This window comes from Betta splendens, chromosome 6, assembly GCF_900634795.4.
Source record: "Betta splendens chromosome 6, fBetSpl5.4, whole genome shotgun sequence".
Lineage (NCBI taxonomy): Eukaryota > Metazoa > Chordata > Actinopteri > Anabantiformes > Osphronemidae > Betta > Betta splendens.
In genome coordinates, this window is record NC_040886.2 from 3,799,434 (window position 1) to 3,917,742 (window position 118,309).

At 44.6% G+C, this 118,309-nt stretch overlaps 5 protein-coding genes and 1 long non-coding RNA gene across 17 annotated transcripts; 2 read left to right on the plus strand and 4 right to left on the minus strand.

Annotated features, from left to right (window-relative positions):
• Window positions 1–8,493: 8,493 nt before the first annotated feature.
• On the minus strand, window positions 8,494–22,866 carry LOC121202317 (uncharacterized). 3 transcript variants are annotated; one of them, XR_008695029.1, is made up of 6 exons: window positions 22,534–22,866; window positions 15,249–15,329; window positions 14,578–14,656; window positions 13,893–13,962; window positions 10,476–10,539; window positions 8,494–9,422 (listed from the first exon to the last, which is right to left on the minus strand). It is a non-coding gene; the product is annotated as an uncharacterized LOC121202317 (long non-coding RNA). The 3 variants fall into 3 exon arrangements; XR_008695030.1 differs by lacking the exons at window positions 8,494–9,422; window positions 10,476–10,539 and having other exon boundaries at window positions 12,767–13,959; XR_008695028.1 differs by lacking the exons at window positions 8,494–9,422; window positions 10,476–10,539 and having other exon boundaries at window positions 12,767–13,962.
• det1 (DET1 partner of COP1 E3 ubiquitin ligase) lies at window positions 21,900–28,234 on the plus strand. Of its 2 annotated transcripts, none has more exons than XM_029154626.3 (9): window positions 21,900–22,455; window positions 22,944–23,221; window positions 23,382–23,648; window positions 23,721–23,933; window positions 24,038–24,261; window positions 25,079–25,208; window positions 26,051–26,241; window positions 26,988–27,179; window positions 27,397–28,234. In XM_029154626.3, exons 2-9 carry the CDS (start codon window positions 22,976–22,978, stop codon window positions 27,584–27,586), a joined length of 1,653 nt encoding a protein of 550 aa, XP_029010459.1. In that variant the 5' UTR covers window positions 21,900–22,455; window positions 22,944–22,975; the 3' UTR covers window positions 27,587–28,234. The 2 variants fall into 2 exon arrangements, with proteins under 2 accessions (XP_029010459.1, XP_029010458.1); XM_029154625.3 differs by having other exon boundaries at window positions 21,902–22,455; window positions 22,875–23,221.
• A 14,157-nt stretch (window positions 28,235–42,391) lies between these two features.
• Window positions 42,392–48,101, plus strand: map1lc3b (microtubule-associated protein 1 light chain 3 beta). 2 transcript variants are annotated; one of them, XM_029153153.3, is made up of 5 exons: window positions 42,392–42,518; window positions 42,621–42,714; window positions 45,061–45,116; window positions 46,308–46,414; window positions 46,500–48,101. In XM_029153153.3, the coding sequence occupies exons 2-5, from the start codon at window positions 42,675–42,677 to the stop codon at window positions 46,675–46,677; spliced, it is 381 nt and encodes a 126-aa protein (XP_029008986.1). In that variant the 5' UTR covers window positions 42,392–42,518; window positions 42,621–42,674; the 3' UTR covers window positions 46,678–48,101. The 2 variants fall into 2 exon arrangements, with proteins under 2 accessions (XP_029008986.1, XP_029008987.1); XM_029153154.3 differs by having other exon boundaries at window positions 42,479–42,497.
• Window positions 48,102–48,315: 214 nt separating this feature from the next.
• zcchc14 (zinc finger, CCHC domain containing 14) lies at window positions 48,316–66,435 on the minus strand. Of its 5 annotated transcripts, none has more exons than XM_029153148.3 (14): window positions 64,908–66,432; window positions 64,238–64,441; window positions 59,564–59,795; window positions 57,587–57,657; window positions 57,441–57,512; window positions 57,293–57,345; window positions 56,654–56,832; window positions 55,679–55,715; window positions 55,168–55,600; window positions 54,955–55,052; window positions 53,548–53,657; window positions 53,279–53,428; window positions 52,075–53,205; window positions 48,316–50,947 (listed from the first exon to the last, which is right to left on the minus strand). In XM_029153148.3, exons 1-14 carry the CDS (start codon window positions 65,400–65,402, stop codon window positions 50,892–50,894), a joined length of 3,321 nt encoding a protein of 1,106 aa, XP_029008981.1. In that variant the 5' UTR covers window positions 65,403–66,432; the 3' UTR covers window positions 48,316–50,891. The 5 variants fall into 5 exon arrangements, with proteins under 5 accessions (XP_029008981.1, XP_029008980.1, XP_055365537.1 ...); XM_029153147.3 differs by having other exon boundaries at window positions 53,279–53,431; XM_055509562.1 differs by having other exon boundaries at window positions 55,168–55,715; window positions 64,908–66,435.
• A 2,069-nt stretch (window positions 66,436–68,504) lies between these two features.
• jph3b (junctophilin 3b) lies at window positions 68,505–95,234 on the minus strand. The gene is made up of 6 exons (XM_029154022.3): window positions 93,526–95,234; window positions 83,921–84,407; window positions 82,326–82,691; window positions 74,415–74,539; window positions 72,825–73,795; window positions 68,505–69,573 (listed from the first exon to the last, which is right to left on the minus strand). The coding sequence occupies exons 1-6, from the start codon at window positions 93,905–93,907 to the stop codon at window positions 69,493–69,495; spliced, it is 2,412 nt and encodes an 803-aa protein (XP_029009855.1). The 5' UTR covers window positions 93,908–95,234; the 3' UTR covers window positions 68,505–69,492.
• Window positions 95,235–99,449: 4,215 nt separating this feature from the next.
• On the minus strand, window positions 99,450–107,148 carry klhdc4 (kelch domain containing 4). Of its 4 annotated transcripts, XM_055509847.1 has the most exons (15): window positions 105,864–107,148; window positions 105,618–105,745; window positions 105,121–105,224; window positions 104,401–104,492; window positions 103,908–103,986; window positions 103,454–103,552; window positions 102,924–103,060; window positions 102,606–102,698; window positions 102,186–102,348; window positions 102,021–102,099; window positions 101,708–101,916; window positions 101,140–101,356; window positions 100,823–101,011; window positions 100,571–100,696; window positions 99,450–99,820 (listed from the first exon to the last, which is right to left on the minus strand). In XM_055509847.1, the coding sequence occupies exons 3-15, from the start codon at window positions 105,217–105,219 to the stop codon at window positions 99,645–99,647; spliced, it is 1,758 nt and encodes a 585-aa protein (XP_055365822.1). In that variant the 5' UTR covers window positions 105,220–105,224; window positions 105,618–105,745; window positions 105,864–107,148; the 3' UTR covers window positions 99,450–99,644. The 4 variants fall into 4 exon arrangements, with proteins under 4 accessions (XP_055365822.1, XP_055365823.1, XP_029010622.1 ...); XM_055509848.1 differs by lacking the exon at window positions 105,864–107,148 and having other exon boundaries at window positions 105,596–105,740; XM_029154789.3 differs by lacking the exons at window positions 105,618–105,745; window positions 105,864–107,148 and having other exon boundaries at window positions 105,121–105,355.
• Between the last annotated feature and the right edge of the window lie 11,161 nt (window positions 107,149–118,309).

The window sequence follows — 118,309 nt, forward strand, 5'->3', positions numbered from 1 at the left end:
ATCAGGAAAAAGGAACATGAGAAACTAGAGAAATACCAAGGGCTCAGAGAAGAACTGGAGAAGGCTTGGAAGGTGAAGGCCACAGTGGTGCCTGTGGTGATCGGAGCACTAGGGGCTGTGACCCCCAAACTGGAGGAGTGGCTATGACAGATCCCTGGAAAAACATCCGAAATCTCAGTCCAGAAAAGTGCAGTCCTAGGAACAGCAAGGATACTGCGCAGAACCCTCAAGCTCCCTGGCCTCTGGTAGAGGACCCGAGCTTGGAAAGTGGATGAGACCACCCGCGGAGGGTGAGAATAGAGTGTGTGTGGTATATATATATATATATATATATAATTAACCCTTTGGCAGCCTGTTGAAAGCCTGTGTGATCTCCAGTCATGGCTGAAGAACCGAACAGAGAAACCAGCCAGAGCACTGACCTCTCACCGAGAGAGCATCCTGTGCTCAGCAGCCTGAAGAGACGAGGGCTCACTGTGGGGGGGGGGGGGGGGGGGGGGGGGGGGGGGGGGGGGGTGCAGCAAGAGATGTGGGGGTGGCGGGGTGTGAGTGGGGGGGGTTATTGGTCTAGGAGCAGCCAGAAAGGTGGAGGGGACGAGGCAAGGGGAGCGCTCAAGAGCTTCAGGTTATTGGGTTAAGGGAAGGAACAGAGGACATCCAGACCTCCAGGGAGGAGAGGATGTGGGTGGGCATGGGGGCGGTGCAAAGGTTCAGAGGTGAGCTGTAAGAGACATGTAAGAAGAGGAGAAAAAGGGAATGAGAGAAGAGGAAGAAAGGAAGGAAGGAAGGAAGGAGGGAGGCAGGGAGGGAGGCAATGAAGGAAGGAAGGAAGGAAGGAAGGAAGGAAGGAAGGAAGGAAGGAAGGAAGGAAGGAAGGAAGGAAGGAAGGAAGGAAGGAAGGAAGGAAGGTGCAATGTAGGAATTAAAGCCAAAATGAGCAACATATGGAACAAGGGGCAGGAAGAGACTGATTTCATGGAAAAGAGAAACGACAGAGAAATCTTTTATTGAATGATCACATTTCGTTCCTCCTCTCACTTCAGAGCCCTTTGCACCTGGCGCCACGCTGCAACCTAATAAAATCACAACCTGATAGAGCAAAATCAAATCAGCTGCAGGTGTAAATGCACCCAGGGGCACGGTGCAGTTCAGATCCTGTCTTGCGTGTAGTAATCATGAACGCGGGAACAAACTCACAAACAGGTGGTGAGCAACTACTTGTCAATATGGATTTAGGAGGATGCTCGTAACCTGAACAAGACCGAGTGCCTCCTGTCAATATTCATTATCTTGTAAATATTATCAAAGGAAGTGATGTGCAAAGAGAACGGAGGGGCAGGGATGGGGAGCGCTGAACGCACATAGGTGTTAAGGTTTAATGTCAATGTAGCTCTGCTCCGATTCACAGGAATCTCAGTGTATGGACGGCAGGTGGAGAGGCGGTTTAAGAGGTACAAGCACATTTCAAGGGAGGCTTATGTTTGTCCTTTAAGCTTTATTAGATTGGATGTGGTGGGTGAGGAGTGGGGGGTGGAGCATCAAAAGCCAAAAGTCTGATTGAATGAGGGTCCGTGCTTCATCGACAGCAGGGTGAGGGTGTTAGAACGGGCTGTGGAGGACGCAGAGCTGGGCAGGAGGGGGAGAGGAACTGAGGAGAGTGGCGGGACGTGAGGCGAACGGGTGAGGGAAGCAGAGAGAGGGGCGAGCAAAGCGAGAGAGGAAGACGGAGAGTGGGAGGAGGAGCGGTGAGAGTCGAAGGAGCCTCACTGCTTTCCTGATTTTACACACTCCTTTCTCTTCTGCCTATCTGGCCTCTAGCTCCTCTCTGGACCCGAGCTTTCATTTCACTTTGGTTCTGCTGCCTCCTCTGATTTTGTGTCCTTTCTTCGTCTTTATGTTGGTGACCTCTGTCCCCAAAACCATGAACCCAAAACCCAAGGTCGCACTGGAAATTCAGCTTGAACAGCAAGAGGAATTTACCAACCTAAATCATGTCTATTTGGCAAGTAGTGAATTATTTCACTGCTTCATCAGGGTTTTGGTTATTTTACGGAGGGAAATTTTGCCAACTACTGCTTTGTGATTTGTGTATTTTATGTTTTACTGGCTGTCTTTAAGCAATGAAAATAAATTATTTTCAATAATAAAAACGACAATCTTCATGGGTCTTAGAACCTTTGCTTTTGTCGATTTAAAGGGACGTCTGTGGGACTGTTGCATTATGGGACATATAACCCAACGTCCTCGGAGTCACAGCAAACTGCCTATTAAATGTGAAGCCATGTTATTTCAGGGGCTGTAAACGAAAGGACTCTGAACTCAGCGCCGGAAAGTGCAACAGCAGCCTGATGAAGTGATGACCCACAGAACGACCTCTCCATCAAAAGACATCCCTGCTCAGAAGAACTACACCACACACACACACACACACACACACACACACACACACACTTGGACATCAGGACTCCTGCTGGTTTTCACCAGTGTCGACAAGCACCTGTGCATTGTGCGCAACAAAGGTTCCTAGCAACAGTTGTCGAGGAGAGACATCGTCAGGATGCACACCTGTTTGATCTGCTGGGACCCTCTGTGATAAGTGCCCTCAGTAACCATGACAACCAGGATATGGGATGGATTCATGTGGTGCTATTGAATGGCCTTGGATAATAAACACACACATACAGTACGTAGGGGGACACAGACGGACACACAAAGTTAGAGAACACACGCTTGAAGAAGTGCGTCCACACCACTAAACAACCAGCACCAGGCTTCACACAACGTACAAACAGGGCTCAGGGTCCGAAAACACGCTCATAGTCGTGTCCCAGCATCACAACCTCAGTAAGAACACAAAGCGAGCGCAGGCAGACGCTTCCTCATAGCGTGCAGGTGGACGAGGAAGCGCTGGAGCTCGGCATCGACGTTGGGGTAGAAGACGCCAGTCGTTAACCGCGGCACTCGTTCACACAAAAATAGACGCACACCAGATCTGCGCCAAGCGCCGCATAATCGTCAGCGTTGTCACGCTTTCTATAGGCTGAAAGGCCTGATAGAAACGGGAGCATTTAAATGCAATCAATCAGGAACAATGCTGCCGCTGCGCCGAGCTTTTTCTCCGCGCTCCTGTCTGATCCGCCGGAATGTGAATAGTTACCAATTAAGACGTGTGAAAGTGTAAGTGCTGCTCTGCTCAGTATATGTAATCACACGCTGTGTGCGGCTCTGGAGCATTGACATGGAAATGAGGCAACAATCTGTGTTGTTTGCATTCTGATGCTTCCACATATAGAGCTAGGAGCCGCTCACATTAACCTGTACAATAACTGTATTAAAGAGGCATTTGGAACAATTTATGAGCCTACTGCAATAACAATGTAGATAATTAACTCATCTAATGGTTAAAAACGTTGTTTCTGCCACTGGTTGAAATTAAATACACTTGAAGGTGGATGTGTGTGTGTGTGTGTGTGTGTGTGTGTGTGTGTGTGTGTGTGTGTGTGTGTGTGTGTGTGTGTGTGTGTGTGTGTGTGTGTGTGTGTCTCCAGGTAAAGCCCCGCACTCTTTTCAGACAGGCTCATACTGTAAAACAGCAACACAACAATGCACAGAAGAAGTTGTGTATGATGCAAATCTCATCTGTGGCCCTCCAGTTTTCCAGTGTGATCCTTCTGTATTTGCATTAGTCTGTGGTTTTCTTTATGATGACGCTCCTTTGTAAGCGCTATTGAAATCAGTTCTTTCCCATTGTTGCCTGACAGCTCACAGTAGTCTGTCAGAGGACGGGTAGGCAGACGTCCACGTCTTTTATTCCACGAGCCAATCGTGACTCACAACCTGCGTGTCACGAGCGCCGAGCAGCTCCAGCTAAACAACGAGCGCTCCTCGGCTCGGTTTAAAACAACTTCCTTTTCTACGGGAGGGTAAAAGAACAGCGATTATCAGCCGATCAGTCAGCCGACACCTGTGTTCGACAGGGAGGAGGGAGGACAGGAGCAAAGGTGCCACAGCTGGGGATCAAATGTCAGAGCAGATGAGGAGATTGGCCCACAGTCTGACGCACCAGTCGATGGCTGTTGATCTGCAGCGCTTTGATTTACACTCATGTTACATCACAGCTGATCAGCTTTCTGCTCTTGGTTTCATCCCTGACTTTCTGCACAAATTTTATTTTTTTCATTGACTGGCTGGTAGCGGTTTTCTGACGCTGTTTATTCATCTAAATATCCATAAACCTATATTGGTATTAGACACCGCTTTAAGCAGTTACACTCATGGGTTTTGGTGCTGTACTGTATGTTAATCATAGCAGAGAAACATATTGGTCTCATTTTTTTAATCTCCAGAAAATCTCCACAGAACCTCTTTTGGTTAATATCTGCTATTTGATCTGCGACTCCAATGTTTAAGATGACACTGGTTTTACCCCATCCGTGAATCGCTGCCAGGCTCTGGGACTCCTCCCCCTCCCACCACCCTTTCTCTCTCATTCTCCTGTGACCCTCCCCGGCACCTCCACCTCCATCACCTCTCCATCCCGGCTCCCCTGTCCTCTCCTGAGCCTTCTCCCAGGCAAATGAAAAGGCCACATCAAACAATGGATTTAGATTGCTCTTTAAGCAGATGAGGGGATGGGGAATACGAGGCGGAGAAGCGAAGCCGGGGATGCAATAAGGTGGGGGTGGGGTGTTAGAGCAGATAGAAGTGTGGAGGAGGGTCTTGGTGGGAGTGGGAGAATGGTATTACAGTGATCGTTACCTTTTCAAAGAAATAATGAAGTATTTGATTGAATATTTACATATTTAGATTAGTCTAATTTCTATTTACGCTACTTTTATCGGTGCTGAAACCCTTCACAGGATCACTGAGACGTAATCAAATCACCTGCACTGTGTCATTCTCATCACAGGTAGTCAAGCCAGTACAGAGAAAGCTCCCATTATTTCTTTTTTCCATGTTGTCTTGAAGAAGAATCACACAAGGCCACACCAGAGGAACGGGGACACCATGTTTTCACGGCTTCACAAAGAGTCTTTTTGAAGTCAAATTCAAAGAGAACTGGAGCCGTAATAACTTTGCCGGGAGAGCGGAGAACCATTCCAGATCCCACCTCAACGGCAGTGGAACGGACGCGCTGTCAATATGGAAGCGAGGAAGCAACAGGATGACACAAAGCAGGTTACAGAGGGACAAGAAGGAGAAGGACGGGGAGGAGGAAGAGGAGGAGGAGTGGAGGAGCAAAGAGTCAGGGGGCCGCGGCCGAGCGTCTCCCACCAGCGCTGTCACAACCACACGCTCGACTGCTGCGGCCGCTGATTGTGATTACTGTTCAAACAACACCGACAGCTGCCACAAACATCTCCTGCTCAACACACACACACATGCATGCACACACACAGACACACGCACACAAGCACACGCACGCACACACACACACACACACACGCACGCACGCACACACACACACACACACACACACACACACGCATGCACACACATGCACGCACGCACGCACACACACACACACACACACACACACACACACACACACACACACACACACACACACACACACACACACACACACTCCTCAGATGTCACTCTTTGCTGCCCTACTTTATGGCGCTGCTATCTTTTTCCCCGTGCTGCCTGATAAGGCTGCGGCCGCTGTGATTGCCCTCTGCTCTCTGCAAACTATGACAGCTCAATCACGCTTCAAATGGAGATGCTCCCTCAGACTCTCTCTCCTTGATTCACATGTTTCCCCTCCGTTAAAAACCAATGTAACAATAATAATACTAAATAATCACCTCAGACCTCAAACAAACACACATGGCTTCTACTGGCTCCAGTGTAATGAAACACACACTCTCCCACTGTAAAAACTACAAATGCAAGTCTTTTGATCCGAGTCTGAGCTGCTCTCAGGTTTTAAGTGAATATTTGTTTGAGCATTGAGCGCTCATAAACCTCAACACACTGCTTTATGAACAACAGCTAATTGATTATTCAAGAAACTAAAGAACTGATGGATTATTATCAAGGTTCAAATATTAATTTTCACGCAAGGAGGTTAACCTTAAGGCCCATTTGAGTCCCTATAGATTGTAGAGCATCTAACGTGCACATACACACACACCAGAGGACTAGTGATAACCAGCGCTTTATCTAACACACACCGATCGAGGGGGGGGGGTCTACTTTTTATTTGAAATCAAACACTGTTTCGGGCGACGGAGGCAAACGCCTGCAGTTTCTAGACAATCTGGTAAAGCTGATAATGAGGCAGGACAAAAAGGGATTAGTTATGCATTCAGCGCACGTTCACTCAATAGTATATAATTCAAGCAACAATCGCAACAGCATCACAAATGCACCGAGGGCTCTCTGTCTCCCTCCCTGTGCGCTTTCCTGCTGTTTTCCCTCTATTTCTGCCCCCCCCCCCCCACACACACACACACAGCAGTTGTACATTATGGAGTGGTAACCAGGCACCATCTAATTGCAATAATTGGAAGAATGTACCGAGCGGCCTGTTTGAACACCTGTTAGCACTGAATTTCTCTCATGGCTACAGATTGTATGTGTTGTGTCACACCATTTGGTGTGTGCATTCATGTGTGCGTGGATGTAGATGTGGGTGTATATATGCATCCTTTGTGAGGCTCAGATTGCCCCCCTTCCCCTCACCCTCTCATGTACGGGGGTGGAGGGTAGAGGGGGTTATGTAAATATTAAATTCTGGCTATGCTCCAGTTTCCATTCTGACACCAGAAGGAGACTGCCTGTCACTGACACATCCCAAAGCCACTCACTTAGAATAATTTGGGACTGTGACAAAAATGAATAATGTGCATGACACATCTTGGCCTTTAAACTTGACACGCTGTCATCGATAATCACAGTTTTGGAAGCCTTCCCCAACTGTAATATGCTGAATGACACAACTAGGGTTGAGTTTCAGGGAAGACTGAACAAAAAGCCGAAGTGATAAGGTGAAACGTGGTCCACACACGCGTTTCGGTGGATTTGGATTCAACACGTGTCGCCAAAGACATTGTTTTTCCTGCTCCTGTCTCATGAGGCTCCTGAGACACATCTGGCCAGTTTTGAGGAGCTGTCCGCCTCTCTGGTGCTGAAAGCTGCATTCCTCCTGAGTGAAACACACCCGTCTCTCTTTTCACACTCATAAAATTTAATTTATCGCCACAGCTTTAACACAAGACAAGATTACTTACAACAAGGAGCTGGAGCTGGCACACCACAGAGAATTCGTTAGATGGGAAATTATTTGTAGCTTTTATTATCTTTAAGAAACGACCAATTATACTTCATCCTCATGACGCAAGCTTCAACCAACAGGAAATATGCCAACTATTAATTCGATCGCAGGGTTTCACGTTGAGCTGTTGTCGTTTGACCCCCCGGAGCCCAAACTGGGTGTGCTGCGCGATGACGGTGCTAATCCACGGAGTTAACGGCGTATGTCTGCAAGGGAGCAGACGTACAGAGGGTTGCTTCATACAATTACGCCATCGCTACTGTCTTGGGATCAATAGCGGCACTCAGCGCCCCGCTCCGCGTTTGCCCTGGGATCAGACGCTCACTTTTCCAGATGTTCGGACAGGGCGGTCGCCTAATCGCTACTTGAGATCGTAGACTCCCCTGCTCGCAAACTATACAGTATGATGATCGGTGGGTTCACGTACCTGTTGATATGTCGCAGGTCAGTCGGAACCGCGTGCGCTGCCTCCTCCTCCTCCGTCTCCTCCTCTTCATCATATCTAAAGCACGAGAAACAACACAGCGGACCAGGCAGGTAGATGAGTCACACGGCTTCATTTCACACACACATACTCTTAAACTGGTGTTCGGATTTTTCGACGTGTTTCTTCTGCCATCTTTACTTTCTCCGGCTACCTCACCAAACGCCGGAGCAGCGACCCCATATCCTCATCCTCATCCTCATCCTCTCTTTCTAGCTCGACGCCTCCCTGAAACGCGACCCGCGCAGTGTTGGTGCTCACCTGCCTGCTGTGAGTCCGACTCCGGTGCTGCCCTGCCGAGTGGAGGAGAGAGGCAGAGAGCCGAGCTGGAGGAGAACGAGCCTCCGGTGCGCTGCTGCCTGCTCCTTTAAAAAGCCTCCACTGGTCCAATAGGAGGTCTGTCAGCCTGATGGGACCTGACGTCACCTCCCCGACCCCCCACTCGATTTGAAGTAAACGAGAAATTATATCGGCATTATTTCCTCGACATAGAAAAAAAAGCACCGAGTCGTTTAAGTCTGTCAAACAGTGTTTTAGGGAAAGTGCTGCGTTGATTGAAAGTGTTTTAATTGTTGTTATTATTATTCCTTCCCCTGAAATAAATATATATATACGTCTGTCATGTCATCATGGTGTTCGATATTTAACAATTCTCTAATTTCCAGCCATTTTCCCAGAGTCAAAAAGGAAACTGAGAAACAGTTAATACGTTACATTTATTATTATAAGTTTCCAAGGTCATTGCAAATAATTGCAGTCTTTGCACTAAAATGGTGCCAATGTTACATTTCCTATTTAAAAGAAATACTTGACAATCTAAAATTATATGTATATGAGCCACTGACATATTAAAATATTAGAAGTTTATTACAAATGATTCATCGGGAACACGTGTAGGTGTCTTTCTTAACACTTCAATGCTGCAATCTCATACTTCAATCGAAAACAAGGCCACAAATAATTCCTCCTGCCAGGTATTGTTAACATGCAAGGCTGCTTCATAGTGTGAGTGTCACAGCCTTGAGGGCCAATTATGAATTTATGAATGCAGCCATCAACCCACATATGAGGTCGTTGCTTTAAATTTGCTTTATTTTATTTAATTAATGTAGTTTATGAAGAGCCCATTTCAACCTCTATTCTTTTTCACAAATGCATAAGAACAGCAACAACAAATACTGAAGATATCCTCCAATGAATGGAAAATAACACAAAGGATGCAGAGAAATAATGTATTAAAATTGCATTATAAACATGATAAAGCTTTTATAAAAATGTTTGGTCAAAAAGAAAAAGCACTGTTTTCTGGGTTCATCCATGAATTGATGATAAAAAGTGTCTGACCTTCATCACAGTTACAACATAAACTGAAGGTAAAGCTCAGAGCTGGACCACACCTCCATAGAGTTCTTATCTACTGTATGTGCTGAAGCAAATTCAAACTAATTGAGCCTATATATCGATATGGTTAAATGTGTTGGGGCAAAAATATATTCAGTGAATATAAAACAAACATTCACACACTCTCTCCTCTCAGCAACTTTGAGTCTCTAGAGTGTGAACAGTTACATGTCGGCCTGTGATATACTGATGACTGCCCTGACCGTGGATGAAGCCCACGTCTCAGCTGGGCTCCAGCCTCCAGGCTCCTTCTGTCTGTGACGCAAAGGAGGACAAACAGTTCAGATAATGGATCACAACTCTGTTTAGAAAAACGTCTTTATTATTATTTGTGACTTTGTGAAAGATCACATCACATTTCATAAATTGAGCGGCCACTGTAAAGATATACTGTATAAATACAATGAAAGGACTGTCCCCTCGTCCTCTGATTCCTGAGGTGACAGATGTTTTAAAGGAACCCTGCTCACTCAGTAGATGACAGTTACACATAATGTGTCACTGTGTGTCTCCCTGACGAAGAGATGGCAGAAACAGTAGAAAAGAGGAGCATTTTCAGACACAAATGAACATATTGTAAGGTCATTGTAAGCTGTGTGCATCATTGTACTTTCTAATTTCACAAGCTCAGAAACCATTGTGAGAAAAGCTATTGTGTCGTTGAGTGGTTGTTTTTTTGTTGCTTTTGTTATCTGCTGTGTGTGTGTGTGTGTGTGTGTGTGTGTGTGTGTGTGTGTGTGTGTGTGTGTATGCAGTATACACATCCAAGCTTTTTGTTTTGTTTCCTTTTTTTAATTCTTTGTGGGAACTTGAACATAACCTGTGTTTGCCTGTGTTCTCTTTCACACATATCTAGGCCAGGTTCCTTTCATGTGAGGCTGCAGTCATGTGACAAAGGCAGCGAGGAGAGTGAATAGTCGGGTTGATGAGCCCGACTATACCACTGACAGTTTAATTTGAACACAGCGTGCTGCTCTGGCCTGCCTGTCTATAAATAAGAAATGACTTTTGACATATGATGAGGTGAACGTGATGTCACAAAATGACATGAGAAATTAACAATCTGGACTTTGATTTGTGGACTAGAGGTCGCTTAGAACCACTGACAGCTTTCCAGTACCACATTTGAGCCACTTAACAATTAAGTGTGTTTTCATGATCAAACATTTCAAAACACACCTATTTGCTTTCTTGCTGATATTTATATGGTCACCACCACCACCAACAATGTGTTTCAGAACAGAACCAGGTGTCAGTTAGCTTAGCTTAGCATAAATACTGGATTCAAGTGAAAATACAGAGACCTACCTCTGACTCTATCCACTTGCCTTGTTTGCAGAATTCATGCTGAGCCAACGAACTGAAGGCAGCTCTGTGTCAGACAGACAGAATAAAATACAACGCAATATTAGCTTCACTATTGTTCTAGTCTTCATTTGCATGACGGCTCTACTGTACATGTGGCTTTGTGGAGACTTGTCCAGTGTGAATCCACCTCTTGCCCGAGTGACGGCTGCAACAGTCTGTATGTAAACCAAAAACGTTCTCATATCACACAAAAACCTGCCACCCTCTGATCCAAGAATCCACAAATGACATTTGTTAAAAGTAGATTAATGGTCTTCCACAGGAGGTATTTGAATAATGTTTCAGTTTGGCTTTTTTCTGATGTTTTTTTGTGGCCTGTTTTTATATTGAATTTGAAAAACAGTGCAGAGCTGGAGGAATATGGAACCAGAACTGGCATACAGTCATTCAGAAACACAACCACTGGTTGTTGTGCTTCACTGGCCCTCACCAGGCTAACTAAAGTACTGTAGCTAACTTCTAGAACGGCAGCACAGTCACAAACAAACAGTGGCGGATGAAAACCGGCGATGTCTCAAACAGCCCCAGCAGAAAGCAGCAGCACGGCTCAGTTTCATTAGGCTTCCAGCAACCATGTGAACACTGATAAATAGCCTGGCTGCATGAAAATGCACTGCTAGTTTACTTTAATGGTTTTAAAAGCCCATTGGGACAACTGGACCAAAAAATAAATAAATAAAAACCTAGCACGCTCTCCAAAATGACAAGGTTTCGCCATCACATTGCAATACGCAGCTGCAATTTAAAAACAGGACCGCGCTACGTTTCATAAGTGGTCGTATATTTAGAATGGTGAATACATAATGTCCTTTTTATTTTTAAAGCAAATGCATTTGGGAAATGTAGCACTGAATGTAAAGCTTCCACACACACACACGCACACGCACACGCACACGCACACGCACACACACACACACACACACACACACACACACACACACACACACACACACACACACACACACACACACACACACACAAACAAACAAACATGACCAGACAGAAAAAAAAGGAATTCAGTGGTCACAACACTGTTCACATAGAATTAAACAGGTAGAGAGTGGACCCGCAGCGCCGTCTGCTCAACCTGCATCCAAACAACACCACAGAGCCAGACCTTTGGCTCTGTAATTCTGCCTCCAGTTTTACAGAGGGTCCCGTAAGCATGGCAACCACTCAGAATATCACAAAAAGCACGCAGGCACACACCAACCAAGCCCTGTCAGGTACGGACAGTACACCTCCGCTCCCATACACGCAAACACACCCACACCCACACACACAAAGCTCAACAGAGAAATTCGAATTCAGAAAATTCAAAACACAGATTTCATTAACCCTTTGCCACTAAAGGTCCACTAAAATGAAATCTATCATCCATCTGAACAAGTAGCATTTGTTGGGATGTTGCTTACTCTCTTTAAGAAACACCTTTCAACAATGTGAAGGTCTTTTATTAAAACAGTATCAGGTAAATGAGTCACAATATCAAAACAAACCCTCCACCCAAACAATGACACTACTAACAAATGCAGTCTTCACCGTCAAAACCAAGAGAAGCTCTTGTTTGAACATTCGTTCTCAGTGTGTGTTTGCTCAATTCAATGTGCTAAAACAAGATTATTTCTACAGTATAGCTAGTTTAAAAAGAATATAAAAAAAGAATATTATAAAACATGCTTCATATATTGCCGGTATATGTATAATTCATCATTTGTCAATCTGGGATAGATCAAATCTGTCTGTCTGTCTGTTTATTCTCATACTCCTAACCTCAGACCTACATCTCACTTTAATTCACAAAAAGCACAAAGTCCCACACCTGCATGTGAAAAACACATGATTACACCCATGTACAAATCCACGCAGACTATTGTAGAAGTCCTGATGTTTTTAATGAGCTGTGGGGTCCCACCCTGGCAGATAAGAGTCTGGTTACGTGTCTGTAAGGAGCGGCTGGGAAGGCAGTCACCTCGGCAGATGGCCCTATCAGTGTTGGGTAAACCGGCGGCCAGGTCCACCGTGTTTGGCTTAACGGCCTATGAGTAATTCATTGTGTTCACTGAGAAGGAGCATCTGTCACCCCCACGACCACACACACACACACACACACACACACACACACACACACACACACACACACACACACACACACACACACACACACACACACACACACACAAATAGAGTTATGCATAGATGCATAGATAAACATACTTACATGAGCATTTGGTCACATGCACACATGCAGGTACACAGACACACACTGGGCTTTGGAGCTCATTTTGTAGTGGCCGGTGCAGGTGGCTGGAGGAAAGGGAGAGGCCTTTGTTCCATGTGACCCACTCTGATCAGATAACCACTGCTGATCTTAGTTAATGCTCTCTAAGAACTCATTTACCTGCTAACACCAAGCTGGGCCTGAAAGCAGAAACGAGCGAGCGAGATAGCGACGAGGGGAAGGAGAGAGAGAGATGATGTCAGGAGGAGAGGAGCCACGCTGCTGCAGCTCCACGGGGGGTCCAGATTTCAAGACTGGATTTACATGTTTTACACCAACGGCTCAGTCAATTCGTGTTGTCTGTCACTTAAAGCCTTTATTAAATAAACTCTTGTACAATCACACCTTCCTTTCATATTATGTCTCCTCTGTCTGTAAACAACTTTACGCCTTAACAGCGAGCTGGATTATAATAATACATGCAGAGGCTATTCCTTTCTACACAAACACCAGCGTGTATTGGATTTCTTTATTCATAAGCATGGCTGATAACACCTGCAACCTCACAAGTCCTCTTAAAAGAAGCCCTCTGGTGATGGGACTGTAATTTTACAAATTGATTTTAATTAAGGTGTGAGGCTCAAGACTTGTTTGCAAGTATTGGGTGTAAAACTAATCAAACTTGTTTTTTTTAATGGCATCATTCATACAAATAGCAACAATTAACAACAATATGCAAAGCATCAATGTGGTGATGCCTGGTATGAACTGAATATTCAGTAAACTCTATAAAACGCACAATGATATATGTACAGTACCAAAGATTACCACTCAGCTGTTTCATGTGCCCACCAAAAAAAGATTTTAGAAGAAAGCACAGCCTTTCTGAAGCAACACACAGTAATGATCTACTACAGTAGATCATTACTGTGATCTACTGTAGTAGATCATTACTGTGTGTTGCTTCAGAAAGGACCAGCAGGTGCACAGAGGTCATGGTCAGATGACCCACAGCTGTCAGGAGAGACACGACTTGCTTCAAATGTGCTGCAGACGTTCAGACTGGTCTAAGGTCCGACACCAACCCCGTTCACCATAACAATAAAAGTACCACATTTCCAGCAGGATCTATCGACCTGTAGTTTGACTCTGTGGCCTGTGCAGGTGATTGGCCAGAATGGGCTCCAGGAGGCCTGCATATGTCTGCTGAGAGATAAAATAAGATTAAACAAAATATGCCATTAAAACCACTGAAGCCTTTTAGAATCTAAACAGTGATTTATTGCATGTCATTTATTTTTTTCATCAACAGATAATGACTAACACCCACAATCAATTAGCATATCCATATGCTAATGAATGTATGCATATATGCACTGTCTATGGTCATTATTACACAACTATGAGACAAATCACAAGGCCCTTACTAAAGCCTATATAGTCACAACACATGGAAATGAAGAGAAGCCAGCAATGTTAGCTCAGCTGCCAGAGGAGGGACAGCCATTTTGTCAGAAGTTTTTGGACACGTTTGTTTTTACAAAGGTGTCTGTTCATGGTAAATACGTTGAATATTCCATTCAATGCAATGCAAATATATCTGAAGACTGCTGCAGTGTCTAACACTCTCCCTTGACGACAGATGTTGAAAGATGCAGCATGTCTTAAAGCACTGAGCTTCGCTGTGGGGCTGCGGCGTCTCCAGCTGCTGCATTCATATAATGCTGGAGACGGAATGGAAGGAGGTGGGGATATTATATAGTGTAGCATGCGCAACTGCACTTGATTTTCAAAGTTAACGATGCAACATGGCAGACTTACTTTTACAAATACCATTTCCAAATACTGCCAGCGACTGATGGGCATGTTCTTAAAGCCTGGTTGTTTCCTTCAGCCGGCACTGAAAAGAATATAAAAAAAGAATATTATAAAACATGCTTCATATATTGCCGGTATATGTATAATTCATCATTTGTCAATCTGGGATAGATCAAATCTGTCTGTCTGTCTGTTTATTCTCATACTCCTAACCTCAGACCTACATCTCACTTTAATTCACAAAAATTCACAACTATGAGACAAATCACAAGGCCCTTACTAAAGCCTATATAGTCACAACACATGGAAATGAAGAGAAGCCAGCAATGTTAGCTCAGCTGCCAGAGGAGGGACAGCCATTTTGTCAGAAGTTTTTGGACACGTTTGTTTTTACAAAGGTGTCTGTTCATGGTAAATACGTTGAATATTCCATTCAATGCAATGCAAATATATCTGAAGACTGCTGCAGTGTCTAACACTCTCCCTTGACGACAGATGTTGAAAGATGCAGCATGTCTTAAAGCACTGAGCTTCGCTGTGGGGCTGCGGCGTCTCCAGCTGCTGCATTCATATAATGCTGGAGACGGAATGGAAGGAGGTGGGGATATTATATAGTGTAGCATGCGCAACTGCACTTGATTTTCAAAGTTAACGATGCAACATGGCAGACTTACTTTTACAAATACCATTTCCAAATACTGCCAGCGACTGATGGGCATGTTCTTAAAGCCTGGTTGTTTCCTTCAGCCGGCACTCTGCCAAAGGAATAATAACAGAAAAGTGGCCATCACTCTGCTTTTCAGCTCACACTCTCAAATGGCAGAAATTACAGGCCTGCTTCAGCTCTAGCTGTTGAGACTCGGCTGTAATGTGTACAGCCGCTCAGTCCCCCACCAGGGCCATTCGCCTCTGACTGAATTGGGAACAAGAGAGGGTAGTGAGGCAAGTTCAGGTGACCTCTTTTTAAGCTCTTCCTTGGAGCTCGCTCTCTTTTTCTTTGGGGAAAATGGCAAAATAATTGTCTCCCTGACTTCTCATCTTGTGCCGCTATAACCTGAGTGAGGGGAAGGTTTGACCCTGTGGAGAGAATTGACCATGTCCTGTTCATGATCAATACTCTCCTAATGTCTGATGCTTGTTCTGTGTTCAGCAACTGTTGGACACACGCACATAAATACACTCATAAACGCCGCGGCTGAATGGGAAACTCAGTATGGGGCCAGTAGCAGACAGACTGGAGGAGCCGTCTCTCAGAGTGAAACGCTGAATTAGAGCTGTAATTGTGAAACAGGCAGAAATGGACAACTGAACGCGTTGCATTACGTAAGCATGCGCACGCTTGCAAATGCGAAAACATGCACAGCACGCGCTGGCGCTGACAAGCAGATACTTTGGCTACCCTTCATTCCCCCCTCGCTAACCCCTGCCTAACATTATGCCTCACTTGAAGAAAATTGAAATTGAAAATGTGGAACATTTAACAGGAGGGTTCCTTTGCAACCAATTACACACAAGAACCAGAATATGGCTTCTCAAGGCTGAGGAGTTAGTCTAACAGAAAATAAATAACAGAAGCTCTAAGAAAATATTCATGATTAATAGGGAGCCGCACTTTTTATGGGAAAGTTACTGACAATTAAAAAAAGCTAATTTTACAGTGTGTTGTTTGTTGGTTGCAGTGGACGTTTGCCTCTTCCAGTGACATTTAAGGTTTGATCTCTTAACCAAATTATTCACGTTGAGTTGAAGAAGGATGGAGACAAACAGCAGCGCGGCACCGTGTGTGTATTTAACCTATGAACCCTTCTTGTGCGTGTTTAAATGAAATGTGCTGTGTGTGGGTGGGCTCAATGAAAAAACAAATACATTTCCATAAAATAAAAGTAACAGCAGTTGCCTCTCATTCATGTTCCTGTCACACATGGCCTGAGCCTCCTCGCTGTCTGAGGGTTAATATATTCTGTGTCGCAGCAAACGTCTGCTCATGAGATACATATATTTAAATAGCTGCTGGCAGAAATTGGTTGGAGCCACAAACTGTGTCCTTTATCACTGGCACTTAAATATAATTTCATAAAACCAGCTGCACAGAGATCATAGGTGGAATATGATACATATCTGTTTGTTTATGTTTTAGCCAAAGTTGTACTAGTCTGTGTTTTTATTGTGTATGTGCTTCACTGACCTGCCTGTTTATACTGTACAGTGTATATACTTTGAAGTGAGATGTGACAATCAATGTGATTCTTTTACAATTTTGTTTTGTTTGTAGTTAGATTTGATTAGTTGCGTCTGAAACCCTATTCGTGTTCTTTTGGATCATATCAACAGATTTTTGTCAGGAAACTTAAAAATTGAGGAATTTAAAATACTCCCTTAACAATTCTTATATTATGCTAAACTACATTACATACACTATTTAATTAATAGTACTAGCCAGTAGTATAACATTCAATAAACGTCAGCTAGTAAAACAAAACAATCTGATAATGTATGTCAACATGAGCTACAGCTTAACAACCACGGTAAAAACACGCAGGTGATTAGATTCAGCTTTACTGCCCAGTAATGGGTCTCCAGTTACACATAAGGAAGAGTCGAGTGGTGGTCAGGTAAAAGATGTATATAAAAGTATGTGACATACAGAGAGTTTTATGTGTATGTTCAGTAGAGCACCTACATGTAGAGCTTGCATTTTAACTGTCAAATAATGAAACATCTATGTTATTCGGCCAATCGATGCATAAACATGTTAATACATTTCTAAACAGAGTCTAGAAATTTAACATGGGGTGAAACAGGTGTCGTGAAGTTCCAGCAGGTGGTTGGAGAATAGCTGCTTGTCAGGATCTGCTTCTATACTGTATATTTAAATTTAAGGCACTGTGTGTGGGACTTAATTTGAGCTGAAAGACTTTGACTCTACTTTCAGCTTAAATTACAGTTTGCTACTTAAATACCATTAAACTGCTGTCTATTGTGATACTGCAGCTTAAGTTTCATCTTTGTGGAGCATATATTGAATCTAACATGTCTCACATCTTTCACAAGAGTATTTAGGGTTTGCTTTCTTGACACAATTAGGCAAAGCTGTGAGTGAATAATAATAATAACAACACCAAACACTGTGAGCGAGGGACCTCTGACCGACCGCGGCCTTTATAAACCTGGCGCATTCATTAATCCACCCATGCAGCCTCCCTTCCCATGTCCACGTCCTCACCAGTGTGATGGTTCACCATTTGCCGTGCTCAGGACAATGTGGCAAACTGTTCTGCCATAATGCATTTGTGATCACTGTAATTTTTCAGAATAAAAAAAAACATCAGGAATCATCCACTGTCACAAAAGACATGAAAAGTTCAGCTGCACGAGGACGGCAAAGTTACAGTGTTAAAATGTTGTATTGTGCTCTAAAATTAGGCTGGATTGAAAAGTTAAAAGCTTTTGTTAAATGCCAACCAGAAGTGTCTGAAGAAAGAGGATAGAGGAAATGGTGAAACGGTGTATTTCTATTTGCTCCCTATGCTTTGAATAACCTTTTCTAAGTGCCTTTTATATAGGAGTTGTACCAAGTCAATGAACATGCTCTATAGTTTTCATCCAGTTGTCCTTTAATGCAAATGCTCTTTTGGAAAATTCTGTTTGTTATAATGATGATAATAACTGCAGACTTTGCTCTCAGCTCATTTCCATTACGTACTGTACCAAAACAGGGCGTTAGAGAGCCCTCCGCGTCCTCTTCCTCCCAAATCTTGCAAGCACCACGAGACCTGCCCACACTGAATACGTTACGTTTTAACAATTCTACATTTCTTTTGATCACTGGACAGAAAAACAATTTGAACTTTTCAAGTAACTCCATTCAGAGTCAGGTCAATAGGCCAAAGACACAGTTGAGCGCAACATTCCTTGAAAAAAGAGATGTGAGATGTGAAGACACTGTCCACTTTCTGCTGCAAAAAGCCCAGAAAGATGAAAAACAAATTCTTAAATAAGTATTGTGTTGTCTGACAGAGAGGCTAAAAAGTGTATAGAAACACTCAACTGAAGACCTTCCATCTGTTCCGCGTTTCATAGGCTGATGCTAAAAGGTGAGGCGAGGGTCCAGTGCAGTTTATCAGAGGTATCAGAGGGAACAGAAGAACAACCAGAGGATGGTACCTAGTTTCTAGTCCGAACTACTCCTGTGGGGGGTATTGTTGCACACACACACACACGTGCACGCACACGCACACACACACACACACACACACACACACACACACACACACACACACACACACACACACACACACACACACACACACACACACACGGAAGGAAAATGCCATTAGATTTTAAAGTGGATAATTTCACATCCTTTCCTCCATTCATTTCTTCATTTTTCTTTCCAAACTGGCCTTTTATGCCCACTATATGTGCTTTTATGGAAAATTACTACATTTAAACGAGACTCTTTGGTCAGGGATAATTGCACAAAGAACCATTAGCAGTCTTCCAAGACCAATGTACAATGTACTGCATTTTTCTTTTTCTTTCTCTAATGCTGTTCTCAGTCTGTAAGAACATGGCTCATAAGAGAGGATAATCATAATTTAATTATATGTCATAATGAAGAGTAAAACACAGGTCACCTTGGGATCACGTCTGCTACCTGAATTTACAAACAAATCAATTAAATTAAACAGGGTAAACAAACAAGGCGGTTATATACAGTGTAGGTGCAGTGGTTATAAACTCTTGTTTTTCTCCAAAAAATGTAGTTAAAACATTACAATGTTCAAACTTTGCTATGACACGTGTGCTCCTCTCCTTCAAAGCCTCCTACTGATAAACTAGCACTTGATTTCAGCAGGTGTGCATTTGGCTCATGTGTGACCATTAGAAGACTTCCTCAAAATGCAATCCACTGCAATTACCTACTTAAAACTAAAGAATATTCAGTAAAACTAGAAAAAGTAATTTCTCGAGAAATTACGTGGGAGAGCTGATCTGCTGCCGCAACGATGACAAACGCTGATTAAGCTGCTGACGTCAAAAAGTTGACTACGGCAAAACGATGAAAACGAGAAAACGTTGACAAAGATTAAAACGATGACAAAAGATGGAGATTAAAAAGATGATGATTAAAAAGATGACCAAGGTCATACTATGACAATATTAAAGAGATGACAATGATTCAAAAGTTGACCAAGGTTAAAAGATGTCAAAGATTAAAAAGTTGACCAAGGTGCATTGTTGACAATCATAAATAAGATGACTATCTTTTTGATTTGAAGAAAGTATTTGTAAATAATTACCTAACCGTGTAATAGTTTAATAACTAGTAGAAATTTACCAGTCAGAAACAAAAATTTGCCATTTAAGGTAATAAATTACATTGGTGCTTTTATTTTGAAAGGATTTTGAGGTTGTGTGTGGGCGATTACTAAACTATAAAATAGTCATTAGATAGTCATATTTTATCATTCAATAGCAAGAATAGCCCTATTAAAGCAAAAGATTTAGATTTAGCCCTTTCAGAATAAAAGCACCCTAATAAGTTTGAGTGGCTATTTACTGAACTCTAAAGTAGTCCCATTAACGATTGGTAAGCATTCAGAACCACAATTTTTTTTAATCAATCTTGCCATTAAAGGTAATAAATTGTAATTGGTGCTTTTATTTTGAAAGGATTTAGAGGAAATGTGTGGGGGTAATAGTGTAACTGTCAATTAGTCTTTAATTACCCATTAATAATCATAATTACCCATTCAAAAGGCAAAAACAGTGCAGTTAAAGCTAATAATTGGCATTGGCGCTTTTATTTTGAAAGGATGTAGAGGAAGCACGTGTGGGTAATTACTAAACTGTTATTCTATCTTTAAATAGTCATAAATACCCATCTAAAAGTTGAAATATTGCTATTAAAGCTAATTATTTGGCTTGGTGCTTTTATTTTGAAAGGATTAAGAGGAAGTGTGTGCTTAATTACTACACAATCCAATAGTGTAGTTGAGTAATCAGTAATAAGCATGGAACTGCTGTCTACACTGAGCATCAGCAGTTTGACCTGTCAGTCAAATCTGCAGCTGCGCCGTCGCCATGGAGACAAAAGGCGGGAAAATCAGGCTCACTCTGCTCTGTGAAAGCAGAGTTTTACCCTGTATAAACAGGCTTGTTTCAGCTAAACCATGATAGTTATCACAAAAATTATTTCATTTTACGAGTCCCAAGGCTTCAATGAGCAAATGGTGTGAATTTTATGTTTAAGGACAAAAGCTTGTAGCCACAGTGGCAATTTCAAAATACATCTCCTCTGTTTTTCTCCCCAGACGTCTGCCAAAAATTATCATTAGAGTCAATGGGAGAATTTCAGGATCTCTCTGCACTTTGAGGTTGATAGCGACTAAAGTATAGGTCTGATGGTATAGCCAGACACATCATTAGAAAGAAGACAAATATGACTTCGATTTAGTGAAGTAATTAGGTTGATAGAGTAAAAATTGTGGCTGTAGTGACAAGTTAGAGACAGAAGTTCTGTCTTAAAAAAGCGCACCTTCTCACTGTAGCTGTGACATCACGCACTCTAACTGACCCAATACACACTAATGGAAAAGCTGAAAATTTAACAAAAACCACACGATATTTAAACGCTCACAAGTCGAAAACTATAAAAGATACGAGGACGCTGATTTACACGGAGAACGTTGAAAGATGATAGACGCTTTTGACGTTGAAATGACGTTTCTACGCCAAAGTATGACGATGATAGACGCTGATGAAAAGAGGGAAGTTGACAGAAAGTTGAACGATGATTCCCATAGACGACCATTATAAAAAAAACGACGGAAAACGTTGAATAACGTTAAAAGTTGAAAAGTAAAAAGTGAAAAGTAATAGCCTGCATCGTCTAACGATGACGCACGTTTAGAACGTTGAACGATGATTCTGCGATGAAGCGTTGAGAAGTAGATAGCGACCGAAAAACGGGGCGAAATAAGAATAATAATAAAGAGCGAAGATCTCAATAGTGTGAGAGCTGTTCAGCTCTCCCACTAATGACAGACTATGATATAGATTAGGTTTATTGGTAGCAAATAATAAACGCAAACGTGTATAAACCTGTGTTTGAAAACAATAATAGTATTATTATTATTAGTGTTAGTTATTTTTTCAAGTAACATTCTGATCGTGATTAACTGATTACTTCTGCACGTTACGGTGTCATCGTAGCTCCATCAACAGCAAGGTCTTCAAAAAGGATTAGAAGTTTAAACGCGGAACCGGCTTCGCTGAGCCTTCTCGGTTCCGCGCGTGCCTTTACGTTACGCACATCTCGTTGTGCGTCTCGCGCGACCCCGGCTGTGCCGACCACCGCTAAACATACGATCAACTAATTTTACATGCCAGTGTTTTTCAATTTCCCGAACCGTATACTGAAAAATCATATACACATTTAAAACGAATAATCGGTCATCTTAATTGTCTGACGAAACATAACCATAGCGATACATTTGTGAAAACAGCATTAGCGATAACGGTAGCGTGCGTGGGTTTTAATTCGAGCGGCGCCCCTGGAGTTTAGGAGGGGAACTGAGCCGACCGAGGAGGAACACAACGCGTGACCCTTGTTTTGTTCCGCTGTAATGTCAATGGAGCCTCACCGACATCAAGGATAACTGCTCTTGGACAGAGTTTTAACGGATTACGGTTGCATTTCACGAAATCAATGAAACTGGACATTTTTCTACGAACGAGCACTACAAGCTAGCAGCCGGCAGCTAACTGGTATTAAGCTCGTCAGCCAAATTTAAGCGGTGAGGTAAACGCGACGCACAGGACTCGAAGGAACCAGAAAGCTTCTTATATCGGGATAGTTGTCTTATAAATAAAAAAGTGAGTACCAGTTCATTGTATTAAATGTCTAGCGTCCGCTGTTTATAGTCGGGTAATCTAGCTAGGTAGCTACGTTACCTAGTTGTACTTCTCTAAAAGCAGGACGTGAGTCTGAAAGCAGACTCGGGGCTCTGGATGATAGTCTGACTTCAGCGGTGAGTGGTTTGGGTTCCTCCTGCTCCTCTCAAATCCATCGAAAGGTCCTGTTGCTGTCGGTTTTTGTTTCCTTTCTACACGAATCTAAATCCTTCGCATGTGCAGTTTTTCTGTTCCTCGTGAGTCTAATGATTTCTCAGTTAGTTCTTAAAAGTGATCTAACACTGCAAACCTTCACTGTCAGAAAAATAATCAGACTTTTTTAACCATCTGCATCTATGTTTCACAAATGTAAATTAAATGTGATATATATCTATTAACAGGTGCCAGGATCATGTGTGTGATGTAGTCTTTTCAGCCTGATGGTCGAACCCGTCAAACTATCTTCTCAGGACAGCTTTAAGATTATTGTCTGGTTACGGTGATGGATGACACCCCAACCCTGAAGCCCAGACGGATCCAGAATCAGAACGTGGTTCATCGACTAGAGAGGCGCAGGATATGCTCAGGCCAACCTGGAGCTCACTGGTACAGGGTGCGCTGCTTCCACCAGAATCTGTTTCCCAACTTCACTGTGGTCAACGTAGAGAAGCCTCCATGTTTTCTAAGAAAATTCTCCCCTGATGGACGCTGCTTCATTGCCTTCTCATCTGACCAAACGTCACTGGAGGTGAAACTCTTAATTTTTATTTCTAATCTATCCTCAAAACATTTTATTGTCTACTACTTTTTGAGCTGGCACACAGTACATTTTACTACCAATTTACATGAAACCTGAGATATTAGGCAAAAATCTTATCCAATCGAATGTTCCCTTCCTCTTTCTCTAGATATATGAATACCAAGGCTGTCAGGCAGCTCAGGACCTGCTAAGAGGGCAAGAGGGAGAGACTCTTCTAACAGCCAATGATCAGCGCTCCCTAAACATTCGAGGACGCCTCTTCCAGCGCTTCTTCTCTTTGCTCCATGTTACTAATGTGGCCTCAAATGGAGAACATCTCAATCGGGAGTGCAGCCTGTTCACAGATGACTGTCGCTATGTCATTGTTGGGTCAGCTGTGTATGTCCCTGAAGAGCCGCCGCCATACTTCTTTGAGGTAATGACATTACAGAGGTTATCGCAAATTTGAAAGAACTGGAAAATGCATTTCATTTGTATTTCTCACTAGGTGTACCGCAACAATGAGTCTGTGACTCCTAATCCCCGGTCTCCTTTAGAAGACTACTCCCTTCATATTATTGACCTCCACACCGGCAAGCTGTGTGACACCAGGTCCTTTAAGTGTGACAAGATCATCTTGTCCCACAACCAGGGCCTCTACCTCTACAGAAACATCCTGGCCGTGCTGTCAGTGCAGCAGCAGACCATACATGTATTTCAGGTAAGCAGAAAATGGTTTATTATAGCTTTAAAATGCAAAACCACATGAAATCAGTGTGTAACGATTTGACTCTCTGTTTTTCCCTTACTCTCCTTAACAACCAGGTCACTCCAGAGGGAACCTTTTTGGATGTAAGGACAATAGGCCGGTTTTGTTACGAGGACGACCTTTTGACTCTTTCGGCTGTTTATACAGAGGCTCAGGCTGAGAGCCAATCTGGCTACCCCCGCCTGTATACCGATAAAACCATCAACTCTCTGAAGCACAGGCTGCTAGTCTACCTCTGGAGGAGAGCTGAACAGGATGGCAGTGCCACTGCCAAGAGGAGGTGTGGCAGCTGAGTAATCTATTTCAGTTATTGCTTATTTTATGTTCATTATCTTCTTAATTAAGACTTTACACTTATCGCTTAAATTGTGGGTCGAACTGGTTATTGATTGTTGTTATTTCAAGAAGAATATACAGAATAACTCAAATTATACAAAGTGAAGTTCTAGGTCAGGCCTATAAAATATATGCTAAAAGTCATTATTATTTTGCCTCTAGAAAATACGTAAATACGTTTGTCTTTACATGTCTGCGCTGTGATCGCCTGGCAAACTGTCAAGGGTGCACCGTTTGTTATAATTGCTGGGATTGGGTCCAGCACATCTGCGGCAGCAAAAGTGAATGAAGAATGTTGTCAGATTGCTCTGACACCCAGCCAAGCTCCAATGGGCTGTTTGTATGTGCATTAAGACATGATCAGAGCTGCAGCAACATTGCAAATGCGTGTGTGTTTATAAAACTTAGCTCTGTCGATTAGGCAAATGTCTTAAATCACCATGAACAAAGTGACTTACACAGATGGCGTTTATGGAATAAAATGGTATGCAGTGCACCTTTTGTCACAGAAGGCAGCTACTGAGAGATAATTAATTGAGATAATTTCTTCAATAATGTAAAATTTTCTTTTGCATTGAAGGGAGATGATTCTGACTGTAAAACTGTTGCATAGGTTGCTGTTTAAAGCTGATGAATGGCACTTAATTGTATAATAAGTAATTTCAGAAAGCTTCTAGCACCAAAATGGGCTTTTCCATAGTGCATTGTGTAATTTAACTCCCCGCTCTGTTATGTTTACATGTTTGATATCCTCTTTTCAGGTTCTTCCATTTTTTTGACCAGCTGAGGAGGCTGAGGATGTGGAAGATGCAGCTGCTGGATGAGCATCACCTCTTCATTAAATACACCAGCGAAGACGTGGTCACACTCAGAGTCACTGACCCCTCACAGGTAGGAACACACATGTGCACACACTCCTGAATTCCCCCCTCTCTTCTTTTAGTTGCTTTGGCCTGCATCTCTTGTGTCTTTTGTTGTTGGTGCTGTATAACAGGGATTCCTCCTCCCTGTATCCATGGACACGCTTCAACTACAAATTCTCTTTAGTCCTGTGTCTCATTAATTTTCATAACAAATTACCCTAATGAATGTTCACTAAAATCCTTCCTCTGTGGTGTCCTTGTTCAGTAATAATGGCAACAACTCAAGATTTTTCAGAAAACATAGTACTTTGGTGTCACCTTTGACACCAATAACCTTTAAGCAAGCACTTTATGTATCCCGTGCACATTCAGACCACTACTATTTACATATTGTTTCAATGATGCATACATAGTATGTGGAAACATACATATGATAAATGTAGCTGCAAAATCAGGGGGGGCAGAGAGTAAGGGTGTAAGGCTGTGCTACCAGTCGTCATAATGTTTGGGTTCAAGAAACCCTCTGAAATTAGTTGCCTCTTAATGGCTATTGTCTTGTTGAATCACACAACTTCTGCTAAGCCTGTACTGGGCATTCACAGGAAGTCGGTAGCCTTCCTTGATAAATTTGTGAACTTGGCCAAATACCACCTTTTGATTTACAGTACTATAGGTTTGTGAAACAGTAAATATCGTTAAAAGAAGTAAAATACAAACGGTCACTTTTTTCTTTTGATTTGCGTGAAATACATGCATACACCTGAACATTTGCTAGTAACTACAACAACAAATTACATAAACAGAACAGAAACAATTTAGCCCTTATTTCTGTCTTCAGTTCATCACCTCACAACCATTTTCTTCTGGCAGCCTTCCTTTTTTGTCGTGTACAACATGGTGTCTACAGAGGTGCTGGCTGTCTTTGAGAACACATCTGATCAGCTGTTGGAACTGTTCGAGAACTTTTGTGACCTGTACAGAAATGCTACGCTGCACAGTCAGGCCGTCCAGTTCCCCTGCTCTGCTTCATCCAACAACTACGCACGGCAGGTCCAGAGAAGGTAATGTAAGGCGTCAGCTCTACTGGAGACATTTCACTTCTGATATGAATGTGCTGAATGTGTCAAAAGTCAGGCATTGGTTTCTGAATGAAGAAAAAAATAACTGGTATTGTGTAGACAAATGTCAGGGAGGATTTGAACATAGTGGTTAGGCATAAAAGTTGTAGTCTGCAGCAATTGCCCTGAGGAGGAAGGTTTACTACTTAATCTGGAGACAGAAGCAAGATATTAGGACAGTCAGTGCGGCCGGAGCTACTGTGATTGAATTTGACTGTTCGACTCACCAGCATAGGTGGCAAAATCCTTGGTGAAACGAAAGGACCAGGCTGAGGAAGGAGGACGACGATAAAGGATAGTTTGGGTGAGGAGCAAAAAAAGCTAGAAATTGGATTTTAAAGTGGTGAAAATTGATGTTGAGAAGAAGGAGAGGAGACACTGAAAACTGGCGGGCACATTCAGCAAGCCAGATTTGTGCCACTTACAACTGTCTAACAGTGAAGCCAAGAGAAACGGGCAGGAGATCGGAGGAGATCTGAAAAATACAGTGTGAAGCAAGGACGGAATTGAGGAGGGGGAAGTGAGGCCATTGAGTTTTGACTTCATTGTTCTTTTAAATTGAATGAAGGTTTGTCTCTGACAGCTACTACTGTACTTACTGTCAGTATTTTGGCGCAGTCTCTTGTGACGATCCAGGAACATAAATATGTTTATTGCTGTTGATCACCACTTGTTCATCTGTGTCCTAGATTTAAAGATACTATTGTGAATGCCAAATATGGCGGCCACACTGAGGCTGTGCGTCGGCTGCTGGGTCAGCTTCCCATCAGTGCCCAGTCCTACAGCAGCAGCCCTTACCTTGACCTCTCCCTCTTCAGCTACGATGACAAGTGGGTGTCGGTAATGGAGAGGCCCAAGACCTGTGGAGACCACCCCATCAGGTCAGACTCCATCACAGTCAACTGCATCTTCAATCTCAGCAAACAACCTGTGAAAGTCTATAAGTGATGGTGGCAAAAGGACAAATGCTTGTTTAATAAAACCACCAGTTCATGCTAGGATGGATCAGTGTGTTGCTACATGGACGTTTTTTTTGTTTTTTGGACTAGAACTAGAGTTGAATTCAGCTGATCTCTGCTCCTCTCCTCTACAACCCAGGTTTTACGCACGGGACTCTGGGCTGCTGAAGTTTAAGATCCAGGCGGGCCTGTTGGGGCGGCCGGTGAACCACACTGTGCGGCGCTTGGTGGCCTTCACCTTCCACCCCTTCGAGCCCTTCGCTATCTCTGTGCAGCGCACCAACGCCGAGTATGTGGTCAACTTCCACATGAGACACATCTGCGCCTGAACAGCTGGCGCGTATGTTTGCAACAAACTAAAATCTGAGCCTGTGGACTCACTCAACAAACTGCAGGGTGTCTGTTAGCAGCTACTGGTGACAGTACAACAAACATGTCTTCCATCAGGAAGCACAAAACCACTTGTTCTGTTGGTTGCACTCTCCTCCTTTAGAGAAACCAGCAGCCCTCCCTTTGTATTCTCCTCCCCCTGATGGAAACTATTGTTCCTCTCCCCTCCATCCTGCAGCGGTTACTCTATCCCCACCCCACCTTCCCCTCTGCGAGGAGGCAGCAATTCTGCTTTTTCCTTTCACCTCTTCGTTCCTCCTTCCTCTGTGAACAAAGAGGGGGCCTGCAAGGGAGAGAGGCTGGAATAAGTGTAAATGGAGATGTAGAGAGAGTGATTGATGTGCGACGGAGGTGGGAGCCATAGGTAGCTGGACCTCTTTGAAGGAACCAAAGGTGTTTTTTTTTTCCTTCTTTTTTTTTTTAACTATTCACCAAAAGCTCAGAAATGTTTACCCAGTTGGTCTGTGACCAGTCAAACAAACTTTCTTTTCTGATGTGGATGGAGGCGTTTTATATGACGTTGTTTTTAGACTTTTGCATTTTACAGTTTGTATATATTTTATGTCAATAAAAGTGTTTGAATTGTACTCTTGTGCCGAGCTTATAGGATTTTGTAAGAACAGGAATGCTGCAGTGCTGGAGAGGTGAAGCATGCGGAGGTGAGCACCCTGACACAGAGCTGATCTGTCTTCCTCTGCCACGCGTTGACCTGTGTACGTTCTCCTACACACTAGAGAAAACCCTGCATTCATGTGCTCTGTGCTCCGTTTGTGTCAGCACATAGACTGCAAGAGCTTGTGTTGCCTGTATATAGGAGCCTGAGCTGCTCCCTCACGTTTACAGCAAACGGAGAAGACAACACGCAGTGTAAGTGTCATTATATATTTAAACTGCTTACTGATCTCTGCAGGCTGTTCTGTTTACAGCATACAGGATCATAATGTTATTTTATATCATGCCCATCTGTTGTGCAGATTGAAGTCCCAGGCATCTGTTTTTTTAACATTAACATAAGAGCATAGAGAAATATATATAAACAAATTTGCAAATATGCAGATTGACTAACCCCCTTATTTGTGACATGAATGCAAAGTCACCAATGCATGAACATGCGCACATGTATAATAAACGGATGTAAAGGCGGAAGCGCACACGCAGGCAGCTGCAGAGAGGTCATGGCGGTATGAAAAGCAGGTGCTGTGGGGGATTAAGTGTTCTCATGGCCTCTGGTTACACTGCAGTGGGCATGGGCTGTGTGTGTGTGTATAATAGGACTTTAAAACAGGTACGAAGGAACTGGAAGATAAAACGATGATGGTGAGGAGAGCACTGGTGACAGTGGGAGCAGTTGTGGGCTGTTGTGCAGCTGCCTGGTTCTGTATACGTGCGGTAAATACTATGTTGTAGATAAGGCTTAAGGAGGCCATGTTGTGTCATTGTCATTATATAGTGTTTGTGTAACCCTGTGTGACAACACGCTGTGATAATCAACTAATTACAGGAAGCGCACACAGCAGGCGGAGCCAGGACTCCATACAGCAGCACAAATTATCTGCTGTCCTCACTGCTGCACACAGGCTGCCTATAGAAAAGCTTCAGTGTGCTGGCCGATTCAGTTTGTTTCAAGGCACATTTGTAGCATGAATTTTGCTGGAAGTGGCACCTTGTCTCAACTCTGTGTGTCTAAAGTACTGGGGGATCCAACTGTCACCACAGATGTTTGTTGGTTATTCAGGGTCCTGAGAATGAATGAACTCAGTGCCTCTCAGGACCTAACAGATGTGATGTATCTGTCTTATTCCTAAGAATCAGGTAAACCTAGACTTGCATCTGACCTTGGTTGCTACGGAAACATAACCACTCTCTGCTTGGTAACCTAGTCTTTTCTAATTGCTGTTGTCTTGGCAACAGTGCAACCAATGTAATCCAGAAAAGGCCACAATCCTGAGTGTTTCCTGTTGCAGAGACCGCTTCACACAGCCCTCTACAGAGACATGTATAATCTTTTATACAAGCAGGTCACTATGAAGAAGTTGATTGTGATCATTATGGATTAGCAATGGCTAATTCTGTCTCTGTGTATTTCAGTTGGAGTAAATGTACTTGTATTACAATGAAGAACCAATGTAGTTGCTCATGGATTCTGTGGGATTAAACGTTGTGTCTCAAATCATTAAAAAAAATGTCCCAGAAATATAACTAAACATTTCAGTGATGCAGTGATTTGATCTAATTCCACGAATTTAATCTAATTTATCTAACATTACACAAATACATATATACAAATTATTTATGAATCATGATGCAGGTTCTGGTCTTGCCTTCTCCTTTGTCTCTAAATGTACTATTTAACACATATAGGTTTGATTTCTGATTGATTATTCTGTGGTGTGAAATGTAAATTTTAAAATGTCAACACCTTACAACCGCAAACCTGAATCACCAAAAGAGAAACCATTACATGCCACTTCCAAACACAACCTCCGCTCCTAACTACTGATAAACGCTGCCCAGACGCAGAAGCAACAGAAGGGCTTTCAAGAAAGCATTCAGTCCCACAGAACTGCTTGTTACTGTAGCTGCAGAACCACTGCAGTCGCTGGGGGGTCACCACTCAAACTGGAGAAACAAAATCATATGGATACAAGATAGCGGTTGAAAATGAAGGTCAGAGTTTTACAACGCATTTTATTATCATCTGAAATTTGAAAAGGAAACAGAATAACTGAGAAGTCCAGGGCCACAGTTATATTACTACTGAATATGAGGCATTCTTCTCTGTGTGTTCACCGCCACTAACCCAACGGTATTCAGCTGAGCAGCGTTCGTCTGTATGGGTAAATTTAAAGCATATGTGGAGTGAGTTCATATTTGTTGTCAAATAACACGTCCTAAGTTATGTTTTAAAGACCTTTGAACCACTTGTCTTGTGAGAGAGGATGGATGAGAGAGTCAAAAGCTGTATAAGTGCTGCTATAACAACTGTACAAGTCCAAGTAAAGAGCAGACTGTCTATTACTTTAGGACACAAAGGCCAGTCAACATGTCAAATGTAAGATATTAACTTCTATCGACAGTCATTAGGAGGAAAAGAAAAAGAGACGGCTGAGAAGCATGGAGGAGGTGTGATGGTTCGAGGTGCTCTGCAGGGGCCCATTTAACCAGAACTGTACAACGACATATCCCGTCTGCTCTGTATTTTATATTGTACCATTGTTTGACTTGCCATAGCACAATGACCCTGAATGCAACCCTCGGTTTTTGACAGCATCAGAGAGCCTGCCCTCTGCAATGAGAAGGCCAAGAGCGTGGCGACTTTTTCCTACGTAAAGTCTAAAATACATTATACATACAACACATTCTAGGTTGTTTATTTCAATGTTTTATATAAACTGTTGAAAATGAGTAAGCAAAAAACACAGAGAAAGTTCTGCCCTAACTTTAACTTACAATATATTTGTCATTTGTTATTTATCCGACCATAAACATGTGTCACAGGTTCTGATGCTGTCCTACATTTATGCCTTAATTCACTTTATACCACAGTTTTTAAGTACAGATGTTGAGTTCAACGAATCTAATTGAATGAGTCTAAAGCTGACACGTATACTGTATGCTTGTGCAAAAAAGAAATGACCAGCATGGGTTTTAAATATTTTACAGCACTCATATATATTATATATAAAAATGCACATTATTATTTTACTGCCACCTAGTGGTGATGAGTATATCACCAAAGCTCAAAGCTCATAACAATGATGCTTTATAAATCTGCCTTGTTAACCGGCTTTTAAGTACAAGTCAACATGTCCTGACTGCTGTTGTAAACAGGAATCATGTTGCATGTACAGACAAACAAGCACCCATCCACACCCAGATCAGGGCTGAGCCTTTGACACATGGTACCGTTATCGACCACAATGGCATTATTTCTCCTCACAACATATAACAACACTACTACAGTGTCAACATTTCATATCACGTGGATTTAGCTCTCAGCTTATTGAGACCGGTCGTGCACTCCTGGACCCTCCTGGTGAGAACCATGAAATCTCAGCCACCACCTAATGAGTGGAGGGAGCAGACAGGAGCACACTGCGGGGGAAACAGAGGCTCTAAATATTGACAGCAAATATTTGATCCGGAACACTTTGTGTGTCTATCATCATCTTGATAGATGATAACACTTGTTCTTTGAGTTTGGGTGGGTACATGATTGTTGCACAGCTGTGTGAGTCTGTGTGAGCATGTGTTCAATGCTTTCCACACACGTGAACGCACATTGTTTCTTTTTAAGGATGTTCACTGATATAATGCATTTCCATCCCACCACTTTACCTCCTCATGGGCAGAGCATTGGGAGTGGTAAGGCAAATAAACTTTTCTTTATCGTAACATTCTTCTTCTAGTCCTGAGCCTTGAACAGGTGAGTAATCTCATCACCCCATCTGTCAAACACCTGCAGCCACGTAGCAATCCTCAATTTGAGAGTGTGCTGAAAAACTCGTGGAGGAGCAGTCTTCGTCGTGACAGATGTGGTTGTTGTTGAGGTCAGGGGGACACGTGCTGCTACTGCTGCTGTGGCAGTGAAGCGTGAACTCCCCCTGGTGGTGACATTGATACAGCACAGCAGCCACCGCCAGCAGCATCAGCATGAAAGAGCTGAGCAGGAAGAAGAGCATGTAGATGCCTTTGGCCTCCGGAGACAAACCCAAGATGCAACTTGCACAGACCAGAAGTCAGCAGCCAGCCTGGACTCATCAAGCACTAACATGGAATCACTAGCTGGGCACCTTTTATTCTAATTGAAGACACAGAGGGCGGCAGATGCACAACTTGCAGCTTCTCACGCACCTGCCTCTGAAACCTCTGAACCCGGCTTAAAATTCACCTCAAGATCAGAGAGGAAGATCAGTCGGGCGAGTGGATCAGAGCGTTGTAAGGGGCCCCTGATCCGGACCGGGAGGTCCCATGGGCGGATGCTGGTACGGTGGTCCCGCCTGTCAGTGGATCAACAGCACATGACAATAGGAACAACATGACGGGATTTATTACAGCTAAAATCACCTGGCCTCTTACACATCAGAAACACTTCAAACCAAAGTACATTTAAGTAGTGATCAAACCAACCTAGAGGTCACAGGTGACTCGTGCAGGTTTTATATCAACCACTAGAGAAACAAATTAGAGATTCTGAGCAGCCTGCAAATAAAGGAACACACTGGGACACTTGGATGACATTCAGGTGAGTGATCCTGCTACTGCTACTATTGACGGCCTTGATCATGTCTGTTTGTTGGCTTATGCAGCCGCTGACTGACTGGGATGGAGATTGTTCAGTCCCTGCTCAGCTACTCTCTGAATTAACTTGTTGTCTTTGTGAGGGGTTCAGACCTGCCGCGCGCTGCTGCAGTTTGAAGCTATGACCTATAAAACGAAAACAATGAGCAAACAGATGCTGCAATGTGAAAACGCGGAAGGCCGATCACTGTCCCACCTCTGTATCTGCAGCCTTCTCGGCCTCCAGAGGCAGCTCATCATTAGAACCAGTGAGGTCAGAATGTTCTGGTGGCAGATCTGACTTCATATGTTCACCCTCTAGAACTGGTCCAGTGTCAGTGACATCCACCAGCCTCTCTCTCTCTGCTGAGGGTTGTAGAAAACAGTGGGTCCAAACGCTTGGTGGCGTAGAAGACCCCCCACCAACGTGTACTTGACCCCTCGCCAGCACCTCTGCAGGATCCTGTTACCCCCAGCGTGACCAACGAGCTCATCCACACGGATCTGCTCCTGTTTGAGGTGGCAGCCGTCGTCATGGGTGAAGTCCTCCATGTGAAGGTCGGTGCTGCCAGGGTCCAGCTGGATGGTCCGGTTGCACCACAGGGAGGGTTAGGGCGCAGGTAGTGCAGGGAGAAGAACTGGCCTCCGTCAGCATTAGGCAGCTGCTGGCAGCTCCGCAGGGCCGGGTCCATGTGAAGTAGAATCAGAACCACCTTCACACAACCCAAACTCACTTACAAAGATCATTCTCAGCTTCAAGTGTTTAAGTCCAGTCGCTGATCATGTGTCCTTGAATATTTTTTTTTGTATTGTTTTAATGCAACCCTAAACATTTTCACATCTGTTCAAGATAATTAAAAGTAAATCAAACAACCATCCATCATCTGCATCATGTCCCATTAACAGTTAATGATCCATCAACAAGCTTAGTTTATCGATTTGGTCACTTAAGGTTTCGTCCTGAGATCACACACATGTTTCAACTGTCTGAGCCGACATCTAGACATTGTACTGACATGGTTTCTGTTTCACAGAACCTTTCCTGCCAGTTTGCGTTTTCCATGGTTCAGTTGTTCCGTCTCACCCCGAGGCACCATGGCTTCATCTCTGCTAATCTAGTTAGCTAGCTAATCTCCTGTCACAGCAGCTGAAATGTATCAGCTGCCGGATTTGTATCGTCGTCGGTTCAAAGATAGTCACCAGAGGTCACTATACATTCAGGCTTCACGGACTGCTCTGAGGTGAAGACACACAGAAGTTCATGTGGAATCAGCATATTGTGTTTGGACTCTGTAGTCTGGTTGAAAGCGGTCCAGTGGCCCGATGTGATTCATCCAGTCTGGCAGTTTGATGAGGGAGTTGCTGGAGAGCCCAGGGTTGATGATAGGATTGTGTGAAGCTGACTACAGATTTGTTTTACACTGACTGACACATACTGCATCAGTTGGATCCAATGGAAACCATAACTTCTCCTGGCCTCACATGGATGACTTGCAGGATAGAGGAGGTTGGAACTCAATTCAAATGCTGTCATTTATTAAATATAATAATTTGATGTTACTGTAGAAGGTAAAAGGACCTGAACTTTGAACTGGCTCCCACTCCCACCAATGCAAAATTCATAGGCAAATCTTTAATAGCTGCCATTAAAGTATGTGCGCAGAGATCAGTGGGCAAATCCTGAGGTGGGTTCATGTCTCCTCCTGCAGAGATGGAATTCACTCAACTGTCATCACTATTGTGAAGTTCTTCTACTGCCTCGTAATTTAAAACACTTTGGCAGGACTGATTCACTGAACTGACTGACAGTACGGGGGCGGCACCTGCTGGGGGGGCTGGCGCTCCAAGCCCTTTGTTTTGTCACGTTGAGTTTCTGACATTCACTCTGGGTCATAGCTGTGTCAAGTGTCCTAAGTTGTGTTAAGAGGGTGGTCTAGTTCCTGTTTTACTTTCTTCTACTTCCTGTTTAGTTCCTGCCTGTTAGTTTCCATCTAGGTTCTCCTCAGTCATATGTTTCATCCTACCTGTATCTAGTCACTTACCAGCCCCAGCATTTAAGCACCTTGTCTGCAATTACCTTTGCCAGATTGTCTGCTCACGTACCCAGTTTGTCAGCCTTCCAGCATCTCGTGAGTCCTGTCGTGTACCAGTCCTTAATCTGTCAATCGTTTTGACCGTGCCTCCATCAAGTTCTTGCCTGTGCCTTCGCTGGAGTTTTTTGGCTTATTCCTGTACCAACCTCTGCCTGTCCGACCAAGAGCTACAATAAACCCTCTGAAAACTCACGTTGTGTCTGCGCTGTGCGTTTGGGTCCTTCACCGTGTGATTGCTGACACATAGTCATGATCGGGGGGTGCAAAATCATGATCCACCCCGGGGCGCCAATTTACCCAGGACCACCACTGCTTGACCAAATAACCCACATTAATGTGTCATTGTGGCAGGTTTGGTGGCTCAAAATGACAACCTAGCTTTATTTAGACACTACACCCCAATCACACAATGTATGGCTGTTAGCAGCATCTCATCCAGTCACTGGTCCAACCATCCTGCCTGTATCCAGTCCCAGGTCCAACCATCCTGCCTGTGTCCAGTCCCTGGTCCAATCATCCTGCCTTTGCTCTGTTGTTGCTTGTTGTTGCTTGTTGTTGTTGCTGTGCTTTTCTCTCTCTCTATCCTCTCACCCCAACCGGTCGACACAGATGGCCGCCCACATCCAGCCTGGTTCTGATGGAGCTTTCTTCCTCCTCAGAGAGGGAGTTTTTCCACTCCACTGTTGCTGTCAAATTGAATGCTTGTTGTATGTGGGATTTGTTGGTTTTAGTTGTGTAAGATCTTAAATCTTACTTTGTAAAGTGCCTTGAGATAACTTTGTTGTGATTTGCTATATATGATATATATGATATATGATATATAAATAAAATTTATTTGAATTTAACTGAATTGAATAGATCTTAGTTTAGGTCTCTTTATGGAAGTTACTGAAACATAAATCTAACATTTGTAATGTTAAGCTAAAGATTATCAGGTGATGCATAGAAGCTGGTATTGCCTTAAAATTAAGTGAAATGAACAAAGACGTAAGCATAAGGGAACTGCTCACAGTGTTTACCCCTACTTCCATTTTTGGCCTACCTCTGTCCCCAGCCCTTTTTTACTTTTGCCTCTTTGTCTTTTAGCTTTTGCAACCTTGCAACCTTTTCTTAGTTTACAGCTTCCTTTCAGATATTTGCAGCTGCAGGACAGCCCAGTGTCCTCCTCAGCTTCCTGCCCTCGTGCGACTGTTCTGCCTGCAACAAATCCTTGGTCAATGATGGCTGCATCTTTGTTGTCTAGCAGATTGCCCACGTCAGCTGATTCTTGATCTGTGTTTGCAAGACATGAGGGTGTAACATCTGGACCTGAGGAACAGCTGGTGCATTGATATGTTTTGTCACAAGGTTGACAACAACGAAAAATGTGATTGAGCCCAAGCTTGCAAATGCCAACACACTGTTTCACTTTGTCAGGTGCGTCTTCTTGAAGGATTTCCTGAAGACGGCCTGGATCTTGGTTCTGCGGGATGTTTACAGCAAGACTGAAGGTCTCCTAATTGATACCTGCCAAGAAAAAATGTTACACATCGTTAACAGACATCCTGGTTCTGTAACGTTTGAACAGTGTCATTAAATATAATGATTCCTCTATTGACTGAAGTTAAAGTAAAGTAGATTTAAAGGGGTCCTAATATTTGAAGGCAGTTCACCAGGTGAGAAGAAGAAGAAGACGACTAAAACGGCTAATGCCTATTGATTTTGACTGTTGAAGAAAGGATCTATGTTATATCCTGACTTGTCCAGACGTTGGTGGATCCATACTCCTTTCATTTGCCCACCTGCGTATACTGTATAGACCCAGTACAAAACAATCTAACTTGTCTGTTCTGCTTGATTTGGAGTCTCTATGTGACACATTGTCTATTGTATACGGAGCGTAGTAGTTTAAAATAGCATTGTTTCTTTTGTTTCCTGCATCAGCAGTAATTTCTCATTCTGAGATTTTTGTTCAGAGCTTTGGTCCTGCGGTGCAGAGAACTTGGTTTCTTACCTGCCTGTATTATTATTACAGTGAGAGTAAATAAATATGAATAAATAAATTATTTATTATTTATTTCACTTCTGTGTGTGGCTCATTGCAACTGGGTTCTTCCCCGTCCTTTCTTCCTGTGACCTGGTTTGCGATTGCGGCCAGGGCAACATCTCAGGTTTAGAGTTAAACCGAGTGTTTTAGTAGTGTGACGAGGTCGCAGTGGTGTGCGTGTGCACGTGGGCCATTATACCAGTAGTTCCTCACTCTCTAGTGAGCATAGCCCCAAGCTCTGAGAGCAGTTAGTTCCCCACTCGGAGCAAGCGTAAATTATCATATTCACTTCACTGAGTTCATAAAACTCTAGCTATTACTTTAGTCTGTAATAATAATTATAAGACACAGACCTCATCAGTAGACAACGAAAGATCTAAGAATTAGATGTGATAATGAGTGAATTTTGGAACTGGGTTATCAGTAAAACAACCAACATTTGGAGGTCATAAAACCTGTAACAAAACTCACACTTCCTTTGTCAGTGTCGCGAAGAAATAGTATAGATATATAATATAGTTCAGGGCAAAGCAGACTCAGGTCAAAAGTACACAGGATAATCACCACACTCTTCTGTCCCCCTTTTAATGAAGAAGGACCCTAGTTGACCATTCCAGAGGAACTCCCCTCCAATGACCTCCCTGAACTCCTTCCAGGCCTGAGTTTTTCCTCCACAACAGCAGCGCGCTTGGCCATTCAGTACTCATCAGCTGCCTCAGGAGTCACACAGGTCATGCAGACAGGCTCCTTCTTCAGCTTGATGGCAACCCTTACTACCGACGTCCACTACTGGGTTTGGGGATTACCACCACGACAAATAGCCGCATTAACAACAGAGGTGGAGAACACAGTGCACTCAGACTCAATGTCTCCAGCCTCCCTCGATATCTGGTCAAAGCCCAGACGAGTGATTTGAAGATCCCTCTGATCCTACTCACCACCAAGTTGTGATTATTGTGTCCAAAGTGTCCAAAACATAACACAATACCAAAACACTACCAATCCATGCAATCACGCCTGTCCAGGTGTCACTGCCATTGCCCATGTAGGAGTTGAAATCCCCCAACAAAGCGATGAAGTCCCCAGTCCAGTTCGGGCGATTTCCGACACTCCTTCCAGAGACTCTAAGACCACAATACCGCTCGGCCTATAGGCACAAACAACAGTGAATGACGCAAAGGTGCAGGGAAAAAGTCTTGTCTGCCGGGGAAAACACCGACATGTAGCAGCTAAGTTGAAGAAGCTATGAGCAAGCCTACATCAGTCCGCCAGATTTGTTGTCCAGACACTGGGTTGGCCAAGGGGCCCAATCTGCTCTGCACCGGCCCCCTCCGGCTCCTCCTACATTTGGTGGGTCCACATAAGGACGGTCTTAGACCTTGTTTTTACACATTTCATGGGGGTTTGTGACTTGCTTTTTGTCGGGTCCATCACCTATGGACCATCACCTATGACCCATTTGCCACTACTATATTGGAGATTCATAGAGTCAGTTTATGGTTCTGAGGTCTGAGTGGCACAGAGCTGGCAGCAATAGCAAAAAACCTGTAACCCCTGACTGCTCTGCCTGAGAAAAATCTGCCCAAAGCAGAAAACTAAAGCTTCCCTTTTTTCATTGCTCTTCATCATCTATCTGTTCCTGGAACACGTACCAATAAATAGAGTACATTTTCCATTTAAAAAACAATTAGAATCACTACCAATGTAATTATGAATGTACTGTCTAGCAGAGAGGCCAACAGGAATGGTACAGACAGTACTGCCAAACCCGATGGCTTGCATCAGCCATGGCATCAGCTGTCCCCACATTCAGGGAAGTAGTGTCCATAGGTGCATATGATAGAATTGTAGTCGTTTCACCTGACATTAGGCCATATCTTTTGGACACTCAGGTGAAGAGAGGGGCTGAGCTGTCAACTGATCACCACCTGGTGGTGAGTAGGATCCGCTGGCAGGGAAGGAGGCTGGAATGACTTGACAAGCCCAAACGTGTTGTGGGGGTCTGTTGGGAACGTCTGGCTGAACCCTGTCAGACGGAACTTTAACTCACACCTCTGGGAGAGCTTCGACCAGATTCCGAGGGAGGTTGGAGACATAGAGTCCGAGTGGACCATGTTCTCCGCCTCCATTGTGAATGCGGCCGTTCTGAGCTGTGGACGCAGGGTCTGTCGTGGTGGTAATCCCCAAACCCAATGGTGGACGCCGGAGATAAGGGACGCCATCAAGCTGATGAGTCCTATCAGGTCAGGTTGACCCGTGGGACTCCTGAGGCAGCTGATGGATACCGACAGGACAAGCGTGCTGCAGCCCGTGCCGTTGCGGAGGCAAAAACTCTGGCCTGGGAGGAGTTCAGGGAGGCCATGCAGGAGGACTATCGCTCGGCCTCAGAGAGATTCTGGAAAACCGTTAGACGCCTCAGGAGGGCAGAACAGTCCTTTACCAACTCTGTTTTCAGTGGAGGTGAGGATCTGTTGACCTCAACTGGGGATGTTATTTAATGGTGGAAGGAGTACTTTGAGGATCTCCTCAACCCCTTCGACATGTCTTCTGCTGAGGAAGCAGAGGCAAGTGACTCAGAGGTGGACTCGCCCATCACCCAGGCCGAGGTCAATGAGGTAGTTTGTAAGCTCCTCGGTGGCAGGGCAGCGGGGGTGGATGAGATCCGTCCTGAGTACCTCAAGTCACTGGATTTTGTGGGTCTGTCTTTTGTGACACGCCTCTGCGACATTGCGTGGACGAGGGGGACAGTTCCTCTGGGCTGGGCAACCAGGGTGGTGGCTTCTCAGCCTCCCTGGGAAAGTCTATGCCAGGGTACTGGAGAGGAGAATTCGGCCGATAGTCGAACCTCGGACACAGGAGGAACAATGTGGCTTTCAGCTGGTCGTGGAACGCTGGACCAGCTTTATACCCTCAACAGGTTGCTTGAGGGGTTGTGGGAGTTTGCCCAACCAATCTACATGTGTTTTGTGGATCTGGAGAAGGCATTCGATTGCGTCCCTCGTGACATCCTGTGGGGGGTGCTCCAGGAGTATGCAGTCCAAGGCTCTTTGCTAAGGGCTGTTCGGTTCGGTCGGCTGTGCTACTCCACATCGAGAGGAGCCAGTTGAGGTGGCTCGGGCATCTGGTTTGGATGCCTCCTGGACGCCTCCCTGGGGAGGTGTTCCGGGCATGTCCAACCGGTAGGAAGGCCCGAGGAAGACCCAGGACACGCTGGAGAGACAGACCGAGATGTTTCTCGGCTGGCCTGGGAAGCCTTGTGGTCCCACCGGAAGAGCTGGAGAAGTGTCCGGGAAGAAGGATGATAAAGCGATTGAAAACGGATGGATGGATGGATGGATGGATGGATGGATGGATGGATGGATGGATGGATGGATGGATGGATGGATGGATGGATGGATGGATGGATGGATGGATGGATGGATGGATGGATGAATGGTATTGAATTGTTACTTTTTAATATTGTATTACCAATTGCAAAATGCATCTTCAATATTAGATGCACCTTAATTCTATAATATTAGGCATTTCTACAGAAAGGCCTAGAAAAGACACAAGGATCCACCTTAACATACTGTAACTGTGTTTACTGTGTATGAATAGTAGGATCATACACACGCATGTGTCTGACATGTAGTTGTGTCAAGCATTTTCTTTGTCAGCACAGATGAGCAGCAACAAGTGATCAGAGTGTGCCACCTGCCGGACAAGCAATCTTTTCCAGACTGTGTGTGTGTGTTTGACTGATTGTAATGATTAGTCCATGGGCAAAGCTGATGAAGGTGCGTGGACAGAAAAACTGAAACCACAGCGCCTCCACAGGCCAGAGAGCATTTGAAAGGATAGAAAATTTAGGAAAATGTGTAATGGTCATGTTTTACTTCGTTTGTTACGTTATGTTTTGGTTATGTTTGATGACTAGTTGCTTTTGATCACATGATTTTTTCTGTTTGATTATTAGATGCACCTGCTTACCTGTATGCAAGGGTGTGGTGTTACTGAGAGCATGGAAGCCTCTACTATTGTCGACCGCTTGCGCTACTGCCTACGACTTCGAGTGTAACATCTGCCTTTTCATTAAATATTTCAGTACCAACCTGAAGAGGTTTCTTGAGTCTGCTTGGGAGTTAGCGTGGCGTGTGTGCAATTACGGAATTATGGACCCGTGGTTCTGATGCTCAAGTGAAAAAGTAGTCGGGAGGTTTTTGCTACTTTTCATTTTTGACTGATGCTAATTTCTAAACGTGTTCAGTGAAAGTAGCACAAAACATAAAGTCTAAAGTCTAAGTCTAAAGACTGAAGCTGTAGCAGGGCTCGAGAATTTGTAAAATAGAACCAGACTAATGCCCACCAGTGTTGTAATGTTAACATTTATATATAAAGTGTTTCTATGCATATTTTTATTCCATTTTTAGTTTCAAAACCCTAATTTATTACTGTGTAGAAGTTAGTTTAGCCAAACGTATTTAAAAGCCTTTATGTATTATGTGCTTATCAGCCTTCCTGGTCCTAATGAGAAGCCTCCCTTTAACATGATGCTGGTATCTTTCAGCTGAAGAGGTGCCTGGTGTTTGCCAGATAAGTGAAGAGTTTACCTCTGCCCTGCTGCCTTGTGTTACATCACGTTCTGTGCCTTGTAGCAAAATAGCAAATTGATCTTCACGCAACATTAAACTATTATATCCTGCTCAGCTCTGCAAGCTGACAGGTGTTTAATGATCAATAAATCAGAATTAAATTCACCAAGTGAGTTAATTACATGATTAGTTTTGGTGGTTAGTTTTCAACCTATATCTCCAACTCCTGGTTTAGAAAGCAAGTAGTAGCTCTAGCTTTAGGACTATGCAAAAAACGTACTGTTTGAGATGACTTTTTGGCCATTTTGAAACATCTCTTAGTTAAGCAATAGCAGATGTATGACACTGTGAAGAACCTCCAACAGTGAGCCCCCACGTTCTCTTTTTACTTACATGCATGTCGCTAACTTTGTGTTGTGTCACAGATGTGTTGTACTATGTGAATTAATAAAAACTATGTCTCTAATATTTTTTGTCATTACAGGTTTAAAACTGGTATAATCTCTCCATTAATATTTGTTCTCCACTAATGTTTATTGTGTCTTTTTGTAAAAAGCAGGAATTTATCAATTTAATTAAACAATGAACTGAAGTGTGAAGACTGTGAAAACGTTCTTTCTGTTTTTTTGTCTTTCTTTTTAATACTAAGACTGTTAACTAAAATTCAGTGCACCTTCTGAAATCACCTACTCCCTATAAATCACAGTTAAATGTGTTTATTTAACGTCAGCAAAGAATTGCCGTACTTCTGTAAACTGAATGTGACGGAGAGGAGGGAGGCTCGTGACGTCAGAGGTCAGCTGACCGGTTTGTTTTGCTCGCTCGAGCTGGTCCTGATAAAAACACAGCCAGAGGAACCGACGACATCAAACCAGCTGTAAACTAGGGCTCCTCGCTTGTGTGTTTTACGTGTCTCGTATTTTAAGATTCCAGCACTGTGACCACGGACAGTTTTATAAGTCGGTTTTAGCTTTTATAAATATTTCTTTTTTGTGTGTAGGAACAACCGCTACCTCCGTTTTCTCTACTGCCAACGGGTTGACTTTGACGCAGTATGCCTTCAGAAAAAACCTTCAAACAAAGAAGGACGTTTGGTAGGTTGCTTTTATATTTCACATCCAACCCGCTCCATTTGTGTCAATTTAGATAAAGTTGTATATTTTTACCTATAACCCGTTTAAACAGTGAATTCTATTTTAGTTTTGAAGAGCCATGATATATTTGCTAGTGCAGACTCTTAGGCTCTATTTGATTCAGATAGTTCAGTTAAATGTGTGTAAAACTCAAAAGGGAATAAAATCCGACTTGAGGCTCAAAACACAGACGACAGTTCATGATCGTGCCGCTTTATTTACAGAAAGACAACATACGTCGTGTGTTATTTGTGCGTGTTTAAAGCAGTTGAAGAGAGTGGGGCTGTTCGCTGCAGGCCTGTTTATTTGTGTCAGAGCGGTGGGCGAAAACAAAGTGGTGTCGACATGCAGGGCACAGAAAGCTGCAGGATTGGGGGATGGGACAGTTTGTGGAGGAGACGAAAGGAGCAGAAACAAACGGCAGACTCACAAAGTGTACACAGTACCTGCGTGTGTTGCTCGAGAGAAGCTAGGCCACAGGCTCTCTGCGGATTTTAGTTTCACTTTGGCCTACAGTGCTGACAACAAGGCCTGTCTCTGCTTCTAATAGCAAATACTTAGATTTTTTTTTATTAATCGTGATAAAATTATTCAGAAGAATTAGTAAGATGTGTAGTGTAAAATGAAACTGTATACATTTGTATTTTTAATAAACTGAAATGTTTGTGTCTGAAACGTTGAACAAAGATAGGAACATGTTTCTGTTTCTGGTTGACTAAAAGTAACAGACTTCCGGTTTACCACGTTATTGGTCCTACTTTTTAGCAGCAGCGCACGTGAGGTTTAGAGAACAGAGTCGCTGTGACACGTGCGTCGGCCTGGGACGCTTCAGATGTAAACGAATCTCGGGTGCCTCTAGTCAAATGCATCAAAGCACACGCTACTGCTACTCTATATGACGTCACTCATTAATTGCTAATGTGTTTGTGCATTATTCTAGTTTTTAGGGGTGCTGGTGTTAAATCTAGAGCCCATATTTACACGTTGAATTCACCAGGCCTGTTTGACTCGGGAAGAACAGTTCAGTTATTGCAGGTCATGTCATCAGGTTGTCTGTTCAGTGGGACATTACATGAGTCAGCAAACCACGGAGGTGCTTCCAGGGTGGGGCAAGGTAATTCCCATTTTATGACACTATAGAAATCTGTGGAGGGAAAAACAGGCCCAGTGACACTGGACACGGTGAACATCAGTTAACTGCTTCCTCCTTTTAGTAATTGTGATTTTTTTCTTTGTTTGGAAACTGATGACTCAAACTCAGATGTTAGCTATGGCTTGTCATGAGAGGCCGAGAGTGACACGGTGTTTTTTAAAAGGGATCACACTTGAGTTAACTAACTTGATGCTAACAATATAGACAAACTTTCTGTACTTGTTAGATTTTGTGTTAGATGTCCTACAGTTGGAAAACCTTAGTCATGTATCGTGACTGGATGCCAACATTTCGGTTTCACAGATTACACTCCAGAAACTGAACAGTGCTCACAGTAATGTGGTTCTCGCGTTTGTTGATTCTTCCCGTTGTGACTGTGTTAAAGTGCTATTTCACATCTGCCGTTCAAAGTGCAGCAAGCCTGAGGCGCCATCTCAGAGGCAGCATCACCCTCTGGAGTAAATTCTGTTGCGACATTGAGGCGTGCTGGCACTGCTTCAACACCAATAAAAAGCATATCACATGTCCACTTTGCAAATAGTACCTTTTAGTCCACTAGACGTTCAGCATCTGTTTGTGAGGGGTGCAAAGTGTGCTCGCACGTGCACATTGGATTATTTGAGTAGGAAATGGGCGGGTCATAATGAATGTGCTATAATCTGCTAATCACTGGGGAACACTGTGGTTACACCATGGGTGGACTTTAGGAAAGCTCCTATGCTCTCAGCCGAGCGCCTTAGTCTGTTAAACAAAACAACACAATGCTCCCAGATATGTATGTTGTGAATAACGCATCTGAAACCTGGCAGAGGTGGTGTTATTCTTCTGTAAAAAAATGTTGTGTATGTACAACTACAGCTGTTGCAATGTACAGCTAGCAGCACCCTCAGAAACCTGTTACACCAGACATTACAATAACAATCACTGGGTAAACTGCTCTTATTAGCACTAAAATGCAAAGAAAGAGGCAGATTTGAATATTGTGTGTGAAGTCTGGGCACAAAGAAGTTCACGAAAAGCCTGATTTACATATTCTAACGAGATCTTTCAGCTGTTTGTGTGTCTCCCAGTGTCTTTGTCTTCCTGAGTTTCAGCCGCTGTGTCTTTTGACCTGCTAATCTAATTACCTTCCTTCTTTTTCTTCTGCCCCACAGAACAGAGGGTAGAAGATGTCAGACTGATTCGAGAGCAGCATCCCAACAAGATTCCAGTGAGTTAAACTGCATGTATAGAAACCAGACGTACATTTATTCATCAGCTGGAACAATGACTGAGTAAAGGTGGAAACCTCTGCAGTAAAATGTACTTCTGTGCACAAGTAGCACGCAGGACGACATTACGACTGCAGCGGAAAATGTTACCACACGTTTCCTGGTTGAACCCTTCCTGCAAGATCTATTTAAATGTCATGCTGAGGCATTCTACATTATTTTATCACTTAGTTTAAGAACAGTTGTTTCTGTTGGGCATGACTACATCTGTTAGGAAGTCAGCTGTTCAGTGGCTCCAGATACAACCAATGAGTAAATACACACCTGGTGTCTCACCTGCTCATTTTATCATTCTGAGGTCGAGTGTCACAGCAGGCTTCCATCTGCTCCCCATCCCGTCCCCATCCTCTGTCATGGTGGGTGTTAACGGCTAAGCTCTGTGGTCCTGTAATGTAACACCATCCAGTCAGCCACAGTGGGAGGTTGGGTGCAGAGGAGAGAGCAGACTGGTTGTAGGCTTCCTCAGTGAACATTATGTCTATCTAAGTATTTAACTAAGTCATATTTATCTCTAACCCTGATTTTGTGAATATAATGTGTGTGTGTGTGTGTGTGTGTGTGTGTGTGTGTGTGTGTGTGTGTGTGTGTGTGTGTGTGTGTGTGTGTGTAAAAGCAGTTTGATTACCTCAATTAATCGTGATGTTGCAGATTTTGTTGCTGCACAGACATATCCGTCCATAAACTATAAACAGTCTCACTCAGTCACCATGACACTTTGAAGGCTACGGTTCAAAGTTCGTCTATGAGTACAGCAACAGGAACACACACACACACACACACACACACACACACACACACACACACACACACACACACACACACACACACACACACACACACACAGTGTTATAGTCAGAGGAGGCAGCCAGCCTTAGTAGTGGATTACTGTCACTAAAGCTGTGTTTATTTCACACCTGCCCTCGTCGCTAATGAAGGTTTGGCTAAATGTCTTAGTGAAGGAACACTCGTAGTTCATAGTCTCAACAAATTGAATGTGGAGGCTGGTGTCACCACATTTTCAGCTGGTAGGATATCAGGTCTAACAGTAGCACAAGAAGTTCATCGAATTCCACAGGCAGGAAATAAACAGGAGGATGTTTAAGTTGTGTGTTTGTGTTTGTCCCCTGTAGGTGATCATTGAGAGGTATAAAGGAGAAAAACAGCTCCCCATCCTGGACAAAACCAAGTTCCTGGTGCCAGATCATGTCAACATGAGTGAGCTCATCAAGATTATCAGGTAGGAACCTTCCTGTCTCTCTGCTGCCCTCTGCAGCCTCTCTTTTCTTGTCCTCACTCTTGTCATGTCGTCCACTCCCCACCAGGAGGCGCCTTCAGCTGAACTCCAACCAGGCTTTCTTCCTGCTGGTAAACGGACACAGCATGGTGTCTGTGTCGGCTGCCATCTCTGAGGTGTATGAGCGCGAGCAGGACCAAGATGGCTTCCTCTACATGGTGTACGCCTCCCAGGAGACCTTTGGCTCCGGCACGGCCGTCCACTGAACCTCCGTCCTCTTTCTTCCGCCTGGCCAGAGATCGGACACGTGTAGTTTAACATATCCCTTCTTCCTCCACTTCCATGTTTCCTGTCACACACCTTTTGTCTTGACTGTAAGATTTAAAAGGGCAATCTGCTAAATCTATCTTGGTTGTGATCTCTACATTTTGACAGCAGTGAGCCAGTTAGCAGTGCGTGCACCACCACACGCCCAGTAGCATAAAGCCACATAGGTGGAGCAGACCAGCAGAGTTTGTTGCTGTTAATTATGACTCAGGCCAACAGAGTCTTTGTCTGCTTCTACATTGTCCTCTGGTGAATCATGTCTGTTGTCATGGCAACATACAGCAGTTATTTTCAGTGTTGTGCTCATGTCTCCTAGGCTGTGTGTTACGTTAATATGTTTCATGTTGTGATGTTACATGTAGTGCTGATGCTCCTCCACCGTGTCTACGTCAGCCAGTGAACAAAGCCCGTCTTAGTTTTAGGGTTTTGGGGCTAAAGCGATAGACAAGTTTATCTGTTGTGACTAATAGAGGTTTTAATTGCAGCCTGAACCTCGTGATAGGGATCTATAGATTTGACCTCCTTTTGCCGGATACAAATGCTGAACTGAAGAGAGAAGGTGTTTGTTTCATTCCCTCTGTGGTCCTTTCTCTGTGCTTTCATCCCTCCCCGCCTCGTAGCCTAAAGCATCTTCTTCACTGTAACATAACAGATGTTGGGAAACTGCTTTTGTTCTTGAAACAAATGATTGTAGTTTGCAAAAGAAATATTGCCTTGGTGTACAGATCAAATCGGCTTCATGACTTTGGATATAAAAGGGGTTCCGCTGAGAGTGTGACCAAGTTGCATTTGGACACTACAAGGAGCATGGTCCGAGTGTTTGTGTGAATGGAGGATGATGGTGTTTCTGTAAATGTTGATGAGGAGGGGGGGTGGGGGGTGTTCTTTCTTGTCCTTTGTGTTTTTCCTTCGTGATCAATAGGATTATGTGTGCTCCTTAAACCTACAGGGTCATTTCTCACAGCTGTGGGAACCTCCACCTGCCCAGTGGGTGGTTAAAGGCTGCACAGGAAATAAATGTGTAGATGGTCCTCCGCCCATTTTGTGCTGTCGCCCTCCTGTTCCTCATTCTCCTCATCTTCCTAACAGATTTGAAGTTATCTGCATCATTTAGTATTTTATCGTTTTTGTTACTTCTAATGTAATTTTGAATTTTGCTGCTGGACGTGGTTTGCACTTTGCACTGCGTGTGAAGGGTGCGACTAACGAACGCCACCGTGTGTTTGTTACAGAGGTGTGGAGCATTTCAGTGCCGTCTTCTCTGCCTGCTCCTCTGTTCCACGCACAAACACACAGCAATATCACACAGCCTCCTCTCGTATTTATGTTCATATTTTGTAAACAATAAAAATCAGAAAAAACATTGTTTTGAAGGTGTCTTGTGTTATTCTAACCACAGATTAGTGTCCCAAGAACATTTCAAAACCATCTGTCATTAGTTTTTCTAGCAGATTAAATGGTATATTCACTGTAGCTCTAATTTTTATAGTCACTAGGGTGACTAACGTCATAAGGGATAAATATATACACACAATGCTACTGGTAAATAGAGACAGATACTAATAAAATTCAAGCACTTGCCACCACAGATTTTTATTACACATACAATGATTTTACAAATGTGGCTAAGGAAGAAAATACACCTAATCCAATTCTGGCCATTTTTGGGAGGCATCAAATTTTTCAATGGTTGTTTAGTGGTTCAAAGCATCATAAAGCCTTGTTTCTGTTGTGACAACATCTGTTGCCAGTACCGATTTATGAATTAGCACAAAGTGAAAGCTGCAGTACAAATACTAGATCTGTGTACTGATGAGAAAAGATGCAGTGTCATTATTAAGAATGGTGTTGTTAACAGTAGCAGATGTCCAGGGGTGTATGTGCATGCACGCCATATTATTATGCCAAGCACATATTTAGATAAAGCTTCAGGTTTGTGTTGGTCAGGCTATCTGTGAGAAGGGACTGAACATGTATTTAAAGCCATAATAAAACTATCAATTGCTGAAACAATAGTAAAAAAATACATTAACTACAGTAACAACAAACAAACATTCCAAACTGTGTTCTGGCACACAACTATTGTAAATGCACATTCTACTGAAGGTAAGGAGATATGCATGCTGGAGCAGCAGCTGTTCTACTGCAAAGTCTGGAGGAAAACAAAACCCTGAAGTAAAAAACACAAGCGCATGCATTCTTTGGTACCAGCTATTAGAAAATAAAAACATGAAAATAATATACAAGGAAAATTTCTTTCTTATCACTACTTTAAAGGTTTTAAAGGAGGAGATAGATAGATAGCACATAGCAAAACAACATGCACTGGCTGCTTGTTTATGAGCCTCGCAGTAAAAAAGCCAACACTGATATTTCACACAGCAATAAAAAATGACTGACGTCTTATAAAAAACCAAAGTCATCGTACAAACTAACTGTTCAGTATTTACCATTTAAATAAACACCCATGTCCCGGTGCGCTACCCTCCAGGGGTCCAGATTGGGTTTCACCTGAAGAACCAGCTGTCTTCATGTCAGTTAAAAACGCTGGGACCTGCCCAGCAACCTACCACAGACTTAGATCTACTTTAGACACTAACTGATGTAAAGTTTCCAAGTCTGAAAAGTAAATATTAATTATAAAGAGACGGTTGCATCCCTGGATTCTGATTGTCTAGTCCTGGCGTAAATAAACACTTTTTGGCACCTTTTACGCATAAGTTTGTTTGCCAGCTGAAAAATGGCAGATCGGCGAGAGAGGATGAGGATGGATCAGGAGGAAGGCTAAGGCTGCTGTTGCTAAAAACAGCTGTGACTTGTCCACACAAACATAGTGACATCATTTACTCCACATCCCAAAACAGTGGACAAAAATGAGGGATGAAGTCTTGTCAATTAAGAACACCTGAAAAAGGATCAATAGAAAATGTATAATACTACTAACCAGATTAAAGCTGCATTGTGAAGTATAATAAACCGGTGTATTACACCAAATCACACTTTCATCCACAGGTCATTTGCAAAGCCTATTTGTTATCTCCTTTTTTTTAAAGGAAAACACGGCTACAAATCCTAAAGGAACAAATAAAATGGCCTTTTTTTCTTGACGTGTTTCTTCTGATCATCTTCAAAGATGACACAAAGGCAACACAACTAAAACCGTATTCTGAACCCTGTGTGTCTGAAATCAATACTGTAACGCACAATCTTTCAACGCATGTACACAACAAGTAAATGACTGCCAAAATAAAACTCCACTTAAATGTAACTATACTAATGATGCTTCACCCCTTCTAATTCTGATCTTGGGAGATATGAATTAACAATACATGGATCTTCCTCCCTGTGGGCAGAGAACGTCAGATAACGGGCTAGGTTGGGGACCACGGTGATCCTCCATCATAAGCCAGCTCCTATCACATCACTGGCTCTAGAACCTTCTTCCCTGACATTCTCTGGTAAGAGCAGGTGTTGGGAAGCTCCAGCCTGACTGGTGTGTTGGGGCTTCCCCTGGGGAGTAAAAGGATGACCTTAGACCTAGATGGAACCAATTCAATCCTGCCCTTGACACCAAGTACTGCACCAACTGAGGCTGTTTAAGGGGCCATAGTAGTTGGGAGGAGACGCTTGGCCTGACTCAGAGCGTACTGGAGGAAATGTCTCAGCCATAGGATCCACCTGTATAAAATAGAGAATGTGGCTGGTTACGTTATACAGAACATGCATGACTGGATGGATTTAAATGACATAAATACTATGTTGAGGGATTGTGCAGCATGGAGTTTGGACACAGCTCTTACAGAGGGTCACAAAACAAGAAGATTGATTCCAAAACTGAGCGTGAGAAGCTCTTCCTGCATATTCAAACGACAACGTTGGTGTTTGTTTGTGCGATACGAGAGCTGGACATAGAATGTATCTATACGGTAGTTACAATGACAAAGGGCTGTGGGCGCAGAAGAATAAATGCCTCGTCATTCAGTGGGAGATGAGTTTCTCTGTGTGACTCCCAGCTCCTCCTCCCAACAATATGTCCTTGTCCATCCTCCGTCTTTGGGACTGACTCGTGTTGCTCAAACACAGACTGTCTGTGTGCTCATCCTGCTGCCATCCAATCAGCACAAAGTGAAGTGCAGCCGCACGGCGTTGCCACTCAGTCCGCTGAGTCCTTGCTGTCAGAGCGCGGAGTGTACTTCAGACAGAATGTTCCTGAGAAACACGACAAATACAGTCACTGGGTTGTTGGTGTGGCTCCTGGAAGTGAAGCTTCTTTTATCTAAACACAGAGGTTACAAAGAGATATATGTGCTTCCTGAACTACAACTATAGTGGAAATTGGGGAAGTCATCCTTTAAATTTTAAAAATAAAAAACAAAAAACAGGCATCTTCCAGGATCACACATGAATTAAAATATCCAATGCTTATAAACCTCCTTTTCTGACCTCTGTTGTTAGAATTCTAAAGCTGAAAGACTGTATAAAATGCACCTTCAATGTTAAATACTATGAGCTTGGAAGAGGCAGCATCTCAGTCTGAAGAATGAGTTTTGACTTTGTTTTTTCTTTATTCCACTTGACAAGTTTCTTCTCTATTACTTATTAAGAATGAGAGTTTTGTGATTGTTTGAAATAAAACTGAATTAAGAATAAAGTGAAAGAGCGTTTGTATGATTTACAGATTTATTACATATCGAGTGAAACAGCTCAATAATGTTTTATTAAATTAATATTCATTCGGTATGAGCTGTATGAGCAAAGTGACTTGACAGCTGTGTATTATAAATAGATCACCTGCTGAAGTAGATTAAGCTGCAGAAGGGTATGGCTGCTCACGTTGTGACTAGTCAAAGCATATTTATGGAGAGTTGGCTGAAAAAGGTGAAAAAGTCATTCTAGTCTAAGATTCTAACTGAGCCGAGAAGGAACAGGGACCAGATCCCAGTGATTCAAAGTCTCCTTTACAGATATAAGTACATTTTGCATTTTATCTAAAATCAGTTGCCAAAGAGAGGAGTGGCTCTGAATTTGAACTGATAGGGACATAAAATTGGTTTAGGGGGCTCGACATCTGGTCCACTGGGTTTAACCGTGTGTGAAGTCCACGCAGCTGTCTACCAGGAGATCTGAAGGTCTGCTGACATGTTTTACACAGATGCCAGGTTCATTTTGACTTGGAGGCCTGCTTCACTGACCTCAACCTCACTGAGAATCAACGAGAAGCACCACACTGAGGCAGTAATTAGGGCTGAATAAGCCCTGACCAACTGGAACTTTAGCTGTAAGCCATAAAGGTTTCAATTGGAACAAACGATGCCTATGTATCGCTTTAATCTCACCTTGCTGTATAGAATCCATCGGTGCCTGTTTGCAGTCTTCTGCTCTGTGACCGCTGGCACCACAGTTATAACAAGACAGGTGCCCTGCTCCCTGTTTCTGACCTCCAGCTCCCATAAGGCTTTGGTTCGGGTAGAACCCAAAGCCCTGCTGCTGGTCCTGTGACACAGGGTTGTGCCGATAGAGGGGGGGAGGCACCATCATTGGGTAGGAAAAGGGAGCGGCTCCGGTGCCCGAGGCGGTGGATGAGGCGATCAGGGGGCTAAGATGGAGCAAAGGCCCTAAGGTGAACAGGGATGGACCAGCTGAGAATGGTTGCAGGTAGCCAGCCGTAGCATATGTTGGCAACGCCCCGTAAGCGCCACAGTTACCGCGGCAACCGCAGGAACTGCACACGCACATGGACGAAGCATGACCCGAACTTTGCTCTACTGTGGAGGCGGAAACGGGGGACGGGGAGTGGCTGGATGTGGCTTGAGGTGAGTAGTAAGTGTTACCATGGACTGCAGCTACTGCAGGCTTTGAGGAGGCACAAGAGAAAGGAGGTGGGCAGGAGTAGTATCCAGATGGAGAGGGCGATGAGGAGGATGAGAGGTGAAAATGGAGAGGAGGCTGGGACACATGATGGAGGCTGTTGGACGTGGAGGTCAGAGCTGAGCTTGTTTCTACCATCAAGCCCACTGGGCTTCCTTCCATTCCATGACAAACCACTGAGTCCTGCAGAGCAGAGGAGGTGTCCATATTTAAGCTGGGAAACAGGTTCTCAAGCCTCACACTCAGCCCTGGGCTAAAGCCAGTCCCGGCTGCAGGCAGGCCTGAGCACACAGGCTTAGTCCTGTCATCTGTACACAGCGGAGGAGGTCTGGGTTTGCGTGGGGAGGACAGGATGCGTGCTGGGTTGGAGACTGCGGGGAGAAGAGGCTGAGGATAGCTGGCCTGGGGGTGGTAGGGAGACTGTGGCAGGCTGAAGGGCAGGCGAGACGAGCCAGAGGGTGGTAGAGGAGGAGGCGGAGGATCGGTTTGGACGGGCATGACCTGGGCTGTGGGACGGCCGGAGCCAGTGGGGTAGCTAGAGTTCATGATGAAGATGCAGGATCGATCTTTGTCTGGTGCAGCTCCTGATGCGTCTAAACCTGACACACAGACCTCACAGGTAATGCAAAAGCCAGTTGAGTTTATCTGTGCGTCAATAACTGGAAAACTTACGCCTGTGCATGTCTCTGCTCCTGTCAAAGGTGGAGTCACTGCACAGCGGCGTCCGAGGAGAGCAGGAGGAACTGGAATAGCCTGAGGATGAGTTGCTGTCTGTGGAGACGGGGTGACAGTGGGGTACAGTTTCCACTTCCACTCGCAGCTCTGCTACAAAACATTGGGAATTTTTTAGCGTGTTCAGCTCTCACTCTGAGAGAAGCTCAGGGCCTCAAAGAAACAAACCGTCCAGATCTGTAGACGAGCAGAGGTGATCGTGAACTTACCGGCTTTGTTATCTGCAGTGGAGGTGGGGTATGTCAAAGGGCCGACGTAACTGGAGGGAGTCACCCTCGCGATGCCACTGCAGGATCGCTTCTCCACCTTCATTTCCCTGCTGGGGACATACAGAAAGAGTATGAATGAGCACCAGATTAAACTACAGGGTTTTATCAATAAAATAAATCATATAAATAATGAGATATAAAATAAGACCCATCAGAGCCCCTCACACTAATGCAGAGAAAATACAGTCAATGTCTTGGGATATGTACTTTTAATGTCCACCAGGGGGAGACGTTGTTCAGAGTATGTGTCTCGTCATCACAGCTGTTTTTTCTACAAATCCATCAGAAAAGCCACCGCATGGAAAACCACTGAAGGAACTTTCCATTTTCCAACTCATTTCCTGTCTTGTTTGAAATTCAAACACACACACACACACACACACACACACACACACACACACACACACACACACACACACACACACACACACACACACACACACACACACACACACACACACACACAGAGTCACCTGCCGTATGGAAACCCATTCAGTGTGGATGGAAAGTGATTAAAGTGAGAGGGTGGACGGAGGAAGAGGAACTCGTGTGAAGTGCGTGTGAAGTTTGTGGAAGCTTATAAACATGTGAGATGGGGCATGTAGATGCATCTGCTTGCAGGTCTGTATTTGTGTTTTTTCACATGTTTCTGTTGGTTATCTCTTTTAAAGTAAATCTTATTTTAGCAGCCCACATAAAGCCGGTTAATGATTGACACCATATGGACTTCTACTGGAGAACATTGATCGTGGAAATAAGCGGCTGCTCAGTGTATGGGTTAATTGTTAATAGGACGAGTTTGGCCTTTACCATGCACTGCTACACGGCGTCAAAGTAGGAACACGCTGAAAGTAATGCTTACAAATTAGTATTATTCATCATTCGTGGTGTGAAAGCAACACAGTCACTTGCCTGTACAAGCAGTGCAGGTGCATTTATTAATGATGAGATTGTGCAAATAGTCAAAGGATCAAATAAATGAGGCACTAATCAACTTGCCACTAAGTTAACATGGTATTGAAACACAAAATTATCCATTCATTCAGTAGATCATTGTCTGCCAAAGTTACTTTCTGCAAGGTCTTACTGACTAACAGCTTTGATGTGCTCTCTGTCTTCTGACTCTAGCATTATATTCAGTGGGAGCAGTGCATTAAATCATCACAGTTTGAGTTAATCCATATAAGAGATAGGTGAGGGAGAAGGACAGGATGCTGTGTTACATTCAGGAGTCACCAAGTTAGATTACCGTTGAAGAGAGTGACATAAAGGTCTGGTTGTCTATTTTTCTAGATCTTAAACAGGAGATGAGTGACGTGGGGGGAACTGGAGGCTTTGTCTACTTACTCCGCTGACTTCTGTAGCTCTAGTTGGGTCTTGAGCTTCTTTTTTGCCCCTTGAGTCAAATCGTACTTGTTTAAGTCTTCTTCTGTCAGCGCTAGAAACTGAAAGATTGAGAAAGATTCAGAATGTCTAGGATAATAAACAAACTTACTATTTGTTTTGAAGCTTCGACAAGAGTGTTTATGTAAGAATCCAGTGGCTTTCTATCTCACACACCTCCTCCATGGTGAGCTGTTTAAAGACAGGGTAATACTTATGGAGCCGGAGCCTGCGGAGCCAGTCTAGAATGCCATTCTGCTCAGGATTGGGCTGAGACTGGGGCGGTGGTTGGGTATGGGACTGGGAACGAGGCTGGGAATGCGAGTGGGATGTAGGTTGGGAATGGGACAGGTGCAAAGACTGCGTATTGCACTGGTGAAGGAGGTGCTGGGAGTGAAGCTGGGGCTGAGAGTACAAGTGGGGATAGGATTGGGAGGAGGCGTCACCTCCGCCTCCCTGAGGAGCGGAGGGCACCTGGGGGGGGAACTGAGGCAGAGGAAGGGAAGGGGGGAGAGGATGAGGAAAGGAGGAAAGGTGAGGAGCAGAGCGAGTCAGGACAGAGCTGTGGGTGCTAATCACGGGCTGGACGCTGGCAACTCTGTAAACAGCCCTGAGATGGGAGAGACACAGTAAGCGGGAGAATGGTAGATGATGACCAATAACGACAACAGAGGGTAATAAACTGTACCTGCTGCCTCCTCTGTGCTGAACCATGCAGCCGAGATCTGAGAAAGAGCAGAAACAGGCTGCTGTCATTCATTACGCCATAAGAATCCAAAGAAAACCTGAGTAGAGGCTTGAACATGTCTTCGTGAGGCTCAATGAAATGCCTGTGTTATAACATAAATGCAACATTGCGACTTAAAGAAAAAAGACCAGAGAGAAGAACGGTGAAATTATGACAAAATCCAAGTGGTAACACACATGATATAAATAATGTCATGCCTCGTGTTCAGCTTGTCAGGGACGGAGGGTGTAGCTAAGTGTGGCTGCGGCTACACATTAAAGAGACAGACACATTCACAGCCCTGCTTCCCCAGGGTCTCCTCTGAGTCTGGCACCCACACACTTATGCACACATGCACTGCAACTGCTGGCTATAATACTCACACACACACACACACACACACACACACACACACACACACACACACACACACACACACACACACACACACACACACACACACACACACACACACACACTATGAGGTCACCAAACTCCAGGCTTCCCAACACAAACATGCCACACTGGATTCCCACATCAGACTGAAATAGACCCGGTCTGCTGCCTCCAACACCTCCAAAACACAATGTGAAAATCCTGCCTGCAGACGGACCCCCACCAGCTCTTCACCACCACCAACCAGGGTCCAGCCCCACGTCCTTGTCCTTTCAAATACAACGTCTGATCTGCAGCTCTAGAACACATGAGTTCTTCTTGGCAGCTTCTTTCTCTACATCTAAGAGTAGTCATAATCTAAATTTTAATACATTACAAGAATAATAAATAATCTAAGAGTAGAGCAGTCTTCTACTGCTTTACATGTGCTAAATCACACTCTTGTGCTTCAAACCTACCTACTAATTTATGCTACACATTCTTTATAATCAAAGAAAGGAAATAGAAAAGCCATCATTGAGTGTACATAAATGGACTTACTAGAGTTGGATGTGAATGGGCATTTTGGGGCTACAGGAGCTGTGAGAGGACAGGATGATATGGGAGGGAGGGAGGACGGCAAGGAGGAAGAAAGGATGGGTGAGAGAGGCCTGGTGGAGGTGAAGAACAGCTGGATACTGTGGTGCTGGAGGATGTGGCCGGGCAGAGCTGTCAGACACCTGGGGTGCGAGTAGAGAAGCAAGACAGGATCACAGGGGGACAACGAAAACTACGGGAAGAGATGCTGTGGCCAGAAAGCTATGTTAGCTGCATACGTTACTCAGGTGTACTGAGGAGTTGTTAGCTTTGCTGTTTAGCTTTGCTGCTTTTAGATTGCGTGATCTCGTTCTTACGTGTCACACGTCTGACAAAACCAGGCTAGAAACAACAGGTACAGGTAAAACACTTTGACAAGATACAAGACACAAATAATGATTTTTTTTCCTTTCATCAGCTCCTTTTCATTAGATCCCACCCCCACAGACAGTTTTACGGTGTACTATTATCAGTTCTCTGGGACAGGAACAGACATACAAACCCAGTTAGCAGTGATGATGGTCACATGCTCTTGGCAGATATAACACGGTATGCGAGTGTTCGAGTCTCGGTTTAGCTTGTTTGCAGAGATATGGGACTAACCTGGGGTTCAGCTCGATCTTCTCCACTACTTCATCAGGAAATGCGTTTGACAGCTGAGATAAAGGATTGGCGGTTAAAACATACCCCCATACTCATAGGTGTCGTAATGACTTAAAGGCAGACTTAAAGGCATGTCCGTGCTCCTCACCTGGGACAGCAGCTCCATCACCTCCTGCTGAGTTCGGACAACGGATCGCACCAAACCATCTGACCAGCTCACCTGGAGGAGAAGAGACGGTCAGGTGACAGGAGTGAGCATGCGGGTACTTGCAGGAGAGTCTGCACCGTACTGACCTCAAACACATATTCATTGGTGTCTTCAGATGTGTGTGTCACTCCTCTCAACACCACCTGCTCAATCACCACTGAAGGAAGAAAACAATTTTTTCACAGATAGTTCTCATCTTTTACAACAAAAACTACAACTATAACTGAAAATGTAAACCTGGCCTGCTATTAAAAAACATAAATCATATGAGGACTAGATGAGAACAGGTGAAGTAGGAGTTATTAGAAACATTGACTTCAGGTCAAGGATCAGGCATAAAATTATTGTTCCAGGTGAAACGCCACATGCAAGAGGCTGGGGTGGGGTTGTGTATCAGGCTCCTGACTGATCGCTTCTCCAGGTGCTGAGAATTCTTTCCTAGATCATGTTGCAGAACATCTTTCCAGTCAACAGGCATGTGAAAGCTACCGGCTCACATTAGTGCTGAGAATGATGCAGTAATGCACCAACAGACCCTCAAAGACATTAATGTCATTGTCATGCTGCAGAACCTGCACCTGAATGTAGCTGTTCCCAAAAACGTAGGAAACCCCATGTAAGGATCTGCTTGGCAAAAGATGAATACTTCATCAACTTAATGTACAGTATTTATACATGGAGACAACTTAGAGGAAAGGACCTTTTGTTTGAAACCCCCCCCCCCCCCCCCCCCGTTTCTTTTTTTTCAGATCAGCTGTTCTGTGTTTTCTGGGAAAAAATGCCCCAAACCTGGAGCTTAAACTTTGCTTTACTACATTTTCAACCCAGTCAGTCCTGAGAAAGTTCCTCACCAGTACTCGCAATCATCCAGCGTCACTTAAAAACACATAACATCCATCTTTCCCATGCCTTGATACCTAAAATAACATCCACTCCCCCACATCATACTTATGTCGGCTGTTTCGTCTGCCTCGGGTGCAGAGGCAGGTTGGGACTGCTCCACTGCCATTAGACAGAAGGTGAGAGTGAGCTGGAAGAGTGGGACGGCTGAATAGATGTGTGGGTGTGAGAGGAAAACCTCTGAGTATTGATTTAAGCATCTCTGACTCCTCAGTTCACAATCTGAAACCACAGCAGGCACGCACAGACACGCAGCATAGGAGGGACGACAGGAACAGAAGGAGACGGACGGACGACGGACGGACACACACACACACACACACACACACACACACACACACACACACACACACACACACACATCAGGAGCAGCTGTGGGCTCAAAATGCCTCCTGCCATTCACACTAATCTAGGCTGACACTGACAGACACACTGGGTTAAGCCCATCAGTTACATTGTTACACAGTTAACAGGTTACATATGTTCTGGCTCTTTCTGCCTTGTGTAGGAAACACACAAGGCAGAAAGTGTGTGTGTGTGTGTGTGTGTGTGTGTGTGTGTGTGTGTGTGTGTGTGTGTTATGCTGCTGACAGCTATGCAGTGCAGGTGGTGAGATAGTTCAGTATTTTATTACACCCAAAGGCAAGGCGCCAAGACAGTAATACATCCACCTTCAACTACATACTGTACAGAGTAACACACCAACTGGTTTGGATGACTGACTTCAAACTAATGATGATCCCTTTGCTCTGTGAAAACCAAGAATCCAACGTACAGGAAATGTGAGTTTTCAACCTCATTTTTACTACAGCTGCACATTTTGTCTTTGCCTGATTAGAGGCAGTTTGCTCCAAGTCATCTGAGTGTGGAGGATGTGAGCTGTGAGCTGGTACGAGAAGGCATCTGTTTCTGATTATTCGTACATGTTCACGTTCATAAAAACCATGTCTTGTTTCAAGTGCGTGGAAACAATAGAAATAAGTGTTTTACAAGCTTGAATGCATGGTACACTGTAATCTCCTGAAGCGAAAGCTTGGTCCTCAGGTGACACTGCACTGCACAAACCTGAGCCTTAGGGCATCATTCTTCAAGTTTATTCGTAGTGGAGATGTCTCAGCATGCAAGACATCTGGAACTTAACCCTGAACGCTGCAGTAGCTCACCTTTTCCTACCTTCCCCTGGTGGTTTACGGTTGATGCTGGCACATCTTGGCTTTGTCCAGCCAGTAGAGCAGGAGGAAGATGAGAAGACGATGGTGGTGGAGGAGGGGGAGGAGGAGGCAGGGGATGGAGGTCTGAGGGGAGAGTGGTGAGCTCCTGCTTGACTGCTTGGTCTCCTCGTCCCATGGTGACCCCTGACCCCGGTCCTGACACTGTGCTGGCCTCTCTCTGGCTCTGGACAATAGCGATGGCAGGTTATTTAGGAAAAGTAAATATTGGAGAAGTAGACATATGACAGAACATAATGTGTACTTCCACCATTAAAGTGACCTCAACATGGTGTTCCATCAGAGATTTCCCTAATCTCTCATTCAGCTGCCTTCAAAGTCCCACAAGGCAACAAACACACATAAACCCACATTGAACAACTAGTTAAATGAATGCAACGCTCTGCCCTGTGCCCCCTCCAAACACTAAACTGGGCTCTCCTCAGGGCTGGCACTGTACTAAAACAAAGTGAGGACAAGGATCTGGGAACGCAGAGCAAACCGATGTTTAAGCAGACCGGCTGAGAGGACGATCGTATTTATAGCGGCGCTTTCAAGGAGCAGTTGTGGAGAAAATACGCTGGAGCTGCCTTTTCTGTTGATGCTGCCTCTATGTTTGATGTGCATTGTTTCTGATTTCAAAGATGAATTAGTGCCACCAGTTAACATACCAGCATGTTGTTGGTTTGTGGGAGGCAGCCAGAGGATCCACAGAGAACCCATGCAGTACACAAACAAGGAGAACGTGCAAACCCGCGAGGAGAAACGACAAAGCATTAGCCCCCACGACGTCTGTTCTGTTCCCTAACAAATTATGAAATTCACAATGTTAAATCACTAAAAGATGACAATCCTGAATAAACGTGAATAAATCGCTAAAGACAAGCACCAGTACTAAACATTATCACCAACCCAGAACTCCAGGCTGCCTCCTATCTCTTCAGATGTAGAATCTATCACACATGCACCACATGAGGCAGCAGATCTGAAAGCAATTAGATGTGCTGCTGCCACATCCGCACATTGCCAACCTGCTAGCATGACGACAGGAAGCCCTGCATATGACTCAGAGAAACAGAGCTCACGACTATGAAACGAAGGAGCCGGAAGGATCTAGAGGAAGAAGCGGACAAACTGTGTGGAAGAGAAATTGAACCATGTTCCAGCATTCAAACCTCTCTGTAAATAGCAACAGTACAGTGAAAGGTGAACAAAAACAGGTTGTGTCCTCCTTCCACAAAAGTCAGTTGTTCATATCAGCTTTTGCGGTTATACATACAGTACACTAGAATGCACTTATATAAGGTGGTTCTGCAGGTCTGTACAGGCCCAACAGATGTGGCCAGCGTACTTTATAGCCACAAGAGGAAATCTAATTTAACAATAACAGTATTCTTCTGAAGTGACTCAGTGTCCAGCTGCTCTGTGTTACAACATGTTGACAAAGGTTGACTTCAAATCCTCCAGGAAGCATCGTCTGCAACGATCACTGCTGCATTAATGTCTGTCTATGGTAGAAAGGAACATTATAATCTCTTTGAATTGACTTTAAAGTATTTTTGACTTTTATGGTCACGGGTTAGATGTTGGGTTACTTATATTACTTGACTTCACCCAGTCTGGTAAGACTGATACACATAGTCTTGTTCTTAATATTTAATGATTTTATATGTGCAGAACTTGAAAGTACATGAAATTGATTCCAACAGGAGACTGGAGTCTAAATTGCAGGTATGACTGTTAGTGGTTGTTTGGGGATATAATTCGTGATGGACATATGATTCAATTCATTTCAGTTTTACCTATACTGCACTAATTGGCAACAAATGTTATATCAAGGCACTTTACAAAGAAAGACTGACCTGAAACACCTCAAACTATAAGCCTTCTCATAAAGGAAGGTTTTAAGTCTGGGCTTAAAAGTGGAGAGGGGTCTGCTGGTAGCTAAAGACTGCAGGAGTCACAGTAGACCAACGAAGCATTCCACCTATGAGGTCTTTAAGTGAGTGAGTGAGTGAGTGAGTGAGTGAGTGAGTGAGTGAGTGAGTGAGTGAGTGAGTGAGTGAGTGAGTGAGTGAGTGATTTAAAGAGCCACTTGGGGGCAGTGATATTGACATTATAATGGATTGATTGTGATGGCAGTGTTACCACACAACCATTGTTTTGGTTGTTACCCACCGTTTAAAGGCTCCAGTATATGAAGCAGCTATTTGCTAATGCTGCCTGTGTCTATGGTGCTGCACGCTTACTGCTGCAATGTTTTCTGACAATGCTACGGCTAAACTCAAAGCTATGACAGAACTACATTATACTGTTAACGTCAACAGTTTTTATTCAAGAATGCTTAAAAACAACAACAATGTTTGTCTTTATCCTAACAAGCAGACAATGACGTGACGAAACATTAGCTAGTATGAAAATAATAAAAATGAATGATAAATAGATTACGCTAAGGTCGTTGGCTATGTTTCATAATAACCACTAGTTGCAGCCTTGCTAAACTCTGTGAGACTGAGCCACATATGTAGCCCTTACTACAGTAGATCTGAAGGCTGTTACAGCTGTTTTGTCAGGTGTATCTACAAAAGGTAACAGTGTTGCTCTGGTTTACAACGAAACCCTGTCATTCTTCAAAGCACTGAGAGACGGAGCAACAGCCAGAAAGAGAGAGACTAAGAGCATTTATAACTTCCTGGGGATTCACCACACACACACACACACACACACACACACACACACACACACACACACACACACACACACACACACACACACACACACACACACACACACACATACACACACACACTCTCTCTCTCTCTCTCTCTCTCTCTCTCTCTTTCCCACAGAGGGTTGATTTCAGCATGGAGAAATGTGCTGACCTGCACTAAGCAGGAGCCAAGGGCAACAAAACACTAAATACAAACGCTTCTCTCTGGGCCGGGTACTTTCCCTTCACTGCTCACATGTGTTTAAACAGAGTGTCTGCCTGCTGCTGTGTGAAAATATCACTTTTTGGATTTGTAAAACAGATTAGATTGTAAATGTTTGTGGTTAAACATTTGTTACTTTAACTTCTTTCTCTTATGTCACTCACATTCATAGTTTACTTGATTTTCAAATTTCTATTAGTGCTAATTTGATTCTATTGCATACAACCCTTTGTTTATATTGAATAACATCAGATTAACCATATAATGTCCAAAATATTCAATTATGGGAAAAAGTAAACAAAGCGATTGCAGTTGTTCATAACCAGATGTGATCCGTGGCTGTGGTTAAATAAAAGGTGGAGATGGTGTGAGGAGGGGCACGAGGGAACTTCCCCCATTAAGCAAGGACATGCGTTGTTGATTAACCCTCTGTTACATAAATGGTTGATCTTGCTGCAACAGACTATATTTAATTTCAGATATGTGATATGTTTTGGCTTGTTACATGGTTTAAAATGTATATTCAGTTTCTTCAGCTTAGGTCTAGACATTAGACCAGACATATGGTCCCGTCAATTATGAACTTAAGTTTTGAGATTCAGTGATCTGGTCAGAGCTTTGGATTTTATGAAGCTGTTGGCCCGGCTACAGCAGCAAAAGCTCTCCAGATATCAGAATCATTTTCTTTGGAACCTCACAACAATCCAAGTAATCACATTGTCATCAGCCTAGAAAACTCTTCCTTTAGAACTTTTTTCACAACCTGTGACTTTAGTGTAAGTCCAGTGTCAGAATCAAACGGATTCCTATGTCAGCCAGGTGTTGCTAAGTCCATTGTTTGTTTTGGATGTACCTTAGCCCATGACAGGAAGCACACCAGTGAACAGGAAGAGATGCTCAAAGAGGTGCTGCATAAAGACTCCACTTAAAGAAAAACAGAAGAACTGTCCCAAACAACTGCAGCACTGCTGAACAAACACTAACTTACAACGATCCATGATAAACACCGTCACATTCCTCCTGCACAATAACAACCAAACATGGCCCGATATTGTTCCTGAATGAAAGTATCTTTAAAGAACTGCTTCTGTTCCCCTACTTTTTATCTAGAGTGAGGTCTGGGTTGAGACCGGGCCACAGCAAAAAGCTGATTTTGTCTCTCTGACGTTATTCTGTCGTAGATTCACTGTAATGTTTAGAATCTTGGTTCTGCTGCTTCACACACATCTTTCTGAGCTTAGGCTGCAGATGGTCACTATGACTATGGTTATCCTGTAGGACACTTTAATAAATGGTCCAGGTCCAGAGTCAAGCAGAGAGGGAACATCTGTGTTACAAATCAGGTCATATTTCAAGGCTTGTGACTCAAGACTTGTGCAGAAAACCAAATGGCAATTCACAGACTGTTCCATTGCCTTTTCTTTCCACTGTATTTATTATCACATTACTTGAAGCACGTTTTCTGTGCTGGAATGAAACCAGGATTACTTGCTGCCACAATAATACTACAATCAAATTCATACACTGTCCCAGCCAATGTATGCAAGCACTGCTCTATAGCATGCCGAGAACAGTGCATTATACCTTTATTACATGGAGGGTAAATTATATGATAGCGGCCAAATGGCATTATCTACATGACATGTGCACGGATTGCACGAAACACCTGAAAGCACTCACCATATTTCACACATACCTTGTGCCAGCAGGTGCAGTCTGTGTGGCAGGGATGGCAGGCGGACATCGGCAGGTAGGCGCTGCTGGCATTAGGCACAGAGCCCAGGGGCAGAGGTGCTGGGTGGGGGTGGGGGTGTGAGGGTGGCTGAGCGTTACAGGAAGGGGTGTGATCTCCACCAGTTCCTGCTTCTTGAGAATCAGACCCCTCCTCTCCACTGCTTACCTGAAGCAACAAACAGGTTCAGTTCCATGAAGAAATTGACTTTCTTGTAGCAGGTGCAGGTGGTGGTAATAATAATAATGCGCCCGAATCACATGCTGTACTTATAGAGTAGCTGTTCACTGGGATGAGGCGTCCAGCCTGCAGCACAGCTTCCTCTATTTCATAAACTCTTGTATTGATCCTTTTGACAGTCACTCATCAATGCTTCCCCTTCTGCAGTGGATGGGTTATGTCTTTCACCCCTATAAAACGGGACTTGCGCTTCTTTCGCTTCCCATCACACAGTGCCCACATGAAAACACCTAACGCCTCTTCCTCCATGTGTGGTCAGGCTTTCAGCTATATAATTGTGATGTGCCTTTGAAATAAAGAGAATTGTTTTCCAAACTCTACTAGTTCAGTAGTAGATGAAGTGGCCTAGTCTCTAGTCACACTGGCTGTTTTGTGGGATCTGCATCCCTCTCACCTGTAGGATGTCCTGAATCTGGCTGAGCTGCTGCCTCAGCACCTGCTTCTGGTGGAAGCTGAACGCCGGGTGGTTGGAGGCCATGGTGAACAGCAGCAGAAACTCCTCTCCGGTCCTCCCATCGTTCAGCGCCAGACCATAGTTATTGATCACCGTGTCTGTGTGGGTTAAGGTCCGGTACAAAACTCTCGCCGCCTCCCGATTATCCGAGCCGAGCAGGGCGAGGGACACCAGCAGCTTGCTCCGGACCACCTCGTCGGTGATGTTGGTGAGGCTCGACAGGTCGGCGGGGTTGTTGGCTTTAATCTCCGCATCCCGGAGGGAGTGGTAGTCCTTGCGGGCTAAGTCCTCCAGACAGGAGCCGAGGAAGCGCAGCTCGACGGGGACGCAGAGGTCCAGCAGGCCGCACAGGAACTCGGCTCTCTGGGCCGAGGTGAGGGAGGAGAACCAGCGGAACACCCCCTCCCTCTGGACAGAGTTCCGACTCTCCACCATCCTCACGCATCCACTCGAGCAGTGTCTGAACTGTGTTAAAATGTCAGCCTTTAGAGTGCGGGCAATCTTAACAACAGGGAGCGCGTATGTGTGCGCGCGTTATTGCGCCGGCGCGCGCGAGCCCTCAAGTAGCCATAAAGTTCACTAGAGTCAGACGCTGTTTCTCACTTCACGCTCTTGTTTCCACGCACAGGACACGAATGGAAGACGCGACGTCAAAGCAGCAGAACCGTGATGTGTCCAGAGTGGCTTCTGGTTTGCGTTCAGCACGCAGCCTCCATCCAGGACTCTCTCCGCCGTGGCCCGCTGCGCCGGTCGGACCGCAGCCACCCTGGAGGCACAGGAACCGGTCTTGCAGAACGGCAGAGACGCTCAGAACAGTGCGCCCCATTCAGATAAAGTCTCAGTCTGTCTGGTCGGAACCGCCCCGCTGTACTGCCCCGAAAAACGGAGAAGCCCCGTCCCGTGGAGCTTCTCCTCCGTTAACATGCTCTTCACAACTTGTTCGAGAAGCCGTCAGCAAAACTCAGTCACCGCTAGCAAGAGCGTGTTGGGCTTTGAAGTTTAAAAACAACCGTGGCCCCAAGCTGCTGCTGCTGCTGCCGTTGACTTAACATGATTACACTGTAAAGATGAATCCGAGGACGATGATAAATCTACTCGTAAGCCCGGTTTTTCTGTCTGTCTGAGTTTTCAAAACGGGAAAAAACAGAAGTATATAACATTATCCCATTCCCGATTCCAACCCACGATGTAGAAATGTCTGCTCTGATTGGCCGAGAGTCCTGTCAATAATCAAGGCATCTTTCTGATTGGCTCAGAGGGATATCCGCTCCCCGAGTATTTCACATCTTTTTCTCATGCGCTCATACATATCGATTAGATAACAGGATTTTAAAGTGCCACATACACGATTAAGTTTTTTTAATTATTGTCTTACTATTTAAATGTTTATTTTCTATATTACCTACAATTTATTAATAACTCTTACTTTAAACATGATCCCTACTTAAACAATAAAGACTGTCTACCATAAAATTAGAGCACCATGAAGCGACGAATATCTAAAAAATCTAATTTAAAAATACAGATTTGGGTCTAAAGGTAAGCTGTGGCAGATTCTTAGCCCTGGACAATAATGCATAATATTTATGTAAGTCATGCTATATGTACACAAGACCGCAGCCCCCCCCCGTTCTATTGTAAATAATGTCAAGCTACTGTCACTATTTAGTAGTACGTTCGCGGATCCAGAAGATGGCGTCATATATTCACAGAAAACATTGTACAATTCAGCTCGTACGGTACGGTACGGTCGGTGTTGAAACCTAATGGAGCCTGACTTGCTGACAAATGGACATTTTAAATTTACTTGGCGCATGATACATATCTTTGTTTTCCTTCTACTTCCAGCCTAATATGTGTTGTTTTTTTATTTTTCCCAAATCTACAGCTCGTCAGCAACGAAAGCGCTGGTTTCTAAAATAAACTCCTCCCAATCAAAATAAGCCCCGCCCCTCCCCGCAAGAGGAAAATTCAGTTAGTGTTGCTATAGTAACCATACCCCTCCTTTTCAACCAGGCCTGTACCACCTCCTCTCTGCATCAGGGATGCTGCCACACATGCGTGTATACGTAGACGCACACACACACACACACACACACACGCACACACACACACACACACATGCACTCAACAAAATATTGATAAGAGGCGAGATTAATTTTCTTTCAAACACTTTCATTAATTTCTCCACATAATTTATAAACAAAACAGAGTAATTCTCAAAGAAAGAAAGAAAGAAAGAAAGAAAGAAAGAAAGAAAGAAAGAAAGAAAGAAAGAAAGAAAGAAAGAAAGAAAGAAAGAAAGAAAGAAAGGAGTCAGAGCTTGGCATGCTGTAGCATGCTGCAGACTAACTGAGTGGCGCAGGGCATCGTCACCAGGCTGATGGCATACAGCAGAGCTTCCTAAACCTGTTTCTAAATAACCCAAGATTAAATAAAAAGATTGTTCTGCCTCTCGGGGTGCAGACATATTAGACCGAGCTCTTTTAATAATATGAGGGAACAACAGAAATGAGCCTACAGACAAGTCTGAGCTCCGACCTGTGTATTGAGATGTGTTGTTGGACAGGAAAACAACAGCAATCCTCCCTGCCCCCTGCAAGTTGTTACCGATGGCAACGGGCTCAGCCACCCCATCCCATCACGTGGAAGAAGTAGCATGCACACACATGTTCACACACTCCGATGAGCATTCATGTGCACACATGCAAACAAACACAGAGGCTGGTCTGGCAGATGGGTTTAGGAGACACAGAAATGCCAGTGCATTCAGTGGATTACAAAAACAGACAAACTGCAGCTGGTTGAGTCAGTGAAGGTCTTAGATCGGTGGAGTAAGAACTCAGGGATGGAGGCAGTAAATCCTGACCTTGTTCCTGGTAAATGGTTTCTGTCAAAGCAAACCTACTGCACCTAATTTAATTAAAGAAATGATTAAAATTTTCTTCATTTCAGTTTGGATGGAGTATCTCTTACTTCCAAATATCTCCCTAACATAAGTGCTCAATAACAGTATGTAGATAACATCTGGTGATTCAATATTTGGGGCTAAACATGCTTGTCTCTGGATGCTGCTCTTATCAAAACTTAACCTGTCACCATTTTCTCTTTTGCTTTCTTCAATGTAGAATTCAGATATTACAGTACATCTAGTACGCATGCATCGTTGCACTTGTGTCAACTACAGCTACAAACGCAAGCCAAGTGGCTTATATATATATATATATATATATATATATATTATATATATATATATATATATATATATATATAGGTACAGTGGTGGTACATGGTGGTACAGTATACACACTGAAGGCCATATTTGCTCTAAATACTACTGCCAGCAGTGGAGTAGGCACAGAACGGTCTGTCTTGAACTACAACCAACTCGGAGGAAAGCTCCATCCTTTCAGTTTGTGTGGAGGTGGGAGAGAGTAGGAGGGAGAGACGGAGAGAGCACAGCTGTCAGCTGATGCTAGTAGGCTAGATGTGGTCGAGAAGCGTCCGTGTCCTCATGAAATGCGCTTGTAAAGTTCACTAACAGCATGAAAGGCCAGAGAGTTATCAGTCTCCCCCTACACACACACACACACACACACACACACACACACACACACACACACACACACACACAAACACACACACACACACACACACACACACACACACACACACACACACACACACACAATGGGAAAAACATAGAACCCTGTGACTAACACACACACATGCACAAAAAACACAAGTAACCTTTAGCACTCCCCACACAAGATGAATAATTAGAAGAGGCTAATGTTAAAGCCAGAGCACAAGAATGAATGTGTGTGTGGACAGGCAGCCATCAAGCATGGCATCACACACCTATCAGCTCCAGCAGCACATACACACACTGTGGCAGGCCTTGGACCATCAGTAACAACTGATAAGCAGCTGGAGGAACCAAAAGGCAAGAGCTCTATAGAGAGGTGTGGGGGGGTTTCAAAGTAAAGAATAAAGCCATCAGCATACTGTACATGAGAGAACATGTTAATAAATAAATTAGAAGTTACAAATCTGTTGAAAACTATGGTTTGACGATGAAAACGTCTGTCCTGTCAGTCCTGTCTGCAGCTCGTGGAAGCAGACATCTTAGCTGTAATGCCAGCTGCCTCTCTCGTGGCCTGAGAGTCCCACTGGTTCAGCCCAATCCAGTTTATATGTGAATGAGTGAAGCTCTCTTGAGTCCAGATTCTGGACTATGATGTCTCCCTGTAGTCCAGCTACCTGGACCGGTTCACCCCTTTTCCATCTTCTTCCAGGCTTTGCACTTCTGCATTTCCTCCGTGTCGACTGAACTCGAGCTGAGCTTATTGTCCACCTTTGGCCAGACTGGCAGCGTCGTCCCGCTCGGCCCAGTCCTTCAGTCAGTTGCAGATTGCAGTAATCTCACCAGGAATACGTAGGGGGCAGAAGATTTATTATAATACTCATATGAATGTATAGTTGTTGTAGCATAGATAGGCTGACTCTGAAAGCAGTGCTGTCTTTAAATAAAAAAGTGAATAAACAAAATAGCCACTCCGATGTTGAGCAAAATCACCATGACAACCAGGACAGCGCTGTAGGCCTGCGTGGGAGAGAGAGAGAGAGAGAAAGGGAATGTGTCAATAATATGGAGACACACACACAAAGCTGTTTTCACGCATGTAGTACATCTGATACATTCAAGTGAACTCCCCAAAATAATAGAAAAATAGTTTATACCTTGTAAACAAAGCATGAAAGGGTCTCAACCTAGATTTGTATTACTGCAGTGTAAATGGAAAAACACATTTTTAACACACGTCATATGAACAGTCTTTTAAATTGTTGTTGAGATCATGTTATGCTGATAATGTTACAGTGGTTAAACGTTACTTAGTGAGCGAGTCTCACTTACCCACTACTGTTATGTCACATGACTTCTGCACAGATTACTGTAATACTATGGCAACAGTAAGGCTGGGGCAGTGCTGTTCATGACATACTCCTTATATACTGTTATATAATCCTTATATCACTATGACATGTCATGAGGACACCAACCTATATTTATTTATATAAGCTACAGTTGGCAGCGGCCCACTTTGCTCCAGCAAAAGGTAGTTGTGATTATGAAATGCACTATTGGAGAAAGATTCCAAACGTATCAAGAAAAAATAATAAAAATGTGAGTGAGTGAGTGAGTGAGTGAGTGAGTGAGTGAGTGAGTGAGTGAGTGAGTGAGTGAGTGAGTGAGTGAGTTATAGTCTTTTATGAATTTTCTGATGTGAATATCTGTACAATGGGCTCCATGTTTCCACTACAGGAATAAGCGGGAGAAGATGGATGGATGGATATCTGTACAATGCTGCTGTTTTTAATAAATCTGGGTCAGACATGGCATCAAAAGCATTCAGACATTTTGAATTTAGAAAAAGAATTGTATTTGTAATATTAAATCCTTCTTTGAATTTGGCATTGAGACGTGGGAGCTTTGAACCTTACTAGCATTTGTTTCTGGATAAAAGGGTCCACCACTGTAAATATGCATCATAAAATGGGACTAAAAAGTCAAACTCCTACCGCAGCCTGCAAAAAGGGCACAAACTAAAAAACATGCCATAACACGTGCAGTGATGACGGAGCAGCTTAACATAAATAACAAAATCCTGCGTTGATCTCATAGGGAGGTCCACCTTTTCTGACAGAGTGAGGTCAGAGGTCAAGTTTGGCTACAGAGCAACAGCCAAAAGCTGGAGGGGAGTCACTGTCTTATCAATGACACTTCAGCAGATGCTTGCTGACAGATTGAGTCATGTGGACAAAAGTCAGTGGTTCTGACCACCTGTGACCCCCATACAGCACATCTAATTTAACCCATATTTGAACCTAAGCTATGTTTGAGTTTCAAAAGGACCTGAGTGAAGTCTACATAGCTGCTTCATGGCAGTGCTTCTGGCAATGAATCTGAGTGAGTGGCTGCTAACGAGGTTCCTGCTGATCAACCCAGTGATAGGCTTATCACAGATCTGTGTCATAGTGATTACTGGACAGCAGGTGGATTCAATCCACTCGTCACATGTCTTATTTAAAAATCAGTCTTTTTAGATGTTACAGTTCCTGAGTTGATCTTATTTTCAGCAGAGGTTTTACACTGCAGCCTCCACTTTCGGAAAGCGGTTGGTTTATTACTATATAATTAGATTATTTTCAGTCTTATTATTTCATTAGTGGCAAAAGAGCATCATTCACAATTTAGTTTAATTAAATTGGCCACGAAAACATGTTAATTGAAACATACTCCTCTGAAATGGGACATTATAAAACAAGTGCATTAGTGTCTGCATGTTGTCTTTTTATGTAGCCTTCGTCATTTTAATGCAGGCCACAAATAGCTCACTCGACTTGTGACACATATTTATGTAAAACTCATGTTTTACACAAACATCAAGTTTGATGATGCCAGAAGTGGCGTGTGTGTCGGAGCAGTCCCAATGTTCCCATGGCGTATCTGTGTATGCTATGAACCTGTCTCAGACTAAACTCCCTTGCTTCTATGCAGCACACACACACACACACACACACACACACACACACACACACACACACACACACACACACACACACACACACACACACACCAGCCAACCCCCCAGTCACTGACACACACCCACCGATTGGCCGTCGTTGGAGCAAGGCATAAGCTGTTCCCTAGCAACAGAGCGCTGGTTAACCAATAGGGGGCCGTCTGTGAGGAAGGGGCTAGTTTGTCAGTGTGCTGTTACTAAGGTGTAGAGAGGGTTCTTTCTCTGCCTGTGTATTTGTGTGTGTTTGTGTCATCATGTTTCTAAGTAGCAGGTAGCTGCAGCCACTAACTAATAAATGACTGACTAACACACTGTGCTAGAGCCATCACACTTTTTCAGACAGAGTTTGACAGTGAGCTGTAGAACTGTATTCAGCTCACACATAAATAGTGAGAGCATAATATGCTAATATTCCTAATATGCTGTACATTGTGATGTTTTTGACTCCCTCTTATCTTCATTAGCTAATGTTGCGACCGTGCTGTCATCCAGGATTAGTGCGTTTGGGGCCTGAGTCAAGATGTAGCCAAAAAATGACATTATAAAGACGTAATCCCTGCTTGCTCATAGTTCAAAAATCTTCCTTTATTTCACAAGGTTAAACCTTGTGCCGATCCCCCTGGGATTATCTTAATATGTGGGATAACATTGTGTTATGTCATGGGGGATGGGATGTATCCTCATGACAGTGGGCAACAAATCCTTTTAGTGAAATCAATGTGTGGCGGTGACATGGCAGATATGACAAAGGCGGCGTACGGCTGCTGTCCAGTGGCTTCAAACTAGCAAAGAGCAACAGATGCTTGATCTGTGGCTGCTTTCGTTTCGGTGAGCCTGAACCTTGGCACGTAGTGCATCGAGAGTCATTCTGACATTACTACAGTATCAGGACGACTACTAATGTTCCTTCAGCTGAACTGGCCCCTGCAGCTTCCAAAGTGTGTTGGGTGTGTGTTCAGGGTCTTGAGGTCACTTCAGCGAAGCAGACGTTTATCTGGCTTTTGATTCACCCCAAACCCAAAAACAGCACATTCAAACTATTTATTCCTTTCTTATTTTTTAAATAAATGTTAAATGTAAAAATGTTTGAAAGTTTTGTGTTTCTTGATATTTTACAGATTCTAACACATGTTCAAAAATCATTTTTAATTTGACAGATATATGCCTGTACTGGAGTGTTGGTCTGATGTAGGGATGGTGATGAAGGTACTGAGCTCCTGCCGTCACTATTTTTACACCCAGTTTTGCTGTGTCACTTGGGGACTCTTACCGAGTTGCTTTTACTCTGCATGAGGGTGTGCTCCTGCTGCTCAGGTACGATGGGGGAGGACCTCAGAGGAGGGGACAGGGTGAGATCTCTGCGTAGGGGCCGTGAGTCCATCTTCTCCCCTGCTCTGTCCAGCTTGTGCCCCGAATCCTTCCCCCCATCTTTCCCCTCCCTTGCATCGCGGTTCTTATGTCTCTGTCGCTGAACGGTGTGTGAACGCCCCTCTCCGTGCCCGTGACCATGCCTCTCGTCCCCGTGCCCATGGGGCTTATGGGTAGTGGAGTCTCTGGGCTGTAAAGGTTTCATCTCCATTTCATAGTTGCTAATCTTCTCCTCGTCCTGCTCCAGCAGTCGGCCTCCCCTGCCGTGCACGCCTCTGTGTCCAGATGTCCAAGAAGCAGACGAGGATGACTCTGTCCACCTGTCCCCTCTGGCCTGTCTATGATTGGACGACCCATGCTCCCGTGACTTGTGATTGGATGCGCTGTGTTTGTGTCCGTTGGTCCGACCGGCCCCACGTCCGCTGACCCCACCTCCTGATTTTGACAGCATCCCTCTCCTCTTGTCCTCACTCCAGCTGTTAGCCCGTGGATAGTCCCCTTTCCCTCCTCCTCCAGCGTCACCTCCACCACCGCCTCCCTCCATCAACACTTGGATTTCAGTTAGGCCTCCTCCCCCACTCTTCTCACTCTTTTCACCTCCCTCTTTTCCTCTGTCTCCATGATCAACAGCCGTCTGCCGGTGGAAGCGGGCGCTCTTGCTGCGCTGGGTCGGGCGGGCGGGAGGCGGCGGGGTGTGAGGAGGTGAGGAAGAAGGGGGGCTGAGGTCAGGGGTGGCCGCATCATTGGAGGGGTCATCAGAGGCTGCACTCTTCCCGTAGAGGTCGGGGCTGTCAGCCGTGCCGGCGCTACTCGACAGACCCTCCCCCTCTACTTCGCTGGACACCTGACGCTTGGGGCGCTGCACCTCCATACCTGTATCATAAAACAGGGCATTAGACTCTGCTACAGAACTCTGAGGGGCATTTCAGCCATGACTTTCCACAGCTTAACAAGATCAGTAGAGTAAAAATATGAAGTAAGAAAATCACAGTACGTGTGTGGAAATGAGTTGTTTTTTCAGCAACACAGTTGTACCACGTTTATAATACGACTGTAAAACACTAAAATGTTTGCTCATGTTTAATTTTCATTTATCTATGTGTTATTGTAACAGTTTTGCCCTCGCTGAGACAGACAACTCACTCACTCTCCACCGCTTCGACTTTATACAGAAAGTCAGGCAGGCTGGAGCCTATCCCAGCCATCAATCAGGCCAAAGATGGGGCAATAAATAATAATAAAAACAGTGTCATGGTAATAAATGTGTTGAGCACTTCATGTGTTCATTTGCTGAACAAAGCGTGGTGCAGGGAGGAAGTAGGAGGAGGCACAGAAGTAACAAAGGTTCTTCAGGTGGGAATGCTATACTTTCATCAGTTTCTTCAGTTATACAGGTCAAAAAACATGTGTGTGTGTGTGTGTGTGTGTGTGTGTGTGTGTGTGTGTGTGTGTGTGTGTGTGTGTGTGTGTGTGTGTGTGTGAGCGAGCTCACCGTTTCCTGGGTGCTGGAAGGACGGGGAGAACTGCTTGGCAGTGACCCTGGCCATGCGACTCTCCTCCTGGGCCTTCTGAGCTGCTCCTACCGCCGCCTCTGCTTTACCCTGCGCATGAGCCGTCCTGACACACACAAGGCAGAAAACAGCAGAATGAGAAATTAAAAAAACACAAAAACAGATTCACACACTATGACGCCCAAAATGCATTCTATAAAGCCTGAAAGCAGAACAAGGCTGATATTAACAAATTATGAGAAAGGTTTCTTTTAAACTTTATTTAATCACATAGAAGAATTAACAGCAGAACAATCCAACACATACATACACTGAGGTAAAGGTAAAATCATACAGGGGTAGTAACATTTGTTTTGAACAGCTGAAAATACAGCCATTCATCTTTTTTTGGCCTTTATTTGGTTTTACCTGCAGCTACTTGTGGCCGTGCAGCGTTGTAAGGACACATTAGGATACAAAGCCAAACTACAGTGTTTAGGATTCTTTCCATGAGCAGCTCCAGTTCTTTAGCTGCCATAGAGGTGCTGCTATGCGTCAGGACTGACACTCAACCAACACCGTCCTTTAGGTGAGAGGATGAATTATCTGTGAAGTCCTTTGTGTTATGGCTGACAAATGTCATTATACTGTATAGAGGGCCACACACACACACACACACACACACACACACACACACACACACACACACACACACACACACACACACACACACACACACAACATCAAGATAATTCAGTATATATTTATCTGTTTGGTGCTGTGGTTTGTTACTACAACATAGGGTCTCGCCCTTCATTCATTTCTGTAACTACTGGTTTATAGTCTCTGCTTCTTATCTCTACCATTTATTTCTCTTTTATTCATTTATTTTTTTTTCTTTGCCTCCCCCTAAATGCCCCTTCCTTCATATTGTGACCCTCTTTCATCCGCCTCTTGTACGATCCTTTCTTTCTTCTTCTATGGTTGTATGAAAGAGATCTTTTCTTCTCCATTCCAACCCTACTTTCACCATCTTCCTCTGTCTCTCGAAGGGCCCTCCACTCGAGCACCATAGCCACTCCGTGCCTTCTCCTCCTCGCTCCTCTCTCTGGGCAGTAACAGTCTTGATGCAGTGTTGCATGTCGATGTCTATTGATTTTTTTCCTCTGTGCCTCTGTGTTTCTCGTTGCCCCTCGCTGCACTTTCTGCCTTCGCTGCACTGCCTGGTCCACAGCGTATGCAACACCACCGTGTGTGACTCGGTGCCTGTTAGCTGCTCTGGGGGAGGTGAGGTGTGAGGAGGGAGAAGAGCGCTTATTCCTCACATATACAGAAACCTCACATTCTAAAGATTTACTAGACTTGGTCTTCTTACTTCTCTCTCTCCCCATTACACTTTCAACAACACGCTAGACCCCTTTAATATCTCTCTCCTCCATAACATCCTCTCCTACGACTGCCTTTCCTGGGAACAACCTGGTCCTTAATGCATCAACTGCTTTAAGAGAAAAGAACTGTAAAAAATGAAGGTTTGCTAATGGACAGCAAGAGTGCAATGAGGAAACAATAAGGTAAGCAAAGAGGAGAGTGTGTGACAAAGCAGAGGTAAAGGTGAGGGTGTAATGGAGAAATGCATATAATGAATCATTAGTTGATTAGATGAGAGACAGTATAATGACTGTACAGCAGTGACCCAAGTTTTTATTTTAAGGCTAAAGAAGCTAGTCAGTAATGACTGTGACAGGAAAGCACAGGCTTTATAGAAAATATCCTGAAGCCACTAACATTGAATATGAACATATTATGTGTATTTTATTGATTTGTTGGTCACATTCAATGTATGTGTTACTGTAGAACTGAAAGAGCTCGGTTTAGTTCTTCATTATGAATTATTTATTTCTCACATTATGCTATATTGTAAATCAAACTTTTTAAAATTAAAAACAGATAATTTTAAAAGTGTTAAAATATTAAATGTTGTTTCAGCTTTAATTTGCAGCATAGCATGTATGCATTGGAAAATTAACTATTTGAAATTTAAAGCATTAGGTCAGTAGAGAGACAAAGTAAAAGACCAGCACTCATGAACCAAGCTCCTCCATCACATCCAGTATTTTATTTTTTTGTTCCATGAACAAACTGTTGACAAAGATGAGTCATACTTGAATATCTAAAAGCTTCCAGCTTTACATTATTGCCTGTGTGTGTTTTAATATGGATCTCTTTATGAGGACTGAATACTGATCTAGATCACTTTGTAGTGCTTTGCCCTTAAAAGAGTCTATGTGCCTAAAGTGGGCTCCACCCAGAACCGGTGAGTAAAAGGTGATTTCTTTATCAACAGTAAAGTCTACCTTTACAGTAGTGACTTAAAATAAACTTACATCAAGATCTATTGGAAGGGAAAGTATGATTTAGGTATAAGCCTTCAGAGAAGTGTAAGTAAATATACAGTACTGTAACATAAAAGCAGTGCGTGCGTGCGTGCGTGCGTGCTTGCGTGCGTGCGTGCGTGCGTGCGTGCGTGCGTGCGTGCGTGCGTGCGCGTGTTGGGCTTTAGGCTTGTGCATGAAACAAGGTCAGCGGATTGCAATGAATGGCTCAGCTGACAAAGCACAGTGAGTCACTGGTGTGTTTATCTGACATTAACTGATCACAGGTACTGTAGTCTGCTGCCACATCAGTTACATCGGCACATGTGACAACAGTAATCAGAGCTCATAAGCCTAGGTTCATAAACACACACACAAATCTGGGGATTTAGTCTAACATCAGACACATAGACAATCTGGAACAGCAATAGGGCTGTGGTCTGGATGCAAACTTGACCTTTGACCTGGATCCTATGTGTCATCCTAAAGATGTTGTATGACTTGTATGGTTAGACTAATTAATACAAAAGCTCACTTTACAGTCAGACTTACTAAGAAGCCATAGGCTGAAAGAGTTTGCAATATCACAGCCTGTTATCCAACTTTAATTTAGCTCCAAGAAAAGCATATTGCAGCAATTATCCTGTGACTGAGTTTCACCTCTGAGGGCTTCTCCTGGTGTTCCATTAGGAAATACCCTGCTGTTCTGTTCTGGGACACACAGACAGGAAAAAAGGCTGTCCAGGGGTATACTGCTGTCTAAAACTGGGTTAGATATTTCTGTGAGTGTGTGTGTAACAGGACGTCAGAGCTGGTGAGAGCTGGTTTATGGAGCAGGCTTTAACCGTGCAGTTAGGAGCGACATTATGTTGATGACAGGATTTAGCAGTGCTTCCGTGTACAAACGCAAGCTTTTGTTTCATCTAACTGGTCTAAATTGGATGGCTTTAGGAACAAATACATCTGGGTATCTGGGTGCCATCAGTTCTAAAATAGATTGTTCATAGGGTGGCAAGTAATTAGCTGACTAATAAAGCTGTTTGACACAACATAAGTTGAGTTATTCTAGAATAAAACTTACTGTACTGTAGGTGATGGTTTGCTGGACCTGTGCCAAACAGCCTTCTGGCAAACTAAGAGGCCAAAAGGGGCTGTAACTCCGAAACTGGGAGAGTGGCGCCAGCAGATCCCAGGAAAACATCTGAGATCTCTGTCCAAAGGAGTGCAGTCCAAAGAACAGCTAAGACACTGCGCAGGACCCTCAAACTCCCAGGCCAAACCAAACTAAACCAGGAGGATATGCTCAAAATCAGATTAACTACTATGGCTAAGGATAAATATAGGCTAGGCCTAAGCGAGAGCTAAGGCAGGCCAGGTGTGAACGAGAGTTAAGGCTGGCAAGGCGTAAACGAGAGCTCAGGCAGGCCAGACGTAAACATAAGCTCAAGCAGGCCAGACGTAAACATAAGCTCAAGCAGGCCAGACGTAAACATAAGCTAAGGCAGGCCATACGTAAACATAAGCTAAGGCAGGCCAGACGTGAACATAAGCTAAGGCAGGCCAGGCTTGAACGAGAGCTAAGGCAGGCCAGGCTTGAACGAGAGCTTACAGTAGGCAGGCTAGACAAGAACGAGAGCTAAGGCAGGCCAGGCTTGAACGAGAGCTTACAGTAGGCAGGCTAGACAAGAACGAGAGCTAAGGCAGGCCAGGCTTGAACGAAAGCTTACAGTAGGCAGGCTAGACAAGAACGAGAGCTAAGGCAGGCCAGACGTGAACAAGAACTAAAGCAGCCCAGACATGAACATAAGCTAAGGCAGGCCAGGCGTGAGCAAGAGTTAAGGCAGGCTAGACAAGAACGAGAGCTAAGGTCAGGCCAGGCATGAACGAGAGCTAAGGCAGGCTAGACAAGAACGAGAGCTAAGGCAGGCTAGACATAAACAAGAGCTAGGCCAAAAATGCCTGAGCAAATGAGTTGCACCAATGCACCACTTAAATGCCGAACAACCCATGACTAACATGGGCAAAGTTAAACAAAGCAAATGTGACAAAACCAAGGCAAGCAAACATACACAGAAACAAGAACTCAGGAACCTCTTTACATGCTTAGAGTTCATAGCAACAAAGTCCAAGACAGTAAACTCCCTGCAATCAGGATTGCAGGGATTTGTGAGTGTAGCCTCGCAGAGACTCTCAGCTGCTCGGACTGAACTTGTTTAGTCCTTCTAAGAGGCACTTGTATTGAGATCTGGGTTTGTCTTTAAGCATGCATAAAGTGGCAGCCTACTTTAAACAAGGACACTCTGTCCCTCCCCAAAAATAATCCGATGCCCCCCTTGTGCATGAGCTCCTGCCCTCCAAATACCCGAGCCTGATCCTTCTTAACATAGATGCGTTGAAGTTTGACTCTCTTTACACTTGCCAGTGTATTTTCATTTACACTTCAACTACACAGAACAATATGCCCACTTGAATTTAAACTATTAAATTTGATGCAGCTGAGCCACCACTAGATCAAAAACAACAAAATAAACAGGCATTTGCAAAACAACAAATTCAGTTAAACAGTTAACTTGAGGTCAATAGTTACTTTCCCAGAAGGTTGGAGTTGATCCTAAAACTAAATCATTAGCAAGCTACTGAGGCGAGGCTTTTATCTATGCCTGCTGATGCTCGTCTACCTTGTTTATGTTTTGTTATTTGTGTGAAACGCGAGACAGCTTTCTAAATCTTTTAAGTGTTTGGTGGTGAATTACTGTAGTGCTCAGCCACGCATAAAAGAGGATTTCCTGGCTGATATACTCAACAAAAGAGTTCATTTTCTTTTCGAACGGGTTCATTTACTAAATTTTTCAGTTCTCCAGTTTAGATATTTTGCTTTTTTATACGCGAGATAAGCTCTAACAATGTCAGTGAACATATGAGTCTTTCTATCCTCAGGCTCCCGAAGAGGTGACTCTATAATACAAAGCTACTGTATTCAGTCATTACTTGTTTGTTTGAAGGTCTGAAAGCATCTACACAGCTTCTTCTTTCTTTAGTCATGTACGTGAATGCAGGTTTAATGAAGAGGGGGCCCTCAATTTTGCTGACCAATATGTAGATACTGTATCAGCACATCATACATGCACAGTTTACTTAAGATCAAACTACATTTTTATGAGACACTGGCTTTACCAGTACAAAGCTGCATGGTGGTCTGTGATGAGGAAAACTGCTGGACACAACGTTACATTTACTCTTAGTTGACTACAGAAAGAGCAGAAACAGGTTGTGTATTGCTGTTGGCCACGTGCCTTTCTGTGTAGAGTTTACAAGTTGTTTCTGTGAGTTCTCACTGGCTTCCTCCCACTCTCCAAAGACATGCAGTCTAATTGTTAGGTGTCACTGTTCGTGTGAACGCTTGGCTCTCTCTCCCTGTGATGGACTGGCAGCTTGTCCAGGGGAACCCTCCAGATCATGGATGGAGGGAAAGCAATTTATCACTGTATCACTAATCCGTAAAATTAAACCTCTATATTGGATCATACTGTAGACACAGCTAGCGTAAATATTATCTCCATTCTTTCTTAAAGGCCTCATGCTCCCAACAGAACTCTTGCTGGTGTGTTTATGGTAGTGAGAGTTTATGAATGTTGACTGGAAGCTACCAAGTACTTCTGTGATATGTTGCTTGTTGTTATTCTTTTCTGTCTGTCGGCCTTACCCCAACTGGTTGAGGCAGATGCCCCCCCATTATTCTTGGTTCTGCTGGAGGGTTTTTCCTCCTTAGAGAGACTAAATACAATTTATTCATAGGCTAGAATTAAACTCTTGCTTTGTGTAGGATTTGTTAGGTTGAGTTATGGTTACGAGCAACACAAAGAACGACTGCAAAGGGATTTCATGAGTGTGGTGCATGGTCCAGAACACTGCATGATGGACGCACAGCTAACGCCAAGGAACCATAAAAACACATGCTGAGTCATCAATATACCGTAAATGGCTGAAGACTGTCATTAGGACTAATAGGATTGAATAGTTCATGATTCAGCTTGTGTATCCTCCTCTACACACACTCTATCAAAACAAGCAGCAGTCAGAACAGTACAGGAGGATGTTGAGCCAACTCTTCATGAATTTGACAGTTATCATGAGCAGAAGCATCAAATAGCTCAATCCAGGATCAATCCAGCTCGTGTGCCCCCGGAGGCGACGCTCAGACCACAACGTGCACTCACTCTGCCCCAGTCATGAATGAAACAATGCACAACCTTCCATGGCTGGAAGTGTCTGTGTATGCATGGACTATGTTGGAACCTCTAGCTCTGGAAAGCCAGGTGCACGTGTGTGTGTGTGTGTGTGTGTGTGTGTGTGTGTGTGTGTGTGTGTGTGTGTGTGTGTGTGTGTGTGTGTGTGTGTGTGTGTGTGTGTGTGTGTGTGTGTGTGTGTGTTCAGCCTGCTCATAGGCCGCCTGCCAACCCTGTTGGCATAATGCGGAAATCTCTCTCTCTTTCTCTCTCACTCTCTCTCTCTGTGCATTCATCTTGCATTTTATGCCTCAATCTCCTATTCCTTCAGACTCACACCCCTCCTTGTTTCTGCATTTCGTTTCACAAGTCCCTCGTTTTTTCTTTTTCCTCTTTAACAGGCTCAGCCGCCTAAGCCTCGACACGTGTAGAAGAATACACATGAGCGGAATTTAAAACTCTGCTCCTCTGCCCAGTGTACAGATATGCGGTACATGAGTTACATCTATTGACCGTAATGTTAGTGTTCACCATCATTGATCTGTCCCAAGGTCAACTGCTAATCAGGTTGTAAAGCTAACCCCTTTACAGACGATCGCTTCATTCACTAAGTCATTGTCACCAACACTCTGTCTGAGAATGCTTTTACTCCAGAACCCTTGATTCCAATTGTTGCTCTCATTCCTCTCATTCCGTCTCTAAACATAATTTAATAGAGTCAAGATTGTGGGTAGTCTGCTGGGATCTATAATCTGCACTTTTACAGTGGGTTGATTTATTTGGTACAACGTATTAAAAAAAACACTTCATAAACAGATGGCTAGTATCTCAGACACAGTAAACAGATCATATATCAAGCAAAGGCAAGAAAATGTTCAGGGAACTCAAATGGAGCAAACAATACAGGGCTAAAATATAAAAGACAACAACATTCTGCCAGTGCATGATGAGTAAGAGCCTAAACACTGGCACTTAACTGCTTAACATGATTATTGTGAAGTCAGCGGTAACATATCTACAGTCAAGGTCCCTAAAGGAAACAGCTACTACCACAGCTTCAGTGCTAGAACCTGGCTCAGTTTGGAGTCCAATGTGTCCACGTTCAGCACACTGTACCATAGAAGCGTCCTAACAACTCTTCCTCTGCTCGCTATTTTACTTCACCTCCTCAACCTTAACTTGGTTACTAATTTTCTATGGGTCTATGAGACAAACACTTGCAGACTTCAGTGGAGGGTGGTCATATAAAGACAGGTTTAAGATGAAGATACCAGCTGGGCCTGAGGCACAGTGGACGGGAATGAGGTGCTCCTACCTAGACAGAGCGATTTCAGCCTTCTGCCGGGCTATGTCAGCGGCCTTCTGGGCTCCCTCCACGGCTCGGTCCACCTTCTCTCTGATCTTACTGGCCCGGAGGGGGATGAGGTTCTTCCTTTTCCCGCTGACCAAGATGTTTTGCTTGTACTTCCCTTCCTCTTTCGTGCCGTCTGGAAACGCGGTGCAGCCGTAGCCATGACGCTTATTGCTGAGCCATTCCCCTTCGTACTGGAGCCCGTCGGATCGCCGACTGATGCCAAATCCCGTCCGCTTGTCGTTCTTCCACTCCCCGCAGTAGGTCTCCGTTGCTGTGGCGTCCACATCATCATCTGCGACTGCCAGCTCTGCGTCCGCATCACCAAGACTGGAAAAGAGGAAAAGCTATGTTGCTTTGGCTGCACTCAGTCACCAATGCCACAGACTAGATCTATCCGCCTAGCAGTGTGTGACTTCCCAGGCTGCACAGTGTAAAGACTGGTTCTCTGTAAACCAGTGTACTGTGTAACTGGAAACACAAGATCCTTCATCTACCCCAAGAGAGATCAAAACTGTTCATTTACTAGCCACATTTCTTGCCACTAGAAAAAATGCCAGTTCTTGTCAAAACTGGTAACTGGTCAAACTGGTAAAGGTTTAGCTGGTTTAAGATTAAATTTACTGGTATTACATGAACTGAATGACACCAAGTATTAACATTAATATTAACTTTGCTTCCTAATCGTAAAGGTTACAGACATGTTTCTGTTCATGTTTACAGCAGCACACAGGGAATAAATGCACAGTAGGAATTTCTGACTCTATCAGCTTTGCCAATAATTAATCAGACCTGATAAGCTGCTGTCAGCCCCTTTGCCAACAAACACGTTAGGAGCTGCTGACTCTCGGCATCTGGTAATTGGTGCTTTTAAAAATAGGCCGCCTCAAACCGGCCTTCCAGGATTCAGGCAGCGAACATTTAAAACTGTACACGGTTAATTAGTCGTTTAATTCAAATCAAGCGAACAAGCTTCTTCATTTCACTTTTGTTTTCATTAAATTCTAGTTTGACTGATTGGAACATGTTTAACTATGAGAGGAAGACGGCAAACTGTTACTGGGACAAAGCAAACACGGAAACCTTGGATCACGCACTGGGTGAGCCGACCAGTGAACCGAACTTTTGACCTATAAGCCACTTTGCACTTTTGCCAATCCACTTAAGTAGGTCAGGTTCTCGGTGCTGCCTTGGATCCACATCCTTCAGATGAAGGACAGCTCCCTCTCATATTACGTCACCGCTCCTCGTTTACTTTGCATTCTACTTCAAGTCATTACCTCATGGTAAACGAGTTTGACACACGTTTCTTTGTTCTCTTTGTCTGCATAACTGCTGTTTGTTATTATCAGGCATGTTGGGCTTATTCAGTCATTCATCAAATCAGTCAATAAAATGTGGAAGATATCCATGGATCAAATAGCCTTGAAGCATGTTTCATTCAGCATAATTGGAGTGGGGCAAGGAGGATCATCAGCCTAACCAGACGAGCCCATAGCCCTTTTTACAGATTTCTATTTACACTGAAGATAGATTGACTGACTAATACTTGTCATCACCTTATAGTAGAGTTGATATCAGATGCAGCAGAGGACACTGTGCTCATCCCAGCCTCGCTCCTGAACGAGCTCTGTTTAGACCTCTGTGAGGCCAGAGAGCTCCTGGACTCCGACTTCCTCAGCTTGAGCCCCGACAGAATGGACCTCCTGAAGAGTCCACCTTTCCTCTTTCCCTTCAGCAACTCAGCCTCGCTGTGTGCGGTCAGCACAAAACCTCCACGAGACACAGCAGGGCTACTGCCGCTGCTGCCTGTGCTGCACATGGAGACACTGGTGGTCAGGGTGCCGGGGACGGTAGGAGGACCAGGAACCACCGCCCCGGTTCGGTCCAGCAGCGCTGTACCGTTGCTGTGCTCGGAACCAGAGCGGAGGGAGTTTATGGAGGTGCGAAGTGGGGAGCGGATGACGGCTGCCATGCCGTACGGGACGCTCTGACGAACCCCGTAGCCGTGACGCATGCCACCAACCCACTGGCCCTGAAATGTTCCTAGAGGAAGAGAAGGAGGCATTCAGTTCAAGTGTTAAGTGAGACAAAAAAAAACCAAAAACACACATGATAAAAGTTACCACTGTTAAATAATTATCATTTATGATTTTAGGAATGCTGCCTTTGTAGCCACCCTCTAATATAACCACAGCTGTGTATGAGTGGAATGTTTAAAACGCCAAGCTACAGACACACCTGTAAAAGGGGAACATCTGCAACATCAAAAATTCATGTGACATGAAACGCTAGCAGCAGTTACAACAGCTGACCTCAACCATGATGTTTAACATTCGCTCCAAATACAGCAGCTGCTAATCCAAAAAAGTTGAACGTGTCCACATCATCAATAATAAACTTAACAGAAGTCTGACAACAAAAGAACCAATGTTGCACTGGTCATCTGTCTACATATCCAGATGTTACAGTCATAGTTACTGTATGGAATTCTTTTTTTACCTATTACACATTTCCAAAGCGTGAACATATTTAGTTGCACTGACATGGATCAATAAAGTATAAAAAGCTTTATAAAGCATCATCTATCAGCATCAGGGAACTTATCTACCAGTCAAACATGACTACAATTAAAACCGACTAATTTCAGCTAAGCTTTCACTAACACCATGAAGACAGAAGTAGTTTTCAGGAAGCCCGTGTTTGTATTGGACTGTGTTCTACACTAGTGGGAAAAGGAACAGACCTATGCAGCCCGCAGCGTAGATAACGATGGAGGTCCTAACTTCAGTTGAAAATTTGTTTCACTGCTGTTGAGCCAGGACAGAGAACAGGAAAAGAATCAAATGAAGTAATTTTTAATGTGCAAGAGGCAAAACCTCCTGATATTGTAAAGGACTCAACAGCAGCAGAGAAATGAATAATTCATTAGAAATAAAAAATTAATAAGGTTTTTAGATTTTTTAAACTGAAGTGGTAAACAAAATTAAATTAGGTCAACAGTACTGCAGCAATAGGTGTTTGGGGGAAAGTCCTTAAACAGTTTTGCCAATGGTTTGAAATTGTGAAAAGTCTCACTGCAAACAAAGAACCGTAAAGTCTGTCTCCGTACTCGGAGGAGCGGGGCACGTGTTTTCCTACAGCAGGAAAACTTTAATTACAGTAGCTCATCTACGCTGACTTACTGTAGCCTGATTAACCACCAACCAGTGTAAACAGATTCACACTTGATAAAGCAAGATCTAATTTTCTTTCTGGCCACAAATGACAGATTTACTGTACATGTACATGTATTTTTTTCATGGCTGTGTGTTTTGTGTAGGTATTTTAGCTTCATTAGTGTTAGTGTTCACTAGTTGCCCTCCTATGACATGTATCCAGGAATTCTTTGATACAATGTTTCATATATTACATAGTATACATCAATAATAATATAGCACACATGGGAGGGGGGCTTCTGCATGCATTCATATCTTAGTAATAATATTCAACATCTAACATCTCCATGTTGTTGAAAAGTAGGGCATCTGAGTGCGTGTTTCATTCTTCCCACTCTCTTTCTCTCTCTCACACACACACACACACACACACACACACACACACACACACACACACACACACACACACACACACACACACACACACACACACACACACACACACAAACGGAAGTGTGTGTTCCAGTCGGATCCATCCCGCCCGCCTGTACCTCTGATGTAACAGCACTCTGATTCATTCTGTAGCAAATGCACTCGCTCCAGCCAAACGACACAACCATATAAGGACTGCAACCACGTTCTCTGTCTCTGTCGCAAACACACCCAAACATTTCCCTTGTGGGCTCAAGTGTCAGTGAAGTGGGAAGAGCTGAATGAAGCTGATCCTGTGAGCCAATCACGTTCCTGCTTACATTCTAAGACTCTCACACAGACACAACACGCACACACAAAGCGCTTTAAAAGCATTTCAGTGGGAGCTGATGTTTTTGAACCTGCTCCTGCCATTAGGATGATACACTGTCTCTTATCCCTCCCACACACAGCGTTTGTGTTGTGGACAGCTGGCCAGCACATCTGGCCAGACCTTTGTAATCGTGTCAGAGCACAGCTGTAAGACCATATGACAGGCAGATCAAAAAACACACACGCACCAGTGCAGCCAGATTAGCATTTCATCAAATGGTAGCCAGGATGCTTCAGAAGAAGAGATGGAAAACCAATGCAAATCTGGTGTGTGTACAGTATATATTGGGCTGAGCCTCAGAGGTTAGCGTAGCACAAAGTTGAGCACCTGTTTAGTGAGGCTTTATTTAAATGTTGCACCACCCACCTGCAGCTGCAGCACAGCACCAAAAAAACACACTTATTACTGAGCTTTAGTCCTGGTGGTGATCAGAGCTAGCCTGGCATGTTTTCAGCATTTATGTGAAGTTGAGCTAATTATCTTAAGTAGCAGAGATTGATCTGCTGTATGACTGACACTAACCTTGGGTAGAAACGATACTCTTGAATCACACTGAGCTACACAAAGCTGTCTAATATATTAACCCAGACCACCAGTGTATAATTACACAGACTGAGACTATTTTGCAGGAATGTAGGATTTACAGATAGGATAGGAATTTATTGTAGGTCTTTTTGCAGGTATATTGAGGATACCTGTGAATTACTACAGTCTGTGTGAAGCAGTGAGTTATCATGATTTCTTGGAAGTGAATAACAATCTCAATCGGTAATGGCTGAGTAAATTAATTATTTAGTGGGGCACTGGGCTGGTTTTCCAATGTTTGCCTGTCGCTCTCCATGGTGCTGAACTACACAGCCTGAGAATCAGCTTCTTGTAATTTTCTTTTAGACTCAAACCATATTGCAAATAAGAGATATCATGTGAACCCTAGAACACATGAGCATCTACCAAACCCCCTCTCAGAGACTGTAGTAACGCCAAGCACAGATTAAGTTATCCCTCTCTGTCACATGTCATGTAGAATATATATATATATATATATATATATATATATATATATATATATATAGCAAATGGCAAGTGCTATCATATCATATGGGCTTGTAACTCAGGCCAGGCTACTGCAGTGAAAGAGTTAACACAGACAGATCAAAGCTGCGGAAACATGAAACATCACTGAGACACAGAGGCTTGATCACACTACCGCCCCCGAGCTGAATTCATAATTGTCTCTTTAACCAATCTGTGCATCTCAGCATCCAGTTTAGAAGCCCAATTTAATTATCATAGGGTCCATTTCATCATTTTACATCTCAGCATCAGTTGTAGACATCTGTCAATATCTGTAAATTGTTTGCAATAGAACTATATTATTTGCTTTTTTTTTGTCCCTAAACTCATGTGTTTCACGATATCAGTACAACAAATGTTGGTGAAGTAGTCCCCAAGAACCAGTGATTATGGTAAAATTAAACCTCAAGTCCCAGGCCAAACGTATGCCGTTATTATTGTATCAGGCAATGATGCAGGGCAGATTTCCAAAAGAGACTTCAGACTTTTCATATTTCAGACAGAAATGCTAATCCTTACTAAACATTAAGCTAGTCCCATTACATAAGCTAAAGCCTGCAGCAGGGTTGTTGTAGTTGTGGAAGATGTGCATATGAGAAATTAACCTGAAAAAAAACCAAGTGACGCTATTGAATATTTTTCTCTACAATTGGACCATGATTGTGGGAAAGTAGAATGACACATTTCGACAGGCTTTGAATTATTTTAACAGCTTTGTCTGCATAATGTGCAAAAATTTTAGGTGAAATAATATAATTATGAATAGCTACCTCCTTTTGGGTTTATCCCGACAGGGGTCGCCACAGCGAATGAGTCGCATGAGTGATTTGGTAAGTTTGTTTTACAGCGGATGCCCTTCCTGATGCAACTCCTCTCTGAGGGGATTGAACACGCAACCTGGGCAACAGGAGCGCAACGCACTGTGCCTCGGCTGGGGCCTAAATAATATGAATATGAATATGTTTTGTGTATTTTATTGAAAAATGACAAGCAACAAGCTTTTCAACGCAGCACATATAAAAAGCTAAACTGGTCAAATCACCGAACACTGAAACCAAAGGGGGCCTGTTCACAGCTTAACCTCTGCCAGCATGAATCACACTGGGACAGTTATCAGTTTAAGAGATTTTGCTTGGGCCCCTTTTCAGTCAGAGTCTTTCAGTTTGAGGATTATTCATCTGCACAATTTATAGAAAGAGCTTTGAAAATACGATGACATCAACCTGACCACTGTGGTAAACACAAACAACTTTAACCATTACGTCTTTGTGCTTGGATTTTTGACCGCTAGCTCTGTTACACGTATTAACATAATCTAAACTACATTCAAGTAATTAAATGAGCTTTTCCTGATTCCAATAAGGGTGACTACAACAACTGTGCAAACTACAGTAAGATCCCACTTCTGCACATACCAGGCTTAACAGGATCATCTGAAACACAATACAGGAATTACTCAGCATTGAGCTACAGCAGCAGCACTGTGCATTCTAATTTTGCAAACAGAAGCTACTCAGTAAAGGATGACTCCATATATCACACTGCTCTCTACCCAGCTGATTTAGTAATATGGTTCCATATTTGACAGCACCATCAAAGAATATACTATAATAGAGTCAAACTAGGATGCTGTTACTACCCATGTTAGTGTTACTGCCAGAGTGTTTATGTCAAGTTCAAGTCAAAACCCACATAAAAGGAAAATATATTTAAGGTAAACTGTATAATAGGGTTTGGACCCAAGCAGGCGCTAAGGAGAAGTAGCTTTCGTGCAGTTGACCAAGATCAAGCCAAGCCAGAACTGGACTACACACTAACGCCATCAGCCCTGGCTAATGCCAGAGCTCACTGGGGCTAATACTATGTGCTAACATACTGTAAGCACTGATACTTTAATACCTGACCCACTGGATTCATTTTGTCTTGAAAGTCACCACTAAGTAAAAAAAACGTAGATATGTGGATTAATTCATTAAACACCTGAGAATCTACTGGTCGTCAGTTCTACCTGCTGGAAACATTAACCAAGCACATGCACAGCTGACAGCTGAAACACGTCTTAGTTGGAGAATTATAGAACTGAGTGGCACTTTAAGCTGAAGCTTCCTCCTACACACTCCAACAGGCTGCAAAGATATTCTCTCAATACAGACCAACCAAAAAAAGCTTTTGACGTAATTTGGTTTCTCACTTTTTTTTTTTTTTTTTTCAAAGTAAGAGGGGCTTATCCCGTTTGGATGTAGACGATCAGTTATGCAGTTGCTGGGTATATTTAAACAGAAGTGAATTTATTATGTCAGCTTACGTAACGCGGTCAACACTGGCATAATTACTGCACTGATAGCAGCCCTCAGCAAACAGGCGAAATATGCTAATGTACGACAATTACAACGTTGTGGCGCACGTGCCAACAGCTGGAGGACAGGGGCGACGTTCCAGGAGCTGTCACGGGCTTCGTGTACTGAGCGTCTGTAACTGGAAGTTCCTCGTCTGATACACATCAGTGTTCCTTGTCGTTCTAACATTCTGCCACGACACAGGCTGGAACGAAATATATTCAAGTCACTTCCTGTGTGTTTGACGGTGCGTGTGGCGCATTAGCTAGTCAGACAAAACAACCGCGACTGCTGTAATCTTTTGCTGTTGTACACGGTGACAGTTGTAATCTCTGCCTCTCCCTTTGTGACTCACTTTTTTTTTTGTTTCTCACTAAAATGATTACTTCACTCTCTTTTCATGTTTCTCGCTCTCTCTTTCTCTCTGCGTGTGCTTGGTAATCACTCAGCTTAGCTCTTCATCTCAGTAAATACCATTAGCCCGGAAGGCAAGTCAGCCAATCAGAGCCTGTCAGAGCCAGCCGGGCGGCCAATAGCAAGCAGGAACACTGAGTCCCTCGTGACTCTGCTGACCCGCTGCATGTCGGCGAGCGTTGCCATAGAAACCCCCACTGTATAGAGCAGCTCTGTGGACATGCGGCGGAGCGAGGGAGAGATGAGAGAGGTGGGAGAGGAGAGATGATGGCAAACGTAGGAGAGAAACAAAAAAAAGCCAAGCGATAAGATAAGAGGAGGAGCTTTTCCTAGAAATATGACATCAGGCCGTACTCGCAGGGCAGAGTGGGGCTCGTAGTCACTTTGGAGCCCGGCTCTGAAGCGCACATTGTGTTCCAAAAGTATGTAGGCAGCATTGTTTTCGGCTCACGAGTCTTTGGACACGACAGAGCCCTGAGGTTGCATAGGTAGACTGTCAGTTTCAATCTGACAGGAGCCTGTGCTCAGCCATTTCACAGGGCTGTGTCCTCTTCACGGCAGGTTCCAATTCAAGCTACTTGAACCAATAACACCACTTTCATTTGATAAGTGAAGTTTATTATGTGATGGCAGTTACTGCCTAGGAAGAACACGTCGGCTGGTGGTAAACGCTCAATCCATTAAACTGAAACATAATTAAAAGTTAATCTCTTTATATTTAGTCCAGGTTGAGGAAACATTTTGTTTAAGTCTGAATTTAATTTTGATGAAATTGGGACAAACGTCAAGACGTTTCACGATAGAATAGTGAGGCCAGAAAGCGGCCTCAAAGAAAATGTGGTGGGGGGGTTTCTGTGCCATTGAAGTAAAAACATCTTCAGTATAATGTTTGGGCTGGCATGAAACCAGGTGTGGTTGAAAAGGTAGTATTTTACTCAATAAACTGCAAAGAGAGAAAGTTGTCTGGCCAAAATCTACAGTTGCTTTGATTGGTTCTTCTTGGTAAATTCTATACACACACACACACACACACACACACACACACACGCACACACATGCACACACACTCTTGCGCACACACACACACAGACACACACACACACGCACACATTTATACAGTCAAAGCTACAATACTGAACTTAATCGACTCTGCTCTACCTAGTGCTCTGCTGCCTCTGCTACACTCTGGAATGCTTTGTCCATTGTTATTATGCAGTATTTCTGCTGCTACAATAACTCAAGTAATCAGTAAATCAAGTCAAATCAGTTAAATATATGTAATTGTCACACTGCTTAGAATAGTAGGAGTCACTCAGAAAGGATGTTTAGACATCTTGAGGCTAAAATCCCTTTTAGCAGGATAAGACCTAAACTGAAACGTTAACTCTAGTTTTAAATATACATAGCGATCTTCTGAATAAATGTTTCTGAAGCAAATGTTCACTGTGGGTAAGACAGATGTTTCCTATTTTGCTTCATGGTTCCATTTAGCTGTTTGGAAGCCACCTTGGTGTTTGTATTCCTTACAAACTGTGCCACTTGTATTTTAGTTTGACTTCTTTTGTGTGTGAGGCCCTGTGAGACCCTATTGCTATGCAGCAAGTTCATTTCCCCGAGGGTTTTACACAAGCTTTTCTCTGGAGCTCTGGATCATGTTAACCAACACCCTTTGAAGTGCACAGAATGCAACTTACTCGGTGGGAAAAACAGACAGAATTAGCCCAGGGATGAAAACGTGTTGTGTTCAAATCACCAAAAAGACACATGCTGGGCCCCTGGTGCTGCGTTCATGAAGACAATGTAATATTTGAACGTTACTTTCTATTATCTGATGTTGTCGCGTTCCAGATTGAGAACACCTCACAAAGGACAAATGTCGTTATAATAAGGACACTGTGTACTGTTGGCGCTGGATAAACACTTAGAACTAGGCCGATGTCTGTGCTGCGCTTACAGGATGTGGGTTCAAATGCTCCACAGAGCTGCTGTGCCCATATCACAAATGTCTTTATTCAATGACCGCCTTCATCTCCTGATTAAAAAATCATTATCATTATCCATTCACCATAGCCTTTTCCAAATCGATTGATCTCTGAGCTCATACGCTCGTTCCTCAGTTCCATCTGTCCGTTTATCTGTCAAGCCGGCTTCATCCTCTCTGTCCTGATTCAATCCCACAAACCAGTCTGGTCTGGAGATTTCATGTGTGTGTGTGTGTGTGTGTGTGTGTGTGTGTGTGTGTGTGTGTGTGTGTGTGTGTGTGTGTGTGTGTGTGTGTGTGTGTGTGTGTGCGTGTGTTCCAGACTAGCTGGTTGTAGAGTTATGTAACAAGGTTTCAGCATTTTTGCTACCGTCAGCCCTGCTGCTCACATGTAGACTGTCATTATGTTTGTGTGAGACTGAAATCATGGCTGTTTACATCAGAGGTCACTGATATCAAACAAAATATTCTGATGTGTATAAAATAAGTATGATTAATCATGAATTGTAAAAATAAGACCTGCACACATGCTGGTCACTGCTTAATCCTCAGGTGCTAATCATAATGTCCTTACAAAAAAGCTACAACTACATGTTCTTGATCATTTCCATCAAAGGCCAGTCAGTCTGTGACTTGATCCACTACTGTAGTGAGTCTGAATATGAAGTTTAATAAACACATATGCATAGAGCCCTCACGATGATGCCTTTTGATTCAACGTAATCGACTCCTCTAGCACCATGTGTGCTGTTGTAAGTGAAAGGTCTCCGCAGTGGTTGTACTGGCATAATAATGAAGTAAAACAGTTCATGGTACCCATGAACTGGTGAATATAATATAGTGTAACGTAGCGTGCTGTGATGACACAGTCGCTTATGACCGGCGTCTCATTTCCAAAAGTAGTTGTAAATTAACTTACAGTTCACAAGAGTAGTTAAATACCACAGTCAGGACACGTTGTCATGAAGTCAGACTTTACTTCCTAACTAGGCATTACATGGGTCCTGCTGTCCTCCTGCGTCCCTCTACCCTTTCACTCATCCCTTAAGACTGCGTGGCCTATATTGAAGATGGGCAAACGCAGAGTGTGTCCTTATGCAACTGCAATAAGAGCAAATGGTGTAAAGGGGAAATGAAAAACAAAAGACAGACTTTAGATTAGGAACGTTTTCAAACTTGGTCCTTGTTCAACTTCCTGCCGTTGCATGAATCTGTGTCTTTCTACTGTACATCTGCATCTGTCATCACCCTGTCGCTCATTATCCAGTCACGGCTGTCAATCACTCTTATGTTTTACTCGACACTGTTTGGTTCACACATCCTCATGTGGCCTTTGTCACACACCCTCACACCAACCCCTAAAACACCCCCAAAGCATCGTTCCTTCTCCCCATACCTCCATCGGAGTATGTTTCTGTTCCATATCCATCTTGCAGTCCGTTGGTCCACGTCCCCTCGTACTTCCCGCTCGTCCCCGTGCTCTCCCGTAGACCGTAGCGTCCCTTAAAGCCGTGCGTCCACTCGCCCTTATACACCCAGCGGCCTTTATTCTCCACACCCACACCGTGTCTCTTGCCCTGAGCCCAGGTACCCTGGTAGGTGTTCCCACTGGGCCACGTGTAGACGCCCAGCAGCTCGAAGCCGTGGGCCCAGGACCCGCAGTACTCGCCCTGGCCCTTGGGCCCCGTGCAGATCCCATGGCCGTGTGCCTTGCCCTCCTCCCACCCTCCGCAGTATGACCCCCCATCATCAAAGTTGAACCTGCCGCCAGTGGACATGCATGAAACAGGTCTCGGCAATTCCCCTGAAGCCTCGACAAAAACAGAAACAAAAGAAAAAGAAAAGGAAAGGAAAAAAAGGACAGGTTGCTGCTAGAACCAATCCATTGAGCTGAGTTTGGAGGTTGGAGAGAGTGGGAGGGAGAGGGAGATAACTCCCACACAAAGCAAAAACCGCCACCCTCTGCTCTCAGCTGGCGAGGAGAAAAGAGGAACAAGGTGAGCACCAAGTGTGGCCCCTCACAGGGTGTCAGGGGTCTCCCGGTGTGGTGGGAAAGGGTCGTGTGAGCTGGTTCACACCATCCTCCTGGTGGGCTCCTTGTAGCCTCCACTGGCAGTTCCCCGATTCTCTGTGGCAGATGCAGGTGAGTGAGGAGAAGAGTGGGCCCACAACTCCCATTATCCTCAGCCAGCAGGAGTGGAAACCATCAGGCAGCTCCTACACGTTCTACGACGCAAACGCAGCAGCTCTTCCTCCTACTTCTCTCCTGCTTTATACTCGGGCCCACTTGTTCCGCTGCCTCCTACCTGATGATGCCTCCACCTCTCTGGGGTATAGAGGCGAGCAGTCTCCTTGGTGGCAGCCCTTCAAGCCTCCAAGCTTCCAGTATAGAAGCCACCCCAACCAGCGCTGGGCCCCAGTGGTGAAAAAAAAAGACTCACCTCCTGAGAAATAGTTTTTTCTTTATGTCCTCATGATCAGACGAACACAAGATCATTTCGAGTCAGACCCTGAATCTGTGGCTCACTTCAGGTTTATCTTCAACTTTCTACACTCATCCTTCAGTCACACGCGGATCCTTGTGTGATCGCACAGGAAATGAAGACACGCACGCAGAGATGAGCAGAGACGGGAGAAGGAATCACATAAAGGCTAATCTGCTCGGCCGCTTCTCTCTCCGTCCTGTGGTGCTGGAGAGCAGCAATGCAGTCTCCTGCCTTGTGCACGCACACACTCCGCAAGAACACACACGCGCACACACGCTTTCTGACAGGAAATGCGCACACGCAGCGGCAATAAACAAGTGAATTAATTAATTTCTCCTCCTCTGTATCCCCCTCTTCCTCGCAGTCTGTCCGTAGGTCTTTAATCCACTGCGTCCATAAGTGGTTTATCCTCTGCGTGGGTTGCCTGCAGGTTACCCGCTTGATCAAACATCCATCTATAGGATGCTGTGATGGTGTCTTCTGTCCTTTTCAGCATCTCCTGCTCGTCTCCATGTTTCCCTATGGAGCGCCGGCTGACGCACAGCCTGCCTCACTGCTCTTAGAATCTCTCCTCCTCTGGCTGGATGTCTGTGTATCGCGCTCTCTCTCTTTCTCTCACTCACTCACTCACTGAGAAAATCTGCTCATTAGAGAGGACTGTTCCAATGCAGTCAACCAACCCCTCTCCTCCTGCTCAGTAGCACACGCCAGCTCTTAAAGAGACACACACTCTGAGTAGAGACCTGGCGCTCGCTTCATTGCTCACCTGTAGCTCCTGTCTCTTTGCACCAGGCCTGACTGAAACTACAGATGATTCAACTGATTCACACTCATGTCTGCAGGCTCTCTGTCTTGTGTGATCTCTAAGCTCAGTGGTTTACACACACTATAACAAAACATCTGCTTGTACATCTATTTCACCTTCTTTAGTTTCATTTGCTAAAAGCAATATACTTCTTCTCTATTTAAACACAGCCCCTATTCTATACCTCAGGAAGGATCTGCATGTTTGATGTAATGACAGTCAAAGGTGGAAACTATACCGGAAAGCTTTTGTTAAATGTGCAGAGATTTTTATTTAAAGTGTAAAGTAAAAAAATGATGATTTGTATTTTAATAATATTGTAATAGTTGATTTTATCATGTTTATTGAACATGATTCTGATGAAAATCATTTTACAGGGAAAACTAGTTAGAGTTGTGAGCAACGATCCCTGCAGGTACTGAACCTTCCTCCTGTGGACGTCTAAGGGAGGTCTGAAGTTAAGGTCATAAACCTAGAGTGCAGATGAAGCTGCTTGAAGCAATGAGTGGTTCGTGTCCACACAAGGTCTTGTCAAAGGCCACATAGCAACAGAGACATATAGTTTGATATACAAATATTTTTCATTTGTAATATTTTTAAAGCTGTCCTTCACAGTGCAACCGTGGGAATGAATGCAGTAAAAGAAACCCATTCATCTTAATAAATTAGTTTCATGTATTCTCTCATTTTTAAACGAGACTTTGAGCATCTCACGCCACCACTTGGTGAAGAGGAGACAAAAAACTGAAGTATTGAATTCGTCTTCCTTATGACAAAGACGTCTGTCCTACACGTTAAGATGTTTAAGGAACTGCAAACTCCGAAGCAACGAACAGAACAAGAAATAAATAGTTAAAGCAACAACCACCTTCCTTCTTCAACTTCCTCTTCCTCAGCTTCATCTTTACCTGCAGCCGCTCTATACCTTCACACTGATTCACAAAGCACAATTCACCACAGCGAATGAATCACATAGTCCATTTGGCAGGTTTTTACATCCCCTGTCCTTCCTGATGCAACCTCTCTGAGGGGACTGAACCCACGACCTGGGTGACAGGAGCACACAAATATATATTGTTCCCAACATTTCAAATATCTTTCTACTACCTACCTACAATAGCCAGATAATAAAATTTTATTTCAAATATAATTTTGATCTTTAAACCACAATTTATTTTCTGTTTCAATTTATTACCTTAGTGACCTTTCAACTACCCTCCTTCTCCTCACCTCACAAAGCTCCTCTCAACATTTCCTCCTCCCTCCACAGCCACGTCCTGCAGCTGTCCTGTTGCTGCTGTTGTCCTTGTCCGTCTTTTGCTCCAGTGTCTGGAAGGAGCTAAGCCAATTCCAAGTCCAGATTACAGTAATAAAATCACGCCGAGGCTGGGGATTAAGGATTAGTCCTCTAAACTCAGTAGTAGCCGATGGAGAGCAAGAGAGAGAGGAAGAGGTGGAAGAAAAAATGGGAAGGAGCGGGAGGAGGCCGGTGGTGGGTCGTGACCACAACAGTGGGATTAAGATTTAGAGAAATTAGAATAACAAAGTGTGTGCACTCACATCATTAAGTGAAGCAATTACAGCTAAGAAGGCTCTGACACGAGTAACAGATAGTAGCTCATCGTTCGTGTGTGTGTGTGTGTGGTGTGTGTGTGTGTGTGTGTGTGTGTGTGTGTGTGTGTGTGTGTGTGTGTGTGTGTGTGTGTGTGTGTGTGTGTGTGTGTGTGTGTGTGTGTGTGTGTTTTTCAGATATTTTAAACACATCTTTTATTTCATAATGAAATTTTTGGGCAGGTAAAAAAGAATAAATGCAAAATGTCTAAAATGCCTCATTTCACAAATTGGTCTGGGCTGTAACACACGTCGTCAGTGAAGTACCTTCGACAGAAACGCTGTAAACTGTCCTCTTGTTTTTGAATTGTGAGCTCCCTACAGGTAACATGTGAACTATAGTCTGACACCTCACGGCTTGAAGGATGAGACCAGTGGCCTGAAAAAAGCAAACACCCAGCCGCTGTTTTGTGCACGGCCGCAGCTTTACTGTGTTTGCTCTCCATCTGCTCTGTCTGCAGTGTGTGACATCTCCGGGCGATTGATAAGGGCTCTGCTCTGTGAGGTCAACAGTTACGCAAGCCTGCCGCACACCTGAAAAGCAGAAGACTGGGAATTATTAATCACCCTCCGGAAGGGAAAGCCGGGACGTCCTGGTGCCCTAAACCGACTGTCCACTAACAGTCAGACTCAGCCTAGAAACCCTCCGCCTTCAAGCGCTGAGCTGGGATTCTACCAGTTTCTCTTTCACACACACTAAAGTAACTGACGATGTCTGACGATTACACGCTGTGTGCCCCCACGTCACCAGTGCAACCAAAAAAAGCTCTTTAGTTATTTATAAAATCTTTTTTTGTCTCCGAGTTAATATTAAATAAACGGGAACGCAGGAAGAAGGAAGGGGGGGTTTCATTCCCATCCATCTTTCCCTCTCCTCTATTATTCATCCGCCTCTCCTCATCCCTCGTTCGGCATGCTGATGGCAGATAAAATAGGTCACCGAGGGAAAGCTGGTGTTCGCACGGTGACTTATGTCTTTCCCCACGCATTGTGCACCGGTTCCCCTTCTTCTCTGCATCCCATGATTTCCTTCTTCGCTCTCTTTCTGCTGCCACCGCTGACAGTCATCCTGTCTTTCTCAGCCGTCCCCTTCCCTCTCATATCCTGCCTTCTTCGCTCTGTTGTTACTCAGCTCGGCTCACTTTGTCTAACACTCCAGCCTCGGTCTCCGCTGTAGTGGAGGAGCAGAGCGCGGACAAAGGAATAGATTGCAGCTAACTATCTGCAAGGGGGGCAAAACAAACCATCTTATTCACAGAGACCACTACAGCAGAGAGAAGCACAAGTGGTGGAGTAAAGCAAGCTAGCACGAATACCAAGAAGGAAAGTTCGACCAAAGGGCCAAGAAGAACTAGTAGGCCCAAAGAAAGCCCCTTTAATATGCACATTAGCACCTGAAGCATCAAACTGGAGAAGCTGGCCCGTCATACGCGATCCGCCACCTGATACTGCACTGACAAACATGTCCACTAGATGGAGGCAAAGCCTGTTCAGGACGTACAGGGAGACGAGACCACAGCTTTAGTGATACCTGTTTAGACACTGGTGCTTTTCTGAGCTGGTTTATGGCCAAGGTGTGACGTCTTCGTTCCTTCACATTCCTCTATTTAGTCTGATACTTTTCCACAGCAGTCTGTTCAGTATTCTTCCCCCATGGTGATGTCACCCATCAGGCTCAATCCAAACTCCAAGCGCACCAAAGCACGTCACTTCAAACTACGCAAGAACGTTTCAACAGGCGTCGTGCTTGATGCTTGACACGCCTGCTGTGTCCGTCAGGTTAAGCAAGTCGGTCCTCGCCCGCAGATTTTGTATTACCTTGCTTGCATTTACTACTTAAATTCCTATAGTTTAAAGATGAAGCGGCTGAAAAACAACATATGGATGCACTGGAGTCGTTGAAGGCGCATATCAAGATAAACAGGACCAACCAAAAGACCAAAAGAGACACCACAAGAGAAAACGAACTTGCGTTTGAATAAATTGAACTTAATCCTGTAGTTGTAAAAGCAGCGCTCAGTTTTTGGATGTTCCAACCCACATGAATTCTAGCCTTTACCGATGGAGCAAGAACTGTGGACACATTCCATCCACGATCCACCCGCTACTCCTCCATCAGTGGGCACATTCTCCATAGATCAATGTGTTTATTGTTGTTTATTAGTCAACAACAAACTCTGCTGTGTGTCTTTGAAACCTATATTCGTTTTTAGTATAGAAGCTTTGTAGAGACTTCTTTCCAGCCAGAAATTTTGTTTTTAACCAACCTGACTCCATACGTGCTGGATTTAGAAAATGTATCCAATGGCAACCAACTCTTTAAACTGATAAAATATCAGTGTTGCTGTTAAAACTTTGAAAGTAAAGACAGTCTGTAACACAGTAACACATGGCGCGTATGACTAAATCAGCAATGCATGATGTTACACTGTTATTTAGTGCACACAATGAAGAATATTGGCCTGAAAATGAATAAACAACGTTGTAAAACATTGAATGTAATGACTTACAAATTAAATGGAGCTGAGTTGTTCATCTTTCATTTGATCAGCTGAAAGATTTAATATTTTACAGAACAACACACTGACAGTCACTCTGTCAGCTTTGTGTGTTTCATTTCCGGCCTTCGTAGAAGATTTTAGCCATGGATAGGGCCACCTTGGCAACCTTTTTGTCCTTGGCATCCGGGCCCATGTTGGCACGTGCCAGCTCCATCCAGTACTGCTCCGTCCGAGTCTGGTAATCTGTCACGCTCTCTCCCTCCTGTGCTGACGGATGCTCCTCTTCGTCTGGGAACACAACCACATGGTTGTGAAACTGGGAACAGCTCAATCAGCCAGATGTGCTGGTGAACAATGCTTTGAATCTAAACATTTTTCTGTCAGTTTTCTATGACTCGCTTGCCTGGGTAGCCTCTCATTTAATTAACAGTTTTGTCTTATTCTTGATTTTATTGAGACTCATGGATTTTTTTAGTTTAGGTTTCAAACTGATGCTGCAGTTTAACAAATCCAAATTTCTGATGTAGGAGTCATGTTTGTTTTTAACTCGTGGTAGAGTCAACACTCTACCGATGAAATCTGAACAGTCGTAGGCTGTATACCACTGATGCTACTGTGCACTAAACAAGCTTGCATATAGTAGAGCTGTAGAAAAGGTAATGAATGATACTGAATGGTACCAGGTACCAGGTTATTTAGAAACTGAGGTAATGCATTGGTTGAGGGAGCCATTATATCTTTAAGGATCCTCACTCACTCAAGTAAAATCCACAGAGGGTCTTTACATGACTTCACCTAGAGATGTAACTAATGAAATGCAGACAGTCTTTGAATCAAATAAAACCATATTAACATCACTATGTGGTTCCTCCCACTGTTCAACAAGGTGCACCTATGTCTGCAGACCAACTATAAAGACCATTCAAGACTCCTAGCCATTAAAGAAAAAAGAAATGACTCTTCCTGTAGCTTATTGTGCCTAACTATTGTGTCTGACTGCATAACTCTAACATTGATGTTCAGGTTTAGAATACTTGCCTTCTTCATCCTCACTTTCCTTTTCAGATTCCTCCTCCTCATCTGCTGCTGCTTTCGCCCCCTCCTCCTCTTCCTCCTCCTCGTCATCGCCCTCTGACTCAGACTCATCCAGCCACTCTTGCGTCTCTGTAGACAGTGAGAGACAAATCTCAAACTCTTCACCCGCATCAGATGATACTGACAATAATTCAGCCACAGGTCATTTCTGTTCTCCATGCGTTGCCTCGATGTTTTTTAACCCAGCTCACTCACTCGGATCCATTTCAACCAGAACCTCCCATTGGTCCATCTTGTGAAGGTCCAAGCAGTAAAAGTCATTGAGGGTGAACTGCCGATCGCCAACCTCGAACATTCCGCCGTATAGGAAGAGTTTGCCCTGACGCGTGGTTGCCATGGCGCTGGACCTCGGACAGGGCTCCACCAGCGCAGCCGAGGCCGATTCTGAGAAGAACAAAACTAAACGTGACTCTCTATTAGCTTCTGAAAGTAGTACAATACATATTATATACATAGTTCAACCTTTGAAGCTATTTTGATGATCCACATGACTTTAGTGTGTGTAATCTTACCATCATCATCATCATCATCTTCTTCACCTTCATCTTCCTCCTCCTCCTCCTGAGCTCCAGGGATTATTTCCTTGATGGTCATCACTGTGCCATCTTCTGTAATGATCTCCTTGATGACCTCAGTTGGCTCTTGAGGTGTTGCCTTGTCTTCTTCCTTCTCTGCTTCTGCTTCGCCCTTCTTCCCCCTTCGTCTTTTCTTTTTCTCTGACTTGTTTCCCTTAACAGAGAAACAGAAGCAGCATTATGCTACAAATACTAGGGACAAAGGCATTTGATTAAGCAGAAGTAGAAAGCAACCATATTCAGTTTTTCAATAATCAATATAATCATTTAAGAAGATTTGTGAAATAAAATATTTTAACCTCAAAGGAAATGTTTTCGTTGGCAATGATGAATATATATCTTACATATATATGCTACAACTAAAAGCCTTGTTTTTTATTTTGTAGCAAGTTTCAATCAATTAATCTAATTCTAAAAAAACAGTTTTGTTGATAGACCACTTTTTAAAAAAATTTTAAAAATTGCAAAAGTTAAAAGTGGAGCAGGAAACGAAGGTGGCGCTCACCCTAAGCTGTCCAGGATACCAGCGGTTCTTTACGGTGTCGTACAGGTACAGGTCGTTGTAGAAGTCGCCCTCCAGTGACTCTTCCTCTTCCTCATCACAAACACCCCCAAAAAGCATTGCCCGCCCCAATGGCCCCACAGCCAAAGAGAATCCAGAGCGTGGAGGGGGCTTGTTACCTGAGGGGTTCACCCTGGACCACGACCAACTCTCTGGGGAGCAGAAAACCAGCAAAGACAAGTCACTAAAGACAGCAGCTACATTATTTCTGCTACAAGTTATTGTGGGTTGTTCTTTGGTTAAAGTATGTTTGTACCTTGACCATCTTTACCCTCTCTCTTCAAAAGAAACATGTCAGAGTGGATGGTCCCCTTTTCTACATCTTTCTTGATTCTCTAGATAAACACAAACAGACTAACTTGAGACCCCACTACAAAAACTGATACACTGGCAAAAAGGGGGGGGGGCAGTGCCTATTTACCACTTTAGAGTATCCTCCATAGATGATGACCCCGCTGCCGTCAGGTGTGGACGTCATCTGACAGGCAGAGCGCGGGGAGGGTGCAGAGCCTGATGGAGAGAGGCGTGACCACGAGAAGGTGTCCAAGGAGAACGAGTAGACGTCATTGTAGTAGATGAAATCCCTAAAGGTGAGGGAGGTGGAAACCAAACAGATTATAATTCAGTCCGGAACCGGAAATGTTGCATTAACAGGAGCAGGACTGTAAGACACGTTGATGGAATCCTACACACAGGAGAATCTGTACAAGGTCTTAACCCTACACCGTGCTGCACTTGTTGTAATTTTAACTACGTTGTTGTAATTTGGAGTTAACGAACTGAAGAGTCATCATCATCAGACGAACTCTGCTTTATTAGTACTTGGTGACACATCACATACCTGGTGCTCTCATGGAAACCTCCAAACACCAGCAGCTGTTTCTTGCTGAGGACCATTCGGTGGCCACTGCGACCTGACGGACCTCCTGGTGCTCTGGAAGACACAGACGTCATCTCAACCATCAAACACGTTGCCTGTTGAATAAGTGTTGTCATGTACCCGCACATGTTCTAGATAGGATAGAACCTTTTAATGTTACCTAAAAGTAAACTTTACTGCTGTGACTTATTAAATTCATCTTAATAACATAGTATTTACAAGCATAGTTCTCCAGTCTACCGTTTAGTTTGATCTATTTTTATGACCCTGTAAACATACTTAATGTTCTCCCAGGTGTGCGTAGCTAGGTGCAGCACCCAAAGGTCCTTGTAGTGGTAGAACTGTTCTCCGTTTGGAGATGCAAACTCTCCCCCGAACACCCAGATCTGGCCCCCACCCTGGGAAACTACCACAGCCTGAAGAGAGCAAGAAGGGAGGAGTGAGACAGAGAATAAGCGCTGCTGCATGAACAGACCAAGACAACAAGGTGTGATCTGAGAACAGCCCATACACATAATGACTTTGCTGATAACTTTGCCCCCCTTGTGGAAGACTCACATAATTTATCAAATTTCAAATTCAAAGAAGTTTAACTGAAAGGTCATCTAATGTGCAATCACTTGAAGTGGAAGAACAATGTAAATCGGTAATTTAAAAATCTTACTGTGAGAGTCAGACACAGCAGTGTGTGCTACACCAGCAGATGGGTTTAATAAAACACTGGCTACTATGTGTGAAACATGTTTGGATATGTGCTGAATGTGACCAGAGTGTTCTCTTGTCATGAAGATCCACATTAATGGGTCTACCTGATGAGAGCAGCGCGGTGGAGGCGGGTTGGGGATCTCTGATTTGACCCAGCTGTTCTTTTTGATGTTATAAAAAAACAGATCGTTGTACAAGTATGTCTGCAAACACACAAGGGAGGTACATACTTTTACATTCAGACATTCTATTCCATTACATTATTCAACAGTTTACAGAATTTGGCTGGTATAATAAATATCAAGCAAAACATGTTGTAGTCAAATAACAAGAAATATATTGAATAAAATTACACTAGAAAAGATTAGAGGAAAAACTAATTGATTTCTGCGAAGTGGGACTTTTCTTTTATGAATGTATTGCTGGCAGATTAAAGTCCTTTATAAGCTGACAGACAAAAAGTAAATGCCAGCATTCTGAACCATTAAGTCAAGTTAATGTATCTCCAAAGGTTTGTTTCATAGTGTCCAAATTGACGATGTAAGTATTTATAACAACCTTTTTTCCATTGAAGAATTCTCCTCCAAACAGGATGAGCTCATCTTTGTCAGGATGGGCACACAGAGATGCATTCAGTCTGCAAGATATAAACAGCTATAACAAACAGCCATAACACATACTAGAATGATGTCAACACAACAAAAAAACAGAAAAACATAATTAATGTTAAAATAACAACTGATTTGTAGCTAAGGTACCACAACTATGATGACCACAATATTGGTCAGTCAGTCATTAAAATCATATTGTGTCCCACAATCCGGACGTTTTCATGGATGAATGGCCCCAAAAGCTTCTGTTGATAGAAAGGATTACTTTCCCTCTGAGGATAGAGACTGTGGGTCTAACTGGATAAGAATAGCATACATGATGAGGATGATTGGCTTCAAATACATTACACATCATGCCCCAAGTGTTTTTTGTAAGACTATTAAAGTTTTGTATGTTCATCGCTTGGCTACAGGATAAGCATCTCAGTGCGGTTTCTCACCTTGGTGATGGAGGTGGACACGTTGTCTCTACTACCTGGGTCTTTTTTGCATCCAGATTCTGAAACTCAGCAATCAGAGCCTCTAAATCCTCCTGGTGAGACGAGAAAGAAGAAATAGTGATATTACATAAGTTCAGAACAAAATTGAACGCTGAAAAGGTTAATATAATAGATAAAGAGTCACCCAAGGTTAAAAAACTAAAAATGCTGCTAAACAGCTAAAGAACAGCTAAACATCAGATCTGAAACATGCAAACATTTCTATCTTTGACATGAAGTCCAGGGGGTATGGTACAGTAGAATTAAGATATCTAGAATAGCTTGATCTATTCGACAAAACTCACTCACTCACTAAGATGAGAAAGAGTAGCTGAGTTAAACCTGGTCCAGAGAGTGGGGATGTACAGTACTGATCACAGAAATACTGATTACATTTTAATTGATTAAATTATGTTACAGAACAGGAACAAGGCTGGCAGACGATAGCAGACCAATACATGTCAGAAACCCAGAATTAGTTAAAGCAGGTCTCAGATTTCAAAAGCATAAAGTTACTAAATATTTGCAATAGTTGTCATTTCCACTACACATTGAAATAGGAAAAATTAAACTTGCTGCTATGCTCCAATTGCTCCAAATGAGACCAATTCAACCAGTAAGATGCTGTTTTCTCATTGTCAAAAAGCGATTGAACCCAATAACTGTTTATTAAACTCTTACCTCTTCTCGTTTGGACCTCTTTGAAACCTTTTTCTCCATCTTGGCAGCTGTCTTCTCCGCTCCCTTCACCTTCTTGTCTTTCTTGCCTTTTTTACCCATCGCTCCTATAATGAAGAACCACGGATGTTTTATATAGGTATATGGTATTTATCAGTTTATCAGTTAGAATACAGCGCCACATGGAAGTCCAAACAAACTCAAATGCCGAGTGTGTTTCCGCTCCGAAGTCAGTCACTTCCGGCAACAAATTTCTACGTAGTAACAATGTAATAAAACGCAACACCGCCCTCTAGCGGCGAGAACGTGGGATCAGTCCTATGGATGAGCTGGGGGATCTTGGCGACTATGGTGAGCTCAGAGGAGGCTAAAGGGCGTCTTACATTACAGGTGTTGTGTGTCTGAGACGCACACACTTAACACACACTTAACCCTGTTCTGGTGGAGGAGTAGTAGAGCGTTCACACCTACTCAGTACATGCAGTGCTCTGTTCACATACCAGTCCCACAGTTTACAGGTGAGGTCACACCTTACTGAAGGATAAACAGGTGGCCTCCAGCCAACCTCCTCAGACTGAAGGAGCTTCCTGGAAAAACGGTGAAGCGTTTCATCACCATCACCTGTGACCTTGTAATAAAAAGCAGAATGAATGTAAAACACCTGGTGAAAGTAGAATTCATGGATTGGAGCAGACGATACAGATTGTTCTAATAAAGTGGACATAGCAGCTCTATCTGAAGCTCACCCACTTCCTGTTCACTTTCCTCCTGATCCACAGCCTGCATCACTCATCACTCCGGTTCACTGAGTGAGACTGAGGGAGGAATTTGTGTGACGGGTTGCACTGCTGCCACTTCCTCAGGAATAATCCATCAAGGGCTTGTTTCCTTAGGAGCAGTTTTTTCATGAATGAAAGGACAGTGATATTACAGCGAGAAGCCAAATGCTGGATCCTTCATCCTGCGACTCCACCCCCACTAAAGCTGAGCTCCATGTGCTGACCACTTGTGCATTATCATCTCCAAAGAGTGCAGTGCATCAGCTGCAGATGCACCTTCGTTCGGTGCTGCAGTGGAGGCTGTGTGCTCCTAACAGCTTCTGTTTGCATTTCTGCTCAGAAACCTTAGTCACCGCGCTGGCGTTTGGAATAGTTCTTGCTTCTCCCTTGTTTCAACCTCCATTTCCTCACTGGATTGTTTGCTTTCCACTTTATCCTCTCCGTCCTTTTCTAGTCTCTTGCGTAGGCTGGATCTCTTTCGTTAGTCTGCAGAGGGAGATCTTTCTCTTGGGGTTGTGATGGTGAAGTCTTACACCTCCTCCTGGAGTCCTTTCTCCTTCTGATGGTCTGCTGTTGTATTCATGGCTCTGCTGTTTAACCGGCACCCGTTGCAGATGTTCGGTAGTGATTTAACTGCTACAGCTAAGCAGCAACCTTTGCCATGAAGTGGACCATTAATGATGAGGGTATTTCATCCTGACTATTAAGTAGCTCCCAAGGCTCAATCAGCTTTGGAGCGTTAGTTCCAATGAGCATCTTCACACCAGCACCAGGATAACGTCTTTCAGATGAGGTCAGTTTATGGAGTCCTCCCGTTTTGGATGGGTTCAGACATAATCAATATTAAAACCTCTGGATGAAATCCTCCTCCTCCTCGCCTCCATGGCACAAACCCCCAGTGCAGACATTGCACCGTTACAGGCCATCCCTCCTGCGGGGGGCGCTCTGGGTTTGATCTGTTGTCATTTCCTGTTTGTTCCCTGTGTTATAATTTGTGTAATTACTTTTACCTTTGAGTGTTTAAAGTTCTTGTTTGTGCACAGTCCTTGTCGGTTGGTTTTTCATTTGTTTTGACCTGCTCAAACCAAATCAAGGTTTAACTGTGTGTTATTTGTTCTGTGTTTAGAGTTTTTCTGTCCTTACGACTAGGTTTTTCTGCATCGCAGTTATGTTGAGTTGTTGTCGTTTTCCCTTTCGTTTCTTTATTCAACGACATCTTATTGCGCACTTCTGTTTGGACCCTCCCTCTAGTTCTGTTTGTGGGTTTTTTGCAGGCCACTTTTCCATATGTTGAATGACTGCTCACAGCTTCACTTTGATGCTGGTTGCAAAGCTGCCTCCTTCTTTTCTTGGTTTCAAATGGCCAACTTTGGAGACAGGATCTGAGACAACTTTGGCCTGTCTCCCTATGAAGGCAACAAGATCACAAGATCTATAAAGACTGCTCTGTGGCCTTTCTGCTCCTGTAGATCACACACAACCTCCAGCTTTTTCATGTATATATGTATATTTCATGAATATTGAGAACAACTGGAGTGACTTAACATCCTCCATTTCTTCCAGGTGTCCAGCTTGAAGTTCTTCCCATGTATTCATCTTGCACTCATATGGCTCTAGTGTATTCCTGTTCTGCAGGCACGTGCTGACAGCTGTGAACCAGGTCTCTTGGCTGCCCCCTGGTGCATTGTTTAAAAAGTACCAGTCAATCCAACTGGTGATTTTCAACACCATTAACGAGGGCTCTGATAAAGGAATTGTATTGGAGTTGTATTGGAGTATTGAACAAACAAATCAGCAGTGGGATTCAGTCAACTTGGTTTTGGAGAATTGATCTTTTCTAGATTTTATCCCATTTGATACTTTTGTGTTACATTGATGAATTCATTTTCCAAAAATAATAATCTCCGAAGTCCTGCAAAATATGTCATTATGTGAGGTTTGGAAACACATCAGTCGACATGTGTCGACATAATGACATTGAATGTAAAGGATAAAGAAGCCAATTTTAAATACTGAACTGATGAGGAGGCCAATGTCTGATGTCACTGTTTTCAACCTTACCTCATCATTTGAATGAATGTGGATGATGGCATTTGTCTGCTTCAGCTCTTTTCTATCTCTGAAACCAAACGTTGACACCATGAGCGATCTACACCTTAGTAGGTAGATGTGAGTCACCTGGTAGCTCATACGAACAACGACTGGCTCGGAGTCAGCCGCCCTCTTCAAGGTCTGGACCCCTACGGATGAGCCAGCACCTTGTCTGTAGTAAGTTGTTGGCTGGAGTAAGTAGAATAGGAACAAATAAACTGTAAAGGGAAACTGGTTGTATTCTATGCAGCTGCTTTATAATCAGGTTCCTTTTATTCAGTTTAATAATCATTTTTAATCTTCCAAGTATTTGTGGTTTTCTTTCTTTCGTTTTAGGGACACTCACCCTCAGACAAAGCAACGCTGCAGCAGCACACCCACAGTCAGCGAGTGGCGCCGGCTAAGATCAAATGTGATTCATTTAGATGTTTGAGTCAAAGAGATCATTGCGCGGTGTTTTGTTGCCTTAGCTCTCGAGGTAAGGGGACGCCATGACAGCCACTGGAACACGATCTGCAATAATAAAATGATCTGAGGTGTGCTTTTAAAACGTGCGTTTACAGTTAAACTGTAATTATAATTAAACCTGAGTCGAATGAATGAGGGTGGTGACAGAGCTGGACATTTAGTCAAAGACACCGATCCGTGTCCACAAAATCATTATCATCCAACCACCATCTGTGAGACTGGTGTCTGTATCAGAGTGCAACATCCAGACATATATGTATATTGCCTTCAGACATTAGAGTATATATCGATATTCCTGTACTAATTCCTGTACTAACTGACATTAGCTACAGTTTTTCAATTCTTTAGTCAAAAGCCTTAAAGAGGAACCTTGAACAGGTTTGTTTGCTCATGGCTGTAACCATGCGGCAGACCTCGAGGTCTGATCCTAGTCTCCTGTGACCGACTTACTATTGTTGGGTCATGTTTAAATGCTCTCTGCTGTATTTACTGGAACAAACGCTTCTATGACAAATATTAGTCATGTGTAATGATTGTAGTGGGGCATTAGGTGCTGCTGCTGCTGCTGGAATGACTCATCTTCAAATGAGTGTTTGACACTTGAACGCCCCATGTCCTCACATGGTTCACATGAGCAATGCATTATCAGCGTGTGGAATGTCACAGAAAGACAACAGGTGCTAATGAGCCTTTATCCTCACACCTTAATATGGCATCTGTTTGGAAGTAGTACACACACACGCACACACACACACACACACACACACACACACACACACACACACACATGAAGGAGGCCATCTTCACAGAGATAAAAGACCCGCTGCACAATTCAATGTCCCAATATGATTGCTGATAAATCACAATAGGTCTGATATGTGGTTTGTGCCTCCCTCGGGTTAAATGAAAGTCTTATCCCTGTCTCCAGTGATTGTGTTCAGAACCGATGATGAATGCATCAAGGCCAGTTGTCTGTCGTGGATATCAGCTCTTTGCAGTCATCTGTCAGCATACTCACATATTCATTTTCCTTCCCAGCATTCACAAAGGCCCACAGTAAACACACACACGCACACACACAATCAGCTGACCACGCACACACACAGAGCACATGAGCGCTTTGCCCACCACTCGCTCCTGACTGCTAACCCCAAGGCTGCAGCCTACGCACAAGTGCCCTACACAACGTGAGGCGCTTTTACACTCGGGTTCCTGCAGCAACAAGTGTGGTTCAGAAGAGAAGGTCAGCAAAATCCCAACCGACCACATCCTCGTCATCTCCACCTCGGGATATTGCCAGGAAATCACGCATCTCACCACCAACCAAGAGTTGGGATCATTCCTGCCACGACTAATGAAACAATAATTTACAAATTCTCAGAGAGAAACTTCCCACTTCAAAAAAGTCAGAGCCTCTAGAGCATTTTACTGGACTCAGGTGAAGATCCTGTAGACGAGGTCAATGTGTAGTGAGCTAATCTGCAGCCAGGAGGCCTAGACGTCTGCGTGTCCAGCAGTCAGTAATGCAATAGATTAACCCATACAGGTGTTAAAATAATGTGAGTGGGAAAACATACGGTTACTGTGCTACAGCTTCAATAAAACAATAGGACCTTTCCCACATTTCCAGGAGATGTGACCTTGGCAGCACAGGTGTTTTTTTGCTCACGTTAGGAAGCCAAGCCCAGTCATGGCCATCGTCTTCTACGTCTAAGACTCGGGGCCAGACGGCTTCCTTCCACCTGTGCACAAACAGCGGGCACAACATGCTCTGTGACTCAGCGTGGTGCGTCAGTGCAGCGCTTCACAAGGCATCGCCAGCCGCTCAGTCTGGACGCATGGAGACTGATGCTGCAGGGAGAGAATGGAGGCGGAAGGTGATGAGAGGAGCAGGAGGGGCGCCAGAGCAGAGAGAGCAGAGACATTACCTCCATCATCATGGAAAACTGATGTAATTCAGTCGGAGCTATCTTTTCTGCCCGTTAGCCCTGCACCAGATCCCAAACCAGTGTGTGTGTGTGTGTGTGTGTGTGTGTGTGTGTGTGTGTGTGTGTGTGTGCGTGTGCGTGTGCGTGTGCGTGTGTGTGTGTGTGTGTGTGTTGCAGTTGTCCTTCACTCATCCTCTAAACCTCTAAACAATAAAGGAGGACAAACAAAAGTAAATGTATTCGCGTGTTTGATCTCAGTTCACCGTGCTGCTACTTGTTTGTGTGTGTGTGTGTGTGTGTGTGTGTGTGTGTGTGTGTGTGTGTGTGTGTGTGTGTGTGTGTGTGTGTGTGTGTGTGTGTGTGTGTGTGTGTGTGCGTGCGTGCGTGCTTATCTTGAGTAGCAAAAACCAGAGGTCACCCTTGTCAGTGTTGGCTTGTTTTCCTCCGTCTGGTTTCCTTTCACACGGCCTTCATCATCCGTCTCCTCAGAGTGTGTGAACATGAATAAAGGATAAAGTGGAACGAACAGGTGGCAGTTCCTTTTGTCCGGCTTTAATCAAAGACCTCAGACCGATTATGCTTTAAAAAATGCGAGCAGACATGCACTCTTACTTCCCCAAACAGGGCTGATAGTCTGATAGAAAGCAGACACAAGGTCTGTGAAATGAGACTAACAGGGAAGTAGCTGCTCCAGACACAGTCGGAGCAGACAGAGTCACTAACAGGTTAGATTTTCCATACTGTGCAAATCCAATCACATCCAAATTAGAAGATACACATAGCAAAACATCAGAGTATTACATCAGCAAAACAGTTATGAGATAACCAGTGATGAAAGCAAAGTCGAAGGCTTCTAATAAAGACCAAACAGATGCCAGACTTTCCAGCAGTTTTTTTAGATGAACAAGTATATTTCAAGGTTGCACATGTCATGGGTTTTAGTTCTAGTTTTCCTGAACTCACAGGATGTTTTCCAACTTCATAACTATTAAACATAGTACAGAACAATGCCTCCGCTTGGCCTGCAGCCAACGCCAGGCCGACCTGACGGGACCCCCCCACATCGAGGCCTCCCCCCTGGGCCGTCTCATGATCGGCCCTCACACGCGTCTCTCACTGTGAGCTGGCTGTGCTGAGAAAGCTCAGATCAGGCATTTCTGACAAATGTGGCGGCAACTTGGAAAAAACCTCCACAATGCAGCAGCGTCCCAAAACATTCACAGCCGTTTGTGGCCTTTGTCTGATGGAGCGTGATCCTGTTGTGGCCGAAGTTTGATGGAGTTTGAGTGGAGCCTTCTGAAAGAAAAGCGACACTGTGATGTCGATCTACAACATATTGTTCATTTTTTATGTTAATGTCACCAGTGAGTTCTGAAGAAGATTTATCTTCACATGAACTGTGTGTGAATTTTACTGAGTAGCTTGTCTGCAACATTCATCAGAATCGTGTAAGGTTAGCGCTGGTCTAAGCAGTGAACTGAAAGGAACAACACGCTTCCTGTGACTTCACGCTCAAGTTGAAGTTGCGCTGTCATAAATTAAAATGGCTGCTTGTGGTTGACACACAGGTGCATCTATCTCTGAATTCAATTTATCATCAAAATGAATTAGTAAATAAATTATAAATAAATGAATTAGTGGCACACTTGAATCATTACCTTATTTTAATTTTGATGATTATGGCTCACGTGGCTTAGATTCACAGTTTAGTTTAGTTTAGTTTAGTTTAGTTTAGTTTAGTTTAGTTTAGTTTAGTTAATCACTTGGCTTAGTGTAAGGTTTACCCAGCAGATGCTTTCAAGCGTTATGGCTTCATTATTATTCTGCTAATTATCTCATTGGTGCAATAAACCCGGGCTTATGTTATTTATTAATTAAGAGCGAGAAGCAGAGAGATATCTGGCAAACTGTCCCCACTCCAGCATGTAGTCACATCTGCCTTTAACTTCCCGTTGGGCCTGTTGGCCTGCAGGTCCTATCGCCTGCAGTGGTAAAGTCACTCCTCCGTGATATTGACACTGTCTGCACAGCTTAGTTTTACCATGAGGCTGGAAAGCTGACCTTGGATCAGGCTCCCTCACACACCCCGTGAGCCACTAAATGCTCTAAATACTTGAGAAGATTAGCTTGTTTGGTCCTGTGAACATTCATCAGTTGAACGTCAAGTTAACCTTGAGCACCGTCCTCGCAGTCTCCTGCTTTAATCTGCCAGTTTACTGCCAACGGCGCTTCACGCGCTTCTTCAGATATTTATCAAAAAACAGCTAGAAAAAGTGCACAACATACATATTTGTAAAAGAGATGTTGTGTTTATTGTGCTTATTTAAACAGAAATAGATTTCCCTTGATACTAATATCAAAAGGAAAAACAAGTTCAAGTGAAGCAGGGAAGTAAAAGTGAACTTGTGCTTGGAGCCAGTTTTTTCCAGTTTGTTCTTCTCTTTCATGACAGAACACGCCATTGTTCAAAGTCCTCCTCAGCAGAACCAACATGGCGGCATAAAGGCCTGTGACAAAAGCTGCAGTTACACAACAGAGGTCTGAGCACGGAGGCTTCGGCATTCCACATTTATTCAGACGTAGCTACATGTAGGAACTCAAGTGGGAGGCAGGAATTCCTGATTGATGAACGCGGCTGCACCTGAGCCTTGGCCTTGTGTAATAGTACAAACCAGCAGTGTGCAGACACACAACAGACACGCTTCAGTTCCCTCTGACTTGAATCTGAAGCTTGAAATTGTCATGATCCGTGTCTTTGTTTCTAGTTGTTCCCTGTTTTCACGTCATGTCCTGCTTGTCTTATTTTGGTTCCAGTTTCCGTTTCCTGTTTTATTTTGGTAGTCTCCCGGTCTCTGTTTTGTGTTCTAGCTTTACTTCCGGTTTCTTGTCTTGTCACAGCTGTCCCTGCTCATTACCCACACCTGCACTCTGTTAGTCATCAAGTCACTGTGTATTTAACCACCACCTGTGTCCTTAGTTCCCTGCCAGATTGTCGTATTCGAGTTCCCTGAGTGTTCGTGTTTCTTGTGAGTTGAGCGTCCCTAGTCTCCTGAGTTCCCTGCGTGTTCGTGTTTTTCGTGTTTATTCCTGTTTGCGCCATGTATCCTGCCTGACCCTGGAGTATCTACTGACCGTGAGTTTTTGCCTGTTCCCTGCCTGTACTTTTGTCGAGCCATTTCGTGTATGACCTGGACCGTCTGACCGTGCCTTAAGAATAAACCTTTCTGATCGTAATCCTGCCTCTGTGCTGTGCATGTGGGTCCGCCGCCCGCCCGAGTTCCTGACAGAACAATCTGGCCACACTTGGACCCAGCCAGCACTTAGCCTCCGGTCAGGTCAGTGACTGTTTTTTCCCCCTTGTTTTTTACGGCAAATATAACTCCCCCGCGGAAGTATGGTTTCGGTTTCATCCTCTCCGCCTCGTCGGATCGTCGTGCCTGCACCAACCTGCCCAGCTCCATGGTTATTTCCCTGGGAGGATTTCCTGCTCTCACGCGGTCCTCAGCCTCCAGTTCAGCCGCGCGCTGCTCAGTCTCCAGTTCAGCCGCGCGCTGCTCAGTCTCCAGATCAGCCGCGCGCTGCTCAGTTTCCAGTTCAGCCGCGCGCTGCTCAGTCTCCAGATCAGCCGCGCGCTGCTCAGTCTCCAGTTCAGCCGCGCGCTGTTCAATCTCCAGCTCAATCGTGCTTTGCCCAGTCTCCAGCTCAATCGTGTTTTGCCCAGTCTCCTGCTCAATCGTGTTTTCCCCAGTCTCCAGCCCAAGCTCCAGACGCCGCGGCCCCGTTTCACCATGCGGATCCCGGTACAGAGGTCCGGTCCACACCGCGCCCAGCGCCTCAAACGACGGACAGTCGCAGCTGCTCCGGACGGCGACGGCGGCGGCGCGGGTCGAGGATCCCGGGTCCCGCGGTCTCGGTCATGGGGACCGAGCAGCCTTCTTCCCCGACAGAGGAGCCCCTTAATTCTCTGACTGACTGTGTCCCTCTGATAACAGGCATTCCAGACAGCGTCGCCCGACGGGTCCACCTCCTCTGCTCTCCTCCAGTTGCCTTTCTCTTCGCCCACCTCATGAACACCGCCAATTCGGCTACAGACCAGGGCGCGAGAGAACAACTGTTCGAGGAAGCAGCCGCTCTCGTCCGGAGGGAGCCTGTCCTGCGTGAGGCCCTGCAACTCCCGGGCCTGCAGCCAGCGGTCGATTCATGCCCCACCTCTCAGTCAGGTCAGCCGTGTGTTACTCATGCCCCGGTGCAGCCCTGTCGTCTCCAGGTCCCAGCCCAGTCGAACCTAGTCCAGACCCCAGATCAGCCGTGTGTTGCCCAGACCCCAGATCAGCCGTGTGTTGCCCAGACCCCAGATCAGCCGTGTGTCGCCCAGACCCCAGATCAGTCGTGTGTTGCCCAGACCCCAGTTCCGTCCTTGTCCCCGTCAGAGGGCACCGCCCGTCTGACGATTGTTAATCCCACCCAATCAGGCCCGACGTCTTCCCCGTCGAGCTCGGCAGCTGTAAGCTGTCATGCCAGCTCCGGAGTTGACGCCGTTCCAGTCCCTGTCGGCCATGTTGCGGCCGTTCCAGCTCCTGTCGGCCATGTTGCGGCCGTTCCAGCTCCTGTCGGCCATGTTGCGGCCGTTCTAGTTCCTGTCGGCTCCTCAGAGGAGGACGCCGTTCTAGTTCCTGTCGGCTCCTCAGAGGAGGACGCCGTTCCTGTTCCCGTCGGCCATATTGAGGCCGTTCTAGTTCCAGTTCCTGTCGGCTCCTCAGAGGAGGACGCCGTTCTAGTTCCTGTCGGCCAAGCAGAGGCCGTTCCAGTTCCTGTCGGCCATGTTGAGGTCGTTCCAGTTCCTGTCGGCCATGTTGCGGTCGTTCCAGTTCCTGTCGGCCATGTTGAGGTCGTTCCAGTTCCTGTCGGCCATGTTGAGGTCGTTCCAGTTCCTGTCGGCCATGTTGAGGTCGTTCCAGTTCCTGTCGGCCATGTTGAGGTCGTTCCTGTTCCTGTCGGCCATGTTAAGGTCGTTCCAGTTCCTGTCGGCCATGTTGAGGTCGTTCCAGTTCCTGTCGACCAAGAGAGGTCGTTCCAGTTCCTGTTCCTGTCGGCCAAGTTGAGGTCGTTCCAGCTCCTGTCCCTGTCGACCAAGTAGAGGGCGTTCCCGTAGGCCAAGTAGAGGGCGTTCCCGTAGGCCAAGTAGAGGGCGTTCCCGTAGGCCAAGTAGAGGGCGTTCCCGTAGGCCAAGTAGAGGGCGTTCCCGTAGGCCAAGTAGAGGGCGTTCCCGTAGGCCAAGTAGAGGTCACCCCTGTCTCTGACCCCGTTCCTGTCGGCCCTGTAGCGGTCGTTCCAGTCCCCGTTCCTGTCGACCCTGTAGCGGTCGTTCCAGTCCCCGTTCCTGTCGACCCTGTAGCGGTCGTTCCAGTCCCCGTTCCTGTCGGCCCTGTAGCGGTCGTTCCAGTCCCCGTCACCCGTGGAGCCGTAGCGCCCGCCGGCCCCCAGGAGGAGGTCGCGCCAGTCGCAGTTCCTGCGCGCCTCCAGGAGGAGGTCGCGCCAGTCGCAGTTCCTGCGCGCCTCCAGGAGGAGGTCGCGCCAGTCGCAGTTCCTGCGCGCCTCCAGGAGGAGGTCGCGCCAGTCGCAGTTCCTGCGCGCCTCCAGGAGGAGGTCGCGCCAGTCGCAGTTCCTGCGCGCCTCCAGGAGGAGGTCGCGTCAGCCGCAGTTCCTGCGCGCCTCCAGGAGGAGGTCGCGTCAGCCGCAGTTCCTGCGCGCCTCCAGGAGGAGGTCGCGTCAGCCGCAGTTCCTGCGCGCCTCCAGGAGGAGGTCGCGCCAGCCGCAGTTCCCGCGCGCCTCCAGGAGGAGGTCGCGCCAGCCGCAGTTCCCGCGCGCCTCCAGGAGGAGGTCGCGCCAGCCGCAGTTCCCGCGCGCCTCCAGGAGGAGGCCGCGCCAGCCGCAGTTCCTGCGCGCCTCCAGGAGGAGGCCGCGCCAGCCGCAGTTCCTGCGCGCCTCCAGGAGGGGGTCGCGCCAGCCGCAGTCCCGGCGGATCCCCAGGAGGGGGTCGCGTCAGCCGCAGTCCCGGCGGATCCCCAGGAGGGGGTCGCGTCAGCCGCAGTCCCGGCGGATCCCCAGGAGGGGGTCGCGTCAGCCGCAGTCCCGGCGGATCCCCAGGAGGGGGTCGCGCCCGTCGCAGTCCCGGCGGACCCCCAGGAGGGGGTCGCGCCCGTCGTAGTTCCTGCCGACCTCCAGGAGGGGGTCGCTCCCGTCGTAGTTCCTGCCGACCTCCAGGAGGGGGTCGCTCCCGTCGTAGTTCCTGCCGACCTCCAGGAGGGGGTCGCTCCCGTCGTAGTTCCTGCCGACCTCCAGGAGGGGGTCGCTCCCGTCGTAGTTCCTGCCGACCTCCAGGAGGGGGTCGCTCCCGTCGTAGTTCCTGCGGACCTCCAGGAGGGGGTCGCTCTCGTCGTAGTTCCTGCCGACCTCCAGGAGGGGGTCGCTCTCGTCGTAGTTCCTGCCGACCTCCAGGAGGGGGTCGCTCCCGTCCCGGCTCCGGCCGCACCGGCATCGGTTCCTGGCGGCCCGGTTCCGGCTGCGCCTGCATCGGTTCCGGCCTCTCGTCGCGGTGGGCCAAGGAGGACGCCGCTGGTCCCTGCCTCGTCCTCGTCTCGGCCGCCGGACTGGTGGTCTTGCCCTCGGCGCCTCCTGCTGCCCGGATGGCGCTGCCTCCTGCGGCGACGTCCGCCTCGACTCCTCAGCCCATTGGATCAGCGTCCGCCTGGTGGACGCTGCCATGCGGGGTGGTCCCCGGGGACATCGTCCCAGCTCAAGGGCACTAAGAGTGCCATCCTGGCTCAGCGGCTGCTGAGCAGGATCTCGCCACGCCGTCACCCTCCGTGACGGAATCCCTGGACTTTTTTTTTAACTTTCCTGTTCATGGACTTTGAGGTTTTCGTGTGGACTCTTGTTTTGGCCCTCCTCCGGTCCTCCCTCCACCCACCCTGCTCATGTACCTTGAGGGGTAGGGATTCGGTCCCTCCGCCTGGGACCACCCTCCGCCCGCCCTGGTTTGGGGGGGGAGGCTTCCGTAGGCGCCGTGGAAGGCGCCATAGGGGGGGGGGGGTACTGTCATGATCCGTGTCTTTGTTTCTAGTTGTTCCCTGTTTTCACGTCATGTCCTGCTTGTCTTATTTTGGTTCCAGTTTCCGTTTCCTGTTTTATTTTGGTAGTCTCCCGGTCTCTGTTTTGTGTTCTAGCTTTACTTCCGGTTTCTTGTCTTGTCACAGCTGTCCCTGCTCATTACCCACACCTGCACTCTGTTAGTCATCAAGTCACTGTGTATTTAACCACCACCTGTGTCCTTAGTTCCCTGCCAGATTGTCGTATTCGAGTTCCCTGAGTGTTCGTGTTTCTTGTGAGTTGAGCGTCCCTAGTCTCCTGAGTTCCCTGCGTGTTCGTGTTTTTCGTGTTTATTCCTGTTTGCGCCATGTATCCTGCCTGACCCTGGAGTATCTACTGACCGTGAGTTTTTGCCTGTTCCCTGCCTGTACTTTTGTCGAGCCATTTCGTGTATGACCTGGACCGTCTGACCGTGCCTTAAGAATAAACCTTTCTGATCGTAATCCTGCCTCTGTGCTGTGCATGTGGGTCCGCCGCCCGCCCGAGTTCCTGACAGAAATCAGTGTTGTAGAGGTGACAAAGTCAATGCAGAGGCAGGCTGACCGTCTGACTAGAGGGTATTCAGTCTAAAGCCAGGATAGAAAATAAAGCTTTAATCTCCAAAAGTGTATTTCACTGTTTTAAAACTAGTTTAAACAAGAAATATCCACTCAAATCAAATTTATATTAATCTTAAATTGTAAACTTGTCAAATGGTATGACATTTACACACTTTTTTGTCTTCTGCATCAATAAGACTGAAAACAATTAAATAATTGAATTATCTTATTATGTATT

Bases quoted from the DNA above. Each gene is read 5' to 3' on its own strand.
- det1 (XM_029154626.3), top strand. From the start codon at position 22,976: ATGGATGACACCCCAACCCTGAAGCCCAGACGGATCCAGAATCAGAAC. The intron at 23,649-23,720 runs GTAATGACATTA...ATTTCTCACTAG, and splicing joins CGCCGCCATACTTCTTTGAG to GTGTACCGCAACAATGAGTC. The intron at 25,209-26,050 runs GTAGGAACACAC...TTCTTCTGGCAG, and splicing joins GAGTCACTGACCCCTCACAG to CCTTCCTTTTTTGTCGTGTA.
- map1lc3b (XM_029153153.3), top strand. From the start codon at position 42,675: ATGCCTTCAGAAAAAACCTTCAAACAAAGAAGGACGTTTG. The intron at 45,117-46,307 runs GTGAGTTAAACT...TGTCCCCTGTAG, and splicing joins AGCATCCCAACAAGATTCCA to GTGATCATTGAGAGGTATAA. The intron at 46,415-46,499 runs GTAGGAACCTTC...ACTCCCCACCAG, and splicing joins GAGCTCATCAAGATTATCAG to GAGGCGCCTTCAGCTGAACT.
- zcchc14 (XM_055509561.1), bottom strand. From the start codon at position 65,402: ATGGTGGAGAGTCGGAACTCTGTCCAGAGGGAGGGGGTGTTCCGCTGG. The intron at 57,513-57,586 runs GTCAGTACGGTG...CTTCTCCTCCAG, and splicing joins CCAATGAATATGTGTTTGAG to GTGAGCTGGTCAGATGGTTT. The intron at 55,716-56,653 runs GTAAGTCCATTT...GCTCTTTCTCAG, and splicing joins CCCATTCACATCCAACTCTA to ATCTCGGCTGCATGGTTCAG.
- jph3b (XM_029154022.3), bottom strand. From the start codon at position 93,907: ATGTCCACTGGCGGCAGGTTCAACTTTGATGATGGGGGGTCATACTGC. The intron at 84,408-93,525 runs GTATGGGGAGAA...CTCTTCCTCTAG, and splicing joins AGAAACATACTCCGATGGAG to GAACATTTCAGGGCCAGTGG. The intron at 69,574-72,824 runs GTAAGAGTCCCC...TCTCCCACGCAG, and splicing joins TGCAGAGTAAAAGCAACTCG to GCCTACAGCGCTGTCCTGGT.
- klhdc4 (XM_055509847.1), bottom strand. From the start codon at position 105,219: ATGGGTAAAAAAGGCAAGAAAGACAAGAAGGTGAAGGGAGCGGAGAAG. The intron at 103,553-103,907 runs GTTGTTATAAAT...GTGTGTTTGCAG, and splicing joins AATTCTTCAATGGAAAAAAG to ACATACTTGTACAACGATCT. The intron at 102,699-102,923 runs GTATGTTTACAG...TGTGTCTTCCAG, and splicing joins CACACCTGGGAGAACATTAA to AGCACCAGGAGGTCCGTCAG.